Source organism: Dendropsophus ebraccatus, chromosome 8 (assembly GCF_027789765.1).
Source record: "Dendropsophus ebraccatus isolate aDenEbr1 chromosome 8, aDenEbr1.pat, whole genome shotgun sequence".
Classification (NCBI taxonomy): Eukaryota; Metazoa; Chordata; class Amphibia; order Anura; family Hylidae; genus Dendropsophus; species Dendropsophus ebraccatus.
Genome location: NC_091461.1, coordinates 127,213,969 through 127,351,258, shown reverse-complemented (window position 1 = coordinate 127,351,258; position 137,290 = coordinate 127,213,969). Strand labels below are relative to the sequence as shown.

Here is a 137,290-nt window from a genome sequence, read left to right as displayed (position 1 = left end):
TGATAATACAGCAGCAGCTGGATATGTGATATATAAGTTACTGTACAGTATAGCAGCATGTGGTGTATAATGTATAGTAACTGTATAACCCTGATAACACAGCAGCTGGATATGTGATATATAAGTTACTGTACAGTATAGCAGCATGTGGTATATAATGTATAGTAACTGTATAACCCTGATAACACATAAGCTGGATATGTGATATATAAGTTACTGTACAGTATAGCAGCATGTGGTGTATAATGTATAGTAACTGTATAACCCTGATAACACAGCAGCTGGATATGTGATATATAAGTTACTGTACAGTATAGCAGCATGTGGTGTATAATGGATAGTAACTGTATAACCCTGATAACACAGCAGCTGGATATGTGATATATAAGTTACTGTACAGTATAGCAGCATGTGGTATATAATGTATAGTAACTGTATAACCCTGATAACACAGCAGCTGGATATGTGATATATAAGTTACTGTACAGTATAGCAGCATGTGGTGTATAATGTATAGTAACTAACACACACAAGAGAAGATCAGCACCAACCCTGACACAATGTGCGGCTCCGTATCAGGAGAAGGATGGGGTGCTTACCATAATAGCAAAAAGTCTTTGTACATGCAGTGTATACGTAGAGGCTATGAATAGGTAGCACTCACCATCCAATAAAATCTTGTAGCTTTATTATATCCAAAAAGCAACGGACAAACAAGGTGCGGACATATTCAAGGCAGACGCTGAACAGGTAAGTGGTGACAGTCTGTTTCGCGGTATCCCGCTTCTACGGTCCGGTCACCACTTACCTGGTCAGCGTCTGCCTTGAATATGTCCGCACCTTGTTTGTCCGTTGGGGAAGAGGGTGTGTTCAGCATGGGCCAATCAGGAAGTGAGAATCACAGAGCTGAGGAGGAGGACAGTGACAGAAACTTTAAATACAGCAGTGTGGATGGCTGAGTGTAAGTGCAGGCACATTATAGCAGGAATGAAAAGGATTGGAAACAGAAGGGAAACTGACAGAGACTGCAGGGAGCAGGGAGGAATGAGCAGGGCAGATGTGGGCACATACATGCAGCATCTCTGTTTGGGGAGAGAGGGGTTACAGCTATGGAGAGATTATCCCCACAGTCCTGTCCCCTGATGTAAGCCCCAGCCTGAAGTGGATCTGCTATGATTTGGAAGGTGAGGGAGACTTCCTGGGTCAGAGTACAGGGCTGTAGACCCCACTATGCAGACCCTGCCCCTCCCCCACTCCTCCTTGAACCCAGTACAAGGAGCTCTTAAACCAAAGCTATGCTCTTACACCAAGTCACAATTTTGAATGAATTTTGATGCACTTGTACTTTTACCTTGTAAGTGCCGCTGCTGTTTCCTGTGTCACTGAGGATTCAGTATTATTGTGCGGCTAAGCACCGCTAAGTGGACTGGGAGCCGTGGAGGTTCAGCTGCTTGTGAGCCCATATTGTGCTGGGGATGAGTGCCCACTAGTATAAACCTTTCGCTGACTGTGATAACTATTTGTACAGGATTGTGCGCTTCTCCCCATTTAACCCCTCGCCTCCGCAGCCTGTATGTTACCACCATAAATCCCTTAGCTGTGAAAACTCCTGAAAAGTATTCAAAGTAGCGTTTCATAAGTTTATTAACCCTTTAAGGTGTTCTGCAGAAATTTAACCCTTTGAGGACCAGGCCCAAAATGACCCAGTGGACCGTGCAAATTTTGATCTTTGCGCTTTCGTTTTTCCCTCCCCCCCCCCCCCCCCCCCCCCCCCCCCCCCTTCTAAGAGCTCTAGCACTTTCAGTTTTCTATCTACAGGGCCATGTAATGGGGTCTTTCATTTTACCATATCATGTATGACGGAATCCCAAATATGTTATTCATGAAGATATAAATAAGTGAAATTGTAAAAAAGAATGCAATATGGTAACGTTTGGGGGGTTCCTGCGTCTACGTAATGCACTATGTGGTAAAAGCGACATGATACTATTATTCTATAGGTCAGTCTGAACACAACCATATGCAAGTTTACACAGATTCTCTAATGTTATATATATATATATATATATATATTTTTTTTTTATGAAATCCTTTTTTTTGGCAATTATTAATAAAATGGGCCTATTGTGACTCTTATAACGGTTTTATTATTTCACCTACGGGGCTGTATGATGTGTCATTTTTTCCGCCATGATCTCTACTTTTTCTTAATACCATATTTGTGAAGATCGGACGTTTGGATCACTTTTTATTATTTTTTTTTTATATATAATGTAACATAAAATCGGTAATCACCGCACTTTTTTCCCTCTTTTCGTCTTCGCAATGACGCTTGTTATATTTTAATAGAATGGACAATTACGCACGCTACGATATATTATATGTTTATTTATTTTTATATGTTTTATTTATATAGTGGGAAAGGGGGGTGATTTAAACTTTTATTGGGGGATGGGTTTTTGGGTAGTGTGTTAGTGATTTTAACTTTTTTTTTTTAATACATTTTAAGTCCCTTTGGTGCCTTTTTTTTTTTTTTTTTTTTAAAGCCATTAAACCATGTTACAGAGCCTTGTGGTGCCAAAATATTTGTGTAAAACAAGTTGTTCCATCTGTACCATTCTGGGGGACATGTGACACCCTGATCCTTTTTTATTTAAATCTTTTATGAGGTGGTACTAATAAAAAACAAAATTTAGCAGCTGTTTTTTTTTTTTGTTTTTTTTTTTTTATACGCCGTTACTATAGATTACATACAGGGATGCACAATGCCCCGATCGATTCTAATATTGATTCTTGTAGCAAAATATCGGTTCAATACCAGGATTCCCTGGTAGTCGATACTTTATGTTCAGCTGTGCTTTTGTGCATCTTAAAATAGAGTATACTGCAGAGAACATGGAGAGAAAAGAGGAAAAAAAGGCGGCCGGGAGAGGAGATCGCAGGAGAAGGATGGACATGCAGAGAGCGGGGGAGGAGATGCGGCCACTACACCTGAGAGGATCGCGCAAGATGGGAGCTGTGAGGTGGGGGAGGCAGGCGGGACTGTGAGGTGGGGGAGCCAGGCCGGGACTTTCAGCAATCTGGCGGGTGGGAATCACATGTCATCACACTGACCAGGAAGCAGGGTGTGAGAAGAGAAGCAATATCTGTAGCACATCTGTTGCCCCCTCCCCCCCATATCAGTGTGGTGACATGTGACCTCTGCCTGGCAGTGTCCGTCCTTCTCAGTCTCCTCATGCAGCGTCCAGGATCCTCTTCCCCTGATGTAAGCCTGATGATTCTTCTCTCTACTTTGTCTAGCTCTTTATCCTCCCTCCCTATCTATCTATGTATCTACTGCCCCAGCAGCTGAAATAGTGCATAACTACTGCCCCAGCATACCCCAACAGCTGAAACGGTGCATAACTACTACTCCCAGCCTACCCTAAAATCTGAAGTGTTATTGTCAGAACTCTAAAATGATCACATTCCTGATCTTGCACGGTAAACAGTGTAATCACCAAAAAGGCCAAGTCCAAATTTGCAGATTTTTTTTGTGAAATCACATCCCACAAAAAAATTCAAAAAGTGCTGAAAAGGTCACATATATAACAGTCAGGGCTCATGAGGCTAGGGGATGTGATTTTACCTAATTGCACCATACCTGTATAACTACACCTATATATACAGGCCTTTGAATTAGAAGCACCAACACAAAAAAGTAGAGAGTCCCTGATAGGGTTAATGAATAGTTGGGGCATTTCTTACCTGGGAAACTTCTGATATGGACACAAGAAGAAATGTTTTGTTTCATGAACTATTTCCCTCAGAGACATCTTTATCAGCGTTCAAGGCCGTTCTCAGAAGATAGCTGACTGTTTTGTTATGTTGGTCTCTGGGAATAATGTGAAAGTATCTTTGCACAGAATGTATTTTTCTAACCTTTTTGACTAATAATGATGAATACTAATATAGATGCCATGGCGCATGACTGAATAACTAAATCACTAGTACCGCCTCATCTATGCCTTATTAGCATTTGTTAACACCTTATATTTTATCTGACTGTAAAATGTGATTACCATAATAAAACTGGGCCATTATATCCAGGTTTATAATCCTGAAACATTGTCTTATCTGTGTCTGTGATTTATAAGTGTTGAGTTGGTAATACTGCAGGTTACAACTCTAGCCATTAATTGGGAACCATCCTATACCTGGGTACTGACTTTTCTCCATAGAGACAGGGCAGAGGGAGGGATTATATTTATATTATATTATATTTTTTTTTTCCTTATTAAGCATCAAATTGGTATTGAGTATCAAAATAAAAAAGTTGGTAAAAAAAATCTAGAATTAGAATTGAGTTTTGATAAGAATTAATGTGGTGTTTTTCTTCAGTATTCTATGGCTGCAGCTATGTGTGTATGTGTCTGTGCGTGCGCGCGCCTGCAGCAGGCTGTGTATGTGCTATGGCTGCAGCAGGCTGTGTGTGCGCGCGCTATGACTGAGGCAGGCTGTGTGTGTGCTACGGCTGCAGCAGGCTGTGTGTGTGTGTGCACGCGTGCGCTATGGCTGCAGCAGGCTGTGTGTGTGCGCGCTATGGCTGCAGCAGGCTGTGTGTGTGTGCTATGGCTGCAGCAGGCTGTGTGTGCGTGCTATGGCTGCAGCAGGCTGTGTGTGTGTGCGCTATGGCTGCAGCAGGCTGTGTGTGCGTGTGTGCTATGGCTGCAGCAGGCTGTGTGTGTGTGCTATGGCTGCAGCAGGCTGTGTGTCTGTGCGTGCGCGCGCCTGCAGCAGGCTGTGTATGTGCTATGGCTGCAGCAGGCTGTGTGTGTGCGCGCTATGACTGAGGCAGGCTGTGTGTGTGCTACGGCTGCAGCAGGCTGTGTGTGTGTGTGCACGCGCGCGCTATGGCTGCAGCAGGCTGTGTGTGTGCGCGCTATGGCTGCAGCAGGCTGTGTGTGTGTGCTATGGCTGCAGCAGGCTGTGTGTGTGTGTGCGCTATGGCTGCAGCAGGCTGTGTGTGTGTGCGTGCGTGTGTGCTATGGCTGCAGCAGGCTGTGTGTGTGTGCGCTATGGCTGCAGCAGGCTGTGTGTGTGTGTCTTTGTGTGTGTGTGTGCGCGCGCTATGGCTGCAGCAGGCTGTGTGTGTGTGTGCTATGGCTGCAGCAGGCTGTGTGTGTGTGTGCGCTATGGCTGCAGCAGGCTGTGTGTGTGTGTGTGTGTGTGTGTGCGCGCGCTATGGCTGCAGCAGGCTGTGTGTGTGTGTGTGTGTGTGTGTGTGTGTGCTATGGCTGCAGCAGGCTGTGTGTGCGCGCACTATGTGTGACCCCTCTCCATATCTCTATGTGTGACCCCTCTCTATATCACTATGTGTGACCCCTCTATATCACTATATGTGACCCCTCTCTATATCACTATGTGTGACCCCTCTCTATATCACTATGTGTGACCCCTCTATATCACTGTGTGACCCCTCTATATAACTATGTGACCCCTCTATATCACTATGTGTGACCCCTCTATATCACTATGTGTGACCCCTCTCTATATCACTATGTGTGACCCCTCTCTATATCACTATGTGTGACCCCTCTATATCACTGTGTGACCCCTCTATATAACTATGTGACCCCTCTATATCACTATGTGTGACCCCTCTCTATATCACTGTGTGTGACCCCTCTCTATATCACTATGTGTGACCCCTCTCTATATCACTATGTGTGACCCCTCCCTATATCACTGTGTGACCCCTCTCTATATCACTATGTGACCCCTCTCTATATCACTATGTGTGACCCCTCTATATCACTATGTGTGACCCCTGTATATCACTATGTGTGACCTCTCTATATCACTGTGTGACCCCTCTCTCTATATCACTATGTGTGACCCCTCTCTATATCACTATGTGTGACCCCTCTCTATATCACTATGTATGACCTCTCTATATCACTATGTGTGACCCCTCTCTATATCACTATGTGTGACCTCTCTATATCACTATGTGTGACCTCTATATCACTATGTGTGACCCCTCTCTATATCACTATGGCTGACCCCTCTCTATATCACTATGTGTGACCTCTCTATATCACTATGTGTGACCTCTCTATATCACTATGTGTGACCTCTCTCTATATCACTATGTGTGACCCCCTCTCTATATCACTGTGTGACCCCTCTCTATATCACTGTGTGTGACCACTCTCTATATCACTATGTGTGACCCCTCTCTATATCACTATGTTTGACCCCTCGCTATATCACTATGTGTGACCCCTCTCTATATCACTGTGTGACCCCTCTCTATATCACTGTGTGACCCCTCTCTATATCACTATGTGTGACCCCTCTCTATATCACTATGTGTGACCCCTCTCTATATCACTGTGTGACCCCTCTATATCACTGTGTGACCCCTCTCTATATCACTATGTGTGACCCCTCTCTATATCACTATGTGTGACCCCTCTCTATCACTATGTGTGACCCCTCTCTATCACTATGTGTGACCTCTCTATATCACTATGTGTGACCTCTCTATATCACTATGTGTGACCCCTCTCTATATCACTATGTGTGACCCCTCTATATCACTATGTGTGACCTCTCTATATCACTATGTGTGACCCCTCTATATCACTATGTGTGACCCCTCTCTATATCACTATGTGTGACCCCTCTCTATATCACTATGTGTGACCTCTCTATATCACTATGTGTGACCCCCCTCTATATCACTATGTGTGACCCTTCTCTATATCACTATGTGTGACCCCTCTATATCACTGTGTGACCCTTCTCTATATCACTATGTGTGACCCCTCTCTATATCACTATGTGTGACCCCTCTCTATATCACTGTGTGACCCCTCTCTATATCACTGTGTGACCCTTCTCTATATCACTATGTATGACCCCTCTCTATATCACTGTGTGACCCCTCTCTATATCACTATGTGTGACCCCTCTCTATATCACTGTGTGACCCCTCTCTATATCACTGTGTGACCCCTCTCTATATGACTATGTGTGACCCCTCTCTATATCACTATGTGTGACCCCCCTCTATATCACTATGTATGACCCCTCTCTATATCACTATGTGTGACCCCTCTCTATATCACTATGTGTGACCCCTCTCTATATCACTATGGCTGACCTCTATATTACAGGGATCTGGCAGTGTTAGTGTTTCTGTGTGTATGGTGAATATTTAGTTAGAAACATAGAAGATTGTCAGCAGGAAGAGACCACCTGCTCCATCTAGTTGTGAGTAGTTCAGGACATGGAGGCTGGAGACTGGCAGGTGGCAATTGGTTTTTTATATATGTCTTTACTATTTACTCCTGTTTTCATGTTTATTGATGAGACAGCGACTATTGTCATATGATTGTTGGGTTACTGTTTGCCCAGTAGTCCCCCAGGGTGAGCACAGCCTGTATTGTAGGCTGATGCCGTGTATACATTTGTATGCGTTTTTAATGTCTTTTGCATAGCCGGTTCAATAAAGCTATTTTAATCATATATATTGGTGTGCATTGTGCTTCTATACCCTATGTTTCTCTGTCCTTTTTTTTCTTTATCATCTACTTTATTGTTGTCACGTTTGTTATTGGTCTTTTAAGTACTCTTATTCCAGTCTTAGCTCTTTTTCTGAGTTTTGCATTATTATCATAATTAGGGTGAAGAGGTGGTTGATATTAAAGTGGAGGATTTATCAAGTGATGAAGAGACCTATGTGAGATGTGATCTCCAGTGTAAGGAGGAGGCAATCCCTGTAGAGATCGGCTCGGGTGAGTAAAACATTGCATAGTCTCCATTTTTGGTCCCTTCCTAATTTTACACCCCTCTCCGCTTTGTCAGTGAAAACCGGTGTAGAATATGTGCTTGTCCACAGTAAGTAAGAAACTGCTCTGCTCTATTCTTTCTGGCTCCTTTTACATGGGAGAACCGCTTACTGCCAATAATCAGCCTGTGTAAACGGCCACTGATGATGTTTATATGAGAGAACCGCTCACTACCCATAATCGGCCTGTGTTAATGGCCACTGATGACATCCTATGTGCAGGCGTAGTTGTCTGCACATGTACACGGGAATGTGTGGGTAACCATTATTAAGTTAATAGGCGATGGTTCTGCAGCCACAGGATTGATGGCGACTTGTAAATGCTCTGCAGATAGACACACTTAGGGTACTATTACACAGAACGCTAATTGGCTGAATCGGCTCCATGTAATAAATACAACTATCAGCCGATGATCGGCTGATTGTTGATATAGGTTCTTACCTATTTTTGTCGGGCGCCGACTGCGCACCACTATGTGTAATAGCGGTGCGCGGCCAGTGACTGACGATATACATTACCCATCCACGTTCCCGGGTCCCGCGCGCTGTAACGTCAGAGTGGCCTGTCAGACCTGACAGGCCACTCTGACGTGGGACCCGGGGGAAGAAGACCGCAGCAGCAGCCCTGGAGCGTGGATGGGTAATGTATTTAGTTATGCAAGGGCTGCAAGGACATTGGTAACTATGTCCTTGCAGCCCTTGTTTAACGATTATGGGGCTGTGTAATAGGCCCAGTAAACGAGCGGCGATCTAGTAGATCGCTGCTGGTTTACAGGTATTATGGGGCCCCCATCGGCCCGTGTAATACCACCCTTAGACTGAAGAGCCACTAGTTGCAGCCTGGATGTCATATAGAGCAAGGCCCCAGGCTGAGATTGAAAAAAAAAAATCATTGTCCTCCAAACATGTTCCCCCAGGCAGGGAGGCGGTATATACACACGGGCAGGGAGGCGGTATATACAATGGTCCACATGTCCACCTTCAGTTGCAAACCTTTAAAGAGGATGTTCAACACTAATTGAAAAAAAAAAAACAAGTTTTGCTGCGACCTGCTCTTTTTTGAGGCCACGGTGGAGTCTTTTCTATCCAGGCATCTTCTCTTCACTTCCTGGTTCTGATAATGTGACCACTGTCTCAGACTACATGGACCAGCATGCTATGCAAGCCAGAGCCAGCCCCCTGCTGCTAATGTCTCCCACATTTCTTCTAGTCACCTCCCCCTGCCCAGTTATGCTGCTCACTACAGACAATCTCTATGAAGGTGTTCAAACAGAAAAATAAAACATCCACAAACGCCAACATAAATAAAAGATAGGGTTTATTCCTAAAAGCACTGATATGACGCGTTTTGGAAACAAACAGGTTCCCTTTCTCAAATAAAGATGCTTTTTATGCGCTGTTTGTTTCCAAAACGCGTCATATCAGTGCTTTTAGGAATAAACCCTATCTTTTATTTATGTTGGCGTTTGTGGATGTTCCTGTGGGCAGCGCTGATTATTAGTACCAATTTTTACTTTTTCTGTTTAAACACTTGCCATACGGACCTCTATATGGGAGTATCTCGTCCTGGAACTTTTAGCAGTCCTCGGACATCCTAGCCCTACTTCAGCATTCATCTGGCTGACCACAGCAACTCTGGTACCCCCACGGATTGTGAGGGGTGATATGCATAAAGCCCAAGGGGCAACAAGGTGAGCAGCCTATTTTGGTTCTAGCCCTTTCTCTGAAGGTATCACACGAGGCTCTTTTTCCTTTTTTTTTAATCTCTATGTAAGGCAGTGTACCTTATCTAATATACTGCTGTTTGCTTATAATAGTCAACTACTACACTTATTGCAGCTGCTTGCAGCATTGGGTCACACAGACGTATGGATCCTGCAGCTGCTGCTGGACTGCATGCACTGGGACCGAGCGAGGGTGGGGTCCGGGCCTGGTCCTCACCTACAGTAAGCACTGCTCTCCCTCTCTGCTCCATCAGCATCTGACTGCCCTTTGTCTTCTGAGCCCGGAGAGGAGGGGGGCCAGGCACTAGTTACCAGTGGGTATGCTTTCTTCCCCATCCTCCTCTACATCTGTGTGACACCTTCAGCCCTGCTATATCTGGGGGCTGGTGACACATTCAGCCCTGCTATATCTGGGGGCTGGTGACACATTCAGCCCTGCTATATCTGGGGGCTGGTGACACATTCAGCTCTGCTATATCTGGGGGCTGGTGACACATTCAGCTCTGCTATATCTGGGGGCTGGTGACACATTCAGCTCTGCTATATCTGGGGGCTGGTGACACATTCAGCCCTGCTATATCTGGGGGCTGGTGACACATTCAGCCCTGCTATATCTGGGGGCTGGTGACACATTCAGCTCTGCTATATCTGGGGGCTGGTGACACATTCAGCCCTGCTATATCTGGGGGCTGGTGACACATTCAGCCCTGCTATATCTGGGGGCTGGTGACACATTCAGCCCTGCTATATCTGGGGGCTGGTGACACATTCAGCCCTGCTATATCTGGGGGCTGGTGACACATTCAGCCCTGCTATATCTGGGGGCTGGTGACACATTCAGCTCTGCTATATCTGGGGGCTGGTGACACATTCAGCTCTGCTATATCTGGGGGCTGGTGACACATTCAGCTCTGCTATATCTGGGGGCTGGTGACACATTCAGCCCTGCTATATCTGGGGGCTGGTGACACATTCAGCCCTGCTATATCTGGGGGCTGGTGACACATTCAGCCCTGCTATATCTGGGGGCTGGTGACACATTCAGCCCTGCTATATCTGGGGGCTGGTGACACATTCAGCTCTGCTATATCTGGGGGCTGGTGACACATTCAGCTCTGCTATATCTGTGGAGCCGTTCAGCAACTATGGGGGGAGATTCTATTGGCTGGGACAGTGCATGTGATGAAGGTCCTGCAGAGCTCTGTTATTGGCAAGATAGGAACATGTGACAATTGGACCAATCAGAATGCATATGCAGATTAGCCATGTGGAGCAAGGGCTGCCTAATGTCAGAAAGTTACTGTGTGAGGTATTGGCACAAAATGGCCGCCCTGTAAGTTAGTGGTGACAACAGTAAGTGAAAATTTTAGAATTTCATAACTTCCTGGGCTGCAGGAGAGGGATGAAAAGTCCAGAATAATCCGGACAACCCCTTTAATGTATCTATGGAATATACTGAAAAGATGGAGAGTGAGCCGGGATATAAGCTGGGATGCATATTGCAGTGCCGTTATATAGTCTTTGTGTGGAGGTAGCTATAACTTGTATATTGTAGCATGCAGGGCTGTGGAGTCGGTAAGCCGCAGCTCCGTCTCTAACTTTTATCAGGACTCACCCAGACTTCCCACTCCGACTCCTTCATAAATGGCCGCCAGTAATATACCAAGGGAGTTACTTATCACACTTGTTTAGCAGCTTCTCCCTAATGTCCTACATGATCCTGGGGCGACTTCTGAGGGAATATATACTGTATATACAACAGCTTCTCCTGTGTGTGCAGCCAGTCTCCAGCCTCCATGTCCTGAACTACTCACCACTAGACTAGATGGAGCAGGTGGTCTTTTTCTGCTGATAATCTTCACAAAGAAACACTGCTAACAAGGACAGATACCTGTGATATATAGAGGGGGTCAGCCATAGGCCCAGATGTATCAGCTCTCTGTCAGTGTCCGCACTCTTGAATCATCGCGGACCCACAGGAACTACACGCTCAGTCAGTCAGTGACTACAGCTGAACCTCTCTTCCCTCACTGATAGGCTGAGTGGGGCCGTGACATCACAGGATTGGGCGCGCATTGCACTGTGGGGGGACAGGTAAATAGGACTTCTTTATTATGAACCAACCACCCCCTATCCCCCCTGGATTTTTCACTGTTGCCCACAGTTTATTCTGGCTTCATTTCATAAACATATTTTACTTTTTTAGGGTGTTATGGGGCTTAGAAATTTATCAGCAAATTACCACATTTTCGTGAAAGTTTCCAAAACTGATTTTTTTAGGGACCAGTTCTTTTTTTACGTTGATTTAGGAGGCTTGTATACTGGAAACCCCCATAAGTGACCCCATTTTGGAAACTACACACCTTAAAGAATTCATCTAGGGGTATAATGAGCATTTTAACCCTACAGGGGCTGGAGCAAAGTATTCACCATTAGGCCGTAAAAAAATGGAAAATTAAAATTTTCCAATAATATATACGTTTAGATTAAAGTTTCTCATTTTAAAAAGGAACATGATAGAAAAAGCACCCCAAAATTTGTAACGCAGGTTCTCATGAGTATAACGGTACCCCATATGTGGGCGTAAACCACTGTATGGGCTCACAGCCGGGCTCAGAAGGGAAGGAGCGCCAATTAGCTTTTCCAATGCAGATTTTGCTGAAGAAGTTTCTGAGCACCAGGTGCATTTGCAGTGCCCCTGTAGTGTCCGCAGAATAGAACCCCCCCAAACGTCACCCCATTTTGGAAAGTACACCCCTCAAAGAATTAATCTTGTGGTGTGGTGAGCATTTTGACCCCACAGGTATTAGAGGAAAGTATTCAAAATTAGACAGTAAAAATTAAAAACTCGAATTTTTCCAATAATATGTTCGCTTAGTTTGAAATTTCTCAATTTCACGAGGAACAAGAGAAAAAAATTACCCCAAAATTTATAATGCAGGTTCTCCTGAGTACAATGGTACCCCATATGTGGGCATAAACCACTGTATGGGCACACAGCGGGGCTCAGAAGGAAGGGAGCGCTAATTAGCTTTTTCAATGCAGATTTTGCTGTAGAAGTTTCTGAGCCTGCTGCAGCCATAGAGCGCACACACACACAGCCTGCTGCAGCCATAGAGCGCACACACACACAGCCTGCTGCAGCCATAGAGCGCACACACACACAGCCTGCTGCAGCCATAGAGCGCAGCCATACACACAGCCTGCTGCAGCCATAGAGCGCAGCCACACACACAGCCTGCTGCAGCCATAGAGCGCAGCCACACACACAGCCTGCTGCAGCCATAGAGCGCAGCCACACACACAGCCTGCTGCAGCCATAGAGCGCACACACACACAGCCTGCTGCAGCCATAGAGCGCACACACACACAGCCTGCTGCAGCCATAGAGCGCACACACACACAGCCTGCTGCAGCCATAGAGCGCACACACACACAGCCTGCTGCAGCCATAGAGCGCAGCCACACACACAGCCTGCTGCAGCCATAGAGCGCAGCCACACACACAGCCTGCTGCAGCCATAGAGCGCAGCCACACACACAGCCTGCTGCAGCCATAGAGCGCAGCCACACACACAGCCTGCTGCAGCCATAGAGCGCAGCCACACACACAGCCTGCTGCAGCCATAGAACGCAGCCACACACACAGCCTGCTGCAGCCATAGAGCGCACACACACACAGCCACACACACACAGCCTGCTGCAGCCATAGAGCGCACACACACACAGCCTGCTGCAGCCATAGAGCGCATACACACACACAGCCCGCTGCAGCCATAGAGCGCACACACACACAGCCTGCTGCAGCCATAGAGCGCAGCCACACACACAGCCTGCTGCAGCCATAGAGCGCAGCCACACACACAGCCTGCTGCAGCCATAGAGCGCAGCCACACACAGCCTGCTGCAGCCATAGAGCGCAGCCACACACACAGCCTGCTGCAGCCATAGAGCGCACACACACACAGCCTGCTGCAGCCATAGAGCGCATACACACACACAGCCCGCTGCAGCCATAGAGCGCATACACACACACAGCCTGCTGCAGCCATAGAGCGCAGCCACACACAGCCTGCTGCAGCCATAGAGCGCAGCCACACACAGCCTGCTGCAGCCACAGAGCGCAGCCACATACACAGCCCGCTGCAGCCATAGAGCGCACACACACACACACAGCCTGCTGCAGCCATAGAGCGCAGCCACACACACAGCCTGCTGCAGCCATAAAGCGCAGCCACACACACACACACAGCCTGCTGCAGCCATAGAGCGCACACATACAGTCTGCTGCAGCCATAGAGCGCACACACACACAGCCTGCTGCAGCCATAGAGCGCACACACACGCAGCCTGCTGCAGCCATAGCGTACACACGCAACCTGCTGCAACCATAGAGCTCACACACATGCAGCCATAGAGCGCACACACACACACACACACACACACACACCGCTTGCTGCAGCCATAGTGCACGCGCACACACACACACACGCAGCCTGCTGCAGCCATAGCGTACACACGCAACCTGCTGCAACCATAGAGCTCACACACATGCAGCCATAGAGCGCACACACACACACACACACACACAGCTTGCTGCAGCCATAGTGCACGCGCACACGCGCACACACACACACACGTAGCCTGCTGCAGCCATAGCGCACTGAGGAAGAACACACAATCTTAGAGAGAAAACACCACATTGAAGATAGAGGTTACTGCTACACTACTTCTCCTTTTTCTTTTTCTCTGTCTCTCTCTCTCTCTTCGACTCCACAGCCCTGGTAGTATGTGAGATCCTGAGACAGCACAACTGATCTTCCCTATCATCACCCCCATCACATACCCATCACCCCCATCACATACCTATCCCTCCAAACACCCCATCGCACTGCTTCTTTCCTGCTGGAATTTATCAGATATACATCATTCAACCTGTGTAAAATGTCCCGCAGAATCAACTTAAGAGAATCCCCTATGCTCTTAACACCACTCCTCTTTTTTTTCAATGTTCTATTAAATCTTCAGGTTTGATTATAGGCCTCGCTGATATGGACAATTCTTGTTTTGTAGAGATCACTTTACAGGATTACACGGCCCGATGTAAATAGACTGGTGCTAGTTTATTGAGCCTTTTATGCGGCTCGACTATCGTGCAGCAAGAGCTGTGATGTGTGATGTCAGTTCAGCCCTTGCTTATTTCTGTGCCTGCAGCAGCCACAAGAAGTTGAGAGCCGCTCAGCTAATCGGCCAATCATGGCTATATCATTTACAATCCACAGCAAGGTTTTCAGTAATGGATTACAATTACAATAATGGATTACATTACAATTGATGCTTTCAGTCTAAGGGTGCATTCACACTGAGTAAAACAGGTGGAATTTCGCGGTGTTATCCTGTCTGCCTCAGTGTGTCAATGGGATGCTGAGCTCGGCTCTCCCCTAACAGAATTAACCTGTCAATTCTTTGAGCATAGAGTGGAGGCGTGCGCGGCATTCCATTGGCACACTGAGGCAGACAGGATTCCGCAATCGGGGCTCCGCCGGGCAATTCCACCTGTTTTACTCAGTGTGAACATACCCTAAATGTTAAAAAAAAAAAACTCACAATAACATTTAAAGTTTTTTTTCTTTCCAGCAGATAACTACACCAGGCACCCAGAAGAATGTATTATTTTATTTCCACATTATAAAGCAGATGATCCTAATATCAGTCAAGATGTATATAGAGAACATGACTCTGGCCACACCCTAACCCCAGCCCCTCATGGCAGAGTGTCATGGGAAATTGTCCCCTGTTCTGAATGCAGGAAAACTTTTACAATGAATCCTTTGGACGTGGAAAATTCTATTGCTGAGCAGTCTGGTTCACAGTGTGAGAAATGTTTAATTAAAAAATCTGCTCTTGTTGGACATCAGACAGTTCATGCAGACAACAAACTATTTTCATGTTCAGAGTGTGGAAAATATTTTTCACGTAAACATCATCTTGAACGACATCAGATGATTCACACAGGGGAGAAACCATTTTCATGTTCACATTGTGGGAAATGTTTTTCATGAAAACACATCTTGAGACGCATCTGAGAATTCACACAGGGGAGAAGCCCTTTTCATGTTCAGAATGTGGTAGATGTTTTGCGCAGAAATCAGTGCTTACTGAACACGAGAAAATTCACACAGGTGAGAGACCGTTTACGTGTTCGGAATGCCCAGAAATCGGTTCTCATTGAACATCAGAGAACTCACACAGGGGAGAAACCATTTTCATGTTCAGAATGTAGAAAATGTTTCACTCGAAAAGCGACTCTTGCTGAACATCATAGACTTCATATACTGGGGAAACCATTCTCATGCATGGAGTGTGGGGAAAAATTTGCCCACAAATCAGTTCTTGTTAGCCATCAGAGAATTCACACAAGAGAAAAACCATTTTCATGCTCTAAATGCGGGAACCATTTTGCTCGAAAATCAATTCTCATTGAGCATCTGAGAATCCACACAGGGGAGAAGCCATATTCTTGTTTACAATGTGGGTCAGGGTTTACTCATAAGTCGTCTTTTAATAAACACCAAAAAGTCCACAAAGGGGAGAAGCCGTTCTTTTGTTGACTGGTATCAGAAATCCGATATTCTCCCGTTAAAGTTTCTATATGCTTTTGTATAAATGATAGAATGCCAAAATAAAATGCTTTCTATAATATGTAAGATTATTATAATCCGATAAAATCTTTCCGCATACACATGTTCTGTGCTAGTAACCATTGTTTTTCAGGTTGGATTCACATTTACGATGATGCGAATAATGTTCTAAAACAGTCATGTCAAACTCTGGCCCGCGGTGTCATTATTTTTGGCCTGCCAGGAAATTCAGAGTTTGAATTACATCTGGCCCGCATGGCTACTATAAAAGAGACTATGGTGGAGGGCTGGCTACTATAAAAGAGACTATGGTGGAGGGCTGGCTACTATACGAGACTATTGGGGAAGGGCTGGTTACTATACGAGACTATTGGGGAAGGGCTGGTTACTATATAAGAGACTATGGGGGAAGGCTGGCTACTATATAAGAGACTATGGGGGAGGGCTGGCTACTATATAAGAGACTATGGGGAGGGCTGGCTACTATATAAGAGACTATGGGGAGGTCTGGCTACTATATAAGAGACTATGGGGAGGGCTGGCTACTATATAAGAGACTATGGGGAGGGCTGGCTACTATATAAGAGACTATGGGGAGGGCTGGCTACTATATAAGACTATGGGGGAGGGCTGGCTACTATATAAGACTATGGGGGAGGGCTGGCTACTATATAAGACTATGGGGGAGGGCTGGCTACTATATAAGAGACTATGGGGAGGTCTGGCTACTATATAAGAGACTATGGGGAGGGCTGGCTACTATATAAGAGACTATGGGGAGGGCTGGCTACTATATAAGAGACTATGGGGAGGGCTGGCTACTATATAAGACTATGGGGGAGGGCTGGCTACTATATAAGAGACTATGGGGGAGGGCTGGCTACTATATAAGACTATGGGGGAGGGCTGGCTACTATATAAGACTATGGGGGAGGGCTGGCTACTATATAAGAGACTATGGGGAGGTCTGGCTACTATATAAGAGACTATGGGGGAGGGCTGGCTACTGTATAAGAGACTATGGGGGAGGGCTGGCTACTATATAAGAGACTATGGGGAGGTCTGGCTACTATATAAGAGACTATGGGGAGGGCTGGCTACTATATAAGACTGGGGGAGGGCTGGCTACTATATAAGAGACTATGGGGGAGGGCTGGCTACTATATAAGACTATGGGGGAGGGCTGGCTACTATATAAGACTATGGGGGAGGGCTGGCTACTATATAAGAGACTATGGGGAGGTCTGGCTACTATATAAGAGACTATGAGGGAGGGCTGGCTACTATATAAGAGACTATGGGGGAGGGCTGGCTACTATATAAGAGACTATGGGGGAGGGCTGGCTACTATATAAGAGACTATGGAGGAGGGCTGGCTACTATATAAGAGACTATGGGGAGGGCTGCCTACTATATAAGACACTATGGGGAGGTCTGGCTACTATATAAGAGACTATGGGGGAGGGCTGGCTACTATATAAGAGACTATGGGGGAGGGCTGGCTACTATATAAGAGACTATGGGGGAGGTCTGGCTACTATATAAGAGACTATGGGGAGGGCTGGCTACTATATAAGAGACTATAGGGGAGGGCTGGCTACTATATAAGAGACTATGGGGAGGTCTGGCTACTATATAAGAGACTATGGGGAGGGCTGGCTACTATATAAGAGACTATAGGGGAGGGCTGGCTACTATATAGGAGACTATGGGGAGGGCTGGCTACTATATAAGAGACTATAGGGGAGGGCTGGCTACTATATAAGAGACTAGGGGAGGGCTGGCTACTATATAGGAGACTATGGGGAGGGCTGGCTACTATATATGACTGGGGGAGGGCTGGCTACTATATAAGAGACTATGGGGGAGGGCTGGCTACTATATAAGACTATGGGGGAGGGCTGGCTACTATATAAGAGACTATGGGGAGGGCTGGCTACTATATAAGAGACTATGGGGGAGGGCTGGCTACTATATATGACAGGGGGAGGGCTGGCTACTATATAAGAGACTATGGGGAGGACTGGCTACTATATAAGAGACTATGGGGAGGGCTGGCTACTATATAAGAGACTATGGGGGAGGGCTGGCTACTATATATGACAGGGGGAGGGCTGGCTACTATATAAGAGACTATGGGGAGGGCTGGCTACTATATAAGAGACTATGGGGGAGGGCTGGCTACTATATATGACAGGGGGAGGGCTGGCTACTATATAAGAGACTATGGGGAGGGCTGGCTACTATATAAGAGACTATGGGGGAGGGCTGGCTACTATATATGACAGGGGGAGGGCTGGCTACTATATAAGAGACTATGGGGAGGGCTGGCTACTATATAAGAGACTATGGGGAGGGCTGGCTACTATATAAGAGACTATGGGGGAGGGCTGGCTACTATATATGACAGGGGGAGGGCTGGCTACTATATAAGAGACTATGGGGGGACTGGTTACTATATAAGAGACTATGGGGGAGGGCTGGCTACTATATGGGACACATGAGGGGCTGGCTTCTATTTGGGCACTATTGGGAGGACTGGCATGTGGGGCAATTTTGATTGGGTTGGCTACAACATTGGGCAATATTGGGGGGGTTGGCGATTACATGGGTTGGGGTTTAATCATGGCATAGCAATTTATCATGTCAACCAATCACTGTGTTGGACATTTTTTTCACCTAATTACTGTGGGTGGTGATAAAACAGAATGGACACTTAGTTAACCATAGTAAGAATATATACTGATTGTATACTATACATGGCGCTTTATCAATTTGACTGTTAGTATGCTGCTATATTGATGCGAAGTGGGGATACCCGTAGTTCCCCGTATTTAAATAGTGAATGGGAATAAGATTGCATCAAGCGCTACTATATAGAACTCATTTATGGTATGTTACTCACGAAAATTCTTCCGTAAAGGTGTTTTTCTTGGCGGTAAGATGTTGCAGTCCTCCAGATTCGGGTTCCAACAAGTAGTTGTAATCCACGCTGGGAGTACGCCCCGGCCGGCAGCGCAGCCTCAACCAGCTATAGGTGTTCCGGTAAAAGTTCAATGTGACGTCACAGAGTGTGTTACAGGGTATAGTAATGACCAAAGTTCCTCCAACGCGTTTCAGCGTGACCTTACGCCTTCCTACTGAGGAAGGCATAAGGTCATGCTGAAACGCTGGTTGAGGCCGGGGCGTACTCCCAGCGTGGATTACAACTACTTGTTGGAACCCGAATCTGGAGGACTGCAACATCTTACCGCCAAGAAAAACACCTTTACGGAAGAATTTTCGTGAGTAACATACCATAAATGAGTTCTATATAGTAGCGCTTGATGCAATCTTATTCCCAATCACTATGTATTACATATGTATTTGAATGGAGTTCACTTCAATGCACTTGAAAATGGCAGATGTCCCGCCGAAACGTTGTGCGTTAGTTGCTGTGTTGCACTTTGTCATGATTTAATTCACATTAAATGAAGTTTCTACACTGAACGGAGTGCTGTGGACCATTGCATATATCAGTTTATCATGTCATTTATCATAGTGCACAGGGCTGGGAGACGCACACCACTGACAGTGCCAGGACCACCGCATTCGCGCCTCAATAATTATCAAGGTTGGCCCTCGACTTTGTCCAATATTTTAATTTTGGCCCCCTGTGTATTTGAGTTTGACACCCCTGATCTAGAACATATAGGGGCACATTTATCATTGTCTTTGCACCATTGTTTTGGCTAGTTTGGAGGTTTTTTTTGCACTGCTTAAAATTTTAACAGACAAAAAAAGTCCTGCCAAATAAGTCCTACAGTGCAACACATAAACCAAAGAACAACAGAAGAAATTGCACAAATAATTAGAGAAGTATAACAAAAGTCTTTATTAGAGATTATAAATAAAATTACACAGAATGAAATATGGGATAAAACACAGAGGTCAAAACCAAACAGGGAGGAAAATATCAGTGTGGTATATAAAAAGGAGTATAAGGGTATAAACCCACACACCGTATACACAGCGTATTTACTGCTGCGATACGCAGCGAATACGCAGCAAAAACGCAACAAATACGCAACAAAAACGCAGCAGATTAGATCTAAATAACTGAACTCAGCATTAAATCTTCACCATCAAACTGCTGCGTATTTGCTGCGTATTTGTTGCGTATTTGCTGCGTATACGGTGTGTGGGTTTGTACCCTTAGAGTTAGTTAGTAAGGTGAATGTTGGTACAACATCACCATCTAGTGGTCACTATTTGTATGGAAACCTAAGCCTAATGCAAAAACACTCAAAAAAGTGAATGAAAGTGAAGAAAACTCCTAACTACAGAGCAAAATTAATTTAGAAAAGAGGGGGGCTGTACGCAACCCCTACATGGGTTAATCACAGTAGTAATATCAGTGAAAAAACAGAAGTGGAATCAGGAGTTACAACCATACACAGAAAAAATATAATAATAAGTGAACACAGAGAAAAAAAACACACTTAAATCTTACCGCCTGCCTGGCACAAAAGCCCGACGTACGTTTCGCTCGCTTTGTCAGGAGCTAATGGACTCATTTACCACAGATATATATACACACACATGGAACACAGATGCATTGTTGGTATACACCCAAATTGGGTTCAGAATCAATTACTTACACTGACAGTTTTTAAACTTGTGACTCTGGCGTGCCAAGATGGCGGTAATTCCCGGCAGGAGGGAGATCATTATCCCGATGGCCGATGGGATTTAAGAAGGAGGGGGAAAGAATGTGACGTGTTCTAGTGCTATCTCCACTACATTACAGACCCGTCACATCCGCAATGGCGTCACAACTTGGCGGCGTAATGACGCAGCCATCATGTGCAGCCCGCGTCGACGTGGTGGCGTGTCTAAGATGACATACTATGTGCCTCAACTGCGCTTCAACTACACAACGCGCTGACGTCACTTCAGCTTCTATGATTAATTTAGTGTGTCTTTTATATTTATTTATGTGTTTTATCCCATATTTCATTCTGTGCAATTTTATTTATAATCTCTAAGACTTTTGTTATACTTCTCTAATTATTTGTGCAATTTCTTCTGTTGTTCTTTGCTTAAAATTTTAAGCAACATTTTATTAAGGCGTTTGCGCTATTTTTGAGCAGTTTATGCCGGCTGCGCCTTTTCACATTTTTTTTTTGCTCTGAGGGGGCATGGTTTCATGTTAGTTACTTTATTAACCGGATTTATCATGTTTTTAGTTTTTGCTCAAAAAATTGCGCATCATTACTCCACTCCTACCCAGGTGTAGTTTTTGAGTTTTGTTAGCCAAAAAAAGTGCAAAAAAAATTGCGCAATCAGACAAAAATGCAAACCTTGATCAAGGCCTGTGTGCCTAATGATACATTTTAAGCAAGGTCTGTACGTTTTTGTGCAGTAAGAGTGCGCAAGCACAAAATAAATGTAGCCCATAGTTGCCAATACTTTGGAATCAGAAACAATGGATGCAGTCAGTGAAATGATAGCTGGGACTCCACTTCGTCACGTAGACATAGTATTTTCTCTATTTGTTACAGAGTTATAGCTGATTTCCTCCAAACCAATTCTTCAATTCTTGCAAATCCTCCCCATTTGCTGCAGTACCAAACATGGTGATGTGGACTGGTGAGGTGGCCATTATAGAAGATAGCCATCTGCCCACTGGAGGGACCCCACCATTGCTAACCTGGCCCGGGCACAAAAACATTTAGGCATAAAGTCACAAATATGACCAGATAGGGGATCTCCCCGCACCTCCTCTTTATCACTACCGCCTTAGTTAATTGCATCAACTTTTTAAACAGTTTTCGAATTCTCTTTTTTTAAATCAGAGCTTCAATCAAGTGCAGATGCTCTGGTGGTTCCCTGCCAGACAGGGCTTATAGGTTACAAGCAGTGACGTGCCATGATGGTATAGCCCATACCTCCTAGAAGCCCCTAGGAATAGCAGAGTTAGGTTTTTGTCATGTCTGTCATGGTGTTGTGTTAAAGGGGTTCTCTAGTGTTAGGAAAAACGCCTCCGCTTTCTTTCAGAGACTACATTGCTTTTGTCTCCAGGTCAGTTGTGGGTTGTAATTGAGCTCCATTTACTTCAATAGAACTGAGTTGCAAAACCTGCAGATAATATTGATAAATGGTGACCATTGCTGTAGTCGTACAGGTAATTGTATAGAATGCTGGCTATGAGTGATGACCATTGCTGTAGTCGTACAGGTAATTGTATAGAATGCTGGCTATGAGTGATGACCATTGCTGTAGTCGTACAGGTAATTGTATAGAATGCTGGCTATGAGTGATGACCATTGCTGTAGTCGTACAGGTAATTGTATAGAATGCTGGCTATGAGTGATGACCATTGCTGTAGTCGTACAGGTAATTGTATAGAATGCTGGCTATGAGTGATGACCATTGCTGTAGTCGTACATTGTTGCATATAAGTGATGACCATTGCTGATGGTTGCTATGTAGGAAACTTTTCTGTCAATCTTATTGTGTCTTAGAAGAGCAGAAACTAATGTTATTTCTTTCCCTTAGCAGATGAATTCACCAAAATCTCCAGGAGACGTCATCTGTCATTTTCCTATGATGAGAATATAGATTATAAATGTGGAAAACTGCCCATTCACCCAGATATATTCCCAGTTCATCACAACGGAGAAGAGCTGTCATCTAATCGCTGTGATCGTGAGAAACCCACCAGTGATCAAAATGTAGGTCTCAGCAAGGGAAAAATATTTCCATGCCCTGAATGTGGTAAACTGTTCAAACACAATTCAAGTCTTTCCATACACAAGAGGACTCACAATGATGAGCGGCCATATTCATGTTCTGAATGTGGGAAGTGCTTTACCCAAAAATCAGTTCTTGTGGAACATGAAAGAATTCACACAGGGGAGAAGCCATTTTCATGTTTGGAATGTGGGAGATGTTTTGCTCAGAAATCTGCTCTTGTTAAGCATGAAAGAACTCACACAGGCGAGAAACCATATGTGTGTTTGGAATGTGGAAAATGTTTTACACAGAAATCTTCTCTTGTTAAACATCAAAGAAGCCACACAGGACACAAGCCGTTTTCATGTTCAGAATGTGAAAAATGTTTTACCCATAAATCGGATATTATTAGACATGAGAGAACTCATACAGGAGTGAAGCCATTTTCATGTTCAGAGTGTAAAAAACCTTTTACTCATAAAGCAGATTTTATTAACCATCAGAGAATTCACAAAGGGGAAAAGCCAATTTCATGTTTACAGGGGGAGGTTTATCACTAGTACTCCTGGCAATTACTAGGGAAAAGGCAGTTTTGTGCCCAAACCACCCAGTCTACAGAACATCTGTCAAATGGAGGGGGGTGCAACCTAAACCGCTTGTACCTTCGGATAGCTGCTTTTAATCCAAGATCTGTCCTGGTCTCCACTCGGCAGGTGATGCAGTTATTGTCCTAAAAAAATAACAATAATAATAAGATTAGAGATTTTTAAATGAAAGTAAATTACAAATCTATATAACTTCTTGATCGGTTGATTTGAAAAAAAAAAAAAAATTGCCGGAGTACCCCTTTAACTCAGGAATAAGATCTAGTTGAATAAAAAAAAAATCAGATACAAAGCAATTTGCTATTTTCCTGTTTTGAATGTGGGAAATGTAGCAGAATTCTTGTAATGAGAATCTGTCAGTAAAATAAAATATTTGGATACCTATTGAATGATATAACGGTATAGACTCTTGTAGACTCTGATAATTGATCGGTTTACTCTAACACCTGAATGGTCTGTCAGATGGGTCTAACTGCTCCTGAATGTGCAGTTTTATATACTACTAAGGCTGTGGATATATTGTATCTCGGGAGAAGGCTGTGGATACACTATATCTGGGTAGGGGGGAGGAGGGCAAAGATATAGTGTATCTGGATAGTGGGGAGGCTGTGTTCACACATTGGAGGAAAATTTTAAAGGGCTTTGCGCCTATTTTTAGGTGGATAGTTGGATTTTTCATCCATTCTTGTTAAAGTTCTATCTATGAACCATTATTTGAAAATTTATTAGATGCAACTTTTTTTTTCATCTGCCCGTTTTAAGTCCCACAAAGTGGTACAGGCCTGCGTCTGGTTAGGACCAGGTCAATATGTTTGCGCAATTTTTTGATTTAAGAATAGTTTGTTAAATGAGTCCAAATCGGCTGTGTAAAAAAACAGATGAATTCTCTGTAGAAAAATTGCACGTTTTAGACTCTATAGTAAATGTCTCCCATTGGGTCAATGAACGGCCGGTCTGTTACGCCATGTGAACATAGCCTAAATGTGATGACAGATTTTTTTTCTGCAGATCTCTGGTGTTTCAATGGGTGCCAAACATTCCCCATCTACTGCAAATTTGGCTATGTCACTTTTAGAAGAACTTTTTGTGTATTCAGATTCTAATCCATTCACTGACAGCATACAGTGGTATGGCAGATACATACATGATCTCCTGCTAGTCTGGGGAGGGGTCATGTGTCTGCCATACCACTGTTCATAGAGCACATGAATTTCAATTCATGAGGTCTTAAATTTACTTACCACATGCACCACAGAGAAATAATTTTTTTTTTTAGATCTTGAGCTGTTGGGTATAGGTGACCAGGTGGTTATTACCAAAACACATAGGTAACCATTGTCTGGTAATACCACATTGCATGCTACAAGTAGCCACCCAGCACACACTATACAGGCCGTTCCTGTTGGTGAGCTGAGCCGCATGAAGCGCAATTGCAGCACTGCGGCCAACTACCAACATGAATGTAAAGTCACATGTGACAGACTTAGGGCACAGGGTTACTCTGAATGGACCATCATACGAGCACAGGCCAGAGTAAACAACAAGGATAGAAAATAAGAAAACATTTACACAACAAGCCCAGACCCATGTAACCAAACCCTCTTTTGTAACAAAATACAGTTCACAGTTTTCAGAGATTAAAAAAAATCATTCAGCGTACATGTATTGCAGAATGATCCAATCCTAAATGAAATTCTGAAAAATAGATGTAACATTATACCTAAACATGCTCAAAGATTGAGGGATAAAATAGCACCATCAGTCCCATTAAGCAATGCATGCCGCTCAAATACTTGGCTTTCTAGCAAGGGTTTCTTTAAAGGACAACTCCCACGAAAAAATTTTTTTGGCTTATTTAACACACATTACTAAGTTATATAACTTTTTTTAATGTGGTTAAATACCCGGTCTGGCCCCCTTCCCCCACTTTCCGACCCCGCCCATTACCTACTACGATCGTCGCGGTCCTCTTCTCCCGGGCGGCATCTGGTGACGACGACGTCAGAGTCAGGGGCGGTCCGGGTCTTCTTCCTCCTCGACGTCTTCATTGAAAGTGAATGGGCTGGAAAAGGCTGCTGCTGCACATGCGCACCAGCAGCCTTTTCATTGGCTGGAGCGCATCACATGGCTTCCAGCTTGCTCAGCCCTGATGCGCTCCAGCCAATGAAAAGGCTGCCGTTGCGCAAGCGCACTGGCAGCCTTTTCTCTCCCATGGACCCGGAAGTAAGAGGAATCGCTGGACGGCGGTGACGGTGAGCGAAGGGATGGTGAGTATGGTGTCTGTGTGTGTCTGTGTTTTTGTTTTTTTGGGGGTCCCACCGGAGTTGTCCTTTAAGTGTGGAATGCAGACCTGCGTTATGTGTTGTTTTGCAACACCAAGTAAGAAATTTACCAACAATCGCAGTACTGACAAATATGAAGTCAAGGTATTTTGCAATTGTAACACGACATATGCAGTGTATGTCATACAATGCGTAGAATGTAACTTACTTTATGTGGGATGCACCACTAGGAAAATGAAGACAAGATTCTGCGAGCATCTGAATGACATTAATCACACTAGCACTAGAAATCCTCGTGTCATTTCATAGATAGTCTACGTACATGGATAATAGACAGAGCGAGGGTGCCACCTAGGGGCGGGGACAGGCGGCGTATTTTACATGAGCGAGAAGCCCTGTGGATTTTTCAACTGCAACTCATCCAAATGGTGTGAATCTCTGTAGGGAGTGGTTACTATATTATTGATCTTTATTACTTAGTTCTTATTTTATGCAGTGTCTCATTTGTCTTTGTTAAATATGCATATTTATGAATTTATAAAAGTATATAACAACTAATGAATTTTACAACAGTTCATGCAATAATTTTAAATGTTTGTATTTGTTTGTATATAAAGTTTTTGTTACTGATGAAATTGATGTTAACACCCAGGAAGTCACATATATGAGCTTCTGGTGAGGTGGGGCTATAAAACTATGGCCACATCAGTACTTAGTTAGCCATGATTAAGGGTGTATAGGCACCAGAAACGCGTAGGAGTCGCAGCCTGGTGGTCACTTTGATGTCCTGTTGATTTTATGGATCGATAAAAATAAAGGTCAAGTTTTGGTTTAAAGTGACTCTGTACCCACAATCTGACCCCCCAAACCACTTGTACCTGCGGATAGCTGCTTTCAATCCAAGATCTGTCCTGGGGTCCGTTCGTCAGGCGATGCAGTTATTGTCATAAAAACAATTTTTAATCCGGCAGCGCTGTGTCTAACGGCCGGGGCTTACATTTGTATATGCATTAGGCTGGCACAACCTCTCCGTCCTTCCTCCCCACCCTCCTCATCATTAGGAAATTTTTTCTAGCGTAAATAACCCCAAGCTTGATAACCTGTCCTGGTCCTGTAACCCCCCCATTCCCTTAATGACCTTTGTTGCCCTCCTCTGCACCCGCTCCAGTCCAGCTGTGTCCTTATATACTGGTGCTGTATACAGTATATACTATATGTGATCTGACCAGTGATTTATAAAGAGGGAAAACTATGTTTGTCATCTTTAGCATCTCGGCCTCTTTGATGCATCCTATGATGTTATTAGCCTTGGCAGCTGCTGCCTGGCACTGATCACTAAAGTTGAGTTTACTGTCCACCAATACCCCCAGGTCCTTTTCGGAAGCAGTTTTACCCAGTGTTTTATTATTTAGCACATAAAGGTACATAGCCATAGGCTGTATCCCAGTTTTCCAGGCAGTCCTCCGGCTGTATCCACCCTCTCCACGGAGCGGGCAGACAGTGGCAGTCAGAAGCCAAGAGTTCAGGTTCATACGAACCCGAACCTCGGCAGGTTCGCTCATCTCTATTCAGCTTCTCCAAATCCCTCTGTAATATGATATTATCATCCTCTGTGCTGATTACCCAGTTTAGTCTCATCTCGTGTCCTGTGCGGCGTCTCTGCACTCCCCCAGTGTCTTTCTAAACGGGACAGCGCTGCAGCCAGTGATTGGCTGAGAGGGCTGTCACTTCTGAGATGAGCTTGTCTTAGAAGAAACAGTGGCTACAGACAGCGGGGGACACTGGAGGAGTGCGGAGAGGTAGGAACGAGGTGTAAGAAACGTGCATGCGCTGGATGACTCCTTTAATTTCTTAACCAGTGTCTTGGGATGTTGCTTCAATATTTCCTAATAATTTTCCTTCTTTTAAAGGGGTACTCCAGAGAGTTAAGGGTTCTGTGCTTTTGTCGGCTTTTTTTTTTTTTTTTTGCTATAACATTGCTTTAAATATTACTTTGTGCTATAACAAAATAAACGTCCAGTTCATTCTTCAGGCGGCCGGCAGAATCTGCCTGTGCATAGAATGGAGTCTATGGCACAGGTGGAGGTGCGCGGGGGCGAGCTGAGGAATCCGTGGTGGGTGATCCGCCCAGGTTCTGTAGTGTGCACATTCGCTAAGGGGCGTCATTGGCCACTCTGCTGCCACCTATGCTCCTGTTGGGAACTGCAGGGCTGTCTGAATCCTGCAGTCTCCACACTTGCACTGAGAAAGTGGTCCGTGCACCCTGAAACACATTGGTGAGACTTAGACTGCATTCACACGTTCCGTATTCCGCACGGAACACGGACGTGGAATGCCTGTAACAGACTCTCCCCCACCCGGGCAGCATCTGTGATAAGATGCTGAGAGCGGGGGAACTGTACAGATATGCCCCGCACTGTAGTGACAGAGCCGTGTGGCTGATTCATTACAGCGTGGTGCATATCTACAGTTCCCCCACTACCAGCATCTTATCACAGATGCTGCCCTGGAAAGTCCGTGTTCCGTGCTGAACATGGAACGTGTGAATGCAGCCTTATAATAAAAATTATTACATCCATCTGAAGTGACCAATGTCTGCAACACTGTAGCAGCCCTGACACTCTCCTGATCTCTGGATACACTGCACATTGAGGCCCTTACCTGGCTGTATTGTTGCTCCAGCGTAAAATCTCGGGCTCCCAAAGAGTGTGGCAGCCGAAGTGTTTAACTCTATGTATGATTACGCGTTGTGCACCGCCCTATGGTGATTTGTTCTCAAGATACAAAAGACAGCGTGCCAGGTCGTGAATTGTTCAAAGGGGTTATCTAGGATAGAAAAACATGGCTTCTATCTTCCAAAAACAGCAACTCTCTTGTCCTCACTCTGGGTGAAGTTTTTTTTTTTTTACAGAAATTGTTGCAACCTACCCTCCCATCTATGAATGAAGTGCTGGTGCAGATGAAGCATTAAATGTTCCTGGACAGAGTGGAATGTGAGGTTTAAAGAGACGACTACTACAAATCACCATCATCATTATTTCCCCTTCGACATGACAGTACCCCGAGAGAGAGACTCTGACCCTAGGGACAGGAAACCTGGAGAAATAAAAGGGCAGGCCCTCCTCTCCATCCTCCGTGGTTTCCTGACCCTGAAGGAAACCTGGAGCAAGCTCTGTGGGTTCTTTACTTCTTACAGGCTGGAGTCCCCCTAGTCCTAGGCTACGGAGGTATCAATGAGTTGGGGTTAACGCAAGTGTCCACTATTTTGTGGTCTAAGGGTCCATTTACACAGAAAGATTATCTGCCAGATTTGAAGCCAAAGCCATAAACAGACTATAAACAGAGATCTGGTCATAAAGGAAAGCCTGAGATTTTTCTCTTTTCAAATCCATTCCTGGCTTTGGCTTCAAATCTTTGGCAGATAATCTTTCTGTGTAGTCCATCTCTCAGGTTCCTCATTGCCCCCCTTACCTCAGATATAGGGAGTATGAAGTGAATGCAGGAAGCCTGTGTGGCTCAAGTCTGTAGTTACAGCTTGGAGAAGCCAGAAGGATATCAGGGGAAGGCGATTGCAGTGCAAGGTGCGTGAAGGTGACATCACACGCCATGGCCTTGTTGAGCTCACTGGAATCCTGTTTTGTTTTTTTTTAAACTCTGCCTCTTCTGGGAGCCGGCCAGCATTCCCTCTATAGGACTACCAGCCCAAGCATGAGTTCCAGTGTTGAACCCAGCAAGAAGCATCCAGTGGGACCTTCAGCTCCATGCATGATTCTTGAGAACTTGTCAAAGGGGTTATCCAGGGAAAGGAAGTTAGGATAGCGAACCCAGAGCGAGTATGGCTGAGGCGGTGATCTAACGGGTTAAGCATTGAGCAAATAATGGGCCCTCCTTATAGGTCCTCCAGGCCAACCACAAACGGTCTACCTTGGTCCCTTTCGAGTGTTTACTCTGTACGGTAAAGAAGGTCCATCTCCGTCACCCATTGCGATGTGGATGGGGGAGTCATGGACTTCCAATGTCTAGTGATCACAGTCCTGGCCGCAGTAAGAAAGTGGCACAGGAGGCCTTTCTTGACGACAGAGGCAGTCAGAGGAAGTCCCCGGGATCAATGAGAGCAAAGCCAAACTCGGAAAGGGTGTGACCTACCTGTCCGTGACCTGTTTGTATATTGCAAAAACCGCATCCCAAAATGGGGCCAGGACAGGGCAGCTCCACCACACATGTATCATTGTGCCGATTTCTGTTTCACAGCGCCAGCACAGGTCCGACACCTCAGGGTAACATTGGTATAAGAGCTGTGGGTATCTGTACCAATGGGTCGAGATCTTAAAATTTTACTCCTGTGCAAGACAAGCCATGAGCATCTTGTGCATGAGAGTGACTATTTTTTGCTTATCGGGGGCTGAGAAGGTAACTCCCAACTCTGTTTCCCAAGTGTGCAAGTAAGAGGGTTCGGAATCAGCGTCTGCTACCAGTAGAACACGGTACAGTCGAGAGAGCACCTTCAGCGGTGGGGAGGACTCCAGGAGGAGTGCTTCTAGGTCAGTAGGGGACGTCACAGGGATTCCCTGTAGACAGGAGGCGTGTAGATAAGCTTTTAGCTGCTCATATTCCAACCATGATAGGTTCCTCTCCGGGCAGGCCTCCTGTAGTGTCCGAAGTGGTCCCAGAGTCTTATGAGACCCCAAAATTTGTCCCATTCTGGCACCCCTAAGTGACGACCAACCCAGAAAAGAGTCTCCACCACAAGCCGGCGGAAAGGCAGAGTTGTCGAAGAGAGGACTCCTGATTATTCCTGAGCGGTGAGAGATGCCGTGGGAGAGGAGCAGCTTGTCCCACAACTTCAAGAACCATCTAGTCAGGTGTGGAAAAGTGTCCAGTGGTGGGCGGTGAATCGGGAACACCCATGGAAGGGACTATGCACCCTCTAGGAAGACCCATTGTTTATCCACGGCATTATGAAGCCAGTCAACCACTCTCAGCAGGACCGAGGCTTTGTAGTATAGGGAAAAATCAGGGAGTCCCGCTCCACCGTCCAGCTTGTGTCTCGTGAGGGTTTTGTACTTAATGCGCGGCCTAACTGGGCCCCAGACAAATTTGCGTAAAATAGTGCGAAGCTGTTGGAAATAAGAGGTGGGTATAGGTATGGGAAGCGCTTGAAAGGAGTACAAACAAACCAAAAATAAAGTGCCCTAAAGGTAGGTAATCTGGATGGTTCAAATACCAAAACAAATTTATAAGGGCCAAAAGCCCAGATCACATCCAGTAAACCTACCACTAAGTAAAACGTAACTTTTAATAACTTTCAAATAGAAATAATAAGTATAAAGTTGTGCTCATTAAAATCACAGAGCTTCCATAACCTTCTACAGTGAATCAACCTATATCTGTATAGTCATAGTAGCTGCAGACTACTGACTACCTCGTAGTATAATACTATCTAACTGGGCTATGAAAGCAATGAATTTAAAATCAACCGCACAGCCCCTCAACTAGTTTCACCCACACATGGGCTTCATCAGGAGGAGGGCTTATGTGAGACACACATAAGCCCTCCTCCTGATGAAGCCCATGTGTGGGTGAAACTAGTTGAGGGGCTGTGCGGTTGATTTTAAATTCATTGCTTTCATAGCCCAGTTAGATAGTATTATACTACGAGGTAGTCAGTAGTCTGCAGCTACTATGACTATACAGATATAGGTTGATTCACTGTAGAAGGTTATGGAAGCTCTGTGATTTTAATGAGCACAACTTTATACTTATTATTTCTATTTGAAAGTTATTAAAAGTTACGTTTTACTTAGTGGTAGGTTTACTGGATGTGATCTGGGCTTTTGGCCCTTATAAATTTGTTTTGAAAGGAGTACAGGAACTGAGGTAGGACATCCATTTTGATGACATTTATACGTCCAAACCAAGACAACTGAGATTTATCATAAAAGACTAAGACTGATTTGGTACGTGCCAAAAGCGGCAAGAAATTTAATGAGAATAGGGTGGACATATCTGTGGGGACCCAGACCCCCAAAGGACTCCCGCAGTCGGTTAACCAGAGGCCTTGGCAGGGAGACGTTAAGGATTTCTGTCTTAGTGTAGTTGACCTTAAAGGGGTAGTGCGGCGGTAAAGAATTATTGACAGAATAACACACATTACAAAGTTATACAACTTTGTAATGTATGTTATGTCTGTGAATGGCCCCGTGTCCCACAACCCCCACCCGTGTACCCGGAAGTGTGGTGCGCTATACATACCTGTCACGTGCCGACTCGTCTCTGATCTTCAGTCTGCGATGTCGTCTTCGGACGGCCTGGGCCGAATCCCTGGGCGTCCTGAGTTCCGGTCGCCCTCTGCCGCGTCATCAGCTGCTCAGCGGCTGAGCATCTGATGACGCTGAAGAGGGCGTTCGGCACTCAGGACGCTCGGAGGATTTTGGCCCGGCCGTCAGAAGACGACATCGCAGACTGAAGATCGGAGACGAGTCGGCACGTGACAGGTATGTATAGCGCACCACACTTCCGGGTACACGGGTGGGGGTGGTGGGACACGGGGAAGGGGGCCATTCACAGACATAACATACATTACAAAGTTGTATAACTTTGTAATGTGTGTTATTCTGTCAATAATTCTTTACCACCGCACTACCCCTTTAAAGTTGCTTACACTACCGAATTTGTCTAATTTCCCAAGGATAGCTGAAAAAGAGGTGAGGGGGTCAGTTACATAGAGCAAAAGGTCGTTGGCATATAAAGCCAATTTATAATGTGTGTTGGCCAGGGTGATGCCAGAAATGTCGGGGGCATGCCGGAGGGCTACGGCTAAGTGCTCCATCACCAGAACATAAAGCATCAGTGACAGAGGCAATCCTGTCGCGTGCCGTTTGCAACTACAATGGGCATGGAGAGCATGCCGTTGACCTTCACTCGTGCTGTGGGGTTCAGGTACAATGAAGCAATCTTATCCCGCAGGGCCCTCCCCATTCCTATTTGTTCTAGAGTGGCCTGCAAAAAGGTCCAGTGCACCCTGTCGAAAGCTTTTTCTGCGCCGACTGAGACCCAAAAGGTGGGTACACTGGACCTCTGTGCATGGGACTGCAAAAGTAGGGTTTTGTTCAGGTTGTCTCTTGCTTCCCTACGTGGGACAAAGCCCACTTGATCTGTGTGTATGAGCCCTGGCAAAAGAGGACCTAACCTGTTGGCTATTATTTTCGAAAACATTTTCATTTCCACATTTATCAATGAAATGAAAGAGGAGGCATCTTTCCCAGGCTTCGGGATGACCACTATGATGGCCATGAGGGCTTGGGTGGGGAATTGGCAGGAGGGGGAGACTGCATTAAAGGCCTGGGTCATGAAAGGGATAGTTGCGAGGCGAACATTTTATAAAATGCCGCCGTGAACCCATCAGGGCCGGGGGTCTTGCCACTGGGCGTGTTCTTAATGACCTGCAGCATCTCCTGTTCTGAGAAAGGGGCCTCTAAGATATCTGCAGCCTCAGCTGGCAGCGTTGGGAGAGGGGTGGACTCTACGTATTGTGTCACCCTTGTGGCAAACGTATACAAAGGCATATCGGCTAGTGGGCCCCTAAGGTTGTACAAGTTATGCTAGTAGTGTCGGAAAGTGTCGACGATATCTGACGGGGAGTGACAGATTCCCTTCTGAGAGGAGACTATCGAGGGAACAAATGTTTGTGTTGATCTCGGGTGTATGAAGCGTGCAAGGGGGACCCCGCATTTGTTGGAATACTCATGGTAAAAGCATTTAATTCGCGCCCTATAGCGAGCATGTTTCTGATCTATCAATTTTTGTAACTGACCCCTCAGGTCTATCAGGGACGCTAGCACCTGTGGATTAAACCTGTGTTTATAACTCGGGGGAACATGAGAAATCCAATTTCGGACAATCAATAGTCTTCCGTAAAACAATAGACGTAATATTTTTTTAAGCTTGGTTCTTGTAGTCTTAACCTCAGGTGAGTCTCCCAATATCATTATCTTGTATGACCAGGGTATTTGTACACCAAGATCAGATGTAATTTTCCCTCTGATCCGGGTCCAAAAATCCTCTAATTCCCCACATTCTAGTAACATATGTGCAAAACCCGCATCTCTTTCCCCACATCTTGGCCATTTATTATGTGACCATTTTCCGATTTTATGCAAAAACACTGGGGTATAATACAGCCTGTGATTAATATTTAATTGTATCATTCTGTGATTTGCGGACCCTGAAACTAAGTTCATGTTTTTATAAATTCGCTGCCACTCATCACTACTAACCGCCCCTATCTCCTCTTCCCATTTTTCCTGGCTATTATAAATTGTTTCTTCCACATTCATAAGATATTTGTATATTTTAGAAAGTATATTCTTTTTATAGATACCATCACGTAAGCCACCTATCAGGAAATTGCAACAGATCTTCATCTCGATCTTTTTGGTCTCCAACTTCATGGCACTGCTTAGTCTCATATAGTCCATCCAATGCTTATCCTGTATTCCATATTCCGCTTTCAAATTTTCCCAACTCTTCATTTTACCTTGTGCCACTACATCTGTTATTGTTAGGATCCCTCTCTCACAGAGACCCTTTAAGACACCTAGAGACTTAACCACCGGTAAATTATAATTATACCAAATCGGCGCAAATTCACAGAAACCCTCAAACTCCACTTTCTTTTTCACTTTCTTCTAGGTTTTCGTCAAAGCTTTTACCATTTCCCACTCTTGCCATTCTCTAGTCTCCAGCACACCACTCACACAAACGTCTAACACTGGAAGATACCGATTATATCCTATATACTGAAAGAAAAGACTATCTTTCCATTCAACTAACCATGATAGCTGAGCAGAGAGATAGTAACATCTCGACATCCGGTACCCCTAACCCCCCTTTCCCTTTTGGGACAATAATAGACCCAGCTTCATACGGACCCTCTTCTTCCCCCAAATTAAAAGATTGAAGATTATTCTTATTCTCTTCAATGCTTTCTCCTCTATCCAAGTGGGAGCAGCCGAAAACACATAACAATTTAGGGAGGAGAATTGTCCTTAACAAAACTATATGGTCTACTCTAGATAAACAAAATTTCTGCCAAATCTCCACTTTTTTACCTACTTCTCTAATCACCCTCCCAACATTAATCTCATTATAATCTACCACTCTCCTTGAAACATCAATTCCCAAATATTTGAAACTAGATCCCTCTGGGAGGACGGTTAACAAATATAGATTTGCTCCAATTGATTCTAAAGCCTGAGAATTCACCAAACTCACTGATAATCTCCATTAGCTTGGGTACCCCTATTGCCGGATTCTTAAGAAATAAAAGCATATTGTCGGCGTAGAGTGACACCCTGTCCCCCTCACCCCTCGCCCCAAACCCCTGAAGGTCTGGATCTTCTCTGATCATACATGCTAATGGCTCAACGCTTAGGGCGAAAAGCCAGGGGGAGAGGGGACACCCCTGCCTTGTACCCCTTTGCAGCCCGATAGATTCTGAATAATTCCCATCAATTGTTACTACCGCATTAGCCCCGTCGTAAAGCAACTTAACCATATTTATAAAATTCTGACCTAACCCAAATTTCCCCATTATCCACCAAAGATATTCCCACTCCACCCTGTCAAACGCTTTTGCAGCATCTAGTGACAGGATGGAGTGGGAGTCTGGTTTCCTAATCATCTCGATGTTCTCATATAATCTACGGATATTTGATTTTGACATTCTCCTCCCAATAAATCCAGTTTGCTCCGTATGAATAATTTCCTTCATAACCCTCCCTAACCTTACCGCCAGAATCTTAGCTAATAATTTAATGTCTGAGTTAATGAGGGAGATTGGTATATAACACTCTATTTCTATCTAATTTTTACCAGTTTTGGGAATTAAAATAATAGCGGCTTCCTTCATAGACTCTGGGAGACGTCCCTCCTCTATAGATTTAGTTAACACTCGATATAAAGTGGGAATTAATAATTTCTTGTGTTTTTTATATATTTCAAAAGGAATCCCATCTTTCCCAGGTGCAGACCCGTTTCCCGAGGTTTCCAATGCATTATATAATTCCTCAATTTCTATCGGGGCGTCTAACATCTCCTTTTGGGATTGAGTAATATTAGGGAACTTATAACCTTTAAAGAAATTCTCCATATTTACCTCATTTTGTGAAAACTGTGATGCATACATTCCTACAAAGAACCTTCTAAATTCCCCTAATATGTCCTTATTATTATTTACTAACTCCCCATCTATCCCACATATGTCATCGATTCCCTATTTCCCATTTTGATTGTTAATTATAGCCATCAACCTCTTATTAGGGGTCCCTGCATCTTTAAAGTTCCTCTTTTTACTAAACTCCATCTGATTTTTCGCTTTACCTAATAGATATTCATCTAAATCATCTTGACTGGCTTTAAGCTTATCTTGTGTATCTTGTGTTGGTGCCTTTATAAATTCCTCCTCACTATTCTTTACCCTCCTCCTATATTCTATTTCTTTTTCCCGAAATTTTTTCTTTATATTAGTGATTTTAGAAAAGTACAACCCCCTAACTATTGCTTTTATAGTATCCCAAACCACTTGTGGTTGTGCTGTGCCCCAATTAATATCTATAGCTTCCTCTATTTCCTTCTCTATTATAACGTTCTCCTCTATTAAATTTAACCAATGTGAATTAATTTTAAATATTTTTCCGTTGTGATCTCTACCCGTGTTTAATTCTACAACTATCGATGAGTGATCTGAAAGTGTTCTCCGATTATACTTGACGCTTTTAACTTTATGTGCCATACTATTATTTGTTAAAGCCATATCAATCCGTGAGAAGGTTTTACTCGTCCTATTCCAGCAGGAATACTCTTTTATGTGAGGAAATCTCTCCCTCCAGATATCTCTTAACCCCAATTCTCCTATCAAATCTGGAAAGGGGGACACACCAGGAGTCCTACTTGGAGAAATTATTCTCACACGATCTAGAACTTCACATATTACTGTATTATAATCCCCAACTATTAATGCTGGACAATTTCCCCCCTTTTTTACAGAACTCAAACCACTCGTATAAAACGGTTGATGCAAAAGGAGGGGGAATATAAATGAATCCCAAATTACATATTAAACCTTCTAGTTTACCATACAGGAAGATGTACCGCCCTTCCCTATCTATCTTCTTTCCATATTCCACCCAGTCTAATTTTTTATGAAATAACACCGCCACCCCCCTTGAATAATTTGAATAACCAGCAAAATATTGGTGAGCCCACCAGAGTTTGTTTAACTTAATAGTGTTCTCCCCTGCTAGATGAGTCTCCAAGAGACACACCACACGGGGGAGATAATTTTTCAGAAGACTCAAGACTGCAGTCCTCTTCCTTTTATCATTCAATCCCCTCACATTCCAATAAAAAATTTTAACAGACATCTAAAGGCACATTTCATAACAAACCAAACCACAGGAGTAAAAAAAAAATAATAAAAAATAAAAATAAAATAGAATATAATTGTTTAACCCCTTGCCTCTAAAGCCTGTTTTGGCCTTAATGACCAGGCTAATTTTTTAAAATCTCACCTGTCTCACTTTATGCGCTTATAGCTCAGTGATGCTTTAACGTATGCTAGCGATTCTGAGATTGTTTTTTCATCACATATGGCACTTTATGTTAGTGGCAAAATTTGGTCACTACTTTGTAGTTTTTTTTGTGAAAAACATCAAAATATCAGGAAAAATTTGCATTTTATGAACTTTGAAATTCTCTGCTTCTTAAAAAAGGAAGTCATATCACATAAATTAGTTACTAAGTCACATTATCAATATGTCTTCTTTATTCTGGCATAATTTGGTAAACATATTTTACTTTTTTAGGGTGTTACGGGGCTTAGAAATGTATCAGCAAATTATCAAATTTTCATGAAATTTCCAAAATGGATTTTTTTTAGGAACCAGTTCTTTTTTTTAAATGGATTTAGGAGGCTTGTATACTGGAAACCCCCATATGTGACCCCATTTTGGAAACTAGACACCTTAAAGAATTAATCTAGGGGTATAATGAGCATTTTAACCCTACAGGGGCTGGAGGAAAGTGTTGACCATTAGGCCGTAAAAAATTGGAAAATTTAAATTTTCCAATAATATATACGTTTAGATTAAAGTTTCTCATTTTCAAAAGGAACATGAGAAAAAAAGCATGCCAAAATTTGTAACGCAGGTTCTCCTGAGTACAACAGTACCCCATATGTGGGGGTAAACTACTGTATGGGCACACAGCGGGGCTCAGAAGGAAGGGAGCGCCAATTAGTTTTTTTAATGCAGATTTTGCTGAAGAAGTTTCTGAGCGCCAGGTGCGTTTGCAGAGCCCCTGTAGTGTCAGCAGAGAGAAAAACCGCCATAAGTCACCCTATTTTGGAAAGTAAACCCCTCAAAGAATTCATTTTGTGGTGTGGTGAGCATTTTGACCCCACAGGTATTAGAGGAAAGTATTCAAAATTAGACAGTTAAAATGAAAAACCTGAATTTTTCCAATAATATGTTAGTTTAGTTTGAAATTTCTCAATTTCACGAGGAACAGTAGAAAAAAAGTACCCAAAAATCTGTAACGCAGGTTCTTCTGAATACAACGGTACCTCATATGTGGGCATAAACCTCTGTATGGGCACACAGCGGGGCTCAGAAGGGAAGGAGCGCCAATTAGCATTTTCAGTGCGGATTTTGCTGAAGAAGTTTCTGAGCGCCAGGTGCGTTTGCAGCGCCCCTGTAGTGCCAGAAGAGTAAAATCTCGCCATAAGTCACCCCAATTTGGAAAGTGCACCCCTCAGAGAATTCATCTTGGGGTGTGGCGAGCATTTTGACCTCACAGGTATTAGAGGAAAGTATTCAAAAGTAGAGAGTAAAAATGAAAAACTCAAATTTTTCCAATAATATGTTTGTTTAGTTAGAAATTTCTAAATTTCACGAGGAACAGGAGAGAACATTCACCCCAAAATCTGTAACGCAGGTTCTCCTGAGTAGAACGGTACCCCATATGTGGGCATAAACCACTGTATGGGCACACAGCGAGGCTCAGAAGGGAAGGAGTGCCAATTAGCATTTTCAGTGCAGATTTTGCTGAAGAAGTTTCTGAGAGCCAGGTGCGTTTGCAGCGCCCCTGTAGTGTCCGCAGAGTAAAATCTCGCCATAAGTCACCCCATTTTGGAAAGTGCACCCCTCAGAGAATTCATATTGGGGTGTGGTGAGCATTTTGACCCCACAGGTATTGGAGGAAAGTATTCAAAAGTAGACAGTAAAAATGAAAAACTCGAATTTTTCCAATAATATGTTGGTTTAGTTTAAAATTTCTACATTTCACGAGGAACAGGAGAAAAAATTCACCACAAAATCTATAACGCAGGTTCTCCTGAGTAGAACGGTACCCCATATGTGGGCATAAACCACTGTATGGGCACACAGCAGGGCTCAGAAGGAAGGGAGCGCCAATTTGCTGGAGCAAAACCGCAGCTAGTAATGGTTATTAGAATAGCGCAGTTACTAAAATACAATAAAAAAATGGAGATTACAGGTAATGCGGGGGGGTTACGGACAGTCTGGGGTGGTTATGGGCAACCTGCTGTGGTTACGGGCAACCTGGGGTGGTTATGGGCAACCTGCTGTGGTTACGGGTAATCTGGAAGTGGTTACGGACAGTCTGGGGTGGTTATGGGCAACCTGCTGTGGTTACGGGCAACCTGGGGTGGTTATGGGCAACCTGCTGTGGTTACGGGTAATCTGGAGGTGGTTACGGGCAACCTGCTGTGGTTACGGTCAACGTGAGGGGGTTATGGACAATCTGGGTTTGTTACGGATAAACTAAAGTGCTTATATGTAATTTGGGTTGGTTACGGCAATCTGGCGTGGTTACGGGCAATCTGGAGGGGCTCATTGGCAATTTGGGTTGGTTAGAGGCAACGTGCGGTGGTTAGAGGCAACGTGCGGTGGTTAGAGGCAACGTGCGGTGGTTAGAGGCAACGTACGGTGGTTAGAGGCAACGTGCGGTGGTTAGAGGCAACGTGCGGTGGTTAGAGGCAGTGTGTGGTGGTTAGAGGCAGTGTGTGATGGTTAGAGGCAGTGTGTGGTGGTTAGAGGCAGTGTGTGATGTCAGAGGTAACATGCGGTGGTCAGTGGCAGCGTGCGGTGGTTACGTGTAATCTGGCGCGATTACGGGAAACCGGGGGTGGTTACGGTCAATGTGCGGTGGTTACGGGCAACGTGCAGTGGTTACGGGCAATCTGGGGGGGTTAGGGGTAATCTGGGAGTAAACTGCAATTATTACTATAATAAAAAGTGTGTGTTTTATTTTTTTGTATGTTTGTCACTTTTTGTACTTTTACACATTCATTTTCACTATATTACTATGATTACTGTGATATTTTCTATCACAGTAATCATAGTTCAGTGACAGAGACCAAATTGGTCTCTGTCACTTTAAAGTTTCAGAGTTGGCTGGTTGTGGAGCGCATGCGCACTTCATAACCAGCCAGGACGTCGAGGAGGAAGGAGCTCCAGGATCAGGTGAGTATATGGGGACGGGGGTTACAGGGGGGGTGGGGGGCGACTTACTGACACTTTTTATCCACTGTCACCAATGATTTATGGTGACAGGGGATAAAAAGTGCTTCTTTGCACTGGGAACAGGCAATCAGCGGTATATAGTATATACCGCCGATCGCCTGCTCCGGGACCAAACGGGGGGGTCCCCGATCACTGCCCCATGCTCTCCGCTGCCTCCGGTGGCGGAGAGCATGGGTCTTTGATCATTTATTCATTTCCATCCCTGAGAACAAACATCGTTTGTTCGCAGGGATGGGGGCGGCCATCTTGGATCTGATGGCCGCCCGGGGAGGGAGCGGGTTAGTTATCGCCCTACTAGGGGGGCTGATCTGGGGTCTGAGGGGACATTTTTCATCTCCCCCCACCGTGGATTCACGGTGGGGGGAGATGAAAGCTATCGGCGGCGCCGGTAATTCCCGGTACCGGAGATCACCGCTATAACGGTAATAGCGGTGATCTCCGGTATCGGGGGACAAGGGGAGGGGGCCGAGGGACACACTTGTTGTGGCGGAGGCAACGTGCTGCAGCCTCCCCCCGCCGCCTGATCGCCCGATCTCCCCATAGACGCTGCGGTCGCATTGATCGCGGCGTTTATGGGGTTAACTGCCCGGGGGGAGCGCGGCTCCCCTCCGGGCAGAGGCAGCAGGAGGATGCTGTGTGACATAGCATCCTCCTGCTGCCCGATCTTCTATAGGGACAGCGGGGGGGAGGCAGGGAAGCCATGACGTTCCTGGAACGTCATGTTGCGGGAACTACCTGTTTTACATGACGTTCCAGGAACGTCATTTTGCGGCAAGGGGTTAAAAAACAAACAGAAAAAAGAACATAAATTAAACCCCAGTGGCCAGAGTCCCCCTCCTCCCTCTCCCCCCCCCCTCCCCATCCCCTATCCCCTCCCTCCCCCTTATTGACTCATACTCCATGAGCCTCTTCACATGGAGACACCCCCGCCATGCCCCAAAAGCAAACAAACATTACAATTATTACATTTCTAGAGACCTAAAGACTCAAGCCAAGCCACAGCTTCTTCTGGAGTTGAGAAAAAGGAAGTCTTCTCCTCGTACACGACCCTCAATCTGGCAGGAAAGATCAGAGAATATCTAATTTTTTTTCTCCTGTAACCTTTTTTTTAACTTGACCAAAACTCATCCTCTTTCTTTGTGTTTCTACTGCTTAATCAGGAAAGATGGAAATCTTATTATTGTCAAACTGCATGTCTCCTAATTCTCTACCTCTTCTTAATATCCCATCTCTATCTTTATAGCTTAACAGCTTCACTATAAAGGGTTGAGGGTATCTCCCCGGCACTGGTGGTTTCCCAGGAACCCTGTGTGCTCTTTCTACTGCAAAAAATTTTGATAAATGGTTCACGCCTATTGTCTTCTCCAGCCATTGTTGTACAAATCTTGTTGGGTCTTTACCTTCAACTCCCTCTGGAAACCCTACTAATCTCAAATTCTTCCTTCTAGATCTATCCTCGAGATCCACTACTTTCCTTCGCAAATCATGGTGTTCAGACTTGATGGCTTCCCATTCCTTTTTCATGACTCTAACCTCATCCTCTACATCGCTTATCCTTTTCTCAGCCTCTTCATAACGCTCTCTGATCTTATTTACATCTGCTCTCATGGTTGCAATCTCCATTCCTAGGGATCCCACCTGATTAGTAAGCCCTAAGATGGAGCAGTCACATTTTTTAATGGCCCCAAGGACTTCCGTTAACCAACTGGGCTGTTCACCACTCTCTCTTTCTATTTTTTCCTGGGGACCCTCTCCCCCTCCTTTTACATTACTCTTACTTTTATTAGCCATAGCTGGAGAGAATAATTTATCTATCTTAGTAGATTTCCTGGCCTCCTTACTTTCTTTTGTTGGGCTAACCGCTTTCTTCGGGCCCATAACCAGGAAAGCTATCTGAACTTTCCTTAGTGACTTAGCAGTCACTAAGGGTGGTATTACACGGGCCGAGCAGGGCCCGATAATACCTGTAAACGAGCAGCGATCTGCTAGATCGTTGCTCGTTTACTGGGCCTATTACACGGCCCAATAACCGTTTGACAAGAGCTGCAAGGACATTGTTACCGATGTCCTTGCAGCCCTTGCTTAACTGGCATACATTACCCATCCACGTTCCAGGGCTGCTCCTGCCGTCCGCTTCTCCCGGGGTCCCTTGCGCGCTCTAGCTTCACAGCGGCCTGTCAGCTGGTAGGCCGCTCAGCCAATCACAGGCCGGGACCGCCGCAGCCTGTGATTGGCTGAGCGGCCTATCAGCTGACAGGCCTCTGTGAAGCTAGAGTGCGCACGGGACCCCGGGAGAAGCGGACGGCAGGAGCAGCCCTGGAACGTGGATGGGTAATGTATATTGTTAGTGCGCGGTCGGCGCCCGACGAAAATAGGGTCTAACCTATATCAACGATCAGCCGATGATCGTTGTCATCGGCTGATCGTTGCATTTATTACACGGAGCGATAATCGGCCGAATCGGGCCAATTCGGCCGATTATCGTTTCGTGTAATAGTACCCTATCTCCCAGTATAACATAAACACCACAAAGATCCAATATAGTTACCACTTAACCCTCTGCATACCCATAGACAGCAACTGTAGAAGTGTTTATTCAGTAAGGTCTCTTAGTTGGTATAGGCAAGGTTAATAATCAGTTTTCCTTTTTAGAGCGAGACTTTTTAAGACAGTTTAGTCTACTTAGCCCCCCCACCAAAGCCAAGCTCTTTTAATCACCCACTACTGTCCCGATGTGTTTTTTTTTTTTTACAATACAAGATATTATGCAATACTAATCAGCCTACTATATTTCAACCGCCTTGTGACAGTGTTCATACAGTCCTATAACACATGCCAAAACTCCTTTTTACTCAAAGTTTTATACCACACCAGTCCAGCTTTTAATTGGCTGCAGCCAATATATCCTTGTTCCACCTGAAAGAAAAGGGTAATTCAAGCAGTTATATAACTTTCCCCAGTCTTCCTTTTGCTATGGAATGTCAGTAATTCATTAGTATATTTTCTGCTTGATCCGCCTATAAATTACTTTTTTCTACAGTCTTAAAGGTTCTTCAGAGTATAGTGTTATATGTCATCTGTTAGTACCAACTGTCCCTTCGCCAGTAGTTCACACAATCCAGTAACCCTTTCAGTTCTCACAGTTGCTCCGGTTAAGATATTATAACTCATGCACAACAATATGTGATAGTGTCTGTCAGCAACTTAACCTTAATCCTCCTACAGGATCAAGATAAATTATGAGGCTATATAGCAATTCCCGGTCCTCCTTTTTAGTTCAAGGATATACCATATATCAGTCTAGGTTGTCTGTTAGTAGCGTAAGCAGAGAGAAGTGGGTTTTAGGAGTGCATAATCTCAACCACTCCACAGCTCATGCCCGCGCATATGCAGTTAGTAAGTTAGTAAATCATGCAGAGGGATTCCACCATTCCCGGTCTCCCACCAGACTTCACATAGGATCAAGGTACCTCTGTTGCCAGCAGCACTTGCTCTCACCAAGCACGCTCCCCTCCGATCTCCTGAGGGCAGAGATCCTCTCCTCAGCACAGACCTTTCAGAGCCCAGTAGTACTTCTCCATTCACTTTGCCCCTGTCGGCATAATTCGCTCTTACCAGAAGCCGCTCACGTCCTTTTGTAAGCTCACCACCCAGAAGCCTGCTCACTTTCGGTCTGCCCCTCCTCAGACGCAGGACATCAGCCTCACAACGGCCATTCGGCACCGGGTCTCCGTCCCTCTCACTGGCGTCCGACCTCAGGCTTCTGGCTGAAACAAGGACCGCGGAGCTTCCGACCACGTGACCGGAGCGCCATTCAGACTCAGGACCGAGCGCCACCTCTCACATCAACACCCGGCCTCGACTCCGCCGCACACTCCTCCGATATCTCTCAGAGTCAGCCAGTCACTGCAAGTCCCAACGAGCCCTCGGCACTCACTCCTTCAGGTAAGCGGATCAGCAGCTTAACCCCCAGGAACAACCATCTCACTGCAGGTCAGCTGAAGCACAGCCTCGCAGGATCAGCATGAGGCATGACGGGGGAGGTGCTGCTCAGGTGCACCTCATGCTCCTCCTCCTACCCCAGTCTATCCCTTTTTTATTAGAATTGCTGGAAATGGTCCTGACGTGTAACTACGTCTTTTTTGATGACTACTACCTACAGCTGCGTGGGACTGCCATGGGCACCAACGTGGCACCCACATATGCGAATATCTAACTATATCTTAGCTTCACAAAAACTCTAATGGAAACTGGGGATCCCTTCTTTTGGTGAATAACTGTCCCGTCCTTGCTCATCCGGGCCCTAGGTAGCGTATTGGGGACTAGACCTAAACTTAGGTCTTGCCAAGCACAGCCGCTATAGGCCCAGCCGTTATCAACGCACTATAGCAACCTACTGTCCCTCGTTGCTAATTCCTCCTAGGGGGCAAGGGGGTATTTCACAGGTCTTTTGACCTGCTCTCTGCTGCAGTACAATCACACCTTATATCCAATCCAAAGGGCGAATATAAGTAATGGGATCAATACAAGTATTGTTCCAGCTACTAGAGACAGAAATCGCTTATCAGGAACCCGTTCACTCCAAAAGTTATGTGCCTACTGTTTGTGACCTTCTTGCAACTGTTCTCGATTTTATGCTGTATCACAAGGATTAAGCATTTATCACAGCCTCCCCGAAAGGACGTAGAAGTGATTAAGTTTGGAAATCCCTTTCCTTAATTTAGCATAAATCTACTTGGAAATCCCTTTCCTTAATTTAGCATAAATCTACTAACAGCTTATCTCAATCACACAACAGTTTGCGACGGCAATGTAGCACTTTAACCTTGTCCTATCCTTTGTCCAAAATGTCACATGTACCCAAAAGGTGTACCACTAAAAGCGTCAGCTTGTGCCAAAAAAAAAAAAAAAAAAAAGCCCTCACATAACTCCATTGGCGAAAAAATTTAAATATTGCTGCTCTTACAATATGCGAGACACAAACAGTATTTATAGTATAAATGTCATAAACTATAAGAACAGCTAAAATGGACTGTAATTGTACCGACCTGACAAATAATGATAACATGTCATATGTAACATATAGTAAACGGCTGTAATCGGATGGGTTTATTTCAGACTGTTAAAGTGTCTTATTCATGTGATAGGAAGGAATGTAGTGTTTTCATGTCTTATTTGTATCTATCTATCTATCTATCTATCTATCTATCTATCTATCCATCTATCTATCTATCTATCTCCTATCTATCTATCTATCTATCCATCTATCTTAGCTGGCTGTGTAAGTGGGATTGGTTTGTATTTAGCTATGTGCATGGGAATAGGTAGATGTATTGTTATGTCAACTGTTCGGCCATAAACCTCCCCAGTAGTGACAACATTGGAGGACACAGTTGTTGTTATTGCCCAAATGCATGTAGCTGTAATTGTACAACCACATTTTGCTTGATAAACATGTACAAGGCCTGGGAAACTTCCATTCATGGTCATCAGTGGTCTACATAGACATTTCTGGAAGCACATCACCCCCCACCCAAACTTACTATAAAGATCGGGGGTATGTAGCTTCTAGTCAGCCTCAGCTGGGACCATGGATGGAAGGTGCCCAGCACCCTGTCATCGAGCGAGATGGGTGTATATTAGTGTATAATGTACAATGGGGCTCCCCATCTCATTGTGGAAGGAACAACCATGCATCTGTACCATCTGTAACTGCAGCTAAGTATAATTCTATGTAATAAATCTCTTATTTTTCTATAAATCTGTGTGGTTATAGCCTTCTCAGACTATTATCAAAAGCAACCGGTTACAACGGCGTACAGAAAAATGATGAAAAACAGCTGCAAAATTATGTTTTTTATTCGTACCACCTCATAAAAAATTTAATAAAAAATGATCAAAGTGTCACATGTTCCCCAGAATGGTACAGATGAAAACGTCAACTTGTCTTACACAAATATTTTGGCACTGCAAGGCTCTGTAACATGGTTTAATGGCTAAAAAACTGAAATAAAAAAAGCCCCAAAATTCCCCAGGTCTCTTTTATGTCTGTGGCCTGTGGTTGAGTCAGGTGACGCACTGCGGCCACATATGGGGCATTTCTAGAAACATTGGAATAAGGAGAATAAATAGTTCCATTTCTCAGTTAGTACTTGCTGTGTTATATTGATTAAAATAGAATATCTATTTACAGTGGAGGGATTTATGGGGGTAACTAACATACAGGCCCCACAAATCCAATAATCCCTGCAAAATTTCGAAGCCCGTTAACATCCTAAAAAGTAAAAGGATGTTCACCAAATGACGTTACCACGTTGTAGATGTTGCAGTAATAATTAGTTCATGTGGCATGACTATCTTTCTTAGAACAAGAGAATTTTGAATATAAAGAAACATAAATTTTTCTAATTTTTGTGCAAATGTGCTTTTTACAAAAAACTACTAAGAGTACGAACAAAAGTATACCACAAAAATAAAGAGGAATATGTCACGAAAAAACATTCTTAGAGTAACCGCGATAGTAAAAAGCATCGCAGAGTTATCACTACATAAGAGAGACAAGTCAGATTTGAAAAAATGGGGCGGGGGGGGGGGGGTGTTCAGGGATTACTCAGTAAAGTAATATTTTCACTTGTTGCTTCTGATCTTTCCCCCAAAAACCTCAGATATGGCCACCTTGTTCTTGTTTACATCATGCCCCCCCCCCTTCCTTTCCCTTCTTACGGCTGTAAGGGTGTAACCGGATGGGTTCATTTCAGAATATTAAAGTGTCTTATTGATTGGATGAGAAGGAATGTATTATTTTATTGTCTTGTGTATATATATATATATATATATATATATATATATATATATATACATACACACACACTGGCCTTGTATGACTATGTGTGTAAAAGTCATTGTAGTTGTGTGTGCGTGCGTGTGTGTGTATACACATTCCCTTGTGTAACTGTCACACCTATGTCACCTGTCCAGCCATATACCTTCACAATAGTGTAGACATTGGAGGATACAGTTGTCTGTTGCTATTGTTGTATGGCTGAAAGAACCTTGTAGCTGTAATTGTGAGACCGTATACCCATTGTGCTTAACAAATATGTACAAGGCCGGGGAAACATCTGATAACTTCCATTCATGGTCATCAGTGGTCTACATAGACATTTCTAGAAGCCTATCACCCCCCACCCAAACTTACTATAAAGGTCGGGGGTATGTAGCTTCTAGTCAGCCTCAGCTGGGACCATGGAAGGAAGGTGCCCAGCACCCTGAAGGTCATCGAGGGAAATGGGCGTATATTAGTGCATAATATACAATGGGGCTCCCCATATCATTGTGGATGAAACATCTCTGCACCTGCACCATCTGTTACTGCAGCTATTGTTTTCTGTATTAAATCTCTTATTTTTCTATAATTCTGTGTGGTTATAGCCTTATGTGACTATTATCAAAAGCAACCGGTTACAAAGGGTATGTTCACACTATGGAATCCGCACGCCCCGGCTTAAATCTCTGCCCATCCCATAGACTCCATTCTATGCTCATGCAGAAATGTCAATTCTTTGGGTGGATGGCATAATCTGCCTGAAAATAGAATGGAGCCTATGAGACAGGCCGAACTTCAAGTGGGGGTGCACAGTGGTATCTGCTTGAAGTTCTCCACTCAGAATCTGTAGTGTGCACATACTCTTAGCGTATACCAGCAGAAACAAAGTGAAATGAATGGTGCTAGCTGCTCTACACCACCCATCCAGTTCCTGTCCTACTTTTATAAAGTGGTTGGTCCCCACTGTGTGGACTGCACCACCACCTCCTCATGATTCATCTAACCTACTGTGCCAGTCCTCGTCCTGATGGCAATCACTAAAGCCAAAAAAAACCAAGGTGACTGTGTTACCATCACACTAAGGTTCCTGAGAGTTGTACAGACAGTATAGCACCTCAGGAGTTATACAGGAGGCATTGTGCCACCATTATCCGTTAAGGGAATTACAGAAGGAGGGTAACGGCCACCGGGGTTGTATTCGCTTAAAGGAGAAGTCCGGTGAAATTTGTGTTGCCCCCCAAAAGTTATACAAATCCCCAATATACACTTATTACAGGAAATGCTTATAAAGTGCTTTTTCCCTGCACTTACTACTGCATCAAGGCTTCACTTCCTGGATAACATGGTGATGACACTTCCTGGATAACACGGTGATGTCACTTCCTGTATAACATGGTGATGACACTTCCTGGATAACATGGTGATGACACTTCCTGGATAACACGGTGATGACACTTCCTGTATAACATGGTGATGTCACTTCCTGGATAACAAGGTGATGTCACTTCCTGCATAACATGGTGATGTCCCTTCCTGGGTAACACGGTGATGTCACTTCCTGGATAACACGGTGATGACACTTCCTGGATAACATGGTGATGTCCCTTCCTGGGTAACACGGTGATGTCACTTCCTGGATAACATGGTGATGTCACTTCCTGGATAACATGGTGATGTCCCTTCCTGGGTAACATGGTGGTCACTTCCTGGATGACAGGGTGATGTCACTTCCTGGATGACATGGTGCTGTCCTGCCACCCAGAGCTGTGCGAGCTGTGGCTGCTGAAGAGGATGATGGCAGGGGGATGCTCAGTGTCAGTTAGTGTCCTGTGTCCATCAGTGTCCCCCTGCCATCATCCTCTCCAGCAGCCACAGCCCACAGAGCTCTAGGAGTCATGACATCACCATGTTATCCAGGAAGTGACATCACCATGTTATCCAGGAAGTGACAGCATCAAGTTATCCAGGAAATGACATCACCATGTTGTAACCAGATGGGTTCATTTCAGAAAATCTAAGTGTCTTATTGATGTGATGAGAGGGAATGTATTATTTTAATGTCTTGTGTGTGTGTATATATATATATATATATATATATATTCGTATGGCTATGTGTGTAGAAGTCATTGTAGTTGTGTGTATGTATACTGTCACACCTATGTCAACTGTCCAGCCATATAACTTCACAATAGTGTAAACATTGGAGGATACAGTTGTTTGTTGCTATTGTTGTATGGCTGAAAGAACCTTGTAGCTGTAGTGGTAAAACTGGGTCCCCATTGTGCTTGGTAAATATGTACAAGGCCGGAGAAACATCAGATAACTTCCATTCATTGTCATCAGTGGTCTACATAGACATAGAAGCACATCACCCCCACCCAAACTTACTATAAAGGTCAGGGGTATGTAGCTTCGAGCCAGCCTCAGCTGGGACCATGGATGGAAGGTGCCCAGCACCCTGGTGGTCATCGAGGGAAATGGGCGTATATTAGACCATAGTATACAGAGTGGCTCCCCATTTCATTGTGGATAAAACAACTATGCATCTGTACCATCTGTAACTACAGCTAAGTATTGTTCTTTGTATTAAATACCTTATTTTTCTATAAATCTGTGTGGTTATAGCCTTCTCCGACTATTATCAAAAGCAACCGGTTACATAATGGTGTCAGAAGTGGGATAAGAGTCATAGAATTGCTATAACTGTATAATAGAATATAATGTATGTGTTAGCTGAGATGTGTAGTTGTGGGGTAGATGACAAAGCGAGTCCAGTCCCCTGGTGGGTGTATAGTTCGCGACCCTGGGCACCCAGCACTCGAGGTGGTGACACCATTTCAGCTGACAGACCCCAGTCGGCTGGTGGTGCCTTGTTATGTCTCTTGAATGGCAGAAGACGGCAGCAGATGTGGGATGGATCTGTCTGCTGGTGCGAATTGAGAGAGACATACAAGAAAAAGAAGTGAAGCAAGTGGGCTTCATGGATGTTATTGTTTTACCGGTATTGGAACGATTAATGTGTAGAAGGTGACAGTGTGATAGTGAGAAGTGTAACTTCCAGCCATAAATGACGGCTTGTATATGTTTTTATAATGACGTTGTATGTGTTTTTTACACTGCAGAAAAGTTTCTCTCTGTACCTGGGAGAGCAGAGTGAGAAGCAGCTTGTCAGGAAGAAAACAATAGAAGGTGCGGAGCTCACAGGAGGTTTCATCTCATAGTAATTGATAAATGACAATATGGAGCTCTGCTGCGGCAGGAAGGTTTTCTTTTTGTGACTTCTCTGGAAAGATTAGTTGAGGACTCTCTGTTTGTCATTGGAAGATTTTGTGTCTGAGAGCTATAAATGTAATCTCTGTGCAAAGTGTTGTCCTCTGTCCATTGTTTTAGTGTTTGTGGACCAGTCAGATAGACGATAATCTGATGACTTCATGGGATTATGTAATCTATGATATAACTAATATGTCTGTGTTTTATTTGTAGGTTCTTGAAGGAGTATTGCTATACAGTATATAGTATGTGTATAACTTGTAATATAATGGATCCATTTAAATTGGTAAATGTAAATTGGGGTATAGAAAGAGAAAAATCCACGTGGTGATATTGATTGCACCTTATAAGATTTTAAAAATAACCATGAGTTTTGTTTATTTCCACAGCTGTAGGAAAGTTTTGCCCTAATGAAAAGTTTTGTTTTTTCACAGTTTGGCAGGAAGGATGGACACCGAGAACTTCAACTGTGTGAAAATGCCATCAATTGTCCATTTATATTTTAGGATTTGCACATGAAAGAGACATTTTTTGATACGGTTAACCACAATTTTGTAGGCATTTCATGAAGCTTTTTAATTTTTTTAAAGGAGCTCCTTGTTTTGTTTTATGTTTAACATTTCTTTTGTGTGAATTGTATGTTATGAATGAATGGGCCCATGTGTGTTTTATGTTTGTACATGTCTGTATTGTTATATGTTTTGTCTGTCTTGTGATACCACAAGAAGGTTAGTAGGCTTTTATGGTCCCAAGGTTGCAGACGACTGACCTGAAGTATGACAATACAAAGCCCTGGACTAAGGGGGTGGTGACTAATGACATAGAAAGGTGGGAGGAGAAAGGTGGGATAAGAAAGGGAGAGTGACAGCTCCTTATGTTTGGATATACCAGCCGCCCTTTGTCCCTCCTAAAGACCGAAACCCTGAGAGGGAAATAAGATTGAGAAGTCTGAATTGTCTTCAGATGCCTACTTGGTGCTATATAAGTGGTGTATCTGAATGCTGAATTGAATATATTTAACTGAAATTGGTTTTGGGATAAAAAATAATCAATATTGAAGTAATAAACTGAATGAGTTCAGAACGTTCAAGATTGTTTACAAACAAAACAATAAGGGTGGGTGAATTGTGTTGGGAAAATGCAAATATGTATGGGTAACCATTAGTGAGAAAATGCCTGCATTGGATATAGCTATATATGTATGTGTATATATATATATCTCCAATACAGGATGATGGGTTTGCTTTACATGGGATGCATATTAAAGGATATGTGTGTATACTCTAGATTTGTTTATTCATCCAATAGACTGAAGTCATATACTGTATGTTTAGTTTGTATGCTTGAAATTTAAGAATGTTGTTTGATGATAACCATGTTGGTAATGGGATTAGGTAGATCGCCATTGTTACATGTCCTTGCTATCAACAGAAACACTTTCCTGGGCAGAGATTGGATTTGTTGTTTTTTTTCCCTAAGAAAGACATTTGAATTTTTATTTTTAAGTTCTCCATTTGATGAAGGAATGAGCGACCACCATGAAAATGCACAGGACTTTATACAGAGTTTACAGAGACTTCGCAAATGACCTTCTGTTCTCATGTGACTGAGTCTAAAGCCACCATGTTTCCTATCTGCTGGGGATTCATTGATTTATTCCTATTTGGATATTGACCCTTGTTAAGTCTGTCTCAGCAAGTGCAGAGAGCCTGAAGAGCTGACATCCAGAGATCTACAGTGTCTTCAAAGGTGCCAAGATGATGCACAAGTGCAGGAAGACCATGTACCTGGAACAGCACTGCCAAAGGGGCTCTACAGTCTGCACCTCCAGCCATACCTGCAACACCCCCCCCCAACCCCTCAACCGGAGATACAGAGGGGGAGGGAAGGAATGAGACAGACTTCTGAACATGTAAAGGGCTGGGGCAGATGCCTACTGAGGATCTGTTCTTTGACCAACCACGGAAGTAGTGACGTTACTGGGGCACAATGATCCCCTGCTTCCCTGCACCAGAGATTCAGGTCTAAGAAGACCAGAAGAAAGAAGGTTCACACCAGAATGGATATTGTATTTTGTATTACTGGACATTTGATTTTCCTTTTTTGGTTTTAAGCCCAGCTGTGACCGCACCAGTTTCTGTTTGTAGCAACCGACCAATGTAAGAGAAAATAGGAAGTGAGCAATCACATGGTTAAATGAGGATGATATCAGAAGAATGTGTAAATGGCGTCACAAATAATGTCTATAACTTCCTTACATCACATCAATAAGTCAAGGGGTGGAGTGTAACCGGATGGGTTCATTTCAGAAAATCTAAGTGTCTTATTGATGTGATGAGAGGGAATGTATTATTTTAATGTCTTGTGTGTGTGTATATATATATATATATATATATATATATATATATATATATATATATATTCGTATGGCTATGTGTGTAGAAGTCATTGTAGTTGTGTGTGTGTGTATGTATACTGTCACACCTATGTCAACTGTCCAGCCATATAACTTCACAATAGTGTAAACATTGGAGGATACAGTTGTTTGTTGCTATTGTTGTATGGCTGAAAGAACCTTATAGCTGTAATTGTGAGACTGGGTCCCCATTGTGCTTGGTAAATATGTACAAGGCCGGGGAGACATCAGATAACTTCCATCCATGGTCATCAGTGGTCTACACAGACATAGAAGCCCATCACCCCCACCCAAACTTACTATACAGGTCGGGGTTATGTAGCTTCTAGTCAGTCCCAGCTGGGACCATGGATGGAAGGTGCCCAGCACCCTGGTGGTCATCGAGGGAAATGGGCGTATATTAGACCATAATATACAAAAGGGGCTCCCCATTTCATTGTGGATAAAACAACTATGCATCTGTACCATCTGTAACTACAGCTAAGTATTGTTCTTTGTATTAAATACCTTATTTTTCTATTAATCTGTGTGGTTATAGCCTTCTCCGACTATTATCAAAAGCAACCGGTTACACATGTTATCCAGGAAGTGACAGCATCATGTTATCCAGGAAGTGACATCACCATGTTATCCAGGAAGTGACAGCACCATGTTATACAGGGTTCTCATCACCATGTTACCCAGGAAGTGACATCACCATGTTATCCAGGAAGTGACATCACCATGTTACCCAGGAAGTGTCATCACCATGTTACCCAGGAAGTGACAGCACCATGTTATCCAGGAAGTGACAGCACCATGTTATCCAGGAAGTGACAGCACCATGTTACCCAGGAAGTGACAGCACCATTTTATCCAGGAAGTGAAGCCTTGATGCAGTAGTAAGTACAAGGAAAAAGCACTTTATGTGCACTTACCGTAATAAGTGTATATATATTGTAATTTGCGCCGGACTTCTCCTTTAATGTCTCCATCCATCATCAGCATGGCCAATGGCGGGGCAGAAGCCTTCAATCCCACATCCATCCTAACAACATGCCTTAAGTGTCCAGATACAAATAACCCTTTAATATCTATTTCAGAAAAAGACAAAACAGAAGACAAGATGGGGGGTCACCCGATAGAGAGGACCAGGGCCCAGATGCAGCAATAGGGTAGTGACTAAATCCCATACGGTAAAGGGACCTCTCCAGGCAAGCCCCGCCCCGGCTGGATTTCATTGGCTGCTCAACTCCGGGCTTCTTAGCAGCCAAAATCAGACCGTGCCAGACCCCCGACCCTAATCCGAACATTTAGTATTAGGCTTAGGGTTGGGGGTCAGATTAGGGTTACGTCCCACTGATTTGTCATGTCTAACCCTCCCCACAGCCCCAACCCTAACCCTCCTGATTAGCACCAACCCCGAGGGTTAGAGTTATCGAGTGGGCAGGGGATAGCTAAGTAGTTTGGTAGTAACCCTAATCCGACCCCTAACCTTAAAATTAAATGTTCGGATTAGGGTCGGGGTCTGGCAGGGTCTGATTTTGGCTGCTAGGAAGCCCGGAGTGGAGCAGCCAATGAAATCTGGCCAGGGCGGGGATTACCTGGAGAGGTCCCTTTACCGTATGGGATTTAGTCACTACTGCAGCAATAGGCGTAAAGTGCACACAGCAACCAATCACAGCTCGGCACACAGCAACCAATCACAGCTCGGCACACAGCAACCAATCACAGCTCGGCAAACAACAACCAATCACAGCTCGGCACACAGCAACCAATCACAGCTCGGCAAACAACAACCAATCACAGCTTGGCACAAGCAACTAATCACAGCTCGGCACACAGCAACCAATCACAGCTCGGCACACAGCAACCAATCACAGCTCGGCACACAGCAACCAATCACAGCTCGGCACACAGCAACCAATCACAGCTCGGCACACAGCAACCAATCACAGCTCGGCACACAGCAACCAATCACAGCTCGGCACACAGCAACCAATCACAGCTCGGCACACAGCAACCAATCACAGCTCGGCACACAGCAACCAATCACAGCTCGGCACACAGCAACCAATCTCAGCTCGGCACACAGCAACCAATCACAGCTCGGCACACAGCAACCAATCACAGCTCGGCACACAGCAACCAATCACAGCTCGGCACACAGCAACCAATCACAGTTCAGCATACAGCAACCAATCACAGTAATCAATGCTTCTCTCTACTGAGACTACAGCGGGGAGTTAAATGGTAAATGAAAAGGGAACTGGAGACCAATTCTCGGCTCCGGTGCTTTGCGCCTGCGCATCAGTACTCATAGTCGCCGCAGCCATATTACTTTCAGTCACGGGCCTGATTTTACTAGCAGAGAGCCAATCATTCGCCTACAACAAATCACGTGACGCTCAGCGCTCTGTGACCTGCGCTTTAGACTTGGGTAGAGCCTAGAATGTATCCTCTCCTTTGAGTTTCTCACTGCAGGGGATACATTCTAGCATCTTCAGTAGTGAAAACGCTAGAATGTATCCTCTCCTTTGAGGCTCTCACTGTAGGGGATACATTCTAGCATGTTCAGTACTGAAATGGCTAGAATGTATCCTCTCCTCTGAGCCATCCTCTCCTTTGAGTCTTTCACTGCAGGGGATACATTCTAGCATGTTCAGTACTGAAATGGCTAGAATGTATCCTCTCCTCTGAGTTTATCCTCTCCTCCGAGTCTCTCACTATAGGGTATACATTATAGCATGTTCAGTATTGAAATATTTAGAATGTATACTCTACTCTGAGGGTATACATTCTAGCATGTGTAGTATTGAAATGTCTAGAATATATACCCTCTTAGTACTCAACATGCTAGAATAAATCCCCTATAGTGACTCAGAGGAGAGGATACATTCTAGCCATTTCAGTACTGAACATGCTAGAATGTATCCCCTGCAGTGAGAAACTCAAAGGAGAGGATATACTCAGAGGAGAGGATACATTCAAGCCATTTCAGTACTGAACATGCTAAATGTATCCCCTGCAGTGAGAAACTCAGAAAAGAGGATACACTCAGAGGAGAGGATACATCCTAGCATGTTCAGTACTGAAGTGTCTAGAATGTATCCTCTCCTCTGAGTTTCTCACTGCAGGGTATACATCCTAGCATGTTTAGGGCTATGTTCACACATAGTATTTCGGTCATTCTTTCTTCAACCAAAACCGAGTGCTGTGCTTTATGTGTGAACATAGCCTAGTAATGTAAAGTCCATCGAGTATCCTCTCCTCTGAGAGGGCATACATTCTAGAATGTTTAGTACTGAAATGTCTGGAGTGTATCCTCTCCTCTGAGAGGGCATCTCCACAAGGTGTACCCTCTCCTCTAAGAGGGCATCTCCACTAGGTGTATCCTCTCCTCTGAGAGGGCATCTCCACCAGGTGTATCCTCTCCTCTGAGAGGGCATACATTCTAGAATGTTTAGTACTGAAATGTCTGGAGTGTATCCTCTCCTCTGAGAGGGCATCTCCACTAGGTGTATCCTCTCCTCTAAGAGGGCATCTCCACCAGGTGTATCCTCTCCTCTGAGAGGGCATCTCCACCAGGTGTATCCTCTCCTCTGAGAGGGCATCTCCACCAGGTGTACCCTCTCCTCTGAGAGGGCATCTCCACCAGGTGTACCCTCTCCTCTGAGAGGGCATCTCCACTAGGTGTATCCTCTCCTCTGAGAGGGCATACATTCTAGCAAGTGCAGTTTTGAAAGGTCTAGACCACAGGTGTCAGACTTCGTCCCTCGGCTGTTACAAACTACATTTTCCTTCATGCCTTACTTGTCCAGACATGGTGGGAATTGTAGTTCTGCAACTGCTGGAGGGCCTGAGTCTGACATCTCTGGTCTAGAATGTTCTCTTTTCTAACTGCAGGGTATACAGTCTAGTATGTATCCTCTCCTCTGAGCGTATCCTCTCTTCTGAGCTTCTCCCTGAGCGGGTCATATTATACAGCATGATTAAGAGGTGAAAACGAGCGGCGATGTGTTAGGTCAGTGCTCGCTTCCCCTTTGTTCCCTGCACATTTTCTGTGTTATTACACACACAGACAGTGACAGGGGGAACTGCGGGCAGCTGCGGGAGGGGCAGCCCAAAAAATCCTTAGATTGTTCAAGCTGCCCATTGTAGACAGCAGCACTATCGTGATCTGGATTACTCGACCAGTTTGAAGACCACAATCAGCTGATAACATGGATTATTACACCAAATGATTATCAGACGTAACGGCCAGGAAGCCTTTGGTGTAATACACCATTGTCTGTATACAGGGGAGAGGACTGGTGTGTGTGGGGTCTGTATACAGGGGAGAGGACTGGTGTGTGGGGTCTGTATACAGGGGAGAGGACTGGTGTGTGTGGGGTCTGTATACAGGGGAGAGGACTGGTGTGTGTGGGGTCTGTATACAGGGGGAGAGGACTGGTGTGTGGGGTCTGTATAGAGGGGAGAGGACTGGTGTGTGTGGTCTGTATACAGGGGGAGAGGACTGGTGTGTGTGGGGTCTGTATACAGGGGGAGAAGACTGGCGTGTGTGGTCTGTATACAGGGGGAGAGGACTGGTGTGTGGTCTGTATACAGGGGGAGAGGACTGGTGTGGGGTCTGTATACAGGGGGAGAGGACGGGTGTGTGTGGAGTCTGTATACAGGGGGAGGACTGGTGTGTGTGGGGTCTGTATACAGGGGGAGAGGACTGGTGTGTGGGGTCTGTATACAGGGGGGAGAGGACCAGTGTGTGGGGTCTGTATACAGGGGGAGAGGACTGGTGTGTGTGGGGGAACTGTATACAGGGGGAGAGGACTGGTGTGTGTGGGGGAACTGTATACAGGGGGAGAGGACTGGTGTGTGTGGTCTGTATACAGGGGGAGAGGACTGGTGTGTGGGGTCTTTATACAGGGGGAGAGGACTGGTGTGTGGGGTCTGTATACAGGGGGAGAGGACTGGTGTGTGTGGGGTCTGTATACAGGGGGAGAGGACTGGTGTGTGTGGGGGGGGTCTGTATACAGGGGGAGAGGACTGGTGTGTGTGGTCTGTATACAGGGGGAGAGGACTGGTGTGTGGGGTCTGTATACAGGGGAGAGGACTGGTACATGGGGTCTGTATACAGGGGGAGAAGACTGGTGTGTGGGGTCTGTATACAGGGGAGAAGACTGGTGTGTGGGGTCTGTATACAGGGGAGAAGACTGGTGTGTGGGGTCTGTATACAGGGGAGAAGACTAGGCCAGTGTGGGGTGTCTGTTTACAGGGGTTCTCTCCCCCTGTATACAGACCCCACATACCAGTCCTCTCCCCTGTATACAAACCCCACATACCAGTCCTCTCCCCTGTATACAGACCCCCACACACACCAGTCCTCTCCCCCTGTATACAGACCCCCCCCCCCACACCAGTCCTCTCCCCCTGTATACAGACTCACACGAGTCCTCTCCCCCTGTATACAGACCCCCCACACACGAGTCCTCTCCCCCTGTATACAGACCCCCCACACACCAGTCCTCTCCCCTGTATACAGACCCCACACACCAGTCCTCTCCCCCTGTATACAGACCCCACACACCAGTCCTCTCCCCCTGTATACAGACCATACACCAGTCCTCTCCCCCTGTATACAGACCCCCCCACACACACCAGTCCTCTCCCCTGTATAGACCCCACACCAGTCCTCTCCCCTGTATACAGACCCCACACACCAGTCCTTTCCCCCTGTATACAGACCCCACACACCAGTCCTCTCCCCTGTATACAGACTACACACACCAGTCCTTTCCCCCTGTATATAGACCCCCCCACACACCAGTCCTCTCCCCCTGTATACAGACCCCACACACACCAGTCCTCCCCCTGTATACAGACTCCACACACACCCATCCTCTCCCCCTGTATACAGACCCCACACCAGTCCTCTCCCCCTGTATACAGACCCCACACCAGTCCTCTCCCCCTGTATACAGGCTACACACACCAGTCCTCTCCCCCTGTATACAGGCTACACACACCAGTCCTCTCACCCTGTATACACCCCTCCACACCAGTCCTCTCCCCCTGTATATAGATCCCCCACACACCAGTCCTCTCCCCCTGTATATAGATCCCCCACACACCAGTCCTCTCCCCTGTATACAGACCCCACACACCAGTCCTCTCCCCTGTATACAGACCCCACACACCAGTCCTCTCCCCTGTATACAGACCCCACATACCAGTCCTCTCCCCTGTATACAGACCCCACACACTAGTCCTCTCCCCTGTATACAGACCCCACACACCAGTCCTCTCCCCCTGTATACAGACCCCCCACACCAGTCCTCTCCCCTGTATACAGACCCCACACACCAGTCCTCTCCCCTGTATACAGACCCCACACACCAGTCCTCTCCCCCTGTATACAGACCCCACACACCAGTCCTCTCCCCTGTATACAGACCCCACACACACACCAGTCCTCTCCCCTGTATACAGACCACACACACCAGTCCTCTCCCCCTGTATACAGACCCCACACACACCAGTCCTCTCCCCCTGTATACAGACCCCACACACACCAGTCCTCTCCCCCTGTATACAGACCCCACACACCAGTCCTCTCCCCCTGTATACAGACCCCACACCAGTCCTCTCCCCCTGTATACAGACCCCACACCAGTCCTCTCCCCCTGTATACAGGCTACACACACCAGTCCTCTCCCCCTGTATACAGGCTACACACACCAGTCCTCTCACCCTGTATACACCCCTCCACACCAGTCCTCTCCCCCTGTATATAGATCCCCCACACACCAGTCCTCTCCCCCTGTATATAGATCCCCCACACACCAGTCCTCTCCCCTGTATATAGACCACACACACCAGTCCTCTCCCCTGTATACAGACCCCACACACCAGTCCTCTCCCCCTGTATACAGACCCCACACACCAGTCCTCTCCCCTGTATACAAACCCCACACACCAGTCCTCTCCCCTGTAGACAGACCCCACACACACCAGTCCTCTCCCCCTGTATACAGACCCCACACACCAGTCCTCTCCCCTGTATACAGACCCCACACACCAGTCCTCTCCCCTGTATACAGACCCCACACACCAGTCCTCTCCCCTGTATACAGACCCCACATACCAGTCCTCTCCCCTGTATACAGACCCCACACACTAGTCCTCTCCCCTGTATACAGACCCCACACACCAGTCCTCTCCCCCTGTATACAGACCCCCCACACCAGTCCTCTCCCCTGTATACAGACCCCACACACCAGTCCTCTCCCCTGTATACAGACCCCACACACCAGTCCTCTCCCCCTGTATACAGACCCCACACACCAGTCCTCTCCCCTGTATACAGACCCCACACACACACCAGTCCTCTCCCCTGTATACAGACCACACACACCAGTCCTCTCCCCCTGTATACAGACCCCACACACACCAGTCCTCTCCCCCTGTATACAGACCCCACACACACCAGTCCTCTCCCCCTGTATACAGACCCCACACACCAGTCCTCTCCCCTGTATACAGACCCCACACACCAGTCCTCTCCCCCTGTATACAGACCCCACACACCAGTCCTCTCCCCCTGTATACAGACCACACACCAGTCCTCTCCCCTGTATACAGACCCCACACACCAGTCCTCTCCCCTGTATACAGACCCCACACACCAGTCCTCTCCCCCTGTATACAGACCCCACACACACCAGTCCTCTCCCCTGTAGACAGACCCCACACACACCAGTCCTCTCCCCTGTATACAGACCCCACACACCAGTCCTCTCCCCCTGTATACAGACCCCACACACCAGTCCTCTCCCCCTGTATACAGACCCCACACACACCAGTCCTCTCCCCTGTATACAGACCCCACACACCAGTCCTCTCCCCTGTATACAGACCCCACACACCAGTCCTCTCCCCCTGTATACAGACCCCACACACACCAGTCCTCTCCCCTGTATACAGCCCCCCACACCAGTCCTCTCCCCCTGTATACAGACCCCACACACCAGTCCTCTCCCCCTGTATACAGACCCCACACACCAGTCCTCTCCCCTGTATACAGACCCCACACACACCAGTCCTCTCCCCCTGTATATAGATCCCACACACCAGTCCTCTCCCCTGTATACAGACCCCCACACACACCAGTCCTCTCCCCCTGTATACAGACCCCACACACCAGTCCTCTCCCCTGTATACAGACCCCCCACACACCAGTCCTCTCCCCCTGTATACAGACCCCACACACCAGTCCTCTCCCCCTGTATACAGACCCCACACACCAGTCCTCTCCCCCTGTATACAGACCCCACACACCAGTCCTCTCCCCTGTATACAGACCCCCCACACACCAGTCCTCTCCCCCTGTATATAGATCCCCCACACACCAGACCTCTCCCCTGTATACAGACCCCACACACCAGTCCTCTCCCCCTGTATACAGACCACACACACCAGTCCTCTCCCCCTGTATACAGACCCCACACACCAGTCCTCTCCCCCTGTATACAGACCACACACACCAGTCCTCTCCCCCTGTATACCCCTCCATGCTACTATGGATATTGCAGCTTCCTTCACTCTGTTTCTGCACAGTGAATGGTGCAGCAGCTCACTACTTCCTACTTCCGGTCGAGGCCCCGCCCCTCCTGGTGACATCACACCTCAAAGGAGAGGATACACTCTAGCATCTACCTTTAGACTTGACCCGATGCTACAGCAGACGGACGGATCAGTTCCGGGGTGAGTCGGTGGCGGCTTAGTGGGTGTGTTACTTGTGTGGTTACATTTCTATTAAATCTTCCCTCCTAGAATCCAGGTGAGCAGAGCAACAGGATAAAGATGGCGCCCCTGCAGAATTGTGTTATGGGGGATGTGTGTTGTGAGGGCAGGGCTCGTGTTTTATCTGTAAGCTGGCAAGAATATGTGAGCTCCTTCTGTTCCCTCATACACTGCCCCCCGTAAATACAGGACGTGTCCACTGCCCCCCGTATATACAGGACGTGTCCACTGCCCCCCGTATATACAGGACGTGTCCACTGCCCCCCGTATATACAGGACGTGTCCACTGCCCCCCGTATATACAGGACGTGCCCACTGCCCCCCGTATATACAGGACGTGCCCACTGCCCCCCGTATATACAGGACGTGCCCACTGCCCCCCGTATATACAGGACGTGCCCACTGCCCCCCGTATATACAGGACGTGTCCACTGCCCCCCGTATATACAGGACGTGTCCACTGCCCCCCGTATATACAGGACGTGTCCACTGCCCCCCGTATATACAGGACGTGTCCACTGCCCCCCGTATATACAGGACGTGTCCACTGCCCCCCGTATATACAGGACGTGCCCACTGCCCCCCGTATATACAGGACGTGCCCACTGCCCCCCGTATATACAGGACGTGCCCACTGCCCCCCGTATATACAGGACGTGCCCACTGCCCCCCGTATATACAGGACGTGTCCACTGCCCCCCGTATATACAGGACGTGTCCACTGCCCCCCGTATATACAGGACGTGTCCACTGCCCCCCGTATATACAGGACGTGTCCACTGCCCCCCGTATATACAGGACGTGTCCACTGCCCCCCGTATATACAGGACGTGTCCACTGCCCCCCGTGTATACAGGACGTGTCCACTGCCCCCCGTGTATACAGGACGTGTCCACTGCCCCCCGTGTATACAGGACGTGTCCACTGCCCCCCGTGTATACAGGACGTGTCCACTGCCCCCCGTATATACAGGACGTGTCCACTGCCCCCCGTATATACAGGACGTGTCCACTGCCCCCCGTATATACAGGACGTGTCCACTGCCCCCCGTATATACAGGACGTGTCCACTGCCCCCCGTATATACAGGACGTGTCCACTGCCCCCCGTATATACAGGACGTGTCCACTGCCCCCCGTATATACAGGACGTGTCCACTGCCCCCCGTATATACAGGACGTGTCCACTGCCCCCCGTATATACAGGACGTGTCCACTGCCCCCCGTATATACAGGACGTGTCCACTGCCCCCCGTATATACAGGACGTGCCCACTGCCCCCCGTATATACAGGACGTGCCCACTGCCCCCCGTATATACAGGACGTGCCCACTGCCCCCCGTATATACAGGACGTGTCCACTGCCCCCCGTATATACAGGACGTGTCCACTGCCCCCCGTATATACAGGACGTGTCCACTGCCCCCCGTATATACAGGACGTGTCCACTGCCCCCCGTATATACAGGACGTGTCCACTGCCCCCCGTATATACAGGACGTGTCCACTGCCCCCCCTATATACAGGACGTGCCCACTGCCCCCCCTATATACAGGACGTGCCCACTGCCCCCCGTATATACAGGACAGTCTGTTTCCCCCAAAAATAACACTTACATTGAACAGTCCCGCATAAAGAAAAGCTAGAGGCAGCCTCCACACAACCGGACTCCACAGGTCCCGTAAACTCCAATATGTACAACACAATAAGTATGGAGGAAATGAATGGTTGTCTCACCAATTAGTAGATTCATTCGGTCCGGTATGAACCCTTGATGTTCTGCGACTCCAGAACACAAAATACTCCCAATTGTCTTCTTGACATATATTCTATTTATTTTCCATGTTCACATTACATGTTAAAGCCCACAGCTGATGTATCCATCAGACACGGACGCCCAGGGACGTCCTCACCGCGGACGTTTCGGAGGACATAGACTCCTCCTTCCTCATGCGCAGGGACGCAAGGGGCTGGACAAGGTTATATGGATACTGAAGTGAACTCTTGCGTGACATGCATTAGACATATTAGCATATGATATATACAACACATAAAATCCAAAAAACATATAAACTCCTAGGTGTGGGACGCTGGATACAAAAGTAACAAATGATTACAGAAATGCTCTAAAGCTACAGACCTCGTTCGGACTCAATGTTTCCAACCTTGAAATCCAAAAGGTCTCACAACGGAGTAATCTCTTGCGATTCTCCTCCTTGTCAGCACAGACTTCTGCTTTCTCCACAACTTGCCACCTCAGATCGCAAACATGATGACGAAATTCATAGAAATGCCTGGCTACCGTAGTCTCTCCGAACGTTTTACCATCATGTTTTGTAGTCGTCTCTATCCCCTGATTCACACTAAATTTGCGTATAGCGGCTTTGTGCTCGTTCAGACGCAGCTTATAAGAACGGCTGGTCTGTCCCACATAGCCGTAACCGCAGGGACACTTGAGGAGGTAGATTCTTGTCATTACATGTAAAAAACCCTTTTCCAGGGTACTTAGTACCTTTACTGGGATGACTAACAGAGTCCCCCTTTATAATCGCACTGCAGTGCTGACATGTCATGCACCCAAAGGTGCCTTTCCGGCGACTAGCCAAAAGTCTGCCTGCTCATTTTCTTCTTAGCTATGTCACCCCTTACGAGTTTATTCTATTTATAGCAAAACAAAGGTCTCTCACTGAATATCCTACCATATTTTGGATCACATTGTAACAACTTCCAATGCTTGAGAACCTCTTTTCACAATCTGAGAAGGTCTGTCATAAGTGCTGCTAAACAGCAATCTATCACATGTTTTGTCCACTTTTTCTTTTTTCTTTCTCACTTCTCTCTTATCTAGTCTGCCGACCTCCTTCTCTGTGGAATTCACCTCTCTTATTATATCCTCTTTCAATGAATGTAGATTTTATTTTTTCCGTATTTCTGCGATACTCACTCTCAGTACTAGCAATTCTTTTAGTGCGCATAAACTGAGATTTGGGCAAGCTCTTAACCCCTTCGTGACCGCCATGCTGCCTTTTCACGGCGGCCACTAATGGGCTTTATTCCTATGCGTACGCCTTTTAACGGCGGGCGCATCGGAATAAATTACCGCCCGGCGGCAGCTGTAGGACGGGGGATCAGCGGTCAGTGTGACCGCTGACACCCTCCTGTAACTGCCAGGAGCGGAGGATTCTCCGCTCCGGGCAGTTTAACACGTTAAATGCCGCTGTCAAAGCATGACAGCGGCATCTAACGGGTTCCGGTGTGTACCGGACGGCGCTGCAGGTCCACTTACATGATCGGAGGTCCCGTGGTGCCGTCCGGTCCCCCCCACCGTCTCCATGGTAACTCCAGGGGCCTAATGAAGGTCCCCGGGCTTACCATGGATAAGCCATCCTGCTGACAGGGGTGGCTGTGCTACTGCCTGTCAGCAGGATGGTCACATTATACAATACACTGTACTGCAGAAGCCGTACAGTGTATTGTATAATGTGATCTCAGTGTTACACTAGTGTTCAGTAATGGACACTAGTGTAAAAAAGTAAAAAAAGTGCACCAAACACAATCCCCCCAGCCCCCCTCCCCCATAATAAAAATGCATTACATTCCCCATACACTATAAAACATTACATAAAAGTGATCAAAAACACAAATCCTATACATATTTGGTATCGTTACGTCCGTAACAACCCAATCTATAAAACGATATCAATAATTGTACCACACGACACGCTGTAAAAAAAATAAATTAAAAAACAGTATCAGAATAGCAGTATTTTATCAATCCGCTTTAGAAAATACGTCATAAAAGAGATCAAAAAGTCATATACATATAAAACTTGGTATCAATAGAAACTACAGATCTTCCCGCATAAAATAAGCCCAAACCAGCTGTCGCGCAAAAGATAAGAACGCTATGGATCTTGCAATGTGGCGACAGTTTTTGTGGGTTTTGGCTAGGAAGATAGTTTCTATTGCGCCAAAGTGGTAATAGTTAAAAAAACCTACAGAAATGTGGTATCACCATAACCGTAGTGACCCAGAGAATACATGTATTATGTTATTAGTGACCGCCGATACGGATTATTATGGCGATCACTAATGGGCTCTATTCTGCTGCCATCAGCTCTTTATGGGGATGGTGCAGAATAGTGCAGCGGCGCCGGTAATGCCCGCAGCCCCCTCCTCCCAGCTACCGGAGGTCACTGAGGGGTTGGGGCAGAGTGGGGTCAGTCCTGGCTAGGGATGTCACAATACCAGAATTTTGAGTTATTTTTCCGATACTCAATACCATTTCGATACTTTTGAAAAAAAGCACTTAAAATACAAATATAATGACATCCCCCCCCCACCCAGACTGTGGGTATGATGCCCCCATGCACCACATTTTTATTTATGTGACTTTTTGATCACTTTTTTTGTTACTTTTAATGGTTCGGACAATTCCGCATGCAATGATGCCAAATGTTTATTTTTTGACATGAATAAAAGGGAAAGGCGGGGATTATTAGAACTTTTATTCTGAATTTTTTTTAATTGTCATCTGCCTCATAGGGGTTTTCGCCTTCCCCTGGATCAGCACAGTAGGATTTCCCTAGTTTTTTTTTATACTTTTTAATTCCCTTGTACCTCCTAGCATACCTTCTTGTGCACTACAACTCCCAGCATACCTCCTTGTCCACAAAGAGGTATGGTGGGGTTGTAGTACACAAGAAGGTATGCTGGGAGGTACAGTGGTGCAGCAGCAGCCTCCCAAAACAACAACTCCCAGCATACATCTTTGTGCACAAGAAGGTATGCTGGGAGTTGTAGTGCACAGAGGTATCCTGGGGGTTGTTGTGGTGTCAGGAGGCTGCTGCTGCACAACTGCAACTCCCAGCATACCTTCTTGTGCACTACAACTCCCAGCATATCTTCTTGTGCACTACAACTCCCAGCATATCTTCTTGTGCACAAAGAGGTATGCTGGGGGTTGTAATGCACAAAGAGGTATGCTGGGGGTTGTAATGCACAAAGAGGTATGCTGGGAGTTGTTGTGATGGGAGGCTGCTGCTGCACAACTACAACTCCCAACATATTTCCTTGTTTGTTATAACTCCCAGCATACCTTCTTGTGCACTACAACCCCCAGCATACCTCCTTGTGCACAAGAAGATATGCTGGGAGTTGTAGTGCACAAGAAGGTATGCTGGGAGTTGTAGTGGACAAGGAGATATGCTGGGAGTTGTGTCGGAAGGCTGCTGCTGCACAACTGCAACTCCCAACATCTTCTTGTGCACTAGAACCCCCAGCATACCTCTTTGTGCAAAGAGGTATGCTGAGAGTTGTAGTGCACTAGAAGGTATGGTGAGAGTTGTAGTTGTGCAGCAGCAGCCTCCCGATCCCAGCATACCTCCGTGCACTACAACTCCTAGCATACCTTCTTGTGCACAAGCAGGTATGCTGGGAGGGGACTGGCCGGTGTGAGGGACCGCAAAGTGCAGCGGCTGGTCCCGGGGGACGGAGGGGAGGGGTGGATGAAGGGCTGGACCGGCGGTGCAGAGGTGGCTGCCGGGGCTGACAATGGGGGGCAGGACTGGAAGGACGCAGCCGCGGCGGGGGAATAGTTAAATAACTGCCACCCGTAATATCGCGGGCTGCAGTCATTAGCAGTGGGGGCCGCTCTATATACAGCAGACATTCTGCTGCATATGGAATGGCTCGGGGGGGGGGGGGGTTTAAATGCATCTACCCTGTAAAATTATTATTTGAAGTTGGCGCCACCGGGAGCGGAGAGCGCGCGGGCGGAGGAGGGGACGACAGGGGGCGGCACACAGAGAACACGGCCGGCGCTCAGCTAGCTGCCGGCCGTGGTCTCTGCGCTGTACTTTATATTAAGCTGCGCTATTATGCAGCTTAACATAAAGTATCGATACCAGGAAATCCTGGTACCGAACCGTTTTTCTGCCCGAAATATCGATAGTAGTATCGATATTTCGGTGCATCGTGCAACACTAGTCCCGGCCAGTCCTCGCACCGACGATCGCCGTTATTAACAGTATAACGATGGCCACCAGTAACGGGCACTGCATGTTTTCATCTCCTCTCACTGTTAATCCACAGTGAGAGGAGATGAATGTCCCCCCGGAATAACCTTAGTGTTCACAGTGAGTAATTCCTTAGGGTACAAACACACTTGCCGTATCGGCAGCGAGTTTCTCGCTGCGTATTCGCAGCGAGACTCGCTGAGGATCCCGACCCTGTGTACTCAATGGCAGACAAAGTTTGTCCAAAGGCCGACCAGTTAACCCCCCGGCCACCGGAGACTATACATCACCTGGTCCCGACTATACATCACCTGGTCCTTCGCTGATTCCAGGCACGTCCCGCTCAGCCAATCAGTGCGCTGCCCCACTGCAGCACTGATTGTCTGAACGGGCAGTGAAGATGTCAGGAGCCCCGTAGCCGGGATCAGGTGACGTATAGTCTCCGGCCGGGGAGTTAACGGGGCGAGCTGCAGACAAACTCGCAGCAGGGATGTACATCCCTGCTGCGACTTTGTCTGCCACTGAGTACACACGGCCGGGATCCTCAGCGAATACGCAGCCAGAAACTCGCTGCGGATACGACAAGTGTGTTTGTACCCTTAAAAAAAGATCAAACTCTCATTCTCTCCACCACCAGAGGTAGCAGATAGCATGGGGCAATGATCAGGGACTAGCCGATGTGGTCCTGGCACAAGTGATCAGCGGTATATACTATATACCACTGATCACTTGTTTCAAATGCTTCCGGCACTTTTTGTCCCGTCACCAAAAATCATTGGTAACAGGATAAAAAGTCAAGTGCCCCGGATTACCTGTAACCACCCCGCATTACCTGTAACCACCCCGCATTACCTGTAACCACCCCGCATTACCTGTAACCACCCCAGATGGCCATTAAACACCCCAGATTGCCACAGGCTACCCATAACCACTACAGATTGCCCGTAACCACCCCAGATTGCCCATACCCACCCCAGAATGCCTGTCACTCCTCCCCCAGATTGCCCATCACCACCCCATATAGCCAGTAAACACCCCCAGATTGTCCGTTACCTCCCCAGATAGCCAGTAAACACCCCCAGATAACCAGTAAACACCCCCAGATTGACACAGACTGCTCGTACCACCCCAGATTGCCCATAAACACCCCAGATAGCAAGTAAACACTCCCAGGTTGCCCGTCACCACCCCAGATTACCTGTAATCTCATTTTAAATTTTTTTTTAGCACCTGCACTATTCTAATAACCGATACTAGCTGCAGTTTTGCACCAGCAAAATGACGCTCCTTTCCTTCTGAGCCCCGCTGTGTGCCCATACAGTGGTTTTTAGCCCACAGATGAGGTACCGTTGTACTCAGGAGAACCTGCGTTACAAATTTTGCTAGGCATTTTCTCTCCTGTTTCTCGTGAAATTGAGAAATTTCAAACTAAACAAACATATTATTGAAAAAATTATTATTTTTTTTCATTTTTACTTTCTAATTTTTAATCCTTTCCTGTAACACCTGTGGGGTCAAAATGCTCACTGCACCCCAAGATGACTTCTTTGAGGGGTGCTCTTTCCAAAATGGGGTGACTTTTGGGGGTTTTCTCTTTTGCGGACACTACAGGGGCGCTGCAAACGCACCTGGCGCTCGGAAACTTATTCAGCAAAATCTGCACTGAAAATGCTAATTGGCGCTCCTTCTGTTCTGAGCCCCGCTGTGTGCCCATACAGTGGTTTATGCCCACATATGGGGTACCGTTGTACTCAGGAGGACCTGTGTTACAGATTTTGGGGTGCGCTTTCTCTCCCTTTCCTTGTGAAGTTGAGAAATTTTAAACTAAACAAACATATATTATTGGAAAAATTCTAGTTTTTCATTTTTACTGTCTAATTTTGAATACTTTCCTCTAATACCCGTGGGGTCAAAATGCTCACCACACCCCAAGATGTATTCTTTGAGGGGTGCACTTTCCAAAATGGGGTGACTTATGGGGGGGTTTCACTCTGCTGACACTACAGGGGCTCTGCAACCGCACCTGGCACTCAAACTCAAAGTGGTTTACGCCCCCGTATGGGGTTCCATTGTACTCAGGAGAACCTGCGTTACAAATTTTGGGGTGCTTTTTGTCTCCTGTTGCTTGTGAAAATGAGATACTTTAATCTGAACGAACATATTATTTGAAAATTTCTATTTTCCATTTTTTTCCGGCCTTATTGTGAATACTTTCCTCCAGCCCCTGTAGGGTTAAAGTGCTCATTATACCCCTAGATTAATTCTTTAAGGTGTGTAGTTTCCAAAATGGGGTCATTTATGGGGGGTTCAAGTATACAAGCCTCCTAAACACACTTAAAAAAAGAACTGGTCCCTAACAAAATTAGTTTTGGAAATTTCATGAAAAATTGATGATTTGCTGATACATTTCTAAGCCCCGTAACACCCAAGAAAAGTAAAATATGTTTACGAAATTATGCCAGAATAAAGAGGACATAATGGTAATGTGACCTAGTAACTAATTTATGTGATATGACTTTCTTTTCTTAGAAGCAGAGAATTTCAAAGTTTGTAAAGTGCAAATTTTTTATGATATTTTTATGTTTTTCACAAAAAACACAAAAGATAGTGACCAAATTTTACCACTAATATAAAGTACCATATGTTACAAATAAAATCTCAGAATCGCTAGCATACGTTAAAGCATCACTGAGCTATAAGCCCATAAAGTGAGAAAGGTCAGATTTTGAAAAATGAGCCTGGTCATTAAGGCCCAAATAGGCTTGGTCCCTAAGGGGTTAAATACATGGGGGGCATGCTGACTCTCACGGTGCAATAAATTATTTCTATCGGTGGGTTTAGAAAATAGTGTCGTTTCTAACATATCAGCGCCTTTGCGAACTTCTACGTCAAGAAAATGAATGCACTTACTGTCATACTCCAAAGTAAACTTGATGGTCTCATGACAACTATTTAGGGTCTCAACAAATTTAAGTAAAGATGTCTCATTTGACCTCCATAGCAAGCAAACGTCGTCCATCTTAACGCACCCACGTGGATGACGCCGGCAAGCAAGGGACGACAAACTTCTCTTCAAAAAAATGCATAAAAATATTAGCTAGACTAGGGGCTACAGACGAGCCCATGGAAACACCAGCAATCAGTATCAAACCTGAAATAATTACGACTGAGCACCAAGTCTAGCAAGTCCATCAAAAAATTGATCATGCTGTTACTCAGTTTGCAATCCTTATTGAGCTTTTCCCTAATACACAGCATGCCCTCCTCTTGAGGAATATTGGTGTACAAACTTTGCACATCAAGTGTGCAAAGAAAAGCCACATTAGTGGTGTCTATGCGCTCGATAACATCCAAAAAATGGCCAGTATCAATCAGGCATCTATCGAGCCTGCGTACTTCAGTATCCATATAACCTTGTCCAGCCCCTTGCGTCCCTGCGCATGAGGAAGGAGGAGTCTATGTCCTCCGAAACGTCCTCAGTGAGGACGTACTTGGGCGTCCGTGTCTGATGGATACATCAGCTGTGAGCTTTAACATGTAATGTGAACATGAAAAATAAATAGAATATATGTCAAGGAGACAATTGTGAGTATTTTGTGTTCTGGAGTCGCAGAACATGACAATTCCCCCCAAAATAAGGCATCCACTGAATGTAAGACCCCCGCCGCCCTCCGCCACCAAGGTTATGTCTGGTTATGCTGGTTTGAGATGACATTTTCCATACAGTATATAATAAATGTTCATATTTTTTAGTTCCTTTTTTTATTAATTCTTCATGGAAAAATAAGACGTTCCCTGAAAATAAGACACAGCGCATCTTTGGGAGCAAAGATTAATAAAAGATATTGTCTTTGGGGGAAACGTGGTATTATACATAGCCATGTGTCACTATTACACGTATCGATGTGTCACTATTACACGTGGTTATGCACGGTCGGCGGCAGATGATTTTTAGGCAAGATCAAAAGATACAATCAGCCAATGATTATTGTCATTGGCTGATTGTTGTCTTTCTTACTCGGAGCGATAATCTGCAGAATCGTCCTGATAACCACCAGATTATCGCTCCAAGTAATAGGGCCCTTACACCAAAGAGTTCTTAGGCAACTCATTTCTGTAATATATGTGCCCGTATGCAAAATATTCAGCAATTCCGTGGAGTATTGTGCTGAGAGACTGGTGTAAGGCAAATGTAGTGCTGATGTTCAATGGAGCTCTAGGTCTTTCCCAGGTAACTGTGGACCGGTAAGCTTAAAGGGGTACTCCGGTGCATGTCATGTCAAGTGGTGTATTCTTTCCAGTCTGACACAGTGCCATCTGAGGCCACCTCTGTCCATGTCAGGAACTGTCCAGAGTAATAGCAAATCCCCATAGAAAACCTCTCCAGCTCTGGATAGTTCCTGACATGGACAGTATTACTGTATAATGTCCCAGCAGTGTCACCTCTCCAGTCACCCCCCCACCCCTCATCTTGTATTACTGTATAATGTCCCAGCATTCCCAGCAGTGTCACCTCTCCAGTCATCACCCCCATCCTGTATTACTGTATAATGTCCCAGCAGTGTCACCTCTCCAGTCATCCCCCCCATCCTGTATTACTGTATAATGTCCCAGCAATGTCACCTCTCCAGTCACCCCCCACCCCTCCTGTATTACTGTATAATGTCCCAGCATTCCCAGCAGGGTCACCTCTCCAGTCATCCCCCCCCTCCTGTATTACTGTATAATGTCCCAGCATTCCCAGCAGTGTCACCTCTCCAGTCATCACCCCCCTCCTGTATTACTGTATAATGTCCCAGCATTCCCAGCAGTGTCACCTCTCCAGTCATCACCCCCCTCCTGTATTACTGTATAATGTCCCAGCAGTGTCACCTCTCCAGTCACCCCCCCCCCTCCTGTATTACTGTATAATGTCTCAGCATTCCCAGCAGTGTCGCCTCTCTAGTCATCCCCCCCTCCCCTCCTGTATTACTGTATAATGTCCCAGCATTCCCAGCAGTGTCGCCTCTCTAGTCATCCCCCCCCCTCCACCCCTCCTGTATTACTGTATAATGTCCCAGCATTCCCAGCAGTGTCGCCTCTCTAGTCATCCCCCCCTCCCCTCCTGTATTACTGTATAATGTCCCAGCAGTGTCACCTCTCCAGTCACCCCCCCTCCTGTATTACTGTATAATGTCCCAGCAGTGTCACCTCTCCAGTCATCCCCCCCACCTGTCCTGTATTACTGTATAATGTCCCAGCAGTGTCACCTCTCCAGTCATCACCCCCTGTATTACTGTATAATGTCCCAGCAGTGTCACCTCTCCAGTCACCCCCCACCCCTCCTGTATTACTGTATAATGTCCCAGCAGTGTCACCTCTCCAGTCACCCCCCACCCCTCCTGTATTACTGTATAATGTCCCAGCAGTGTCACCTCTCCAGTCCCCCCCCCTCCTGTATTACTGTATAATGTCCCAGCATTCCCAGCAGTGTCACCTCTCCAGTCATCACCCCCCACCCGTCCTGTATTACTGTATAATGTCCCAGCAGTGTCACCTCTCCAGTCATCACCCCCTGTATTACTGTATAATGTCCCAGCAGTGTCACCTCTCCAGTCACCCCCCCGTCCTGTATTACTGTATAATGTCCCAGCAGTGTCACCTCTCCAGTCATCCCCCCACCCCTCCTGTATTACTGTATAATGTCCCAGCAGGGTCACCTCTCCAGTCACCCCCCCATCCTGTATTACTGTATAATGTCCCAGCAGGGTCACCTCTCCAGTCCCCCCCCCCCTCCTGTATTACTGTATAATGTCCCAGCAGTGTCACCTCTCCAGTCATCCCCCCATCCTGTATTACTGTATAATGTCCCAGCAGTGTCACCTCTCCAGTCACCCCCCACCCCTCCTGTATTACTGTATAATGTCCCAGCATTCCCAGCAGGGTCACCTCTCCAGTCATTCCCCCCCCTCCTGTATTACTGTATAATGTCCCAGCAGTGTCACCTCTCCAGTCACCCCCCCACCCCTCCTGTATTACTGCAGGGCTCCAGACTAAAAAATTTACCTGGGAGCCATTGGCTCCTAACCTGAAAAATTTAGGCGCCAAATAGAATATTTGGTCGCCAACATTTTAAACCATGTAAAATTAATGTTATGTTACATGGGACTTACTGTGTGCAGAGGCCACGGCAGCCTCCTCCTCCTTTAGATTCTTTCTTTTCTTAGTTTGAAAATGTTCAACATGGAAACTTGCAACTTGACAACCATATCCAGTCTGACTCAGTACTTCAGCTTCACTTGGCTAGCCTTTTAATGAGGCTTACTCTTCTGAACTTGATCTTAAAGGGAACCTGTCACCCCCGGTGACGGGGTGACAGGCTCCCAACCCCCCGTTAGAACCCCCTATACTCACCTCATCGCGCCGGGTCCCGCTTCTGAAGATGGTCGGGTCACGGAGATCTCAGCCGCTGCAGCCCGGCGTGCGCTGAGAGATGAGTCCAACGCTCATAGAGAATGACGGGAGAGTCCAGTGCTCCGTCATTCTCTATGAGTGTTGGACTCATCTCTCTGTGTGCGCGCCGGGCTGCAGCGGCTGAGATCTCCGTGACCTGACCACCTCCAGAAGCGGGACCCGGCGCGATGAGGTGAGTATAGGGGGTTCTAACGGGGGGTTGGGAGCCTGTCACCCCGTCACCGGGGGTGACAGGTTCCCTTTAAAAAGCTTGCAACAGTCTATACATACTGAGCTAGACTTATGACTGCAGCCATAGTGACCCCCCACAAGATGTGTATATAGATAGATATATCTCTCACCTAGTGACTAATGCAAGTGACCCCCTACAATACAGACACCTGAGGGGCCCTGATAATAATAATTGTGCATATATCTATCTCCCAGTGTCTGCAGCCAGTTTGCCCTACACTTATAGATGACCCCCTCCTTTTATAGATGACCCCCTCTACCCCCATTATAGATGCCCCCTCCTCCCCCCCATTATAGATGCCCCCTCTTCTCCCCCCCTTATAGATGCCCCCTCTTCTCCCCCCCTTATAGATGCCCCCTCTTCTCCCCCCCTTATAGATACCCCCTCCCCTTATAGATGACCCCCTCTACCCCCATTATAGATGCCCCCTCCTCCCCCCCATTATAGATGCCCCCTCCTCCTCCCCATTATAGATGCCCCCTCCTCCTCCCCATTATAGATGCCCCCTCCTCCTCCCCATTATAGATGCCCCCTCCTCCTCCCCATTATAGATACCCTCTCCCCTTATAGCTAGCCCCCTCTCCCCCCTTGAAGATGGCCCCTCTTCTCCCCCCATTATAGATGCCCCCCCTTCTCTTCCCCCCATTATAGATGGCACTCTCTTCTCCCCCCATTATAGATGCCCCCCCCTTTCCTCTATGCTAAGCAGTATTTAAAAAAAACAAACACACAAACTCACCTGACAACCCGCTCCCCCGGCGATCCTCTTCTTCTTCGGACGCTGTCCCCGGCTGATGCGCGGCTGCCGGGGGTGTCCCGTCCTATCCCCGGCAGCGCGGCGCATCAGTGAGCTCCCTGTACGCCGGGGCTGTGACTTCTGACACAGGAAGCGTCTCTGACGCGGGCTTCCTGTGCCGGAAGTCAGGGCCCCAGGCAGCTCACTGATGCGCTGCGCTGCCGGAGATAGAATGGGACACCCCCGGCAGCCGCGCATCAGCCGCGCATCAGCCGGGGATACTTAAAGAGACAGCGCACCGCCGCCGGGGCCAGTCGCAAATGGCGCCCAGATTAATAAATCTGGGCGCCATTTGCAAAACATCAGTCGCATTGGCGACCATTTTGGTCGCCATCTGGAGCCCTGTACTGTATAATGTCCCAGCATTCCCAGCAGTGTCACCTCTCCAGTCATCCCCCCTCCTGTATTACTGTATAATGTCCCAGCATTCCCAGCAGTGTCACCTCTCCAGTCATCCCCCCTCCTGTATTACGGTATAATGTCCCAGCAGTGTCACCTCTCCAGTCATCCCCCACCCCTCCTGTATTACTGTATAATGTCCCAGCATTCCCAGCAGTGTCACCTCTCCAGTCATCACCCCTCCTGTATTACTGTATAATGTCCCAGCAGTGTCACCTCTCCAGTCATCCCCCCACCCCTCCTGTATTACTGTATAATGTCCCAGCATTCCCAGCAGTGTCGCCTCTCTAGTCATCCCCCCTCCCCTCCTGTATTACTGTATAATGTCCCAGCAGTGTCACCTCTCCAGTCACCCCCTCCCCTCCTGTATTACTGTATAATGTCCCAGCATTCCCAGCAGTGTCACCTCTCCAGTCACCCCCCCTCCTGTATTACTGTATAATGTCCCAGCAGTGTCACCTCTCCAGTCACCCCCCCTCCTGTATTACTGTATAATGTCCCAGCAGTGTCACCTCTCCAGTCACCCCCCCCCCCCCTGTATTACTGTATAATGTCCCAGCAGTGTCACCTCTCCAGTCACCCCCCACCCCTCTTGTATTACTGTATAATGTCCTAGCAGGGTCACCTCTCAAGTCAGAGCAGCAGCAAACACCCATAGAAAACGTCTCCTGCTCTGGACAGTTTCTGACATGGACGGAGGGGGCAGCAGAGAGCGCTGTGTCAGACTGAAAAGAATACACCACTTCCTTCAGGCTATACAGCAGCTGATAAGTACTGGAAGACTGAATCTTTTCAAATAGAAGTGGTTTACAAATAACTTTTTGACACCAGTGGATATGGTGGCAACATTCATTGTGGGGAAACTGTTTCAGGGGCTTATAAGGTACTACATCACATAGAGGAATATTTAGGGGTAATAGCATATAAGTAATAACCAGCAGGGTTTTACTAAAGACAGAAGTTGTCAAACAACCTAGTATATATGAAGAGGTGGATATGGGGGGTTGGGGCTGTGGATATAGTATATCTGTATGGGGGGGGGGCTGTGGATATAGTATATCTGTATGGGAGGGGGGGGGCTGTGGATATAGTGTATCTGTATTGGGGGGCTGTGGATACTGTGTACCTGTATGGGAGGGGGGGGGGGGCTGTGGATACATTGTACCTGTATGGGAGGGGGGGGGGGCTGTGGATACATTGTACCTGTATGGGGGGGGATGTGGATACATTGTACCTGTATGGGGGGGGCTGTGGATACATTGTACCTGTATGGGGGGGCTGTGAATATAGTGTACCTGTATGGGGGGGCTGTGGATATAGTGTACCTGTATGGGGGGCTGTGGATACTGTGTACCTGTATGGGAGGGGGGGGGCTGTGGATATAGTGTATCTGTATTGGGGGGCTGTGAATACTGTGTACCTGTATGGGAGGGGGGGGCTGTGGATACATTGTACCTGTATGGGGGGGGATGTGGATACATTGTACCTGTATGGGGGGGCTGTGGATACTGTGTACCTGTATGGGAGGGGGGGGGGCTGTGGATACATTGTACCTGTATGGGGGGAGGGGGGGGCTGTGGATACATTGTACCTGTATGGGGGGAGGGGGGGGGGCTGTGGATACATTGTACCTGTATGGGGGGGCTGTGGATACATTGTACCTGTATGGGGGGGCTGTGGATACATTGTACCTGTATGGGGGGGCTGTGAATACTGTGTACCTGTATGGGAGGGGGGGGGGCTGTGGATACATTGTACCTGTATGGGGGGGCTGTGGATACATTGTACCTGTATGGGGGGGCTGTGGATACATTGTACCTGTATGGGGGGGCTGTGGATACTGTGTACCTGTATGGGAGGGGGGGGGGGCTGTGGATACATTGTACCTGTATGGGGGGGGATGTGGATACATTGTATCTGTATGGGGGGGGGCTGTGGATACATTGTACCTGTATGGGGGGGGCTGTGGATACATTGTACCTGTATGGGGGGGCTGTGGATACATTGTACCTGTATGGGGGGGCTGTGGATACATTGTACCTGTATGGGAGGGGGGGGGCTGTGGATACTGTGTACCTGTATGGGAGGGGGGGGGGGGGCTGTGCATTCTATGTACCTGTATGGGGGGGCTGTGGATACATTGTACCTGTATGGGGGGGGGGGGGCAGACTGTAAAAAAAGGGTTAAATCTCCGTAGGAGACATGAGGACCCTGGATCTGGTCACAGCTAAAACACTTCACTACAGGAGAGACCAGGGCTTACACAACAATAACATCAATGCATATGTATAGAAACATGGGTCTCCAAACTGCGGCCCTCCAGCTGTTGCAGTACTACATTTCCCATCATGCCTGGACAGCCAAATCCAAAGCTTTAGCTATTCGGGCATGATAGGAACTGTCTTTTTGCAACAGCTGGAGGGCCGCAGTTCAGAGACCCATGTAATAGAATGTACCCATCATCCTTCCCCCCCCCCCTCCCATCATCTATCTGACTTCCCATCATCCCTCCTTCTTGGTTGTACTTGATGGACGTGTACTAATTATGTAACTATATGAATCAGATATTGCTGTATAGAAGTGTGAATATTTCCATGCACTGATGGTTCTATAGGGGGCATTGGTTACAATAGAATACCTTTCCTCATATTGCTTCATCCTGAATTCACATGTAATGTCCTACTTGTCTAGTTGAAATCTCCTGCACAAGACAATGGTCCATTTTCTGACTGATCCACCGGGTATGGACACTGACAGAAAGGAAACAGCTGAGAGGCTAGTCAGCCTGACCCTGGAGATCATCTGCCTGCTGACTGGAGAGGTGAGGGATTCTGGGAATGTAGTATATCCTGTGTGAAATGCACTGCCATGTGGTGAGAGATCCGGGGGTGTATATAGAGATATTTAACCTTCTCTCATCATACACAGGAATATACAATAGTGAAGAAAACCTCTGGAGAATGTGTGACCCCAAGTAATTATCCCTGTGTCTCACTAGAAAGGAAGACATTGCAGAACTCGACCCTGAAACCTCCATCCTATTCACTCATACAAGAGAAGATCCTAAATCTCACCAACAAGATCATTGAGCTGCTGACTGGAGAGGTGACCCTGCTGGGACCATATACAGTAATACAGGAGGGGTGGGGGGGTGACTGGAGAGGTGACCCTGCTGGGACGATATACAGGAGGGGTGAGGGGGGGTGACTGGAGAGGTGACCCTGCTGGGACATTATATAGTAATACTGTCCATGTCAGGAACTGTCCAGAGCAGGAGAGGTTTCTATGGGCATTTGCTGCTACTCTAGACAATTTCTTACGTGGACAGAGGTGGCAGCAGAGAGCACTGTGTCAGACTGGAGACAATACACCACTTCCTGCAGGACATTTAGCAGCTGATAAGTACTGTAAAACTGGAGTTTTTTTTAAATAGAAGTAAATTACAAATTTCTGGCACCAGTTGATTCAAAAAATGTTATTTTCTGAACCACCTTTTCAAAGCAGGAGTGTCAAACTCAAATACACAGAGGGATGAAATTAAAAAAATTGACAGTCACAGATCAGCTGTGATCTTTACTGAAGTGCATGTGGGCAGCTTTCCTAGCAATGTCAAAGTGGCATATGCCCCCCACATAGTAGTCAGCCAACCAGTAGTGCCCCATTGTAACCGGATGGGTTTTATTTTAGAAAATTAAAGTGTCCTATTGATGTGATGAGAGGGAATGTATTTATTTTTTTTTTTTTTGGTGCACTGAACCTGGAGGCACTGCAATACCAGGTCAATGCCTGGAGAGGACAGAGCAAGCTCTTTTTCCATCTCCCTGTTCTAAAAATCCATTTAATATATGGTCCCCAGATAGGGGACGTATCAGATATTAAACTGATAAGAACAGATACTGCACTTGATCTTAGCCAAATGGCCGAGAAGCGATGAATGTATTATTTTAATGGCTATGTGTATGTGTGTATATATATGTGTGTGTGTGTGTAAAAGTCATTGTAGTTGTGTGTGTGTGTGTGTATTAGGGCTGGGCGATAATGGCCTAAATCAATATCGCGGTTTATCGTACATGTAGCCGCGGTAACGATAAATCGAACGATAATTATGACACGCCCCTTTTAAAAGCCACGCCCCTTTTGAAAACCCCATTTTCCGATGGTAATACAAACGTGGATTTATTCCATATAACAATATGCAGCAAACTTCACAAGTAATACAGAATGTTTTGGCATCTCCTACGCCATTCTCAAGTGCCACTAGGAGACGCCAAAATGTCATATATTACTTGTGAAGTTTGCTGCATATTGTTATATGGAATAAATCTACATTTGTATTACCATCATAGTGCTGCAGAGTATTTCTTACTAGCTGACTTGGTCCAAGGTCTGGGATTCATATGCTGGCAGCCACAGTTCATTTAGTGTGCTGCCTATATTGTTTGCTATATCTATCTATCTATCTATCTATCTATTATCTATCTATCTCCACAGTATATATTCTGATAGATAAATGATAGATAGGTGGATGATAGATAGGTAGATCATAGATAGGACTCCTATCTATCTATCTACCCCCAGTCACTGAGTGGCTGCAGGGGGTCAAGTATAAGTCAGCACACCCTCCCCCCACCAGGCACCGCTCTCTCTCTCTCCCGCACAGGAATCCTCGGCCCCTGTCACTCAGTGATGTAGCACATATATCTGTGTCCCGGGCAGAGCGTCACACACGGCTGCTTCCAGAACTGATAAAAGATAAGGAGGCGCCAAGGACTCCTCTGCGGGACAGAGTGCGGTGGCCAGTTAAGCGAGGATGTGCCGACCCATACCTGACCCCAACTGTATGTGCAGCAGAGCTCACCGTGCAGCTTCCAGCGAAGCTAGGAGAAGTGAGTGAGCCGCCCGGCAGCAGCACCGCTGAGCTCACACTGGAGGGGGAGCTGCCGCCTGTGCGCAGCCTGTCAGTTCTCCAGCCTTCCTCTTCAGCCCCCTGCAGCAGGATCTTCCATCCCCTGCCCTGCACCAGTATATGTGCACCCTGGCTCGGGAGGTAAATCGGAAAATCAGCTTTCCAGCCTCCACCTCTCCACCCGGCCACGGTGGTATGCGGGTGAGGCCGGCGCTGTATTGCTGCTGCACTGTCAGCGTGCACCCAGGCCCCCTGTGTGGTGGTAACAGCCTGTTATCACTACACAGGGGGCCTGGGTGCACGCTGACAGTGCAGCAGCAGCTTCCATCCAGATCGATAGTGTACAGTACAGCGCCGGCCCCGTCCCCTCACCCGCATACCACCGGCAGTCCGGCACCAAACGCTACTGCACCCATGGACCCCCAGGCTGTTATCACTACACAGGGGCCGGGCCTGGGTGAGAAGCGGCTGCCATCTTACCGCCTGTGACACAGGAAAGTGCCGAGAGGAGAGCACAGCCAACTGCCAGCCCACACGACCACAAGAAAGCCCGCCCGCACGCAGCCAATAAAAAGGAGGGCTGCAGAGGCGGTATGTGGGCGACGCAATACGGGTGTAGGGGGGGATTGGCTGGCCAAGCACATTATTAATTAAAGACTGCTTCAAGGTCCCCCCTCCCCCAGCAGCAGAATAGTTTATTCCAAATGCCGCATTGTCCGGGCAGCAATTAGGCAGCGCTGGGAAGACAGGGAATCCAGAAAATACCGCACATACCGTCCTGGCTAAGCTGAGGTCGGTTAACCGACCCCAGTGACGGTATCGGTATTTTCGCGGTATACCGCCCAGCCCTAGTGTGTATACACATTCCCTTGTGTAACTGTCACACCTATGTCACCTGTCCAGCCATATGCCTCCCCATTAATGTAAACATTGGAGGATACAGTTGTTTGTTACTGTTGTCGTCAGACCTTGTAGCTGTAATTGTGAGACACTGTAGCCATTGTGCTTCACAAATATGTACAAGGCCGGGGAAACTTCCTTTCATGGTGATCAGTGGTCTACATAGACATAGAAGCCCATCACCCCCCACCCAAACTTACTATAAAGGTCGGGGTTATGTAGCTTCTAGTCAGTCCCAGCTGGGACCATGGATGGAAGGTGCCCAGCACCCTGGAGGTCATCGAGGGAAATGGGCGTATATTAGCGCATAATATACAATGGGGCTCCCCATCTCATTGTGGAAGAAACAACTCTGCATCTGTACCATCATCTGTAACTGCAGCTAAGTATCATTATCTGTAATAAATCTCTTCTTTTTCTATAATTCTGTGTGGTTATAGCCTTCTGCCACTATTATCAAAAGCAACTGGTTACACCCACATAGCAATTATTCTTTGTTATAGTGCCCACATAGTAGTCAGAACCTCAAATTGTTCCCCTTATAGTAGTGAAAATATGCAAAAGAAGAGCCCGTGGAACCTCATTTAAGAGTCTTGAAACCCAGGACTAGCCAGATATCCCTCCGGGAAGGACCCAGCCAAGGGGCAGCTGCTGTAGGGAAACCACCATATTAAGTGGCCCTATAGGTCAATGTAATGACAATGAAAAAACCAACGCCAGGTATCCATCCACATACAGCTGTTTCAGGGTGTTGCTCCCCCATCAGTGTGGAGCAGGATTCTGGCTAGGTGGGAGCAATGCCTAGTAAAGCCATACAGGAAACAGATCACTGATCTCAGGGAGACCAGCCAAACGATAACACTGCCGGCTGCTGGTTAAAGCGCTTAATGCTGTGAAATCCTTATAGTAGTCAATAGGGCTGACTATTATGGCCTAAATCAAGATCCCTAATAATTGCACGTGTAACCTTGATTATGAATATTGAAGAATTTTTGTAAACCACACCCATTTGGCAAGCCAAGCTTCAGAATTTTATTTTTTTATTTTTTTGCACAAAAGCTGAGAAATATAGTACATGTGGGTTGTAGTAGTTTAAAAGATAGGAGGTATAGTAGCTGAGGGCAGTAGTAGCAGTATTTTAGATGAGGGTTGTAGCAGCAGTATTTTAGATGAAGAGATTAATAGTAACAGCAGCAGTATAGCAGATGAGGGGAGTAGTAGTAGCAGCAGCAGTATTGTAGATGAGGGGAGTAGTAGTAGCAACAGTATTGTAGATGAGGGGAGTAGCAGTAGTTGCAGTATTTTAGATAAGAAGAGTAGAAGTGGCTGTATTGTAGATGAGGTGAGTAGTAATAGTAACAGTATTGTAGATGAGGGCAGTAGTAGCAGCAGTAGTAGTAGTATTGTAGATGAGTTGGGAAGTAATAGTAGCAGCAGTATTGTTGATCAGGGGAGTAGTAGCAGCAGTATTATTGATGAGGGTAGTAGTAGCAGAAGCAGTTTTGTAGATGAATAAGGTGGTAGAAGATGAGGGGTTTTGTAGTAGTAACAGTATTGTAGTTGAGGCAAGTAATAGTAGTAGAGGTGTTGTAGGTGAATGGAGTAGTAGTAGCAGCAGTATTGTAGATGAGGGCAGTAATAATAGCAACAGTATTGTAGATGAGGAGTGTTGTAGTAGTAGATGATGGGTGTGGTAGTAGTAACAGTTTTGTAAAGGAGAGAAGTTGCAGCAGTAGCGTTGTAGATGAGGAAAGTAGTAGTAGCAGTATTCTAGATGAGGGGAGTAGCAGTAGTATTGCAGATGAGGAAAGTAGTAGTGGCAGCAGTAGTATTTTAGATGGGGGTGTAGTAATAGCAGCATTATTGTAGATGAGGGGTGTGGTAGTAGTAAAAGTATTATATATGGGGGGAGTAGTAGTAGCAGTATTGCAGATGAGGGGAGTACAGTCATGGGCAAAAGTTTTGAGAATGACACAAATATTATATTTTCCCATGATCCTCTGCCCTCTGGTTTTTCTGTGTGTTTGTCAGATGTTTTTATCACATACAGAAATATAATTGCAATCATATTATAATAATAATTATAGTAATAATTTTATTTGTATAGCGCCAACAGATTCCGCAGCGCTTTTTTTCCCAATGCATACAGTACAGAGGTACATAATACACAGTTAAATAATTAGAATAAATAAAAACAACATAAAAATGCAAAGTATAAACGAGACCTGCTCGTTGGAGCTTACAGACTAACAACTTGGGTGACACCAGGCATAAGTGCTTCATTTGTCCATGGTCCAGCCATTGTACATAGTTGGAAATACAGGATGAGCCAGTAACAACGCCAAAGTAAACATATAGAGTGCAGGAACCGTCAGATAGAGCGAGGGAAACAGAAGGGGGAAACAAGTTTAGGGAACATTATAAGTGAACCTGAAGAGATGAGTCTTCAGGGCACGCTTGAAACTGTGAATATTGGGTATGAGTCTGATGTCTTTAGGTAGGGCATTCCAGAGAACTGGTGCAGCACTAGAGAAGTCTTGGAGGCGGGAATGAGAGGTTCTGATTATGGAAGATGTTAAGGTTAGATCATTTGCAGATCGTAGAGCACTGGAAGGATGATAGGTGAAAATGAGGGAGGAGATGTATGGAGGGGCAAAGTTGTGGAGAGCTTTATGGGTGAGGGTGAGGAGCTTGAAGTGGATTCTAGATTTAATGGGTAACCAGTGCAGTGACGTCGGTATAGCGGCTGGAGAGGAAGATTAACCTAGCTGCTGCGTTAATGATAGACTGGAGAGGGGAGAGCTTAGAGAGAGGAAGACCAATTAGTAGGGAGTTACAGTAGTCAAGACGGGAATAGATCATGGCGACAGTCAGAGTCTGAGCGGTGTCAGTGGTGAGAAATGGGCGGATTCTGGAGATGTTTTTGAGATGAAGATGACAGGAGTGTGCAAGAGCTTGTATATAGGGAGTGAAGGATAGATCGGAGTCTAGCATAACCCCCAGGCATGGAGCCTGATGCACAGGAGTGATGCTAGTACCACAGACTGAGAGGGAGATGCCGGGTTTAGGTTTGTTAGAGGGAGGAAATACCAGAAGTTCAGTTTTAGAGAGATTAAGTTTGGGAAATCGAGAGGTCATAGTGTTAGAGAGAGCAGATAGACAGTCACTAGTATTTTGCAGGAAGGCAGGGGAGATGTCACGGGAGGAGGTATATAGCTGGGCTGATGTCACAGGAGGAGGTATATAGCTGGTGTAATATCACAGGAGGAGGTATATAGCTGGGTGTCATCAGCATAAAGATGGTATTGGAAACCAAACCTGCTGATCTGTCCGATGGGGGCTGTATAGAGGGAGAAGAGGAGGGGACCCAGGACTGACCCCTGGGGAACCCCAACAGTAAGAGGTAGGGGACAGGAAGTAGAGCCAGAAAAGGATACGCTGAAAGAGCGGTCAGAGAGGTAGGAAGAGAACCAAGAGAGAACAGAGTCCTTGAGGCCAAGAGAGCTGAGCATGGAGAGGAGAAGCCGGTGGTCCACAGTGTCAAACGCTGCTGAGAGATCCAGGAGAATCAGTATGGAGGAGTTTCCTTGTGACTTGGCCTTCAGGAGGTCGTTTGACACCTTGGTAAGAGCAGTTTCAGTGGAGTGAAGGGATCGGAAGCCGGATTGTAGAGGGTTGAGAAGAGAGTTGTCAAGAGAGATAGCGGGTAAGGCGAGAATAGACAAGACGTTCTAGGAGAAACAGGTCAATAGTTGGCTGCAAAAGATGGGTCTAGAGAAGGTTTTTTCAGCAGTGGGGTATAATAGAGTGTTTAAATGAGGAGGGAAAGATTCCAGAGGAGAAGGAGAAGTTGAATATTTTAGCGAGGTGAGTAGTGACAGCGGGAGAGAGGGACTGGAGGAGGTGTGAGGGAATAGGGTCACTAGGGGGGCAGGTAGTGGGACGAGAGGAGCTTGGCAACTTCTTCCTCTGTCACTGGATCAAAAGCTGAGAGCGACGAGGGAGTGGGAGAGGGAAGGGTATCTATTATGATGAGTAACAAAAGCTTATATTGACAGTTAGAATGAGTTAATGCAGCAAGTCAATATTTGCAGTGTTGCGCCTTCTTCTTCAGGACCTCTGCAATTCTCCCTGGCTGCTCTCAATCAACTTCTGGACCAAATCCTGACTGATAGCCGTCCATTCTTGCACAATCAATGCTTGCATTTTGTCAAGATTTTTTGTTTTTTGTTTGTCCACCCGTCTCTTGATGATTGACCACAAGTTCTTAATGGGATTAAGATCTGGGGAGTTTCCAGGCCATGGACCCGAAATCTCTGTTTTGTTCCTTGAGCCATTTAGTTATCACCTTTGCTTTATGGCAAGGTGCTCCATCATGCTGGAAAAGGCATTGTTGATGGCCAAACTGCTCTTGGACGGTTGGGAGAAGTTGCTCTCGGAGGACATTCTGGTACCATTCGTTATTCATGGCCGTGTTTTTAGGCAAGGCTGTGAGAGAGCCGATTCCCTTGGCTGAGAAGCCACCCCACACATGAATAGTTTCAGGAAGCCGGTTACAGTTGGCATGAGACAAGACTGGTGGTAGCGCTCACCTCGTCTTCTCCCAATAAGCTGTTTCCCAGATGTCCCAAACAATCGGAAAGGGGATTCATCAGAGACAATGACTTTCCCCCAGTCCTCAGCAGTCCACTCCCTGGACCTTTTGCAGAATATCAGTCTGTCCCTGATGTTTTTTTCTGGAGAGAAGTGGCTTCTTTGCTGCCCTCCTTGAGCCCAGGCCTTGCTCCGCAGTCTCACAGTGCAGATGCCCTCACACCTGCCTGCTGCCATTCCTGAGCAAGCTCTGTACTGCTGGTAGCCCCATCCCGCAGCTGACCACACTTTTAAAAGACAGTCCTGGCACTCGCTGGTCTTTCTTGGGCGCCCTGAAGCCTTTTTGGCAACAATGGAACCTCTCTCCTTGAAGTTCTTGATGATGCGATAGATTGTTGACTTAGGTGCAATCTTTCTAGCTGCGATACTCTTCCCTGTTAGGCCATTTTTGTGCAGTGCAATGATGACTGCACAGGTTTCTTTAGAGATAACCATGGTTACCAGAAGAGAAACAATGATGCCAAGCTCCAGCCTCCTTTTATAGTGTCCAGTGGTGTCATTCTTACTTAATCATGACAGACTGATCTCCAGCCCTGTCCTCATCAACACCCACACCTGTGTTACTGGAGAAATCACTTAAACAATGTTAGCTGCTCCTTGTAAGGCCGGGCTGCAATGATGCTGACGTGTTTTGGGGGGATAAAGTTCATTTTCTAGGCAAATATTGACTTTGCAGGTAATTGCTGTTAAGCTGATCCCTCTGTATAACATTCTGGACTATATGCAAATTGCCATTTTAAAAACTGAAGCAGTAGACTTTGTTAAAATGTATATTTGTGTCATTCTCAAAACTTTAGGCCATGACTGTAGCAGCAGCAGTGTTGTAGATGAGGAGTGTAGCAGAAAATGACCAGGCAACCTGATGTGCCGGGCCCCGGCTGGTATAGAGGTAGTTACATCTTACTAGGCTGCAGAAAGGTCCTGGAAGTAGATTAGGCAGCACAGGCCGCAGGTCATGATAAGAGTGCCTCCACTAATGTGAATAATGAGAAGAGATACTTCCAGGACCTTTGGTCTGTGCTGTGAGATCAACTTCCAGGACCTTCTAAGTTAATTGTGAAAAAAAACAACAAAAAAATTACTATTAACTGTTCAGTCCTAGTAGTTGGCCTCCCCAGTAGTGCCCCACATAGTTTTCAACCCCTACAGTAGTGCCCACTAAGTAATTACTCCTCCCATTAGTGCCCCACACAGTGATTACTGACCCTATTAATGATGCCATTAGTGCCCCAACACAGTAATTAGTCCCCCCCATTAGTGCCCCCACAAAATAATTACTCCTGCCATAAGTGCCTCACAGTAATTATTCCCCTATTAGTGCCCCCACAAAGTAATTACTCCCCCCATTAGTGCCCCCACACTAATGACACAATGATTAATGACACCATTAGTGCCCCTACACAGTAATTATTCCCCCCATTAGTGCCTCACACAGTGATTACTGACCCTATTAATGATGCCATTAGTGCCCCCACACAGCAATTAATTATACCATTAGTGCCCCCATGCAGTAATTACTCCCCCATTAGTGCCCCCACGCAGTAATTACTCCTCCCCATTAGTGCCCCCATGCAGTAATTACTCCCCCCCCCTTTAGTGCCACCACGCAGTAATTACTCCTCCCCATTAGTGCCCCCACGCAGTAATTACTCCTCCCCATTAGTGCCCCCATGCAGTAATTACTCCCCCATTAGTGCCCCCACGCAGTAATTACTCCTCCCCATTAGTGCCCCCATGCAGTAATTACTCCCCCCCCCTTTAGTGCCACCACGCAGTAATTACTCCTCCCCATTAGTGCCCCCTCGCAGTACTTACTCCTCCCCATTAGTGCCCCCACGCAGTAATTACTCCTCCCCATTAGTGCCCCCACGCAGTAATTACTCCTCCCCATTAGTGCCGCTTGTGTAATTGGAGCAGGCTAGACTTACCTTTCCTGTGTTTCCCGGCTGCAGGACATGCTCGTCACAGGAACTGATTGTGATTATGTCACCACGCTGCCTGTGTTTGGACGCAACACCGTCCTCTATTTTATCAATTGATTTCCTCGGTGGGCCAAAAATAATGGCACTGCAAGCCAGAGTTTGACATGCTTGCTTTAAAAGGAATGCCAGCTTTATATAATGCCAGAGCAAAAAAAAAAATAAATAAATAAAATATATATATATATATATATATATATATATATATATATATATATATATATCTATATCATAAAAATGAAAGTCTGTCTGTCTGTGTGTCTGTCCTGTCTGTCCTCTATAGACTTCCAAACGCCTGAACCGTTTGACCCCAAATTTGGCACACAGATACATTGGGTGCCCGGGAAGGTTTTAGCGAAGGTCCCGTCCCCGCCAGATGTACAGGAGGGGGAGGGGAAAGAGAGGCGCCCCATAGAGATGAATGGGAAAATCTCCTCACTGCAAACACAGGTGATATAATTAGTAAACGGCAGTTGGAGCCTTAGCAACCAATAGGATTACTGCTTTCATTTTCACAGGGAATTGTGGTTGCTAGGGAAGCTGCCTCACAACATCCACAGTAATAACTGGTAGACCCCCTACTCCATCTATACAGTACAGGTATACAGGGCTCCCTACTCCATCTATACAGTACATGTATACAGGGCCCCCTACTCCATCTATACAGTACATGTATACAGGACCCCCTACTCCATCTATACAGTACATGTATATACAGGGCCCCCTACTCCATCTATACAGTACATGTATACAGGACCCCCTACTCCATCTATACAGTACATGTATACAGGATCCCCTACTCCATCTATACAGTACATGTATATACAGATCACCTACTCCATCTATACAGTGCATGTATATACAGGACCCCCTACTCCATCTATACAGTGCATGTATATACAGGACCCCCTACTCCATCTATACAGTACATGTATATACAGGACCCCCTACTCCATCTATACAGTACATGTATATACAGGACCCCCTACTCCATCTATACAGGACATGTATATACAGGACCCCCTACTCCATCTATACAGTACATGTATATACAGGACCCCCTACTCCATCTATACAGTACATGTATATACAGGACCCCCTACTCCACCTATACAGTACATGTATATACAGGTCACTACAGGTATAGCAAACTGTGACTGGGTAACACCGCCACACCAGACCTGACCAATACCGCCATACTGTGACTGGGTAACACTGCCATACCAGACCTGACCAATACCGCCATACTGTGACTGGATAACACTGCCATACCAGACCTATCCAGTCACAGTATGGCGGTAAGGGTTAGGTCTGGTATGGCAGTGTTATCCAGTCACAGTATGGCGGTATTGGTCAGGTCTTGTATGGCAGTGTTATCCAGTCACAGTATGGCGGTATTGGTCTGGTCTGGTATAGCGGTGTTATCCAGTCACAGTATAGCGGTATTGGTCAGGTCTCGTATGGCAGTGTTATCCAGTCACAGTATGGCGGTAAGGGTTAACACTGCCATACGAGACCTGACCAATACTGCCATACTGTGACTGGATAACACCGCTATACCAGACCAGACCAATACCACCACACTGTGACTGGATAACACCGCTATACCAGACCTGACCAATACCGCCATACTGTGACTAGATAACACTGCCACACCAGACCTGACCAATACCGCCATACTGTGACTGGATAACACCGCCATACCAGACCTGACCAATACCACCATACTATGACTGGAAAAAAACTGCTATACCAGACCTGACCAAAACCACCATACTGTAACTGGATAACACTGTCATACCACACCTGACCAATACCGCCATACTGTGACTGGATAACACTGCCATACCAGACCTGACCAATACCGCCATACTATGACTGGATAACACTGCCAGACCTGACCAATACTGCCATACTGTGACTGGATAACATCACTATACCAGACCTGACCAATACCGCCACACTGTGACTGGAGAACACCGCCACACCAGACCTGACCAATACCGCCATACTGTGACTGGATAACACCGCCATACCAGACATGACCAATACCGACACACTGTGACTGAATAACACTGCCATACGGGTAAATACGACCCTGCAGGTATACAGGACACTACAGGTATACAGGACCCCAAAACTATACACTACAGGTGCACGGGACCTCCACAAACTATATACTACAGGTATACAGGACCCTAAACTTTACACTACAGGTATACAGGACCCCAAAACTATACACTACAGGTACACAGGACCTCCACCAACTATATACTTCAGGTATACAGGAACTCCACCAACTATATACTACAGGTATACAGGACCCCAAAGCTATATACTACAGGTATACAGGAACTCCACCAACTATATACTACAGGTATACAGGAACTCCACCAACTATACACTACAGGTATACGGGACCTCCACCAACTCTATACTACCGTTATACAGGACCCTCAAACTATGCACTACAGTTATACAGGACCCCCGAACTATATAGTACAGGTATACAAGACCTCCACCAATTATACACTACAGGTATCCAGGACCCTCAAACTATAAACTACAGGTATACAAGACCTCCACCAACTATACATTACAGGTATACAGCACAAACTATATACTACAGGTATACAGGACCCCCTGAACTATACAGTACAGGTATACAGGACCTTCACCAACTGTACACTGCAGGTATACAGGACCTCCCTCAACTATACACTATAGGTATACAGCCCCCCCAACTATGCACTACAGATATGCGAGTCCCCTAAAAACTATACATTGTGGGTATACAGAACCCCTCCAACTATGCACTACAGGTATACACTAATTCCACTGATTAACTCAGATGAAACAATACCTTAAGCTTGGCCTCCTGGGCACCTTAGAACAAATCTAATTAACACACTGACACTTTATACCCGGGCAGCGCCGGGTACATTTTCGAGTCTATATCATAAAAATGAAAGTCTGTCTGTCTGTCCTTCTGTCTGTCTGTCCGTCTGTCCCATATAGACTTCCAAACGCATGAACTGTTTGACCCCAAATTTGGCACAAAGATACATTGGGTGCCCAGGAAGGTTTTAGCGAAGGTCCCGTCTCCGCCAGATGTACAGGAGGGGAGGGGGAAGAGCGGCGCCCCATAGAGATGAATTGGAAAATCTCCTCACTGCAAACACAGGTGATATAATTAGCTGCAGCTGCCCAGAGAAAACGGCAGATGGAGCCTTAGCAACCAATAGGATTACTGCTTTCATTTTCACAGGGAACTGTGGTTGCTAGGGCAGCTGCCTCACAACATCCACAGTAATAACTGGTAGACCCCCTACTCCATCTATACAGTACATGTATACAGGGCCCCCTATTCCATCTATACAGTACATGTATACAGGGCCCCCTACTCCATCTATACAGTACATGTATACAGGGCCCCTTACTCCATCTATGCAGTACATGTATACAGGGCCCCCTACTCCATCTATACAGTACATGTATACAGGACCCCCTACTCCCTCTATACAGTACATGTATACAGGACCCCCTACTCCATCTATACAGTACATGTATACAGGACCCCCTACTCCAAATATACAGTACATGTATATACAGGACCCCCTACTCCATCTATACAGTACATGTATATACAGGACCCCCTACTCCATCCATACAGTACATGTATACAGGGCCCCCTACTCCATCTATACAATACATGTATACAGGGCCCCCTACTCCATCTATGCAGTACATGTATACAGGACATTACAGGTTTACAGCACCCCCTACTCCTACTATACAGTACATGTATACAGGGCAGTATTACCAGCTGCTGCTGCCCTAAGCGCTAAACCTAAGAAGACACCCCATCGTCACTCTCCAATTAGCATCAGGATTGGTAGGTAATGGCTCCAGACATCACATTTAACACCGCCATACCAGACCTGACCAATACCACCATACTGTGACTGGATAACACTGCCACACCAGACCTGACAAATACCGCCATACTGTGACTGGATAACACTTTCATAACACACCTGACCAATACCACCATACTGTGACTGGATAACACTGCTATACCAGACCTGACCAATACCACCATACTGTGACTGGGTAACACCTCCATACCAGACCTGACCAATACCGCCACACTGTGACTGGATAACACTGCAACACCAGACCTGACCAATACCGGCACACTGTGACTAGATAACACTGCCATACCAGACCTGACCAATACCGCCATACTGTGACTGGATAATACTGCCACACCAGACCTGACCAATACCGCCATACTGTGACTGGATAACACTGTCATATCAGACCTGACCAATACCGCCATACTGTGACTGGATAACACCGCCTCACCAGACCTGACCAATACCGCCATACTGTGACTGGATAACACTGTCATAACACACCTGACCAATACCACCATACTGTGACTGGATAACACTGCCATACCAGACCTGACCAATACCGCCATACTGTGACTGGGTAACACCTCCATGCCAGACCTGACCAATACCACCATACTGTGACTGGGTAACACCTCCATACCAGACCTGACCAATACTGCCACACTGTGACTGGATAACACTGCCAGACCTGACCAATACCGCCTTACTTTGACTGGATAACGCTGTCATATCAGACCTGACCAATACCGCCATACTGTGACTGGATAACACCGCCTCACCAGACCTGACCAATACCACCATACTGTAACTGGATAACACTGTCATACCATACCAAATAACACCGCCACACCAGACTTGACCAATACCGCCACACTGTGACTGGATAACACTGTCATATCAGACCTTACCAATACCGCCATGCTGTGACTGGATGAATCTGCCATACCAGACCTGATCAATACAACCATACTGTGACTGGATAACACCGCCATACCAGACCTGACCAATACCGCCACACTGTGACTGGATAACACTGCCACGGCACCTCCACCAACTCTATACTACAGGTATACAGAACCCCAAAACTACACACCACAGGTATACAGGAACTCCACCAACTATATACTACAGGTATACAGGATCCTCAAACTATACACTACAGGTATACAGGACCCCCGAACTATATACTTCAGGTATACAAGACCTCCACCAACTCTATACTACAGGTATACAGGACCCCCTATACACACTGACACTTTATACCCGGGCAGCGCCGGGTACATTTTCTAGTATATGTATGTGTGTGTGTGTGTATATACATAATATAAAATCTCTATCTATCTGATAGGGAACTGAAACCAATGATAGTGGATGGCTGTTTGAGAAGTTTTAAAATGAGTTTCTTTTCTTATAAGCTCAATTGTCTTCTAAGCCAGGCGGAGCTGCAGCTTGCTAGCCTTCTCCCTCTTGGCTGTAAGCCATGCAGAAGAGGGAGGAGATGTCCATGCTGCACCTCAGCCTGGCCTCCACAACTCCTTAACAGCCGTCAGCTAAGAGACGGGTAAAATGCCTCACTGTGTTCTCCATGTTACTTACTGACGTATCAAATTAGGATGAAGATTTCATTCATGTAAAAGTTGAAGATCTAGCAGAAGAAGATGATGGCGGGACTTATGCAAACGGCAGTAAGGAGTGTAAGGAGGAAGAAACTCCTATAGATATCACCACAGGTAGGTAATAGTCTTAGATTCTTTGTCCTCAGCCAAAAACAACCCTTATTTTCATTTCCTTTAAAATCAGCAACTACAATAATGTAGACACATAAGGGGTTTCTCAGCCCATCATCCCATGTACTAAAGCCAGTCACTATGGCTGTTACGTGTGTATACGTCCATATCCTATCCAGGAAGGTGTGCCATTGAATACCACGGTGTACAGGTAGCAGGACTGTTACCACAAACATAGTCATCTATTAACTACGGTTCCATTTCTTGCATTTATACATTTTTTTCATTGGGACTTAAAAGCGTGGTCTACTGCTCTGACGAGTTTCACAAACAAGCACATTCATGAAATGGCCAGAATGTAGTGACTGGTTTACTACATTTGAGCCTTTTGATTGGTTCACTGTCTGTACGCTGTTGGCACACCTTAGGGGCCTATTCCACGAGAGCGATAATCGGCCGAATCGGGCCGATTTGGCCGATTATCGCTTGGTGGAATAGAGAAAATGATCAGCCGATGATCGTGTCATCGGGGGGTGGTGATCCCTACCTATTGGGAGGTATTGGTTATAGTTTGTAAATGTTGCCAATGGCAGAATACCTAAATTTACCCAATAGTTAAAATGTAACTTTTATTTGAATATACTTAAGATGAATCACCAGTGTATAACATTTATTTACAGTGCTCAAGTTAAAATAGGTGTGCAGTTGCTATATACTTCATAAGTACTGTGTAGTGCTAATAGAACTGAGCTAGTATGCTTGCAATGGTACCTTTAGTACAACTTCAGGGTTATTGTCACCACTGAGCGTTGTTCTTATTTCTGAGTATTATAGATGGGTTTACACGTGCAGATATCCACTAAGGTTGCAAGCTACCTATAGTTGGTGTATCGTTGTCTGCGGTGACTCCGCTGTGGCGACTGTTTGTGATACACCATAAACCTCCACATTAATTGTCCGGCATCCCGTCCGGTATACCTTATGATGTGGGTGTACGGTCTTAACCAGCGTGCAGTGTCTCTGTGGTGCCTCAGCAATGTGAGACTAGTTTCACGCTAGTATGTACCGTTCATGCATACATGGAGTAGTCCCAAATGGGCTGACACTATATCTGGGTGCGATCGTTGGGTATGCTAACAGCCCTAGTGTAGGGCAGCTGTCCTGATCCCTGAGATCGATCGCCCCTTTGTGATTAACTCTGGTCTCTACCCATGTATTGCTATAGGCTCAGTCTGTTAGGTATTGTTATCAATGAATTTGGTTAGCGTGCATCACCTAATCTAAAAATACCATGCCGTTCCTCCGAGGAACAGACTGAGCCTATAGCAATACATGGGTAGAGACCAGAGCTAATCACAAAGGGGCGATCGATCTCAGGGATCAGGACAGCTGCCCTACACTAGGGCTGTTAGCATACCCAACGATCGCACCCAGATATAGTGTCAGCCCATTTGGGACTACTCCATGTATGCATGAACGGTACATACTAGCGTGATACTAGTCTCACATTGCTGAGGCACCACAGAGACACTGCACGCTGGTTAAGACCGTACACCCACATCATAAGGTATACCGGACGGGATGCCGGACAATTAATGTGGAGGTTTATGGTGTATCACAAACAGTCGCCACAGCGGAGTCACCGCAGACAACGATACACCAACTATAGGTAGCTTGCAACCTTAGTGGATATCTGCACGTGTAAACCCATCTATAATACTCAGAAATAAGAACAACGCTCAGTGGTGACAATAACCCTGAAGTTGTACTAAAGGTACCATTGCAAGCATACTAGCTCAGTTCTATTAGCACTACACAGTACTTATGAAGTATATAGCAACTGCACACCTATTTTAACTTGAGCACTGTAAATAAATGTTATACACTGGTGATCTAAGTATATTCAAATAAAAGTTACGTTTTAACTATTGGGTAAATTTAGGTATTCTGCCATTGGCAACAATTACAGATGATCGTGTCATCAGCTGATCGTTTATTTAGGGCCAGACCTAAAATCATCGGTCCCCCACCACGCATCGCTACGGTGGAATAGCGGTGCACGGCGACCGACGATTTGAGAAGCAGCAGCATACATTACCTGGCAGGACTTCTCCTCCGCTCCGTCTTCCTCCCCAGGTCCCACGCGCAGCATCAGCAGCTCCGGAGCGGCCTGACTGAGCTCTGACTGCTCAGCCAATGACTGGCCTGTGATTGGCTGAGCGGTCTGACTGCTCAGTCAGGCCGCTCCGGAGCTGCTGATGCTGCGCGTGGGACCTGGGGAGGAAGACGGAGCGGAGGAGAAGTCCTGCCAGGTAATGTATGCTGCAAGGGCTGCAAAGACATCAGTAACAATGTCCCTGCAGCCCTCGCTCAACGATCATCGGGCCGTGGAATAGGCCCAGTAAACAAGCAGATTGATGCTCGTTTACATCGTTGATCGGGCCCCCATCGGCCCGTGAAATAGGACCCTTAGACATATGAGAACACAATGGGGGAGATTTATCAAAGGGTGTAAAATTTAGACTGGTGCAAAATGCCCATAGCAGCCAATCACAGCTCCTCTATTATTTCACCAGCGCTGGAAGCTGAGCTGTGATTGGCTGCTGTGGGCAGTTTGCCCCAGTCTATATTTTACACCCTTTCATAAATCTCCCCCAATGTGTATCTTACTAGTAGCTTTAGGGTGTGGGCCAAACAGGATCTGGTGCCAGAAACACATACCGCCCTATTCATTAAGGAAATTGGGGGAGGACGGCAGCTCGTGCTAGGAAGAAAGCAGGGATCACTGGAATACTCACTTCATCACATTTTAACTATGAATTTAGTCTCTGTATGTGTTTTTTTCCAGATAAACTAAGGGAAGGTAATACCCCAGACAGATGTTCAAGTCCTATGTTTTCTCTATGCTGTCAAGAGGAGACTCCCAGTATTGCACAGGAGCATCAGGTAGATGGAGCTGGGATGGCTACTGGTTATGTGGGTTTCCTGCTCTGGAAATTTTAATCTGGCTGTGTAGGCTATCAGTATTGTATTAGCTAAGCCTGACTCCTAGCACCCCACCCATTTTTAAAATGTTTAAGAGGCCTTGGTGCACATGTGCCAAAGTAGTGCTGGTGCTAGGCACTGTAGCATTTTCATTTCATTTGATTGGGACAATCCTGCACTAAATAAAAATACACTGCTCAGGAAATAAGAGGAACACTTAAACAACACAATATAACTTAAAGTAAATTAAACTTCTGTGAAATCAAACTGTCCACTTAGGAATCAACACTGACAATAAATTTCACATGCTGTTGTGCAAATGGAATAGACAACAGGTGGACATTATTGGCAATTAGCAAGACCCCCTCAATAAAGGAGGGTTCTGCAGGTTGGGACCATAGACCACTTTTCAGTACCTTTGCTTTCTGGCTGATGTTTTGGTCACTTTTAAATGTTGCTGGTGCTTTCACATGAGACAGACTCTACAACCCACACAGGTGGCTCAGGTAGTGCAGCTCATCCAGGATGGCACATCAATGCAAGCTGTGGCAAGAAGGTTTGCTGTGTCTGTCAGCGTAGTGTCCAGAGGGTGGAGGCTACCAGGAGACAGATCAGTACACTGGGAGACATGGAGGAGGCTGTAGGAGGGCAACAACCCAGCAGCACTACCGCTACTTCTGCCTTTGTGCAAGGAGAAAAAGGAGGAGCAATGCCAGAGCCCTGCAAAATGACCTCCAGCAGCCACAAATGTACATGTGTCTGCACAAACAGTTAGAAACCGACTCCATAAGGATGGTGTGAGGGCCCAACGTCCACAGATAGGGGTTGTGCAGGACTCTTGGTATTTGCCAGTAAACACCAGGATTGGCCACTGGCGCACTGTGCTCTTAATAGATTAAAGCAGGTTCACACTGAGCACGTGACAGAGTCTGGAGATGCTGTGGAGAGCGATCTGCTACCGGCAACATCCTTCAGCATGAGCGGTTTGGCAGTGGGTCAGTAATGGTGTGGGGGGGCATTTCTTTACGGGGCCGCACAGCCCTCCACGTGCTGCCAAAGGTAGCCTGACTGCCATTAGGTACTTGTGAGACCATGTGCTATGGCGGTTGGCCCTGGGTTCCTCCTAATGCAGGACAATGCAGACCTCATGTAGCTGAAGTGTGTCTGCAGTTCCTGCAAGATGCTAAGGACTGGGCTGTCCGTTCCCCAGACCTTAATCCCATTGAGCACATCTGGGACGTCATGTCTCACTCCATCTTGCAGCACAGACTGTCCAGAAGTTGGCGGCATCTTTAGTTCAGGTCTGGGAGGAGATCCCTCAGGAGACCATCCGCCACCTCATCAGGGGCATGCCCAGGTGTTGTAGGGAGGTAGGCCACACACCATACGCAGCCTAATTGTGACTTGTTTTAAGGACATTGCAGCAAAGTTGGATCCGCCTGGAGTGTTTTTCCACTTTAAATTTGTGTTTGATTCTATATCTAGGCCACCATTGGGTAATACATGGGATTTCCATAGATTTTTTTTTTTTGTATTTTGTTGTCAGTACATTGTTTTGTACAGAACTAAGTATCACTGAGAAGATTTTTTTCATTCAGATCTAGGAGCTGTTATCTGAGGGTTCCCTTTTATTTTTTTTGAGCAGTGTATGTTTAGCAACACTACAAGTAGTCCTTTATAGTGAAACTAAGAATGAAAGACTGTCTAACCTGCTGTTATGTTCCCATAGGACCAGGGGTTATTTTCTTACCTACATCCTCAGTGCAGAGCGGTCATATGACTTAAAGGACAAGTGCCGTGAAACACTTTTTTTCCCAGTAATTGAAGCACATTACAAAGTTATATAACTCTGTAATGTGCTTCAATCACCTATCTGCCTCCCTTCCCTGTCTTTTCCCCCCTCCACCCCCCACCAGGAAGTGTCCTGACTCACACAGACCTAATTACTGTCGTAACCGTCACCAGGCAGCTCCTTCTTGTGAGGATGAGTCATCAGCAGGAGGGCTGCTCTAGCTCCTGTTACACCAGCCTCCCCCTCCCCCTCCTTGTCAGGTGACTCTGCTTGCTCAGCTTATCTTCTCTAGTGACATGACTCCTTCACTGAGTGCACGGCAGCAGGAGAGAGGGTATGAGGGGAGGGGGAGAGAGGGTATGAGGGGAGGGGGAGAGAGGGTATGAGGGGAGGGGGAAAGAGGGTATGAGGGGAGGGGGGAGAGAGGGTATGAGGGGAGGGGGAAAGAGGGTATGAGGGGAGGGTGGAGAGAGGGTATGAGGGGAGGGTGGAGAGAGGGTATGAGGGGAGGGGGGAGAGAGGGTATGAGGGGAGGGGGGAGGGGCTGCCTATGTGCCGGAGTCAGTCTGAGGGAAGATAAGCAAGTGAGATGAGACAAGTGATGGCTTGCAGTTGTTCAGCCAATCGGAGGTGAGCAAGCTGAGTCACCTGACAAGGCAGGGGAGGGGGGAGGCTAGTGTAACAGGAGAAGGAGCTGAGAGAAGAGCCTGGTGACGGTGACGACAGTAATTAGGTCTGTGTGAGTTAGACACTTCCTGGTGGAGGGGGGAAAAGACAGGGAAGGGAGGCAGAAGTCAATGCAATGCTAGTTAATTAAAAAAAAAAACCTGACCACCCCTTTAACTGCCAAGGCCTCACACCTGTACTATCCTTGGCCTATCGTCTGACACAGTTGACTATTCCCTTCTCCTACAAACTTTGTCATCCCTTGGTGTCACTGGCTCGGTCCATTCCTGGGTCTCCTCTTACCTCTCAGTGTCCCCCACTCACCACCTCCTCATCTCGCCTCCTCCCTGTTGGTGTCCCCCAAGGCTCCATCCTACCTCTTCTTCATCTCTACCAGGCATGGCAAGCTTGCGGTGCCATTATTTTTGGCCTGACAAGGGAATCAATTGATTTGAGATTGTCCACCAATAGGAAATTGCAGCGAAATATAACATTGGTAGTCCGGACTACTGTCCAGACGACCTACATTATTTTCTTCTATACCTAAGAAATAGAAAATGGCATTGTGTCTTGGCACAAGCACTATTGGGGGATGTCCTCCACTTGACACTTTAGTAAGTATTAAGGTTGGCCCACAACTCTACCAATTTTTTATTTTGGCCCACTGTGTAATTGAGTTTGACACCCCTGATCTAAACTGTTTGCTTGGTCACATCATGGAATCCCATGGCTTCAGGTACTACCTCTATGCCGATGACACTCAGATCTCTCTCTGGTACAGATGTCACCTCTCTGCTATCTAGGATCCCAGAGTGTCTATCAACTATATCTTCCTTCTTCTCCTCCCGCTTTCGTAAATGTAACATGGAAATAAAAGAACTAATCATCTTTCCCCCATCTCGCTCCACCGTCCATCTCCATCTATTCTCTCAATCACAGTCAGTGGCTGCACTCTGTCCCCTAGCCCTCATTTTTGCTGACTTGGGGGGTCACCTTTTATTCTAACCTGTCTCTTAAGACCCTGACCACCTTCAGCTTAAAACCAATTCCAGAATCTGCTCTTTTCTTACCCCTGACTCAACAAAACTGCTGTTACTTGCTCTTATTATCTTTGCTTGAACGACTATAACATCCTCCTCTCGGGCCTCCCATCTAACACCATCCAGTCTTTCCTTAACTCTGCTGTCCAACTAATCTCCCTCTCCACCCTCCCTGCCCACCCCATTAGTCCCTTCACTGTCTCCCTTTGCCCTGTGAATTCATTTGAAATTGTTGACCATGACATACAAGGCTGTCCACAGCCTGTCATCTCCTTATAGCTCTGACTCAGTATTGTCTCTCACACGCCTGATACTCACAAGACCACTCTTTGCTCTCATCTCATCTGCATTTACCCCATACTCTGGAACTCACTACCCTAAGGGTGGTATTACACGGGCCGAGCAGGGCCCGATAATACCTGTAAACGAGCAGCGATCTGCTAGATCGTTGCTCGTTTACTGGACCTATTACACGGCCCGATAATCGTTTGACAAGAGCTGCAAGGACATCGTTACCGATGTCCTTGCAGCCCTTGCTAAACTGGCATACATTACCCATCCACGTTCCAGGGCTGCTCCTGCGTCAGCTTCTCCCGGGGGTCCCGCGCGCTCTCTAGCGTCACAGCAGCCTGTCAGCTGGTAGGCCGCTCAGCCAATCACAGGCCGGGACCGCCGCGGCCTGTGATTGGCTGAGCGGCCTATCAGCTCTGTGACGCTAGAGCGCGCGCGGGATGCAGGGAGAAGCGGACGGCAGGAGCAGCCCTGGAACGTGGATGGGTAATGTATATCGTTAGTCGCCGGCCACGCACCGCTATTACACGCAGTGGTGCGCGGTCGGCGCCCGACGAAAATAGGTTCGTTGTCATCGGCTGATCGTTGCATTTATTACACGGAGCGATAATCGGCCGAATCGGGCCAATTCGGCCGATTATCGTTCCGTGTAATACCACCCTAACACATCCAGATTTCACCCACCATCAATAGCAATCTCAAAACCTGTCTCTTTAGACTAGACTACAACCAGCAATAACTCTGTACCACACTGTTACTAGCTGCCCTCTCAACTAGTGTCTCCCCTCACCTTGTAGATTGTAAGACCTGGTGGGCAGGCTCCTCTCTCCCTATGTAATACCTGGCGGGCAGGCTCCTCTCTCCCTATGTAATACCTGGCGGGCAGGCTCCTCTCTCCCTATGTAATACCTGGCGGGCAGGCTCCTCTCTCCCTATGGAAGGCCTGGCGGGCAGGCTCCTCTCTCCCTATGTAATACCTGGCGGGCAGGCTCCTCTCTCCCTATGTAATACCTGGCGAGCAGGCTCCTCTCTCCCTATGTAAGCTCTGGCGGGCATGCTCCTCTCTCCCTATGTAATAGCTGGCGGGCAGGCTCCTCTCTCCCTATGTAATCCCTGGCGGGCAGGCTCCTCTCTCCCTATGTAATACCTGGCGGGCAGGCTCCTCTCTCCCTATGTAATACCTGGCGGGCAGGCTCCTCTCTCCCTATGGAAGCCCTGGCGGGCAGGCTCCTCTCTCCCTGTGTAATACCTGGCGGGCAGGCTCCTCTCTCCCTATGTAATACCTGGCGGGCAGGCTCCTCTCTCCCTATGGAATACCTGGCGGGCAGGCTCCTCTATCCCTATGTAATACCTGGTGGGCAGGCTCCTCTCTCCCTATGTAATACCTGGCGGGCAGGCTCCTCTCTCCCTATGTAATACCTGGCGGGCAGGCTCCTCTCTCCCTATGTAATACCTGGCGGGCAGGCTCCTCTCTCCCTATGTAATCCCTGGCGGGCAGGCTCCTCTCTCCCTATGTAATACCTGGCGGGCAGGCTCCTCTCTCCCTATGTAATACCTGGCGGGCAGGCTCCTCTCTCCCTATGTAATACCTGGCGGGCAGGCTCCTCTCTCCCTATGGAAGCCCTGGCGGGCAGGCTCCTCTCTCCCTATGTAATACCTGGCGGGCAGGCTCCTCTCTCCCTATGTAATACCTGGCGGGCAGGCTCCTCTCTCCCTATGGAATACCTGGCGGGCAGGCTCCTCTCTCCCTATGGAATACCTGGCGGGCAGGCTCCTCTATCCCTATGTAATACCTGGCGAGCAGGCTCCTCTCTCCCTATGTAAGCTCTGGCGGGCATGCTCCTCTCTCCCTATGTAATAGCTGGCGGGCAGGCTCCTCTCTCCCTATGTAATAGCTGGCGGGCAGGCTCCTCTCTCCCTATGTAATACCTGGCGGGCAGGCTCCTCTCTCCCTATGTAATACCTGGCGGGCAGGCTCCTCTCTCCCTATGGAATACCTGGCGGGCAGGCTCCTCTATCCCTATGTAATACCTGGTGGGCAGGCTCCTCTCTCCCTATGTAATACCTGGCGGGCAGGCTCCTCTCTCCCTATGTAATACCTGGCGGGCAGGCTCCTCTCTCCCTATGGAAGCCCTGGGGAGAAGGGTCCTGTATCTTTATCTACCAGTCTTTAATTTACTTTATTAATGTATTTTTTGTTACATTGTGTGTTAACCCTTTATCATCTGTATAGCGCTCTGGAATCAAGGGCACTTCAATAATAATAAAAATAAAATGCGGTAGGCATCTAAAACAGCACACGTTGTCTTGTATCCTAATTATACAATTGTCTGATATGACTTAGGATGAAGAGCTGGCTAAATTGAAAGTTGAACTTATAGAAAGTGATGAAGAGACATGTATGAGGGATGCGCAGTGTAAGAAAGAGAAAAGTCCAGTACATATAACTCCAGGTGAGTAAAGCCGAAGAACAGTTCAGGGTTAGTAGACTTATAGAAAATTTTTTCACCTCCTAAACTTTTTGTTAGATATGGCGAACAGTTTGCTGTCAAATGCTTTTAATTAGCAAAATTGCTTCCTTTTACTCTGTCCCTATTGTTGACAGCTTGTTACCCAGTATACCGACCACCGTTTTCCACTCTGCGAGTATTGTGGGTGGTGGCCGGGCTGTGTGTCAGTCAGTGGTCTGGAGGAGTACTCAGCCAGCTTCTGTGTCCCCCACTTAGTCCACAATCCTTGCAGACATGTGTGAACTATCACAAGATTGGGGAGTGATCTTAATAGGAGGCATTAAGGGTGTGTTTACACAGAGATTTATCTGACAGGTTTTGGAAGCCAAAGCCAGGAATGGATTTAAAAAGAGGTGAAATCTAAGTCTTTCCTTTATGACCTGTTCCTGGTTTATAGTCTGTTTCTGGCTTTGGCTTCAAAAATTTGTCAGCTAAATCTCTGTAATCACACCATAAGATGCAGAGCAGAATAAGTTCAGCACTGTAGTGTCTCCCACCCTCACGCCCCCCTCCAAGCCAGGAAACGAGAGTGGGAGGCAGTGATGCAGAGCTGAATCGGACAGATGAGAAAACCCCTGGCCCAAAATGTCTGTTCAAAAAAGGCCTTAAATCTACCGTTTTACGGGTTGGCACTAGAGATGAGCGAACCTTGAGCATGCTCGAGTCCAATTCGATTGTTCGTCATTTGATTAGCGGTGGCTGCTGAAGTTGGATAAAGCTCTAAGGTTGTCTGGAAAACATGGATACAGCCAATGACTATATCCAATAACTACATCCAATAACTACAGCCAATAACTACAGCCAATAACTACAGCCAATAACTACAGCCAATAACTACAGACAATGACTATATCCAATAACTATATCCAATAACTATATCCAATAACTATATCCAATAACTACAGCCAATAACTATATCCAATAACTACAGCCAATAACTACAGCCAATGACTATATCCAATAACTATATCCAATAACTACAGCCAATGACTACATCCAATGACTACATCCAATAACTACAGCCAATAACTACAGCCAATGACTACAGCCAATGACTACAGCCAATGACTACAGCCAATGACTACAGCCAATAACTACAGCCAATAACTACAGCCAATAACTACAGCCAATAACTACAGCCAATAACTACAGCCAATAACTACATCCAATAACTACATCCAATAACTACATCCAATAACTACAGCCAATGACTACATCCAATGACTACATCCAATGACTACATCCAATGACTACATCCAATGACTACATCCAATGACTACATCCAATGACTATATCCAATAACTATATCCAATAACTACAGCCAATAACTACAGCCAATAACTACAGCCAATGACTATATCCAATAACTACAGCCAATAACTACAGCCAATGACTATATCCAATAACTACAGCCAATAACTACAGCCAATGACTTTATCCATGATTTCCACATAGCCTTAGGGCTTTATCCAACTTCAGCAGCCACCGCTAATCACATGCCGAACATTCGGGTTCGGATGGACTCCAGCTGCTCCAGGGTCACTCATCTCTAGTTGGCACCTTTTCACTGCCAGAGAATTTTGATTATTTAGCACAAATGTACAAATTAAGGTAATAACAAAAACAATAACACCCGTATTTATTTTCTTAAATGGGCAATGTTACTTAGAAAAAAACGTTTTGACAACTATTTTTGGTATTTAGGCCCCAACCGATCCAGTGCAGCTGGGAGAGAATGCGCTTACCGCTTATTCTAGTGATCAGTCAAATGCTGACCTTTTTGTCAAAAGCTTTTTAAAGTGACAGCTCCCATATACATAACAATTCTGTTTCAAAAAACAAAGTCCATGCTTTGAGTGCAAATTGAGACATACTTTTAATGTATTCAGTTTTTAAAGGGGTTATCCAGCGCTACAAAAACATGGCCACTTTTCCCCCTCTCTTGTCTCCAGATTGGGTGGGGTTTGCAATTAAGCTCCATTTACCTGTATCCAGGTCCAGTCTCCTGCAGCTTTTTAGTCTTTTGCTGGTTGATATAAGAGACTAAACACATGAAGTCCCGTCCACTACATAGTGTCAGGGCTCAGTGTCCATCAATCACATGAGCGCAGATGACCTGGGAAACACGGGACTTCTTGTGTTTAGACTCTTTGGGGCGGGGGGTAGTCAGAACCAGGGCTGTGGAGTCTGTAAGCTGCAGCTCCAACTCCGACTCCTGAATTTTATCAGGACCGACTCCTGCTCCTTCATAAATGGCCAGTCATATACCAGGGGAGTTATCTATCACACTGGCTCAGCAGCTTCTCCCTAATGTCCTACATGATCCTGGGGCGACTTCTGAGGGAATATATACTGTATATACAGCAGCTTCTCCTGTGTGTGCAGTGGATGCAGCCAGTCTCCAGCCTCCATGTCCTGAACTACTCACAACTAGACTAGATGGAGCAGGTGGTTTTTCCTGCTGACATCTTCTATCTCTCTAACTAAATATTTACCATACACACAGAAACACTGCTAACAATGCCAGATACCTGCAATATAGAGGTCAGCCATGGTGATATATACGGGGGTTATACATAGTGATGTTGAGGGTCACTGTGGGGGCATGCAACAGCACACACAACTTGCTACAGCCATAGCGCACACACACAGCCTGCTGCAGCAATAGCGCACACACAGCTGCAGCCATAGCGCATGCACGCACACATACACACACACACACACACACACACACACACCTGCAGCCATAGAACACGAGAAAAACACACAATCTTCTCCCAGAGAGAAAACTCCGGACTGAGGACAGAGGTTACAGATACACTACTTATGTCTTCTCCTCCTCCTCTATATTACACAGGATATCTCCATATTACACTGCTGCTCATATACAGTCATCCAGCATCCAGGAAGAGACCAGCACAGATCTCCCCCCACACAATGGACTCTTCCAGCTCAGAAACAAACTGCCAAATAGTGACCGACAACCCCTCCGCGACCACCCAGTGTCCTATTACTGATATATTCCCGACCACCCTTATGTAATAGGGCCAGTGTCCTATTACTGATATAATCCCCGACCACCCTTACCTAATAGGGCCAGTGTCCTATTACTGATATATTCCCCGACCACCCTTATCTAACAGGGCCAGTGTCCTATTACTGATATATTCCCCGACCACCCTTATCTAATACGGCCAGTGTCCTATTACTGATATATTCCCCGACCACCCTTATGTAATAGGGCCAGTGTCCTATTACTGATATATTCCCCGACCACCCTTATCTAACAGGGCCAGTGACCTATTAGAATGTTGCTCATAAAATATATTGATGAGCAAAACTTATAAAACTTATATCAAAACTCAACTTTAAATTTTTTTAAAGATTTGTTTTAAAAGCTGGAGTCGGTACATTTTTTTTCCGACTCCAGCCAAAACTAGCTCCGACTCCACGACTCCGACTCCACAGCCCTGGTCAGAACACCCCTTTCATTGATAACTTTAAAAAAAAATATTGAAAGTAAATTAGAGACCTGCTTTATATCATATCTACTGCTGATTTAAATTTTGAAAGTTATAATGACAGCGACACTTTAAAGAAAAATATTATTCAGTGGTACCTCTGCTTTCAAATGCTTCAGAGTTCAAAATATTTGGTATTCAAACAAAAATTTACCTGGAAGTAACTTGAATTTTTGCTTTGCTTCCAAACTCTGGCAGGTGCTGGTGTCTCAAGCTGGTGATGAGCGAACTTGCTGAATGTTTGGGTGAACTTAGCCAAACCCCAACTTTTGGCAAGTTCGCTCATCACTAGTTTCAACCCCCTCCCTCCTCCTGGTGTCCTGACACCTCCTGTCCCCCTCTCCTGTGGCTGACGTGTCACTTTTCCAGGCATGGATTGCGTTAAGCACTGGTTAGGCCTAACGTACAGTACTGTATAAGATTGCGGGTGTCTATATACTGTACAGTCAGTGCATCTCTATCCACCATCCTTTACTTTGCTGTATTGTATCATGGTGATTAAAGGGGAACTCCACAAAAGGAAAACTGTTTTTCTAATAAAAGTAAATTAAAAGTTATATAGATGTGTCTGTATAATGTATTATTATATCTGTAGGCGCTGTATAGCTCTATTCCCCATGGAAAAGGCCTCCAGGGGGTCAATCATTTTCTTAAAACCCAGGGAAGAGCGTTACAGGCCCATAATGAGTTCATTGAGAAGCTCCTGGAGTTTGTCCTTACGAGGAATTATTTTTTTATTTGATGGGAAACAGTACCACCAGCTCAGGGGGATGGCAATGGGGAACCCATGTGCCCCACTTATGCCAATCTCTTCCTGGGCTGGTGGGAAGACACCCTTGTCTTCCCAGCAGAGGACATGCCTTGGCCAGCTCACATCACCCTTTGGACTAGGTATATAGACAATGTGTTTGTCCTGTGGTCAGGGAGTCGGGATGAGTTTACCACGTTTGTGGAATCATTGAACAACAACGACCTGGGTTTGAGGTTTATATCCGAGATAAACAAAGAGACTGCCGTTTTTGGATATACTAATCTACAACCAAACGGGTGGCCTATCCTCCACACTCTACAGGAAACCTACCTCAACAAATAGCCTGCTACATTGGAACAGCCACCACCCACTGCCCCTGAAAAAAGGTATACCTAAGGGGCAGTATTATAGGGTGCGACACAACTGCTCTTCCAATGATGAATTTCACAAACAGGCTAAAGATCTCCAGAAGAGATTCTTAGATAGAGGTTATCGGAATGAAATCTTAAGGGATGCCTTCATAGATGCTAGAAAGAAGGATCGGAGTGCCCTGTTGAGACCAAAAATAGGAGGAACTGATGAAAAAAATGTCTCAAGGATCATCGGAACGTATAATGATCTATCACAGGAGGTACGATGATGGCGGACCAGAGTCTGCAAAATGTGATATCGGACCGCCCCCTAATCACTTATAGGAAGGGGAGGAGCCTGAAGGATTGTCTAGTACACAGCCACTACCAGGGTCCCGCTAAAGAAAGAACGTGGCTCGAGAAACAAACTATCGGCCAATATAAGTGTAGTGGCTGTAAAGCGTGTAACTTCATACGTAAGACAAGTCAATACAGCCTCCACTACAGGACAATCATTTCAACTAAGGGACCTTGTGACATGCCGCACGAAGTGGGTTATATATATGGCACAATGCTCTTGCCCCAAAGATTACATAGGGAAGACATTTAGGGAACTTAGGAGACGGATTTGCAAGCATGTCAATGATATCCAGCATGGCCGGGAGACACCATTGGCTAGACATGTGAATGAAAATCATAATGGGGACCTGAAATCAGTCACCTTTGCGGTTCTGGAGATCGTGAGACCATCAAAGCATGGAGGCGATTTCAAGAGATTGCTACAAAAGGAAATACAGTGGATTTATAGATGTAAAACATATTCTCCATTTGGAATCAACGAGGCATTGTCCTTTGGATGTTTCATTTGACTAACAAAATCAGTTGTTACTAATTCCTGTTTAGACTTTCTGCCTGTATTCCTTAAATAATTGCTGTGGACATATCTTCCTATTAGGTGCATCACCAGTGCAGTAAAGTGCAGTGCACCACTATCGGCGTGGGTCAGCTATATATATGTGACCGATCATCAGCGCAGTAAAGTGCAGTGCACCACTATCGGCGTGGGTCAGCTATATATATGAGACCGATCACCAGCGCAGTAAAGTGCAGTGCACCACTATCGGCGTGGGTCAGCTATATATATGAGACCGATCACCAGCGCAGTAAAGTGCAGTGCACCACTATCGGCGTGGGTCAGCTATATATATGAGACCGATCACCAGCGCAGTAAAGTGCAGTGCACCACTATCGGCGTGGGTCAGCTATATATATGAGACCGATCACCAGCGCAGTAAAGTGCAGTGCACCACTATCGGCGTGGGTCAGCTATATATATGAGACCGATCACCAGCGCAGTAAAGTGCAGTGCACCACTATCGGCGTGGGTCAGCTATATATATGAGACCGATCACCAGCGCAGTAAAGTGCAGTGCACCACTATCGGCGTGGGTCAGCTATATATATGAGACCGATCACCAGCGCAGTAAAGTCTATGGGACTGCTCATTTGGGCATTTATTGCCTTATTGATCACCATTCTATCCATCATGAGTTGTTTAAGGTATTTTTATTAGGCATTCAATCATGAATTTTTTATTTAGGTATCCAATCAATTTTAAAAAAGAAATATATACTATAAGGCATATTATCTTCTAGTTAGCCTTTTAGTGATTGCATGTGTTAACTACGTTTCTTCCGTAACTGGATTACATAGTCATATCCGGGCACTAACATCTATAGGTGCCCACATGCATGTAATGATATGCGCGCCTGCGCTGTGATATGTCTGATAGCTGGTCTATTTGCGAGCAGTTATCCAGGCATGCGCAGTGCGGACACTACGGGCCGATAGCGCAAATACGCCTGCGCGGGTATGACCTAACACGCCTCTATGGACTTCACGCTGGAGCCGGCCCTATACATGGGCGCGCATGCTCTATCTATGCATAATCCTGATTGGATAGCCTATCACTCGACTACCAATACAAATGAAGGTAGGAGGAGTTATGGACACAAAAAGGAGTGTGGCAGCTAGATACGTATAGACGCCTGGCAGCCTTCATCACAGCACCATGTCTATCACAGCTACAGATGTCCTGCACCAGACCCCCCACTAGGTCTACTGATGATTGATGGGGGTTCAAGAAACGCGTTGAGACCACTCTGCCACCCGGACTAACTATGAGTATTGACCCATTATCAATATCTGAAAAATAATGTCCGGCTGACAGCTTTATATCTTGTCTGCATTTATCCTAAGAGTCTATATGCATCAGACTTTGTGTGCTATGGCAAGTATCATCTGTACGTTTATGAGTTAGTGTGACTTGTAGTGCCTAGATAAAAGGGATCAAACCACTGAATCTGAATTAGCCTTCAGCTTTATTCCCATAACAATCATCTACTGGTATTGGTAAACTCCTATTCCCCAATACATCCCGACTGCACTTGTGGATTTTGTGTGATTGGATTACTGTTTCTTATATCTATAGTAAGACCAGCTACTAGTTTGACAAGTCAGCCTAGGGATTTGCTAGTGAGATAGCTAGCCTCACCACCTAGGGGCAGAGCTAGGAGAGTAGGGATTAGGATCGGGTGCGGGGGGCGTCCTTTTCAGGACGTTAACTCCGCCTAGGGCAGGCTAGAATAGACCATAAGATCTAGGGCCGATCCGGCACGCCCACCATAGATGCCCTGCACGCCCTCCGTTTGCTTGTCCCGAGTCACGTGTCATTGTGCCACCAGTAGGAATAGGGACCGCCATCCATAGTGTTCCTCTTCTCTCCCGGTACATACAAGATTGCAGTGGAGTAAGTCCAGTCGCTGTACTGGCATGATGACACATATCACAGTTGGGCATTGAGGTCACAACTGTGTGTATATATATTTAAAAATATTTACAATTGTTGATTTGGTGTTGGTTTGTGTTCATGATTTGTATCATTTGGGTGAACAACTTTTTAACTGAGATTTATTAAACGTTAAGGTTTATTTACCCTTTCGGCAGTGAGACTATATCTGTACGGTTCTGCCACACTGGTAGCTGATTGTTATCCAGGAAACTAAAAAAAATTAGCCCCTGTGCCAAATCCACTTTGCCTCCTGCTCCCTCTGTTCTCCCACTGTGGGAGACAAATATTCCACGCCTCTGTCTCACATTGTGTGTGTTTGCTGAGCGCAGGCTGATAATGCAGACAGGGGGGCAGGGCGTGATGTCACAGGAGGCGGGGCTGTATCCCCCAATCCCCTGAGTGATTTACCATCTCTGACCGGCCAGAAGCAGCTGCTGCAACTTCACTGATTGTGCAAAAGTCTGCAGTGAAATTAGGGCTATGTTCACACGTTGGAGTTTAATTGCAGTACTGCAGCGTCTTCACAGAAATGATACTGTAACACAATTAAATGTTGGTAAATGGCACAGAGGGCACTGCCAATCCCACCTGGACAAAAAATGTAAGATAATATCGGATAAAGTCCTTATTGTGGGACTCAACTTCAAAGATAAAAGATGCTTCATCATAATATGTGCGAGAAGATGCAAAGAAATTTTTTTTTCCATTAAATTAAAAAAGTTCTTTACTTCCAATATAGGCATTACAGGTAGAGAATACAGCATGCTGTGTGGTGTTACAGGTAGAGAATACAGTGCTGTGTGGTGTTACAGGTAGAGAATACAGCGTGCTGTGTGGTGTTACAGGTAGAGAATACAGTGCTGTGTGGTGTTACAGGTAGAGAATACAGTGCTGTGTGGTGTTACAGGTAGAGAATACAGCGTGCTGTGTGGTGTTACAGGTAGAGAATACAGTGCTGTGTGGTGTTACAGGTAGAGAATACAGTGCTGTGTGGTGTTACAGGTAGAGAATACAGTGCTGTGTGGTGTTACAGGTAGAGAATACAGCGTGCTGTGTGGTGTTACAGGTAGAGAATACAGTGCTGTGTGGTGTTACAGGTAGAGAATACAGCGTGCTGTGGGGTTTTACAGGTAGAGAATACAGTGCTGTGTGGTGTTACAGGTAGAGAATACAGTGCTGTGTGGTGTTACAGGTAGAGAATACAGCGTGCTGTGTGGTGTTACAGGTAGAGAATACAGTGCTGTGTGGTGTTACAGGTAGAGAATACAGTGCTGTGTGGTGTTACAGGTAGAGAATACAGTGCTGTGTGGTGTTACAGGTAGAGAATACAGTGCTGTGTGGTGTTACAGGTAGAGAATACAGCGTGCTGTGTAGTGTTACAGGTAGAGAATACAGCGTGCTGTGTGGTGTTACAGGTAGAGAATACAGTGCTGTGTGGTGTTACAGGTAGAGAATACAGCGTGCTGTGTGGTGTTACAGGTAGAGAATACTAAGAACACTAAGCAGGTGGCTCAACCGAAAAATACATACAAAGACGGGGTGCCACTCAATGTCTAGATATCCATAACGATAAGTAAAAAAAAGAGACAAAAGGCTAGACATAAATCAAAGAGTGCACTCCACTATATAAATGATCAAAAAATGAATTTTATTGCAGAATAACATAGAACACTACACAATACACTTAAAAACAATTAAAAGGTTCCAACCAGGAACATACAAATTCATGGTCTGCCCACAAAACAGGTATTGGGCATCAGACCAACGGGGGGTAGCATACAAATAATGTTGCTAACATGACCCAAGCAAAATTAGGACCAATATTATAAAATAATTTAATCAGAACCAAGGCACTGCGTGCAAAAAAACACTTTAACCTAAAACATCAATATCATACAAAATGAGACCTAATCAAGTTCTAGATAAGAAGGAAAAAGTATGCAATAACACGATAATGAAACCCCAAAACCCCTAGGTTAGGTTTTCTCCTTCTTTTTTCCTCATTCACTTTTGGGGTTTCATTATCGTGTTATTGCATACTTTTTCCTTCTTATCTAGAACTTGATTAGGTCTCATTTTGTATGATATTGATGTTTTAGGTTAAAGTGTTTTTTTGCACGCAGTGCCTTGGTTCTGATTAAATTATTTTATAATATTGGTCCTAATTTTGCTTGGGTCATGTTAGCAACATTATTTGTATGCTACCCCCCGTTGGTCTGATGCCCAATACCTGTTTTGTGGGCAGACCATGAATTTGTATGTTCCTGGTTGGAACCTTTTAATTGTTTTTAAGTGTATTGTGTAGTGTTCTATGTTATTCTGCAATAAAATTCATTTTTTGATCATTTATATAGTGGAGTACACTCTTTGATTTATGTCTAGCCTTTTGTCTCTTTTTTTTACTTACAGGTAGAGAATACAGCGTGCTGTGTGGTGTTACAGGTAGAGAATACAGTGCTGTGTGGTGTTACAGGTAGAGAATACAGTGCTGTGTGGTGTTACAGGTAGAGAATACAGGGTGCTGTGTGGTGTTACAGGTAGAGAATACAGCACTGTGTGGTGTTACAGCTAGAGAATACAGTGCTGTGTGGTGTTACAGGTAGAGAATACAGCACTGTGTGGTGTTACAGATAGAGAATACAGCGTGCTGTGTGGTGTTACAGGTAGAGAATACAGTGCTGTGTGGTGTTACAGGTAGAGAATACAGCACTGTGTGGTGTTACAGCTAGAGAATACAGTGCTGTGTGGTGTTACAGGTAGAGAATACAGCACTGTGTGGTGTTACAGATAGAGAATACAGCGTGCTGTGTGGTGTTACAGGTAGAGAATACAGTGCTGTGTGTAGTTACAGGTAGAGAATACAGCGTGCTGTGTGGTGTTACAGGTAGAGAATACAGCGTGCTGTGTGGTGTTACAGGTAGAGAATACAGCGTGCTGTGTGGTGTTACAGGTAGAGAATACAGTGCTGTGTGTAGTTACAGGTAGAGAATACAGGGTGCTGTGTAGTGTTACAGGTAGAGAGTACAGTGTGGTGTTACAGGTAGAGAATACAGTGCTGTGTGGTGTTACAGGTAGAGAATACAGTGTGGTGTTACAGGTAGAGAATACAGTGCTGTGTGGTGTTACAGGTAGAGAATACAGCGTGCTGTGTGGTGTTACAGGTAGAGAATACAGTGTGCTGTGTGGTGTTACAGGTAGAGAATACAGTGTGCTGTGTGGTGTTACAGGTAGAGAATACAGCGTTCTGTGTGGTGTTACAGGTAGAGAATACAGCGTTCTGTGTGGTGTTACAGGTAGAGAGTACAGTGCTGTGTGGTGTTACAGGTAGAGAATACAGTGTGCTGTGTGGTGTTACAGGTAGAGAATACAGTGCTGTGTGGTGTTACAGGTAGAGAATACAGTGTGCTGTGTGGTGTTACAGGTAGAGAATACAGTGCTGTGTGGTGTTACAGGTAGAGAATACAGTGTGCTGTGTGGTGTTACAGGTAGAGAATACAGTGTGCTGTGTGGTGTTACAGGTAGAGAATACAGTGCTGTGTGGTGTTACAGGTAGAGAATACAGCGTGCTGTGTGGTGTTACAGGTAGAGAATACAGCGTGCTGTGTGGTGTTCAGGGAGAGAATACAGCGTGCTCTGTGGTGTTATAGGTAGAGAATACAGTGCTGTGTGGTGTTACAGGTAGAGAATACAGTGTGCTGTGTGGTGTTGCAGGTAGAGAATACAGTGTGCTGTGTGGTGTTACAGGTAGAGAATACAGTGCTGTGTGGTGTTACAGGTAGAGAATACAGTGTGGTGTTACAGGTAGAGAATACAGTGTGCTGTGTGGTGTTACAGGTAGAGAGTACAGTGCTGTGTGGTGTTACAGGTAGAGAATACAGTGTGCTGTGTGGTGTTACAGGTAGAGAATACAGCGTGCTGTGTGGTGTTACAGGTAGAGAATACAGCGTGCTGTGTGGTGTTACAGGTAGAGAATACAGCGTGCTGTGTGGTGTTCCAGGTAGAGAATACAGTGCTGTGTGGTGTTACAGGTAGAGAATACAGTGTGCTGTGTGGTGTTACAGGTAGAGAATACAGTGTGCTGTGTGGTGTTACAGGTAGAGAATACAGTGCTGTGTGGTGTTACAGGTAGAGAATACAGCGCTGTGTGGTGTTACAGGTAGAGAATACAGTGCTGTGTGGTGTTACAGGTAGAGAATACAGCGTGCTGTGTGATGTTACAGGTAGAGAATACAGCGTGCTGTGTGGTGTTACAGGTAGAGAATACAGCGTGCTGTGTGGTGTTACAGTTAGAGAATACAGTGCTGTGTGGTGTTACAGGTAGAGAATACAGTGTGCTGTGTGGTGTTACAGGTAGAGAATACAGTGTGCTGTGTGGTGTTACAGGTAGAGAATACAGTGCTGTGTGGTGTTACAGAGAGAGAATACAGGGTGCTGTGTGGTGTTACAGGTAGAGAATACAGGGTGCTGTGTGGTGTTACAGGTAGAGAATACAGTGTGCTGTGTGGTGTTACAGGTAGATAATACAGCGTGCTGTGTGGTGTTACAGGTAGAGAATACAGTGCTGTGTGGTGTTACAGGTAGAGAATACAGCGTTCTGTGTGGTGTTACAGGTAGAGAATACAGTGCTGTGTGGTGTTACAGGTAGAGAATACAGCGTGCTGTGTGGTGTTACAGGTAGAGAATACAGCGTGCTGTGTGGTGTTACAGGTAGAGAATACAGTGTGCTGTGTGGTGTTACAGGTAGAGAATACAGTGCTGTGTGGTGTTACAGAGAGAGAATACAGGGTGCTGTGTGGTGTTACAGGTAGAGAATACAGGGTGCTGTGTGGTGTTACAGGTAGAGAATGCAGTGTGCTGTGTGGTGTTACAGGTAGAGAATACAGCGTGCTGTGTGGTGTTACAGGTATAGAATACAGTGTGCTGTGTGGTGTTACAGGTAGAGAATACAGCGCTGTGTGGTGTTACAGGTAGAGAATACAGCGCTGTGTGGTGTTACAGGTAGAGAATACAGCGTGCTGTGTGGTGTTACAGGTAGAGAATACAGTGTGGTGCTACAGGTAGAGAATACAGCGTGCTGTGTGGTGTTACAGGTAGAGAATACAGCGTGCTGTGCGGTGTTACAGGTAGAGAATACAGCGTGCTGTGCGGTGTTACAGGTAGAGAATACAGCGTGCTGTGTGGTGTTACAGGTAGAGAATACAGCGTGCTGTGTGGTGTTACAGGTAGAGAATACAACGTGCTGTGTGGTGTTACAGGTAGAGAATACAGCGTGGTGTGTGGTGTTACAGGTAGAGAATACAGTGCTGTGTGGTGTTACAGGTAGAGAATACAGTGTGCTGTGTGGTGTTACAGGTAGAGAATACAGTGTGCTGTGTGGTGTTACAGGTAGAGAATACAGCGTGCTGTGTGGTGTTACAGGTAGAGATTACAGCGCGCTGTGTGGTGTTACAGGTAGAGAATACAGTGCTGTGTGGTGTTACAGGTAGAGAATACAGCGTGCTGTGTGGTGTTACAGGTAGAGAATACAGCGTGCTGTGTGGTGTTACAGGTAGAGAATACAGTGTGCTGTGTGGTGTTACAGGTAGAGAATACAGCGTGCTGTGTGGTGTTACAGGTAGAGAATACAGGGTGCTGTGTGGTGTTACAGGTAGAGAATACAGCGTGCTGTGTGGTGTTACAGGTAGAGAATACAGCGCGCTGTGTGGGTTGGAACACAATGAAATGATAAAGTACTGCAAATCGGTAACACAATGAAACTGCAATGTGAGAACAGAGTCTAGATGTTCGGCTACAGAGTGCGGGGAATGTGCAGGGTGAAGGACCGTGATGAACAGCTGAGGGAAAGCAATGTATTCTGGAACTTGTAGTCCTGTGTACAACTGCTCAACCAGGAAGTGCAGAAACACAATACAAAACAAGACCCCCAAAACAAATGGATTTTTGGTAGTTTCAAAACTGGGATAGACAGGTAAGCAATGATATATGCTTCTGCAGCAGGTTGATTAATTTACCTCTACCTGGAGTTCCCCTTTAAGCTGGGCACCTCTATCCCCCCATCCTTTACACTGCTGCATTGTATCATGGTGATTAAGCTGGGCACTTCTCAATGTTATAAATAAGGGTACGTTTACATAGAAAGATTTATCTGACAGATCTTTGAAGCAAAGCCAGGAACACACTATAAACAGAGAACAGGTCATAAAGGAAAAACTGAGATTTCTCCTCTCTTCAAATCCATTCCTGGCTTAGGCTTCAAAAATATGTCTGATAAATCTCTCTGTGTAAACGTCCCATTAGTGCTGTAGTTAATTACTACTAATTAGTGGTGGCTGCTGGAACCAAGTAAACACATTTGCATTGTTCCTTATGGGAAAACAAGCTGCGTTCCAGAACAAAGCTACCACTGTATTATTTAAAATGATTTAAAAAAAAAAAAATGATTTATTTTAAAGTGTCACTGTCATTTACATTTTTTTTTTTTTGCAGAAATCAATAGTCCAGGCATTTTTAGGAAACTTTGTAATTGGGTTTATTAGCCGAAAAATGCATTTTATAATGAAAAAGCAGTTTGAAGCTCTCCCCCCTGTCTTTACTGTTTTCTATGGAGGGGAGGGAGATGAGGCACCAAAACAGGACAACAAAGTTAATTTACAGCTACATCATCGGGCTATCTCCTCTGATAGTCAGCGCTGACCTCTCTGACCTCCTGAATACCGGCTGTCACACAGTTCCTGCTGTGTAATCCTTTGTTCTCTGCTGACGACTAATCTTCCTCCTCCCCCCTCCCCTCCCCTCTCCATAGAACAGACAGGGCACGACTGATGTAAAAGATGTCGAGATTTCCTGATTCTGAGCAGCGGACGAGAGAGAGAGAGAGAGAGAGGGGGGGGGGGACCTGGGGAAAGGCTTTTTGAATCAGATAATGGCAGATTTGCCTAATAAACCCAATTACAAAGTTTCTTAAAATCGCCTGGACTATTGATTTCTGCAAAAAAAAGACAGTGACACATTATTGCTATATTGCCTAGTAATATTATTTTTTAAAGCAATGTAATAACAAAAAAAGTCCCCAACCTTTCCTCCAGAATACCCCTTTATCAGACTGAATGCCTTAATGATTTAATGGAAATAAAAATAAAAACTAATATTTTTAACTCTGCAGATGACTTCAGCAGTTACCATGAAGGACAGAGCCCTTTATCAATAGATAATGGAGCTGAAGATACCACACAGCTTACATGTGGAGAACACCTCATCATTGCCAGTCTGCACCCAGCCCTTGACAGCAGAGAACCCGTATCTGACCCTATAAAGCACAAGGAGCTTTTTCCTGATCCATCACAGATTGTTAATGAAGTTGCAAGTCACTACGAAAGTAAAATGTTTACATGTTCTGAATGTGGAAAACATTTTAAGAAGAACTTAAGTCTTTTAATGCACAGGAGAATTCACAACAATGAGCGGCCATATTCATGTTTAGAATGTGGGAAATGTTTCACAAAGAAATCTGTTCTTGTGGAACATCAGAGGATCCACACAGGGGAGAAACCATTTTCATGTTCAGAATGTGGCAAATGTTTTACCCAGAAATCATCCCTTGTTGAACATCAGAGAATTCACACAGGACAAAAGCCATTTTCATGTACGGAATGTGGGAAATGTTTCACTCAAAAGTCAGTTCTTGTTAAACATCAGAGAAGTCATGCTGGACAGAAGCCATTTACTTGTTTGGAATGTGGGAAAGGTTTTACTCAGAATTCTGATCTAGTTAAACATCAGGTGATTCACACAGGGGAGAAGCCATTCTCATGTGTAGACTGTGGTAAATGTTTCGCGCGTAAAGACTACCTCGAGAGACATCAGAAAACTCACAGATTTAAGAAGCCATTTGGATGCTCAGTGTGTGGGGAATGTTTTACAGAGATATCAGATCTAGTTGACCACCATAAAATTCACACGTGGGAAGGATCATTTTCATGTTCAGAATGTGGGGAATGTTTTACGCTCATATCTGATCTTGTTGACCATTACAGCAGTCACACTGAGGTAATGAAGTAATTTTCATTCCTACAGTAACTACATTTAATGGATATGGAAATGTTAAAGTGAATCTTTCAGCACGTATTTTAACTGAAGTTTTTTTATACTTACTAATTGGTGGTGTCGCTCTGGTCATTCGGAGATCAGCTGCCTTATTCTGCGGGCAGGCCCAGCGGCCACCGATATCTCCTCCTATTACAAGTGACTAGAATGACGCTGAGCCCGCCTCCAGGGCACCAGACAAACTCATTACAAGGAGAAGTGGATTTATCTGCAGAATGAGGCGGAGGATTGCCAAATAATCGTCACCCCTGGAATCAGCGAGGCGGCAAGGATCACTAAGCATATGTGCCAATAGAAGATTTGCTTTTAAGAGTCACTTGTGAAATTTTTTTTTTCACAGCTCAGCTTTAGGCTCTGCTGAAAGGAAAGAGGAGCTGTGATTGGTTGCTGTGGGCGCTGAGCTGTGATTGGTTGCTGTGGGCACTGAGCTGTGATTGGTTGCTGTGGGAGCTGAGCTGTGATTGGTTGCTGTGTGCGCTGAGCTGTGATTGGTTGCTGTGGGCGCTGAGCTGTGATTGGTTGCTGTGGGAGCTGAGCTGTGATTGGTTGCTGTGGGCGCTGAGCTGTGATTGGTTGCTGTGGGCGCTGAGCTGTGATTGGTTGCTGTGACCAGTTTGCACCAGTCTAGATTTTACACCCTTTGATAAATCTCCCCCTAGTGTTTAAGTCAGTATTTTTCAGGAGTGGAACCAAACAGAGAAATATAACTGGAAGATCTGCAGCTTTTCTGTGTATTTTGTGCCTTTTTTTTTCAGGGGGGGATAAAGTTTACTGACAAAAATACTGCAGCGCACCCAGATTTATCAAAGTGTGTAAGACAGAAACTAGTGTAAACTGCCCATAAAAGTATAAGAAAACATTCTGCGCCTTACCATGTTCTTGAATTCTATAAAAAAAATTCCACCTTATTCCGAAGCCCACTTTTTGCACTGTGATCAGTTAAAACACAGAGGTCAGAACCAAACACACGCAGCGTATTTACTGCTGTGATACGCAGCAGATTAGATCTAAGTAACTGAACACAGCATCAAATCTGCTGCGTATCTGCTGCGTATACGGGGTGTGCGTTTGTACCCTTAGGCTGCATTCACACGTGACGGGAAGTTGTCCGTGCTCACAGCCCATTGCCTTCTATTGGGCTATTCAGACATTCCGTGATCCGTTCTGTTTAAAAATAGGACACGTCATAACTTGGAATGGAAGCATGGAATGGATTCCCCAATAGAAATCAATGGGATCCATGTTTTTCATGGATATGACAAATGTGTTTTATCTGTGAAAAACACGGATGTGATGTAATTTCAAATGCTATAAAACATGTCCAAGAAAAAAAATTGACACAAAAAAGGATGCAAAACAGATGAAAAACGGACTGTTTTGCACGGATCACAGAGGTAGCTAGCAGACCACAATCACGGACCGGGAAAATCATTGAACGTGTGAATGCAGCCTTAATTCTTTTTTTTTTTTTTTTTGGCTTTTAGTATTTATGCTCAGTATATTGCAACCAAAACCAGGAATAGACAGAAAGGCTATGTTTAAAACAACCACCATTATTTTCCATTAAATGGCAGCCATCCACTAAATTCCAACAGTGTGTGAACATAAACTATGGGGGACATTTACTAAGTCCGCCGTTTTCTGCGCCGGACTTAAAAATGTCCCCACAGCTCCGATGGTACGGAGATTTATGTAGAGGCAGACTGCCCCGGGGCGCGGCAGGAAACCTACGCCAGCTCAGAGCTGGCGTAGGTTTTCTGCTTATTTTTTTGCTAATCTAATGATAATTAGTGTGGACTCAGTCCGCGCCCTCGTTCTGCCCCCTCCACACCCCCTCCCCGCCCCCCTGGCGGAAAATGGCCAGATGCGAACATTTTATTCCCAAACCGGCCATTTGCGAATAAATTTATTTGCATCTGGTCCCTTTACGATACATGCCATCCTTTTGTGTTCTCAATCCACTCCTGGTTTTGGTTGCAAAATACTGACCAAGAATACGAGAAACAAGTGAGAAACATACCCTTAAAGGGGAACTCCGGATAAGAAAATTTTTCTATTAAAAGTACATTAAAGGTTATATATCTGCATGGTTCTGCCACACTGGTAGCTGATAGACATCCAGGAAGTGAAGAAAAATGGCCTCTGTGCCAATTCACATTGTCTCCTTCTGCTCTCCCACCTTAGGAGACAAATCTTCCATGCCTCTGTCTCACATTGTGTCTGCTGAGCACAGGATGATGATGCACACAGGGGGCAGAGCATGAAGTCACAGGAGGCGGGGCTGGATCCCCCAATCCCCTGAGTGATTCACCATCTGAATGGCCAGAAGCAGGTGCAGCACTAATTTTACTGATTGTGATGGGTGGGGGACTGTGATGATTAGCTGAGGGAAAGCATTGCATTCTGGGAACTGCTCAACCAGGAAGGAAAGAAACACAATACAGAAAACACACACACACACCTTCCCCCCAAACAAATGGATTTTTGGTAGTTTCAAAACTGGAATAGACAGGTATGTAAAGCCATATGCTTCTGCAGAAGTATCATGTTTTTTAACCTCTACCTGAAGGTCCCCCTTTAATTTGACAGAGGTGCTGTGCATGCAGGGTTCAAGACACAGCCTGTCACTTTAAAGGGGAACTCCAGGTAGAGGTTAAAAAAAAATGAAACTTCTGCAAAAGCAGTTCCCGGAATTCAATGCTTTCCCTCAGCTGTTCATCACAGTCCCCTGCCCATTCCCAGCCAAAATCTGTTGCAGAACATCTAGGCTGTGTTCACACATTGCAGTTTCATTGTGTTACTGAATTATTTGCAGTACTTTATCATTTCATTGTGGTGCCACCCACACAGCACAACCAGAAAAATCAGTACAGTAGCTGCTTCTGGCTGGTCAGAAATGGTGAATCACTTAGGATATTGGGGGATCTAGCCCCGCCTCCTGTGACATCACGCCCTGCACCCTGTCCGCATCATCAGCAAACACACACGATGTGAGACAGAGGCATGTATTTTTTGTCTCCTAAGGTGGGAGCAGGAGACAATGTGAATTGGTACAGAGGACATTTTTCTTCACTTCCTGGATTTCTATCAGCTACCAGTGTGGCAGAACCGCACAGATACAGTAATACATTGTATAGACACATCTATAGAACTTTTCCTTATGTGTAGTTCCCCTTTAAAGGCAACTGCCAGATGCTATGTGTGCTGGGTGTTGGTGGTGTAAGGAGCCTCCAGCTCCCTGTATTGTTTCCCTGCTCTTACTGCTCTGGTATCTGCTGTCTCCATCTCAAACAATCTGCTAAGGATGGGAGCTGGAGAGGTGAGTATGAAACACGACCGCTGAACGGCTGAGCTGCCTTGAGACGTAATGTCTCAAGCCACAGCTCAGACCAGGAAGTGGCAGCAGGACCTGGCGCTGGAAGAGGGGAGGTAAGTGACCGTCTATATCCAACCCCTCCCCCGGCCATACACTGAAAAAAACCCTAGCCCGGAGTACCCCTTTAACCCCTTAACGACATCGGGCGTAAGTATACGCCCCCGCAGGGTGGACTTTAACGCAAACGGACGTATACTTACGCCCGGTGTTTTCCCGATCGCTGTGTTTTCACACACAGCGGTCGGAGAAGATGGCCTGCTATAATGTATAGCAGGCCATCTCTGCTCGTCGGCACGGGTGGTGATTAACAGGTGTGTAGCTGAGGGGTGCAGAACAGGTGTGTTTGGTGCAGGTGTACCATACTCACCTGATCTGTGCGTCCGGAGGGACGATCTGCGGTCCGCGCCATCCTCGCGTCTTCTTCGGGTCACTTCCGGGTTCGGTCATCCAGCGTCGGAAATCTTCGTAAACACTCGAGTCCTCGGGTTCGGCGGGCCCTCGGCAATCTCCGGCAGCGTCGCTCTACTGCCCCCAAGCGGCTGATCAGTGAATATCATTCACTGATCAGTTGCTTTGGGTTAAAAAGATTTTTTTTTTTCAAATTTTTTTTTCTTTTTTTGCGCCCTAACGCCGATGAGTGCTGATCAGCATCGCACGTAAGTGCGCCGCTGATCAGCAACTCCTCCTTTTTGGCGTAGGGGCGTTTTTTCCCCCCTATATCCTACCGCCACTGGCTGCTGATAAGTGCCGCACATAAGTGCGGCATTTATCAGCAGCTCCTTTCTTGGCGTAGGTATATTTTTTCTTACTGTCAAAAAAACACGTAAAAAAACACTACACTACACCACACTACATGGAATAAAGTTTTACACTACACCACTACACATTTACATACCCCATATACTAGTCCCCGTATAAAGATGGCCCCCAGGGTGTTTTCGGCGTCGGACGCATACTCTATTATTGCCTCCGACACCGAAACAGCCAGTGAGGATGAATGGGGGGATCCTTCTTTCCTCCATTCATCCTCATTCTCATCATTAAGTGACGTGTCTGGGGGTAGCGTAGCGTACGCTGCCCCCCAGACACGTCTTTTCCGCCAGTACCGTCCCAATAAGAGATGATGGTATGGTGTGAAATTCTACAAACTCTGCGAGCGTACCTCAGGGTACACTTACAGATTTAGGGTACGTGCACACTGCGGAATGGCGAAGGATAACCCTTTGTGCATTCCGCAGCTGGCACCCGCCGGCGGACTGATGCAGGCGTGCGTCTCCGCCCGTGTCATAGACTCCATCCTATGCACGGGCGGATTCTGTTGTCCGTCCAAAGAATGAACACGTTGGACGGAGAGTGGAATCCGCCCGTGCATAGAATGGAGTCTATGACACGGACGGAGACGCGCGCCTGCATCAGTCCGCCGGTGGGTGCCAGCTGCGGAATGCACAAAGGGTTATCCTTCGCCATTCCGCAGTGTGCACGTACCCTTAGAGTGTATGAAGGAAGGGACACCCGAATCCAGCCCCCAGATGCCCCCTCCCCCCCCCATCCTCGGAGTTAGTGGGGAGATCGTTCGGGACCTGATCTTCCCACTGCTGGATAAAGGTCACCACCACCTATACGGGGATAACTTTTATACCAGCACCCCCTCTTCCGGTCCCTCGCTGCCTGAGCTACTGTAGCTTGCGGCACGATCCGAAATATCAGAAGTAGTAATAGAGCCCTAATATTTAGCAGCCATGGAGCGGACCCAGCGCTTCTGGATATGAAGGACCCCGTATCGCACCAGGGCAACATTTTCCAGGTGACGTCCCCCACACTGGAGAACGGGAGACCCCAGAAGAAGTGCAGAGTGTGGCGTAACAGGGGGATCAGGAAGGACACCATTTTCCAGTGTGACACCTGTCCTGATCCCCCCGACCTCTGCATACTGGATCGCTCCAAGGCGCACCACACGTCATTGGGGTTCCACATATTCTAAATTCTGTCCCTTATTCCTATTTCAGGGGTCACGTTGATCCAGGGATTATTCTGATCGCCATTATGGAGTCAGGAAGGAATTTTTCCCCTGTGATGAGGCTACTGTCGTCTGCCTCACGAGGGTTTTTTTGCCTTCCTCTGGATCAACACAGGTTGAGTTTGATGGACACCTGTCATTTCCAACCTTATAAACTAATAATTGGCCTAATACCCCCAAATAAATTAGAATTGTCCCTTTTTCCCCAGCTAAATAGGTATGGCCGCCATTCCCTTCAGAGGATGCCATGATGCAATTACAAAGCCTCTGTGCGGCCAGGACAGTAGAAACCCCCCACAAGTGACCCCATTCTGGAAACTACACCCCATAAGGAATCTAACGAGGGGGGCAGTGGGGATATGGCCCCCTGGTGACGGCCACATTTGTGCCGTGAAAATGAAAAAATTGTATTTTTTATTTTCTCGGCATATGTGCCCGTCACCAGTGGGGTCCATATGCTCATTGTACCCCTTGTTGGATTCCTTATAGGGTGTAGTTTCCAGAATGGGGTCACTTGTCGGGGGTTTCTACTGTCCTGGCAGCACAGGAGCTTTTTAATTGCGACATGGCCTCCATCCTCCATTCCAGCCTCTAAATGGCGCTCTGTCCCTTTGGTGGCTTGCTCTGTGCCCATATGGCACATTATGTCCACATGTGGGGTATTTTCGTACTCAGGGGAAATTACCCTACACATTTTGTGTTCACTTTCTTTTTTAACCCCTTGTGGAAAAGGAAAAAATCAAGGCTAGACCAACATTTAGTGTAAAAAATTTTTAATTTTTACACTAAATCATTGATCATGTCTTGATTTTTGATTTTCACAAGGGGTTAAAAGATAAAAAAAAACACTAAATGTGTAAAGAAATTTCCCCTGAGTACGGAATATGTACGGAGTATGTGGACATAAAACGCCATGCGGGTGCAGGGTAAGCCTCCAAAGGGAAGGAGCACCATTTGGTTTTTGGAGGCTGGATTTGGCTGGAATGGATTTCGAGGGGCCATGTTGCATTTAAAAGACCCCTGTGTTGGCAGGACAGTAGAAACCCCCCACAAGTGACCCCATTATGGAAACTGCACCCCTCAGGGAATGTAACAAGGGGTGTAGTCAGCATATGGACCCCACTGGTGACTGGCACAAATGTGGAACAATATGGCGTGAAAATGAAATATTACATTTTTTACACTATAATGTTGGTTTAGCCTTAAATTTTTCATTTTCACAAGAGGTTAAAAGAGAAAAAAACATACAAAATGTGTAGAGCAATTCCCCCTGAGTCCGTAAATACCCCACATGTGGACATAAAGCGCCATGTGGGCGCAGAGCAAGCCTCCAAAGGGAAGGAGCGCCATTTGGATTTTGGAGGCTGGATGTGGCCAGAATGGATGATGAACGCCATGTCGCATTTACAGAGCCCTCCTGCTGCCAAGACAGTAGAAACCCCCCACAAGTGACCCCATTCTGAAAACTACACCCCTCAAGGAATCTAACAAGGGGTGCAGTGATGATATGGACCCCTTGCTGATGAGCACATTTGTGCCGTGAAAGTGAAAAAATGAAAATTTTCACTTTCACGTCACATTGTTCCACATTTGTGCCCGTCACCAGTGGGGTCCATATGCTCACTGTCCCCCTTGTTAGATTCCTTGAGGGGTGTAGTTTCCAGAATGGAGTCACTTGTGGGGGGTTTCCAGTGTCTTGGCAGCACGAGGGCTCTGTAAATGCGACATGACCCTTGAAATCCATTCCAGTAAAATCCAGCTTGCAAAAGCCAATTGGCGCTCCTTCCCTTTGGAGGCTCGTCCTGCGCCCGCTTGGCACTTTATGTCCACATGTGGGGCATTTCCGTACTCGGGAGAAACTGCACTACACGTTTGTTGTTTTTTTTTTTCTTTTATCCCCTTGTAAAAATGGAAATTGAAGGCTAGAACGTTTTAGTGTAAAAAATAGAATTTTTCCTTTTTTACACCACATTGTTCTGAAAATCTGTGAAGCACCTGTGGGGTCCAAATGCTCACCGCACCCCTTGTTACATTCCTTGAGGGGTGTAGTTTTCTGAATGGTGTCCCTTTTAGGGGTGTTTTTTTAGGTTTTGGCACCCCAGAGCCTCTGCCAACCTGAAGTGGTACGGTCAGAAATGACCAAATATAACGGAGGCGTTGAAATTCACTAGGCGCTCCTTTGTATCTGAGGCTTGTGGTTGCGTCAAATAGCGCAATAGGGCCACATATGGGGTATTTCTATAAACTGCAGAAACGGGGCAATCAATATTGGGGTGCATTTCTCTGCTAATAGGTTTATCATTATGAAAGATATTGGATTACAATAAAATCTCTGCACAGAAAATAAAAATTTTCAAATTTCTTACACACTTAGCTTTTATTTCTATGACTCCCCTAAAGGGTTAAAAATTTTTCTGGATGTGCCTTTACAGAGTTTGGGGGTGCAGTTTCTGAAATGGGGTGCTTTGTGGGGCTTTCTAACATACAGTCCCCTGAAATACACTTTAAACCTGAACAGGTCCCTAAAAATATCTGATTTTGAAATTTTACTGAAAATTTGGAAATTTGCTGCTAATGTTTTAAGCTTTCTATTGTCTAAAAAAAATGAAATATAGTTTAATAAATGCCGCCAACATAAAGTGGACATGTTGCTAATGCTATTTAATATATAATTTATGTGGTATAACCATTTTCTGTATAAGCAGAAAGGTTTCAACGTTGGAAAAATGCATTTTTTTTTTTTTTTTTACAATTTTTCATGTTATTTTGGTGTTTTTCATAAAGATTCGTTATGGATATCGACTCCATGTTACCAGAAATGTAAAGTACAATATGTCACGAGAAAACAATCTCAGAATCGGCCGGATAGGTAAAAGCATCCCGAAGTTATTAATGAATAAAGTGACACTGGTCATATTCATAAAATTTGTCTCTGTCCTTAAGGCGTTAAAGTGTTTATCTGGCGTTAGTAAAACTTGAACTTTTTTTTTCTAAAGACAGCATTACTTTTGTGTCCAGTTTCGGTGCAGGTTTTGAAACCCAGTTCCATTTAAATAAATGAAGCTTAAAGGGGAACTATCAGCAGGTTAGACAAGTCTAACCTGCTGCTATGTCCCCACTGTGCTGGAGACATAGAAGATGAAGGGGCAGTGCTTCTACTGGAGCCCCCCCGCACCCGGACAGCATCTGTAATTAGATGCTGGGAGCGGGGGAGACTGTATTCATAAGCACCGCGCTGTAGTAACAGCACCGCGCGGCTGATTCATTACAGCGCGGCACTTATGAATACAGTCTCCCCCGCTCCCAGCATCTAATTACAGATGCTGTCCGGGCGCGGGGGGACTCCAGTACATGCATTCCACATCCGTGATCCGTCAGGATCACGGAACGTGGGAATGCAGCCTTACAGTGACCCTAATGGTCTTACTGGGCCGTGGAGCAATCGCCTCCTGTGCAATAGGAGGCTATCAGCAGGTTAGATTCCCTTTAATTGCAAACCACAACTAAACTGGATACAAGAAAGTGGCTATGTTTTTCTCAGTATTTTTCAAAACCAGGAGTGGATTGAAAACACAGGCTATGTTTACACACTGTTGAAATTTAGTGGATGGACGTCATTTTACCCTTTGTGGACCAAGTCCAAAATGACCCAGTGGACCAGGCCAAATTTTATGAATTTGACCTGTTTTACTTTATTCATTAATAACGTTGAGATGCTTTTACATATCCTAATGATTTTGAGACTGTTGTCTCCTGACATATTCTACTTTATATTAATGGTAAATTTCAGAGAGAGTAAATTTATAGAGAATCCTTATGAAAAATAAAAAAAATAATGTGAAAAATGGTGAAAAATTTCATTTTTCTAACTTTGAAATTTTCTGCATGTAAAGAAAATAGTTATACCACATGAATTAGATACTAAATAACATTAGCAATATGTCTACTTTATGTTGCCAGCATTTTTTAACCCTTTGAGGACCAGGCCCAAAATGACCCAGTGGACCGCGCAAATTTTGATCTTAGTGTTTCCGTTTTTCCCTCCTCCCCTTCTAAGAGCTCTAGCACTCTCAGTTTTCTATCTACAAGCCATGTAATGGCTTATTTGTTACAGGAATAGTTGTACTGTGTAATGGCGTCATTCATTTTACCATAACATGTATGAGAGAATCCCAAATATATTATTTATGAAGATATAAATAGGTGAAATCGCAAAAAAGAATGCAATATGGTAACGTTTGGGGGGTTCCTGTGTCTACGTAATGCACTATATGGTAAAAGCGACATGATACCATTACTCTATAGGTCAGTCCGAACACAACCATATGCAGGTTACACAGATTCTCTAATGTTATATATTTTTTTTAAATGAAATCCTTTTTTTTGGCAATTAATTATAAATATAATGGGACTATTGTGACGCTTATAACGGTTTTATTTTTTCACCTACGGGGCTGTATCGGGTGTCATTTTTTCCGCCATGATCTCTAGTTTTTATTTATACCATATTTGTGAAGATCGAACGTTTTGATCACTTTTTATTAATTTTTTTATATATATAATGTAACATAAAATCGGTAATCCGCGCACTTTTTTCCCTCTTTTCGTGTACGCCGTTTACCGTTCGCAATGACGCTTGTTATATTTTAATAGATCGGACAATTACGCACGCTACGATATATTATATGTTTATCTATTTGTTTATTTTTATATGTTTTATTTATATAATGGGAAAGGGGGGTGATTTCAACTTTTATTGGGGGAGGGGTTTTGGGGTAGTGTGTTAGTGTTTTTAACTTTTTTTTTTTTACACATTTGAAGTCCCTTTGGGGGACTTTTACATAGTTTAGTTTGATTTCTACACTGATGAATGCTATGCCATAGGCCTAGCATTGATCAGTGTTATCGGCGATCTGCTCATTGAGCCTGCCTGTGCAGGCTCAGTGTAGCAGATCGCCGATCGGACCGCACGGAGGCAGGTGAGAGACCTCCGGCAGTCCGTTTTACCGATCGGGACCCCCGCAGTGTGACTGCGGGGGTCCCGATCGGTAAGTGACAGGGGACTCCCCCGTCACTTACACTTAAACGCCGCGGTCGCGCCGCAATCGCGGCGTTTAAGGAGTTAATGACACGCGGCAGCGCGATCGCTGCAGCGTGTCATTACCGGTGAGGTCCCGGCTGCTGATTGCAGCCGGCCCCCACCTGCTATGAAGCGCGCTCCGCTCCGGAGCACGCTTCATAGCGGGAGAAACACCCAGGGCGTACAGTTACGCCCTAGGTCGTCTGGGGACAGACTTCTATGGCGTAACTATACGCCCTGGGTCGTCTAGGGGTTAAACTTGCTTTCAATTTTTTAAGACAATAGAAAGCCTAAAAGTTTAGCAACAATTTTCCAAATTTTCGCAAAAATTTAAAAATCAGATTTTTTTAGCAAACAGTTGAGGTTTGAAGTGAATTTAAGGGGACTGTATCTTAGAAACCCTCACAAATCATCCCATTTCAGAAACTGCACCTCCTAAACTGTTCAAAAGCACTTCCAAAAAGTTTTTTAAACCTTTAGGTGAGTCACAGAAAGAAAAGCAAATGTGTAAGAAAACTGAATATTTCAATTTTCTGTGCACAAAATATATTGTAATCCAATTTCTCATAATAGAAAACGTATTACCAAAGAAATGCATCGCAATATTTATTGTGAGCATACGGACTTCACTGGTGACAGGTACAAATGTGGAAACAATGTGTTGTGAAAATTAAAAATAAATTTCAAAACTAAAATGTTGGTCTAACCTTACATTTTTCATTTTCACAAGGGGTTAGATGAAACAAATACCCACTAAACATGTAGAGAATTTGCCCCCAAGTACAGAAATAAAGTATAAATAAAGTGCCAAGTGGGTGAAAGGAAAGCCTCCAAATGGAAGGAGCGCACTTGCATTTTGGAAGCTGGATATAGCCTGAATGGAGGACGGAGGCCGTGTTGAGTTTATAAAGCCCCTGTGCTGCCAAAACAGTGGAAACCCCCACCAGTGACCCCATTATGGAAACTACACCCCTCAAGGAAGGTAACAAGTGGTGTGGTGAGCATATGGACCCTACTTGTGGGGGGTATCCACTTTGCACTTTCCGCTGTGGAATCTTGTCTGCCCCAGTGTAAACCAGTGTGTCTATAAGGGGGCTTGCAATTCTTTGAACCGAGAGCCGTGGCGCGCAATAGACACGCTGTTTAACACTGAGGCAGACGGGCTTTGCCATGGAATTCCGCCGTTTTGCTCAGTGTGAACATAACCTAATTATGCCATGTATGTCCCTTCTAGAAAAAATTTTTAAATGTGGCTCTAATTGTAAGCCTGCAAATACAATAGGGCTCGGGAGCCAGAGTGAGCACCATGTGTATTTGAGGTCTAAATTAGGAGACAGGCATGGCGTTGGCAGACAGTTGAAAAATACAAGTTCCACTGTCAGGCCAGTCTGACTTTCCACATTGGCATGTGATGCCGACATGGAAAGTCTGCGCTCCATTAATTATGCAGTGTAAGTTCCCTATATAAAAAAAAACTAAATAAACTCTACATGTGGCCAGTGACCCGAATTGGAAAGGACAAATTTTAAAATTTGGAAGATTGGGAAATTTGGGAATTAATACTCCATTGATGTATGGTATGGCTTGAAGCATTCATTAAAGCAGAGGCCTGGTGTATCAGGACAGGTATCACACTGATAACATGTCCTTTCTAAACCCCCTTTTGTAGCACACGCGCCACAAGTTTTGCCCCTCTTGCCAATGTGAGGGACTTCACAAGGAAAGTGCTGCCTTGGCACGATACGGGGACCTCCAGTTGCAGAAGTACTTGGCCCTGCTCCTTCTCCACCACCAGAAATCAAGGCCTTGACGACTACCTCCTGAAACGGGGTATTTCCCAGGATTGCTAGCACAACAGTAAAGTACAAAAGTGTACATTGCCGTTTGGACCATGTGCACGGCCAGTTTTTTGTACCATATGTTGGTCTTTCGCAGAGCACTGTATGGCTTGAGGACTTGATCAGACAGATCAATTCCTTCCATATACCGATTGTAATCCAAAATACAATCAGGTTTCAGTGCAACTGTGGTGGTACCGCGGACAGGGACGGGTGTTGCCAGCACCATGGATAGTAGTCAAATTTAGGACATTGCGTTTCTCCCTATATTTGACTAATAACAGGTTGTCGCTACAAAGGGTCCTGCTGTCACCCCATGGCAGTGGTTGTGTCACAGGATAACTCCTGGAGGCCTCTCTAGTTTTTCCTCACAGTGCTGCAAGCTACAATAGCTCGGGCTCTAAGGGATTAGAAAAGAGAGAGACTGGTATAAAAATTATCCACGTAGAGGTGGCAACCTTTATCCAGTAGTGGGAACATCAGTTCCCACACGAGCCTCCTACTAATTTCTAGGGTGGTGGTGGTGGGGTGGGGGGGACATTCTGGGGGTTGAATGTGGGTGTCCCTCCCTTCATAAATTCTAAACCTGTGAGTGTACCCTCAGGCTGCATTCCCACGTTCCGTGATCCTGACGGATCACGGACGTGGAGTGCATGTACCGGAGTCCCCCCGCGCCCGGACAGCATCTGTAATTAGATGCTGGGAGCAGGGGAGACTGTATTTATAAGCGCCGAGCTGTAATGAATCAGTCGTGCGGTGCTGTTACTACAGTGCGGCGCTTATAAATACAGTCTCCCAGCATCTAATTACAGATGCTGTCCGGGCGGGGGACTCCAGTACATGCATTCCACGTCCATGATCCGTCAGGATCACGGAACGTGGGAATGCAGCCTAAGGCCATCTGGTAGATTGGAGTGCTGTATAAGACATCAACACTACAATACTGCCTAATTCAATTTTTTTTTTAACTAGCCCCATGTGCATTAGAAGGCCCCAAATGTGGTAATTTCTGCTGCATCAACTGGGGTCCAACTGTGGGATCCCGAATAAAAAGAAGAGAAAGGGTTGTGGGCCAGAGACTGCTGGGCGTACAAATCCGTTTGCACAACCATCAGATTTATCAGTTCTGCATTGAAAAAGAGCCTAAAAAGTCAATTTCAGTGAAGCCTGTGGGGTCAGATTGGATTCCCGATTGTCCCACAAAATTGGGAATCTGTGGCTCAAAATTGGCGGGGGGGGGGGCTTTAGTCCAGATGGGGTGGAGATGTGGTCATTTGAGGGGGGGGGGGGGGCTGCCTGAGGCGTTTGCCTTGGATTCCTTTGGCGCCTTGGGGTCTCATCATTGCTGGATGATGAAGAGGAGGAGGTCGAAACGAGGAAAGTAGGATCTTCCTCTTCTCCCACACTGGCTGTTTCGGTGTCAGAGGCAATAAGAGCGTATGCCTCTTCAACCTAAAAAACCCGACTGGCCATTTTTTAAAAAGATTTAATTAGTTTAGTTAGTTAGGGATTATGTAAATCTGGAAACTTTATTTTTGTAGTGTTTTTTTTTTTTTTTTACTTTTTAGGAAAAAACTGTGCCCACTTCTTGCTGATCAGTGATAAGTCACTGATCAGCAGGGGTGGGCAGGTGAGGGGGTGCGGAGGAACTGTCTGAGGGGGCAAAGACTGGCAGGGGTGGATGATGGCATAGGGTTGGGCAGGTGAGGCTGGTGGAGGAACAGTCTGAGGGGTCAAAGAGAGGCAGAGGTAGGATGGTACAGGGGCAATGCTAGCAGCACAGAGGGTGCTGCTAGCAGGATCTCCCTGCACACACTATGCCACCAACAGGGGTGGCGCAGTGGCACACACACAAAAAAAAAGGTAGAGGAAAAAAACATTTTTTACAAAAAAACAACAACAACAAACTGTGCCCACTTGTTGCTGATCAGTGATTAGCCACTGATCAGAACAAGAGAGATGGGGGAGGATGGCACAGGGGTGGGCAAGTAAGGTGGGGGGGGCACAGAAGAACGGTCTGTGGGGGGCAGAGAGAGGCACGGCGAGCGCTAAAAGCACAGAGGATGCTGCTAGCAGGATCTCTCTGCACACACTATACCACCAATGGACGCAACAGCGCGGGGGATCACACAAAAAAAAAGGTTTTTATTTTTTACAACAAAACAACAACCTGTGCCCACTTACTGATCAGTGATTAGTCACTGATCAGAACAAGAGAGACTGGAGCAGCAGCAGCAGTAGAACTACTAGATACACTACATGATTATAGTCAATCTGATTTATATGCTTACCGTGACTATTTCTAAGGGGATATAGGATATAGATACTGTGGCTGGTGGTTGTCTTTGATACTGGATCCTTGCACTGTAATACTAACCCTTTGAGGATCAAGCCCAAAATGACCCAGTGGACTGCGCCAATTTTCATTTTTGCGCTTTCGTTTTTCCCTCCTCCCTTTCTAAGAGCTCCAGCACTCTCAGTTTTCTATCTACAGGCCATGTGGGGGCTTGTTTTGTACAGGAATAGTTGTACTTTGTAATGGTGTCTTTCATTCTACCATAACATGTATGATGGAACCCCAAATATATTATGTATGATGGAACCCCAAATATATTATGTATGATGGAACCCCAAATATATTATGTATGAAGTTGGTATAAATTGGTGTAATCGTAAAAATAGAATGCAATATGGTAACTTTTGGAGGGTTCCTGTGTCTACGTAATGCACTATACAGTAAAAGTGACATGATATCATTATTCTATAGGTCAGTCTGAACACAACCATATGCAGGTTTACACAGAGTTTAAGGGGTTAATGACACGCTGCAGCACGACCGCTGATTGCAGCCGGCCCCCACCTGCAATAAAGTGCGCTCTGCTCCAGAGCGCGCTTCATAACACAGGATGTACCGGTACGCCCAGGGTCATTTTGGGACAGGCACCCAAGGCGTACCGGTACATCCTATGTCGTATAGGGGTTAAATGGAGAATTTTTAATCATGTCAAAATTTGTGAAACATTGTTAAATCATAGCTGTGTAGTGTGTAATTGTATTGTGTAGGGTTATATCCGTCCGTCCGTCCTATTCTATGGTTAATTAACTCTGTGAGGCAGAGAGCATGTTATAGATTTGGTTGTCTATTGGAACTATTGCATATAAACTGCCACCAACAGGGCTGGCACAGATGGGGGGAAGCACAAAAACAGTGGGAGGGCACAGGGGAGGCTGGCACAGGGGGAGGATGGCACGGGGGTAGGGGCGGCTGACACAAGGGCGGATGGCAGAGTGTGCTGCTAGCAGGACCTCCCTGCTAAGGGCACTGGGCACCTAATGGCGGCACGGGGGCAGCAGGAGACTCACTTGGACCAGAGAGCAGAGAGGCTCGCCGATCCTCACAAAAGGGAGAGATCAATATTTTGGAAAGCCTGCCTCGCCCATGATTGGCCGGTCAGTGGGGTATTATTAACCCATGCAGCCATGGAATGTCCTGGACGTATGCAGTGTCCCAGAACATGCAGACTACTACTCCTATTGTGCTCATTTCTATTGCTGTGTCAATGCCTGTTCTGGTAAGTGTTTGCACTGCAACTGCTGCTAGTATTCCCCTAGTATTCTCTGGTTATGTGTATTCTCATGCATATTCTTATATATTCCTGTGTATTATTACATCGCTTGCTCACTGTGGTTGCTGACAAGTGGTTGAAAATAAGTGGAGTTTAAAGAGGAATTGCTGCTGATTCTGTGGGTTTGGAGTGACTGACTATATTGTTGTTTTTGTGCAATTGTGTGGTGTGTATTGCTGCAGCGCATAGATAGATAGTACCATAGTTGCTTAGTTAAACAGGTTCAACAGTTTTTTTTTCTCTGGTCTGCTCTGCACCTGGGGGTGGGGGGGTTAATTGATCTCAGGTGCTTAATTCAAGGCTCAGCACTCACTGTGGTTGCTGACAAGTGGCTGAAAATAAGTGGAGTTTAAAGAGGAATTGAAAGAAGGAGTTACAAGTTCTGGTAAGTGCTAAATCTCTTTCTTTTTCACTGTTTTTGTTGCACTGAGGATGATGGCCGGCGAGATGGAGGGATTCATTCAGTGCGCAGTCTGCCGCATGTACGCACAACTGGAGCAGGTGTTCCAGGGTGACGACCGCTGTGACAGATGGGAGCATGTTGTCCATCTAGAAGCTGGAGTTAGAGATCTGGAGAAGCAGATTACAACACTGAAGGAACTTGGCCACCATGAGAGGGATCGCTGATCACTGAGCAGGAGGTTAGTGGGTAGAGATGGAGGGTGGTGATGTAGATCAGGAGGCCCAAGTAAGTAGCTGGGTTAATGTAGTTAGAGGGACCAGTAAGGGATCCAAGAAAAGGAAGGCCACTTCTCCTACTATATGCCCAAGCAAAATTGCCAAGTTAGGTGATGTGAGGGCGTCCGTGTCAGAAATGGCAGCTCTAGTGGAACCTGTTCTCCCTAACAGCCGGGGGAACAGTCCAACTAGTAGTGGGCGGGATGGTATTGTAGGTAGGACAGCTAGTAGTGGGGGGATGGTAATGTAGGTAGGACAGCTAGTAGTGGGGGGATGGTAATGTAGGTAGGACAGCTAGTAGTGGGGGGATGGTATTGTAGGTAGGACAGCTAGTAGTGGGGGGATGGTATTGTAGGTAGGACAGCTAGTAGTGGGGGGATGGTATTGTAGGTAGGACAGCTAGTAGTGGGGGGATGGTATTGTAGGTAGGACAGCTAGTAGTGGGGGATGGTAATGTAGGTAGGACAGCTAGTAGTGGTAGTGGGGGGATGGTAATGTAGGCCTAGACAGCTAGTGGTTGTAGGGGATTCTATAATCAGGAAGACGGATAGAATAATTTGTCGCCAAGACCGCCTCAACCGAATGGTTTGCTGTCTCCCTGGTGCCAGGGTTCGGCATGTGGTGGAAAGGGTGGATAAATTACTTGGGGGGGGCTGGGGATGACCCGGCTGTCGTGGTCCATGTGGGAACCAATGACAGGATACAAGGTAGGTGGAGGTCTATTAAAAATAATTTTAGAGAGATAGGTGCTAATTTGAAGGGATGGACCTCCAAGGTGGTATTCTCTGGAATACTGCCTGTGCCATGCGCATCGCAGGAAAGACAGCGGGAGCTGCGGGAGGTAAATGCATGGCTCAAGTCGTGGTGTAGAGGAGAAGGGTTTGGGTTTTTAGAGCACTGGGCTGACTTTTCATTGGGGTACAATCTGTTTTCCGCAGATAATTTGCACCTTAATGGGAGAGAATCCTAGAAGGGGTGGAGGGGTTTTTAAACTAGGGATGTGGAGGGAGGACAATGTAGTGTGTAATATAGTGGCGGATGGGTTAGAGAGGGGACAGTACATTGAGGTGGGAGGAGGAGGGTCCTGCGGGGGGAGGATAAGAGCAGTGCATAGGGAGATCCATATGTTGCAGATGAGCAGTGGGGATGATTGTAGCCACAGCACAGTAATAAATCCTAGTTCTTATAATGCAGCGGTTAAACTCAATGGTAATCAGGCCCGGACTGGTAATCTGGCAAGGCGGGCAAATGCCCGCTGGGCTGGCCAGATTACCAGCCCGGGGGCCGCACAATGGAAAAAAAATAAAAAAATCACAGCTGCGGCCCGCTCCTGACGTGCTCCTCCAATCCAATCAATGTGGGACCGATGCGGCCGGCCGCATCGGGACCCTCGTTGATTGCAGGAGCACGTCAGGAGCGGGCCAGCCGGGTCGAGGTGAGCGGGCTGTGGTTGCGGGAGGGGGCTGCAGTGGCGTGTCTCCGCCCCGCCTGATCCCCCCCCCCCAAGTGCCGAGGGCCGCAGACATGCCGCGCGCAGGCACGTCTGCAGCCACCTCCACCAGGCCCCCAGCGGTGACGTCACTTCCCTGACGCGCCGCTGAGGACCTGGAGAAGAGAGAGGAGAGCCGCCGCCGTGGACCGAAGATCCAGCCGAGGAAGAAGCTGCTGGGAGCGAGGTGAGGTGAGAATGTTTTTTTTTTTTTTTGTTTTTTTAACCCCTTCATATGTGGCCATGGGGGGGGAGGGGCTATTCTATATGGGAGGGGGATGCAGGGGGGCTATTCTATATGGGAGGGGGATGCAGGGGGGCTATTCTATATGGGAGGGGGAAGCAGGGGGGCTATTCTATATAGGAGGGGGATGCAGGGGGGCTATTCTATATGGGAGGGGGATGCAGGGGGGCTATTCTATATAGGAGGGGGATGCAGGGGGGCTATTCTATATAGGAGGGGGATGCAGGGGGGCTATTCTATATAGGAGGGGGATGCAGGGGGCTATTTTTTTTTTTTTTTTTAATGTTTCAATAATATTTATTAAGATTTTCAAAGTTTACAATGCAAGTAAAATGCAAACAACAAATGTAGCAAAAACGAATCATGCTGAAACAACATAAATGTAAAACAATGTGCAAATAAAG

At 46.0% G+C, this 137,290-nt stretch overlaps 2 protein-coding genes and 1 non-coding gene across 7 annotated transcripts in view; 2 read left to right on the top strand and 1 right to left on the bottom strand.

Moving 5' to 3' along the window:
* The window catches only part of LOC138799944 (oocyte zinc finger protein XlCOF8.4-like), a 44,682-nt gene extending 19,086 nt beyond the window's left edge, over nucleotides 1-25,596 (top strand). For 3 of the 4 annotated variants that reach the window (XM_069981747.1, XM_069981746.1, XM_069981745.1), the window contains 2 exons: nucleotides 7,673-7,784; nucleotides 22,743-25,596. In XM_069981747.1, the coding sequence (XP_069837848.1) occupies nucleotides 7,673-7,784; nucleotides 22,743-23,479 (849 nt within the window). In that variant the 3' untranslated portion in view covers nucleotides 23,480-25,596. The remainder of the gene's footprint in view (nucleotides 1-7,672; nucleotides 7,785-22,742) is intronic. The other variant, XM_069981749.1, reaches the window with a different exon arrangement.
* Nucleotides 25,597-61,612: 36,016 nt separating this feature from the next.
* Nucleotides 61,613-118,854, top strand: LOC138799941 (zinc finger protein OZF-like). Of its 2 annotated transcripts, none has more exons than XM_069981732.1 (7): nucleotides 61,613-61,660; nucleotides 78,285-78,414; nucleotides 78,522-78,698; nucleotides 93,564-93,681; nucleotides 96,527-96,624; nucleotides 102,797-102,905; nucleotides 117,598-118,854. In XM_069981732.1, exons 2-7 carry the CDS (start codon nucleotides 78,307-78,309, stop codon nucleotides 118,491-118,493), a joined length of 1,506 nt encoding a protein of 501 aa, XP_069837833.1. In that variant the 5' UTR covers nucleotides 61,613-61,660; nucleotides 78,285-78,306; the 3' UTR covers nucleotides 118,494-118,854. The 2 variants fall into 2 exon arrangements, with proteins under 2 accessions (XP_069837833.1, XP_069837834.1); XM_069981733.1 differs by having other exon boundaries at nucleotides 61,650-61,736.
* On the bottom strand, nucleotides 79,335-79,525 carry LOC138800220 (U2 spliceosomal RNA). Its single transcript, XR_011364420.1, has one exon. It is a non-coding gene; the product is annotated as a U2 spliceosomal RNA (small nuclear RNA).
* Nucleotides 118,855-137,290: the final 18,436 nt, after the last annotated feature.

Coding starts and splice junctions, on each gene's coding strand:
- LOC138799941 (XM_069981732.1), top strand. CDS start 78,307: ATGGTCCATTTTCTGACTGATCCACCGGGTATGGACACTGACAGAAAG. Junction 78,415..78,521: donor TCTGCCTGCTGACTGGAGAG/GTGAGGGATTCT, acceptor CATCATACACAG/GAATATACAATAGTGAAGAA. Junction 96,625..102,796: donor GTATTGCACAGGAGCATCAG/GTAGATGGAGCT, acceptor GATATGACTTAG/GATGAAGAGCTGGCTAAATT.